Source organism: Dipodomys merriami, unplaced genomic scaffold, assembly GCF_024711535.1.
Source record: "Dipodomys merriami isolate MVZ:Mamm:240054 unplaced genomic scaffold, mDipMer1.0.p SCAF_5, whole genome shotgun sequence".
Classification (NCBI taxonomy): domain Eukaryota; kingdom Metazoa; phylum Chordata; class Mammalia; order Rodentia; family Heteromyidae; genus Dipodomys; species Dipodomys merriami.
The window spans coordinates 14,914,803-15,058,981 of record NW_027206068.1 but is presented as its reverse complement, the minus strand read 5'-3'; the positions used below and the strand labels follow the sequence as shown (position 1 = coordinate 15,058,981).

The 144,179-nt window shown below is 40.7% G+C and overlaps 2 protein-coding genes across 7 annotated transcripts; one reads left to right on the top strand and one right to left on the bottom strand.

Moving 5' to 3' along the window:
* Positions 1-34,730: 34,730 nt before the first annotated feature.
* Positions 34,731-114,324, top strand: Abcb5 (ATP binding cassette subfamily B member 5). Of its 6 annotated transcripts, XM_069996117.1 has the most exons (28): positions 34,731-34,931; positions 36,205-36,279; positions 38,840-38,897; positions 40,856-41,006; positions 42,486-42,540; positions 44,808-44,999; positions 45,092-45,263; positions 47,524-47,648; positions 47,737-47,914; positions 50,054-50,167; positions 50,440-50,550; positions 53,046-53,171; positions 55,946-56,149; positions 58,465-58,635; positions 64,842-65,003; positions 68,315-68,455; positions 74,461-74,604; positions 76,029-76,133; positions 76,602-76,679; positions 82,697-82,780; positions 95,367-95,570; positions 98,178-98,278; positions 99,696-99,836; positions 102,004-102,160; positions 105,053-105,250; positions 107,214-107,420; positions 111,518-111,664; positions 113,304-114,324. In XM_069996117.1, the coding sequence occupies exons 2-28, from the start codon at positions 36,227-36,229 to the stop codon at positions 113,499-113,501; spliced, it is 3,777 nt and encodes a 1,258-aa protein (XP_069852218.1). In that variant the 5' UTR covers positions 34,731-34,931; positions 36,205-36,226; the 3' UTR covers positions 113,502-114,324. The 6 variants fall into 6 exon arrangements, with proteins under 6 accessions (XP_069852218.1, XP_069852220.1, XP_069852219.1 ...); XM_069996119.1 differs by lacking the exon at positions 58,465-58,635; XM_069996118.1 differs by lacking the exon at positions 64,842-65,003.
* Positions 114,325-136,602: 22,278 nt separating this feature from the next.
* On the bottom strand, positions 136,603-139,296 carry Sp8 (Sp8 transcription factor). Its single transcript, XM_069997239.1, has 2 exons — positions 139,220-139,296; positions 136,603-138,119 (listed from the first exon to the last, which is right to left on the bottom strand). The coding sequence occupies exons 1-2, from the start codon at positions 139,238-139,240 to the stop codon at positions 136,620-136,622; spliced, it is 1,521 nt and encodes a 506-aa protein (XP_069853340.1). The 5' UTR covers positions 139,241-139,296; the 3' UTR covers positions 136,603-136,619.
* Between the last annotated feature and the right edge of the window lie 4,883 nt (positions 139,297-144,179).

The window sequence follows — 144,179 nt, the reverse complement described above, 5'->3', positions numbered from 1 at the left end:
TTCATAGTATTGTGAGATAATGATACTTATTTAAAGTCACAGACACATTCTAAGCTTCATGAGGCAAATTGTCATTACTGTGGTCTGTAAAGTTGTCAATTCTATGAGCTTTGACAATACAACGATTTCTTCCAAATTGGGTGATATGTACATTTCTTTCCTTTTGCTTAGTGTCAGCTGTTCCCTATATCCCTCTCATTCTCTCCCTCCCATCACTGCCCTTAAGTTGCTCAGTTCATTTTCATCAATGTCCAGTACAGCTGATGGGTCCCATTGTTATATGCTTTCCCCTGTTTACCTCTGTTTCTGTGTCCTCCTCCTAGTTTCCCTCAGATGTACACATATATACCATATATGTGGTCAGCAGCATTGTATCATTTAGTAATGATATAACAAGATGAGTGGTGGTCCTTTGTTTCTCGAGTCCTGTTTACTTTGTCATATCTCCTTGCATTTTGGCTTTAGCATCTACATATCAATGAGACCATGTGCCATTTGTCTCGTTGCTCTTGGCTTACCTCACTCAAAATGATTTTTTCTAGTTCCATCCATTTCCTTACGAATGCCATTGTTTCATCCTTTCTAATGGCTGCTTAATATTCCATTGTATATAAGTACCATAATTTTTGGATCCATTCATCTGTAGTGGAGCATCTGGGTTGTTTCCGTATCTTGGCTATTGTGAACAGTGCTGCAATGAACATGGAGGTACATTTGTCCTTGTATCCTGGTTCCTGTTGCTCAGGATAGATTAGGCAGAAATTTTTAAGTTCACTTACTTGAACAAAATCAATGTCTCATTCCCAACAAAAATGCACTGGATTTTCCTGGACTTTCCTACTTTTGAAGTACTTTATCAAACTTAAATTTTTATTTCCTCTTCAATTACTAAAAAAACAAAATGACTATGCTTCTAGACTTTGTACCTGCCTTTTATTCTACGTGCTTTGCTCATTTCTCCAAAGTTGAATGGGCTCCATTACCATTACATAATCAATCTATAAAATGTGCATTTACTGATAAGGCAAAATATGGTTTCGTCTTGCCTTTGTCTTATAAAGTCTGATAAAGGTTATCATTCCAAATATCATCAGCGTAAACAAATAAAAAGACCTTGCAGGGCAGGGCAGTTGGTTTCTTATTCAAAAAAAAAAAGCAGATTGACTCATAACCGTAGGGTAGAAGCACTTCAAGTCTTCCATCTGCTGGAGTAATGCCACTGTGGGTTACAAAGAAATCAATATCTCCACCTAGTTGGAAATGGTTAATTCATTTCATCACTTTCATGTTAAAACTATACTTAAGAATAGCATAGCTAGTGGGCTGGGAAGGTGGTTCAGTGGTAGAGCGCTTGCCTTGCATGCCTGAGGCCCTGGGTTCAATTCCTCAGCACCACATAAGCAAAAAGAAAAAAACCGGCAGTGGCACTGTGGCTCAAGTGGTAGAGCGCTAGCCTTGAGCTGAAGAGCTGAGGGACAGCTCCCAGGCCCAGAGTTCAGGCCCCATAACCGGACCCAAAAAAAAAAAGAATAGGATAGCTAGCAAGATAAATAGAAAGCCCACAGATTGGTAGATCTTCACTAGCTATACAACAGACAAGGGCTCATATCAAAAATATAGTAGAGCTCAAAAAATTAAATCCTTCCACAACAAATCCCCAAAGAAACAATCACCCCATTAATAAGCGGGCTAAAAAATTAAAAAGAGACTTCTCTGGAGAGGAAATAAGAATAGCCAATCAACACATGAAGAAATGTTCAACATCACTGGCCATAAAAGAAATGCAAATCAGAACCACTGTGAGATTCCATTTCACCCGGTTAGAATGGCCATTATCAAGAAAACAAATAATAACAGATGCTGGCAGGGATGTGGTCAGAAGGGAATGCTACTATTTTGTTAGAAGGAATGTAAGCTGGTTCAACCACTCTGAAAAGCAGTATGGAGGTTCCTCAAAAAACTAAACATAGAACTCCCCTATGATCCAGAAATAAATGTGGGCATTTCTCCAAATGATCACAAGTAAGGCCACACTAAAGCTACCATCACAACCATGTTCATTGCAGTATTATTTATGATAACTAAGATATGGAACCAACCCAGATGCCCCTCATAGATGAACGGTTCAAGAAACTGTGGGATATATACACAATGGAATTCTGTGCTTCTATTAGAAAGAATGGCATCGCCCCTTTTGTAAGGAAATGGAAAGACTTGGAAAAGTCCTAAGTGAAGCAAGCCAGACCCAAGGAAACATAGGCTCCATGGTTTCCCTCATTTGTAATAATTAGTATATGTCTAGGATAGTCCTAGCAGAGAATCATATTCGCTCAATAGCTACATATGACCACATAAAATGATGCTAATTGAAATGAACTCCAAGACATGGAAACAACAGGTCTTCTTTTGATTTTTGACTTTGTTGTCTTCAATTTACTATATCTTGTTCTTTTTTTTAATTTCATTTTTCTTTTCCCACTGGTTTATCCCTAGCAATCACTCTCTGATTCTGGTACCCTGAGTCGTGTATATACATTTATCTGATTTGGGGATGAGAAAGGGAATAACAAAATGCTGACACAAGGACAAAGGATGACCCAATGTAACAATGATACTCACAAGACAATGTGTTGGAAATGAACTTTACAATTTCAAAGGGGAGGAAGAGAAGTGAGGGAGGGAAGGAATAGTGGGAGAAAAACAAAGGAGTGAATAACAATGTTTGACAAGAAATGTAGTCATTACCTTACTAAGGTAACAGTAACCCCTCTGTTCAGCATCTTTACAATAAATCAAAGGTTTTTTTAAAGAATGGGCTCCTGGATACTTGGAGGAACCCTGTTCAAGGACAGTCAGGTAAAAAGTTAGTGAGATCCTTAGCTCAACAACAACAAAAAAATCCCATTTACACAAGAAGCCATAAGTAGAATGATGGACATCCTAGACCCAGCCAGGGCCATGAACTTTCTAATTTTTTTGAGAAATGCTATCAGCTCTTGAGCTACCTAGCCTGGAGCCTGCAATTTCCCTCTAAAACTCTTGGCTTTGCCACTTTACTTTTACATATGTGTCTTCATTGTGTTCTTTGTTGGAGATACCAAGTCTCTGCAACCTTCATCTCAACCACCTACCAGTAACATACTTAGTGAACTACCAGCCAAGAATCATATTACAGCCACCTTGGGCTCCAGGAAGAAAGATCAGTCACCAAAAAAACATATCTTTTATAAAAGACAAACTACCCCTCAAACCCAAAATGTCATTTTCTTATCATCTTAAAGGAAATAGCCAAAAGATCATCAACCAGGCAACTTATTCCTGCTCTGTCCCAATGACAACTTCTCCAGAGACAAAGACTGGGCCAATAGCCGACCAGGACACATGGTGACTTGGGAACTATTTTAACCATGTATAATTTTTTCACCCCTTGCCTTTAATTTACTCTACTTAACCCAAAGACAATGTCTGAACCGCTGAAGATGGCCAAAATATATTGAAGTGCTGTCTTCTTATAGCTGCCATAAAATGAATCTTCATGAGGGAGAAGGAGAAAAAGAAGAAGGTAAAGGAGGAGGAAGAGGAGGAGAAGGAAGAGAAGACACTTTTCTTAGGAAGACATCAGAGCAGATCTCATTTATGGGAAGAGGATGGCAATGAAACAGATTCTTAACAGGAAATCGTATTGTCTACTTTCAATAAATGCTCCTCCTCAGAAAAACGTGAACCAGCTATGGTTTAGTACAACTCCAAGTACAATTTTATTCATAACTCCATGCCAAGAACATACTTATACATAATGAAATATTTCATACATTCTGCTTGCTATTTGAGTAGTGGAGGTTTACTTTCAGTAAATGATTTCCTAATAGCATAAAAAGATACCAAATGCCTTCAAGATTGAGAGACAAATCTCACCTTCAATCATTTCTAAATGCTTTCTCATTTTTCTGTTTCCTTTAGTACAACTTCACAATGAATTATACAACAAACCTGAAAGGCCCTTCTTCATACTCAAATAGATCTTTCAACCAAAGTCAACAAAAGACAACATGCATATTTCATGTATTCTCCAAACAGGAAATGACTGAAATTCTTGTTGAAGTTAGACTGTTTTCCATGTAGAAGTTGTCTGTGTTACACGAGTTCACTCTTCGAGTACAAACTTAGAGCAATATGTGCAAATTGATTTTGCTCACTTCTGTGATTAAATTTTTTGAGAAACATTTTCTATTGTCTTGTTTTCTATTTTAAGAAGATGTGGCAAATTTCAGATAAGGCACATTATAAAACATTAGGAGGTAATAAAACCAAGAAAAAAATACAGTGACTCAAAGCTCTGTGTCACTTACTAAGCTGGACAGTCATATAGGTGGTTTGAGCCACTCACAATAGAGAGCATTCTGTCAATCAAGAAAAATAAGAGGTTGGCCAAATCTAAGACAACAGTAAAGTCCATTCATTCTTTTCACAAATGCCCAACAGTCTCTCTCTTTTTATCTTTTTCTTTTTGTTAGTTCTAGGGCTTGAACTGGGCACTGTCCCTGAGCTTTTGTGCTCAAGGCTAGCGCTCTACCACTTGAGCCACAGTTTCACTTCCAGCTTTTCTTTTTCTTTTTCTTTTGTATTATAGTGGAGATAAGAGTCTCATGGACACTCCTGCTTGGGATGGTTTCGAACCCCAATCCTCAGAGCTCAGCCTCCTGAGTAGCTACAATTACAGACAGGAGCCATCAGGTCCCAGCTCCACCTCTACCATGTATGAAACAATGAGTTGTCACACTCAAGAGACCAGCCAGAAGGGTATGTTTACATGTTCACATGTTGCAATTTCAATGACACCAGTGGTTAACAGTCAGGATCACACAGGTAGCCTGGGAAGTTCCTGTGACTGCGGTTTTTGGAAGGATCTATATTCCGTGGCATCAATGATAAGGCACCTAACATTTATTGCTCTCACATCCCCAAGGGAGGATGTCAGTGGTGATACCATCAAAAGCTGACACGCAGGTTTCAATTTACCCAAGACCCAAGCACACCAGGGGTCCTTTCCCAGCAGCTCCTTCTCCCAGTTTTCAATGGCTCCTGAGTATCAGCCCGTACTGGCAAGCTTGCCCAAATCTGCAAGTTCAATGATGAGAGTATTGATGTGAGCCTTTTCCTGTGTCTTCTTTTTAAGGAAGCTGCCATTAGCTGTCTTCTTTTTGTGTGGGTTTGTGCCAGTCCTGTGGCTTAAACTCAAGGCCTAAGCTTTGTCCCTTAGCTTTGGTGCTCAAGGATAGCACTCTGAGACTTGAGCCACAACCCCACTTTTGACTTTTTTGGTAGTTAATTGAAGATAAGATTCTCATGGACTTTCCTGCCTGGGCTGGCGTCAAATCAAGATCCTCAAATGTCAGCCTCCACAGGAGCTGGGATTATAGCAGTTGGTTCTGAGCCACCAGGAACTGGTTTTGCATATGTCATAAGATTAAAGCTTGTTGGAAATCTTCATATTCTTTAACTTTGTAATGTAATTTGTATAAATTTAAACAAATGATTAATATACGTTTACTACTTTTCTTTGAAATTGGTGATCATAAACCTCCCCTCCAATGACGAAGTTGCACAAAAGAGATCTCTTTAGTATCTTTGATTTATCTTTTTCATCTATAATTTTGAATAATCATGTTTCTCCTTGTTTCTCTGGTCCATGGAGCTCTCATGACAGTATGTGCTGGTATTCCTAGCCACAGGATGCCAGTGGATAGAGCCTTGCACTCTTTGTCCTAACCCCAGGTTTGGACTAGCTCATCTCCCTTCTTAGCATCACTGCATCACCATGTCCAACCACAACCAGACACACACACACACACACACACACACACACACACACACACCTTCCCAGCCCAGTTAGCCATCTTGATCTAAGTCCAGTTGATTGGAATTAAAGATAAGAGGCATAGGCTGGGAAGTTGGCTCAGTGGTAGAGCGCTTGTCTTGCATGCCTGAGGCCCTGGGTTCGATTCCTCAGCACCACATAAGCAAAATGAAAAAAGCCGGAAGTGGCTCTGTGGCTCAAGTGGTAGAGCGTTAGCCTTGAGCTGAAGAGCTGAGGGACAGAGCTCAGGCCCAGAGTTCAGGCCCCACGACCGGACCCAAAAAAAAAAAAAAGATAGGAGGCAGGTAGGTGTACTAGCAATGGGAAGCAGCGGGAGGGACCTGCACTGTAGCTCAGGGTGAAGAGCTAGACTACCAGGGGGCAGGCCCTAGGTTCCATCCCAGACTGCAGGAGAAGAAATAAAATGATGATTCCAAGCAAAGATAATGATGACAAGAAGTTTGTTGTATTTGTGTTCAAACAGAGAACAAGTCAATTTAAGTACTAAATATGACAAATCACAATGGTTTCTTTACACTTTAAATTTTCTTCTGTAGCTACAAATGTAAATTGCTGAATTCATTTTCACGTAAAAAAAGGTGGGATCTATCTGTCTATATTAACTGCTTTCGGATAACTGTGCAAATAACCTTAGATAACTCCAAGAAATTTAACTTTTATTGTAATCTAGCTATGTGTTTTCTCTGAAAAAAAAAAAGATTGATCTCACAGTATGAGTGAACAAATAAAGGCCTCAGAACTAAACAAATTTAGCAGTACCTGAAATTTTATTCATCATCAATATTAAGTATAAACTATGTACCAGAAAAGAGCAGTGCAACTTCTGCTTCATCTGCAGAATGATGCATTTCCACTAAGTTTAGCACTCAGAGGAAAAGAGTGCCCCTCCCCTCTGGCTGATGTTCACTGGTGGTTTTTTAACCTATATTTTATTTGGCCATATCCACAAATCAGTAGTTTGCCAATTTTTTTCATTTCTAAGGAGTTTCACTTTCCAAAGCCCTTCTGAAATATTACCAAGATACACTCAAGAATCCACTGGCTCAGCATCCCACAGTTTCTTAAAGCTATCGTAGAGTACTTTAAGGTTATCATCAAATTTTTTAAGGTCCTTGTATCTTTGATTCCCTGGAATTTTCCCCACCCAAGCAATGTCCATAACAATAAGTCAACTTATACTATGATTGTCTTAAAAACATTAACAGGGGTTCTATCCTTTTAAATCCATTAAACACTGAAATGAGCCTGTGCTCAATCTGTACAATATTTTCCTCTTTTTTATTTTAAAGCACTGAAATTTGAACTCAAAGTCTTGTACTTTCTAGGCAGGCACTCTACCATTTTTTTTAAATTTCATTTTATTTTATTTGAGAACATACTGTACAGAGGGGCTACAATTACATGGGCAGGATAATGCATACATTTCTTACCAAGCATTGCAGCCTCCTCCTTTGTTTACCCTTCACCTCCCTTCCCAGCCTCACCCCTCCCTCCCACCCAATCATACCCCTCTCCCCACCCCACACCGACATTGTAAAGCTGGTTTTGACATGACATTTTGTACTTCTCATTGTTGCAACAGGTCCACCTGAATCCTTAAACGACTTGTTTGTCCCCATCTCCTCCACATGTTATACTGACATCAAATATAGTGAAAGCGGGGGTTACACTGTGGGGGAGGGACATACAAAGCAACAAAGAAATAATCTTATAAATGCGTTAGAAACACATGCATGAAAGAAACGAAAACATTAAAATACATATTTAAGGGTTCATTTTCCTAACATCACATTATCTGACCTTTTCCGCTTGACTCATACCTATACTAGATATTGCAAATAAGGGAAACCATGGGACCTATGTTTCTTTGGGCCTGGCTTACTTCACTTAATATAATTTTTTCCAAGCCTTTCCATTTCCTAACAAATGGCGAAATGTCATTCTTTCTGATGGAGGCATAGAATTCCATTGTGTATATATACCACATTTTCTTGATCCATTCATCTACTGAGGGGCATCTGGGTTGGTTCCATATCTTAGCTATGGTAAATAATGCTGCAATAAACATAGTTGTGCTGGTAGCTTTAGTGTGGTCTTGTTTGTAAACATTTGGGTAAATGCCCAAAAGTGGGATTGCTGGATCATAGGGGAGATCTATGTGAAGTCTTTTGAGGAACCTCCATACTGCTTTCCAAAGTGGTTGAACAAGTTTACATTCCCACCAACAATGAAGTAAGGTTCCTTTCTGTCCACATCCCCTCCAGCATCTGTTGTTGTTAGAGTTCTTGATTTTTGCTGTTCTAACTGGGGTGAGGTGATATCTCAATGTTGTTTTGATTTGCATTTCTTTTATGGCTAGGGATGTTGAACATTTCTTCATGTGTCTATTGGCCATCCTTCTTTCTTCTTCAGAGAAGCTTCTCTTTAAGTCTTTCGCCCACTTATTTATTGGGCAGTTGTTTCTTTGAGGATTTGTTGTTGGGTGGTTTAATTTTTTGAGTTCCAAGTATATTTTAGATATGAGACCCTTGTCTGTTGTATGGCTAGTAAAGATCTTCTCCCAATCGGTGGGCTTTCTATTGATCTTGCTAGCTATGTCATTTGCCATGCAGAAGCTCTGCAACCTTATGCAATCCCATTTGTCCAACCTTTCTTTGATTTGTTGTGTTTCTGGGTCTCTATTCAGAAAATTTCAACCTGAGCCAAGGAGACCTAGGGTTTCTCCTATTCCATCCTGTAATGTTTTCAGAGTGTCTGCTTTGAGTTCAAGGTCTTTGATCCATTTGGAGTTGATTCTGGTGCAGGGTGATATATAAGGATCTAGCTTTAGTTTTCTACATGTAGTTAACCAATTTTGCCAGCACCATTTACTGAAGAGGCTGTCTTTCTTCCATTCTATTGTTTTAGCTTCCTTATTGAAGATTAGATGGCTATAGGTCTGTAGGTTCATTTCTGGGTTTTCAATTCTATTCCATTGGTCCTGAGGTCTGTTCTTATGCCAATACCAAGCTGTTTTGATTACTATGGCTTTATAGTAGAGTTTGAAATTTGGTATTGATAGTCCTCCAGGAGTGTTCTTTCCGTTGAGGAGCGTTTTTGCTATTCGGGGTCTTTTATTGTTCCATATGAATTTTTGGATTGCCTCTTCTATTTCCTTAAAGAATGAGGGTGGAATTTAGATAGGTATCGCATTGAATTTGTAGATAGCCTTGGGAAGTATTGCCATTTTCACGATGTTAATCTTGCCAATCCAGGAGCATGGGAGGTTTTGCCATTTTTTAAGTTCTGTGTTGATTTCCTTTTTCAAGATTTTATAGTTTTCATCGTAGAGGTCCTTCACTTCTTTAGTTAAGTTAATTCCTAGGTATTTTTTTTTTGTGGGGCTATTACAAATGGAGTTGCTTTCCTAATTTCAGCCACACTTTTCTCATTGTTGGCATACAGAAAAGCCATTGATTTTGGGGGGTTAATTTTATAACCTGTTACTTTGCCAAAGTTTTGAATCAGCTTGAGTAATTTGGGAGTGGAGTCTATGGGATTCTTTAAATACAAGATCATGTCATCTGCAAAGAGGGAGAGTTTTATTTCTTCTTTCCCTATTTTGATCCCCTTTATGTCTGCATCTTGTCTTATTGCTGTAGCTAGGCATTCTAATACTAGATTGAAGAGAAGTGGAGAGAGTGGGCATTTAAATCACACCGTTAGGCTTGGATTTTTGCTGGTTAATGGGAGATGGAGACTAGCCAGCCCCTCCCCCCACCCTTTTTTTTTTGGTCAGTTGTTGGAACTTGAACTCAAGGCCTGGATGCTGTCCCTGAGCTCTTTCACTTAAGGCTAGTGCTCTACCATTTTGAGCCAAAGCTCCACTTCCGATCTTCTGGTGGTTCATTGGAGAAAAGAGTTTCAGGGACTTTCCTGCCCAGGGTGGCTTTGAACTGTGATCCTCAGATCTCAGCCTCCTTAGTAGCTGGGATTATAGATATAAACCACCAGCACACACATTCTAGCCAGCTTTTCTGCTCATGGTGGACCTCAATTCTTCATATCTCAGATTCCTGTGTAGCTAGGATTATCAGTGTGAGCACACCCTTTTCTGATCTCTGCTTAGAGGATGGGATTTTTTTTTCCTCTGGGCCTGAAACTATCAACTGCTCTCTATCCCTGTACTCTTCTGTCCCTGGAGAGTAGCAGGAAGGGCATTTAAGATAGAAGGAAGAGCTCTGTTAGCAAATGAATCTAATGTGGCAACTCAACTGACTTAGGCCCAGCTGAGAATAGCAATTTCACAGTGACCAGATTTGGTTTGTGTTTCAAAGTGAAATGTATGGCTACAGATGAGGTGTGAGAAGAGTTAAAAACTGTCTCCAATGTTTTTATCATGACCCATTGGAAGACTAAAATACCATTTTCCAATCTCCCATTTCAGGGTGTGAACAGAGCTCATCTTCCAAAGACACACCTGCTTGCCTTGCTTGCCTGTATCTCCTGAAGGCATGATCAAACTTCTCCACCCTCTTTTACATTCCTACAAAGCACTTAGGCCAACTAAATACAACATGTGCTTAATTAGTTGCTTTTCTCCAACTCCTACCATTTAAAATTCAAGTTCCATGAGATTCTGGCTCTGTCCTTTCTGCCTGCTGAGTCTCCAAGGGCCTGGAAGAAGACAGGCAGTCATTTCCATCTGTGAGTTGAATGGAGGTCCATCACTGGGGAGAAGAAGAATGTGGAAGAGGAAGTAGGAGGTTTGACTTGGCTCTTTCTGCCCTATGTTTTTGACCCCACTGCTATTCAACCTGACATTATAACCCCACTTCTTGCTTTTTGCTTCAGCAAGACTCATCATATAAAGTGATTCAAAGTGCATAGAAAATTCCAGTTGTATTGACACCAACCAATCTTAGATCTAGAATAACAAAAGTATTTCTGAGGAAGTATTCACTAATTTCTTTGTGGTTTCACATTTCCAATATAATACTTTAAATGACTTTTAGCACAACTAGTAGAAATAAATATTCTATTTAGAATAAAAACTAAAGCCTACTTTTCATTAATATAAGTGATAGTCATAAGATCAGTGATGTAAAAACTGTACATTAAATGAACAGTAAAAAATAAAATTGACAATAATTAAACCTGTACAGTTATTTAAACTACTTGATATATAAGTGCTTTGCATATAAATATTTCATATAACAATACTGAAGGAGGATCCCACACATCCATCCCAGGGGACTACACAGAGGCAGCTAGAGGAGAAAGATTATAAGGTTTATTAGAGGAGCCATATTTCCCCCAAGACAGAGCAAATGGCCTCCATCCCCATCCAGGTAGCAGGAGGGTCTGGGGGTAGGAAGTGAGGTAGATGGGAGTTCAGGTGGGTCTGGATGGAGAGAGGGAGGGGCCAGCTGTATGGAGGGAACTCCAGGAATGGGAGGGGCCCAGGTGTGGGTGGAGCTGAGGACCAAAGGTGGGCATAATACTAACACATACAATGTAATTTCTTAAGTTCCAGGTAATTTTCTAAGAAGTCTCTATAAGAGTAACTCATTGTTCAGGCCCCACGACCGGACCCAAAAAAAAAAAAGAGTAACTCATTATGTCTCACCTACCACCTATGTGTTAGATGATAATATTATCTTTTTTAATAGACGAAAGCAGAGAAGCACAGGGCAGTCAAGTAACTTGTTCTAAGTAGCACAGTAGCCAGTGATGGAATATGGATTGGAATATGTCCATCTGGTAAGAAATCTGTTCAGTTCGCTGTCTTCTTTCTAATGAACTTTCATTTTTGGCTAGAAAGTTGAGGGTATACATCTTTTTATCAGAATTTATAGTGGCAACATTTGGTACAGATAAATTGAGCTTAGAAATAGTGGCCACAAAAGCAATCTCCCAATAACCTAAAATCAACACAACCTAATATGAACTATGACTTCTTCTGAAGGCTGGGAGTATAGCTCAGTGATGCATAGGTGCTTAGCATGCATAAGGTCTTGGATTCAATCCCCATCACCAAATAGTAGTAATAGTTGTAGTCATAGTAATAGTAGTAACAAAAACAATCATAATCTTCAGGAATTTGCACTCAGAAATCTGGATGATTTTGGTGGAAACAATATCTGGAAAGCAATCATTTTGTTTTATTTTCATTAAATGCTAAGCTGCCATACAGAGTAGTTACTGAGAAATGCAATACATTTCATAAAAGTTGCAATTCAGAGACGCCAGGCTCATCATCCGCTCCCAGGCCCATCAGCAGCTGGTGTGTCATGATTTGCCTTGACAGGCATCATCTCATATCTCATAGCCACAAGCAGGTCCCCTGGCCATGCTGATCTTCAGGCTTTTTGGGAATTGCCAGTCTTCTGTCTGTTCAGACACAGAAGGGAACCACTTACAAATAAACAGTTAATTGGATGGAAATTTATCAGCCTGCGGTTCCCAGACAAGTATTCAAAAATCAGTGCTCTGATACAAGGAAGATGAGCAGCAGGCCATGTCTGTGGATGGCCAACACAGATGCTCTGCCACCATGAAAGGTGGCACCATAATAAACATGACAATGAGACCAGCATTGGTGACCCACACACATACATCCACACAAAATGCCAGGCACTGTACATTGGATGCATTTCCTCATTTACTCTCCTGTTCTTACAAGCTCAGCACTTTATAGCTGATTTTAGGTAGCTAAATAGCTGGGAAGGAAGGAGGGAAGGAAGGAGGGAAGGTAGGAAGGAAGAAAGGAAGGAAGGAAGGAAGGGAGGGAAGGAGGGAAGGAAGGAGGGAGGGAGCGAGGGAGGGAAAGAAAGAGAAAGAAAAGAAAAGAAAAAGAGAAAGAATGAAAGAAAGAGAGGGAAAGAAAAAGAAAGAAAGAAAAGAAAAAGAAAGAATGAAAGAAGAGAAAGAGAGGGCTGGGAAGGTGGCTCAGTGGTAGAGCGCTTGCCTTGCATGCATGAGGCCCTGGGTTCGATTCCTCAGCACCACATAAGCAAAAAGAAAAAAGCCAGAAGTGGCGCTGTGGCTCAAGTGGTAGAACGCTAGCCTTGAGCTGAAGAGCTGAGGGACAGCGCCCAGGCCCAGAGTTCAGGCCCCATGACTGGACCCCCCCCAAAAAAAAAGAAGAGAAAGAGAGGGAAAGAAAAAGAAAGGAAGAAAAAGAGAAAGAAAGAAAGAAAGAAAGAAAGAAAGAAAGAAAGAAAGAAAGAAAGAAAGAAAGAAAGAAAGAAAGAAAAAGAAAGAAAGAAAGGAAGGAAGAAAGGAAGGAAAGAAGGAAGAAAGAAAGAAAAGGAAAGAAGGAAGGAAGAAAGAAAGAAAGAAAGAAAGAAAGAAAGAAAGGAAGGAAGGAAGGAAGGAAGAAAGAAAGAAAGAAAGAAAAAAAGAAAAGAAAAGAAGGAAGAAAGAAAAAGAAAGAAGGAAAGAAAGAGAGAAAGAAAGAAAAGGAAGGAAGGAAGGAAGGAAGGAAGGAAGGAAGGAAGGAAGGAAGGAAGAGAAAGGAAGCAAGCAAGCAAGCAAGCTGGAGAACGCAGACAAAATACTTCGAGTAGTTTTAGATCGGGAACATGGTGAGGCTGGGGTCCGAACCTTAGCCGCTTGCTCAACAACACCTCTTAGAACCATCTCCCTATGTGCTGCCTCCTGCATGGCACCAGATTCAAAGTCCTGAGCACTTGGTGTCTGGGTATCACAGCCACTGCAGCAGTATTCATCAATGGAGCTGGAGTGCTGAGTAGAATTTCACCCTGGTGGCTGAGTTATAACTGGAAAAAACAACTTGAGTAAAGTTTTCTCATGAAGGCTGTTGCCAAGATCCTGGAGAACACCCTGTGCTCTTCCAGATTCCAGTGATAAGGACGATTCTGCTGAGAGCTGTGAGTCTCGACAGGGCCGCACATCTGCAGGCGAGGGACACTTCCTCCGGCCTCCACCAAAGCCTGTTCTTCGGCTTCTGGGGTGGGGGTCGGGGGAGGATCTGGCTTAGACTACTGGGAAACCACATCCAAGGGATTTATGCTGATGGAAGGCAGTCAACAGGAAATGGCCAATAGATCACCCGAAACCCACTGAGCTCGCGGAGGGGTCCCGCTGCCACTCTGTCTGCGTGGAGCCTTGCTGACGTTCATATGAAGTCTGATCCTTCCCACTGGAAGGCAGGAGTTACTGAAAGGAGCAGAACTATCTTATCTAAATAAGTTCTACTGAAATGATGCATGCACCCATACCCAGAAATTTCCAATAAAGGTATCCAAAGGGAAGGTGACTACTGCAGTAGCTGCTGAATACTGAGCTCTGAATCTCTTCAAAGGGTGATTATTGTAGCTGCTGAATACTGAGCTCTGAATCTCTTCAAAGGGTGCTTATTGTCATGGTAGGCAGATATTGATGATGCTGGCCTCTAGTCCCTGTGTGTGTTCACAGACACACACACACACTTGCACACACACACACATACACACACACACACACATCCTCCTTATCTTCCCCCTCAGCATCCTTGAAGTCCTCTGGTCCCCCACCCCTCCACTCCATCCCTCCTCAGATTTTTTCCTTCACCACTGGGGTACACTGGGGTACTCTTTGTTTAAAGGTCCCCCAGAATCTTAGTTCTGCTTCTGTCACACCACAGCAGGTATTCCTGCTCCATAGCCAAGGGTTGTCAAGCAGACTTCTAGTCTCCTCTTGCTATGCTGACAAAACAAAACAAGGCTTTCCTGGGTGGGAGTGGGGTGGGAAAGGCACCCAGGCAATAACTCTTAGATTGCTGTACATTGTAGACATTTTGACAAAATCCCCATACCTCACTAACTTTCAAGACTTTGTGTTCTGAGACCAAAGACAACCTTGTAAAATACATCACCTGCCTACTTGGGTAGCAAAGATCAGGAGATTGTGGCCCAAGGTCATCCAGAAAAAAAGAAGAAGAAGAAAACAGTTCTTGAGATTCTCAATAGATGGATTTAGTGGTACTCATCTGCCACCCCAAGTTATGGGAGAAGCACAGTGGCTGGGTCCAGATGCACACATCTGTCATTCCAGTGAGGGAGGAAGCACGTACAGGATGATCGCAGTCCAGGCCAGCCAAGCATAAAGCAAGACACTATCTCAAAATCCAACAGCACAAAAAGAAGTTGAGAGCATGACTTGGTAGTAGAGCACCTACCTGCCAAGCACAAATGCCAGTAACACTAAATAGATGATAGATAGATAGATAGATAGATAGATAGATAGATAGATAGATAGATAGATAGATAGATAGATAGATAGATAGATAGATAGATAGATAGATAGATAGATAGATTATATAGATACAACTTGGCTTTCAAAAATTTGCTTTAGCCTTGAATTTAAATCTTTAATCACCAGTTCCTCGGACCTCCTATTTGTAAGCTAAACTCCCTTTCTGGGAGAAACGTATAAAGAAAAATGCATGATGTAGAAAAACTAATGAGCAGGGCTGGGAAGATAGCTCAGTGGTAGAGCGCTTGCCTTGTATGCATGAGGCCCTGGGTTTGATTCCTCAGCACCACATAAGCAAAAAGAAAAAAGCCGGAAGTGGCGCTATGGCTCAAGTGGTAGAGCGCCAGCCTTGAGCTGAAGAGCTGAGGGACAGCGCCCAGACCCAGAGTTCAGGCCCCACGACCGGACACCCCTCCCCCACCAAAAAAAAGAAAAAAGAAAAACTAATGAGTTCAAAACTGCCCGATAGAGGAATATGAAAGTAATGTCAAGAACACTAATGGATCTCAACCAAATACTTGTTAGATCTGCTTTGTGCAATGTGGAATGTTTTCTCCTGTTGTATAGTTACTCTAATAACCATCAGAGCAAATTTATGTAGCATTTGCTACATGCCAGCCTCCTGATTTCTCTTTCAGTCCTCACAGCACAGTGAGCTATCCCTCTTATCTCCTTCTACAGATAAGGAAAGGGAGGCTTGGAGATATTCCTGAACTTCAGGATGTTCACAAAGTTAGTAGGTTGGTAGAACCAGGCACTGTTAGGCTGTGGATGTACCAAGATGGATGAACCAAAGATGAACCCTGCCTCAGCTACCGCAGATGGACAGCATATCAGCAGATCCAGGTGATCCATTTGACCGAGGCTGTAATTGAGGTTCATGCAGGAAGAAAGGGCTTGAGATCCACACCTTGGTAGATGCATGAAGGGTCAGCCTGAAGATTAGACAAAAGAATGGGGAGAACATTTCTTTTTGTTTGTTTATTTGTTTGTGGGGGCTGAACTCTGGTCCTGAGCGCTGTCTCCCAGCTCTTCAGTTCAAGGCTAGCACTCTACCACTTGAGCCACAGCACCACTTCCGGTTTTTTCTGCTTATGTAGTGCTGAGGAATTGAACCCAGGGCCTCATGCATGTAAGGCAAGCACTCTACCACTGAGAGGACTTATAAAAGAAAAAAAAAATGGGGAGAAAAGTAAAGAGGTAGAAAGGGTTTTTCAGGCCTATGAAAAGCATCAACAAGATTAGTACAAGAGCAACGGAAATAGAAAGGTTTTCTCTGGTTTGGACTGTGCCTTGAATTGTCTAAACGGTGGGCAATCTGGTGTCATTTCACAGCAGTTCCCTTGCTCATGAACTTACAATTTCGACAGGACTTGGAGGAATTAGCTCATCTTTACGCTGCTGGCATCCTCTGGAACAGGTTGAAGGCTGGGAGCAAGAATCAACTGAAAGTTTGGTTAAAAGTGAGCTGCTATTGCCAGTAGGGTGAGGTCTTAGCTGGACTGTGAGCTGATAAGCCATTCCAGGTAGCTTGGGCTTCCTTACGCAGGGTGGCTAGGTTCTGGTATAAACCAAATAGAAGCCATAGTAACAGTTTAGAACTTGATCAACGTTGTGTAACAACACTTCCACAACACTCATTTTGTTGAGGCAACTTCAGAATTCCCCCTTATTTCAAGGAAAGGAGGAAAGACTTCAATCCTTGAGGGGATTGTAGCAATGTAGCAATGTTTTGGAAGAGTTTGTGGGAGAGCAGGTAAAACTGGAAACACAGCTTCAATCATTTTTTTTAAAAATATGCAACATAACATAGTTACAGAGATTAAAAAAATAACAATATAAAATGTATATAGACACCAGGAGATGGAGGTTCATACCTGCAAACCTTGCTACTCAGGAGGCTGAGACCTGAGGGTCACGATGAAGGCAACAGAGGCAGGAAAGTCCAGGAGACTCTTATCTCCAATTAACCACCAAAAACAACAGAAGTGGAGCTGTGGCTTAAGTGGTAGAGCACTAGGCTTGAGCAAAAAAGCTCAGGAACAGCACCCAGGCCCTGAGTTCAAGCCCCAGGACCAATAAATAAATCAATCACATATAGGCATAGAGAATCATTTCCCATAATGTGAGTCCTGAGCTATTCACGCTAATCCCTCTGTGAGATCACTGATGGACTCATTGCTTACTGGAATAGGGATTACCAGCATAAAGCCAAGAAAAAAATTGTGTCATTCATTCCAGAGCCATCCAATGGGTTACCCACACAATAGGGTGACATGGGAAAATTCTATTGCCACTTCTTAAAATGCTTGTTGCATTAACCACACATTTCATGAACTGTCTACAATAAAGACCTCTTTACAAATTTTGTCCAAAGGCATGAATATGATTATTGTGATCAAAAGAATATCGCAAGCTCTTTGTCCCAGACTGCCTCTTCTTCAAAATGCAGTGTGGATGAGTCTTGACCAAGAATCCCTAATGATTTTCAGAGTCATTTTTAGGAAAGGTCCCCATCATTTGTGTAATGTTCTCAGCCTGGCTGAAATCACTTTTAGTTTCAGCTCTTTGGGTGCAACAATTAGAGCTCCGTGACATTGAAATATAAAAGATGATACAAAAGTAATGCTTCTGTATCATACACGGACCATAATATGAGTGGTTCAGGCTTGGCACACCATGCTAGTAAAACACACAAATGCTTCTTGTAGGCAACCCAGAGTAACATGAAAATAACTACAACCCTCTAGGCTGGAGATTAACTTCGGGTTTTTAGTTTCTTAAATCTCTCCTTTGAATCTTCCCACCCCGCGGGATCATCAGAGACACAGAGTAGAGAAGCAGTGGTTCCTTCCTGTCATCCATGGTGATACGCACAGAAATAATGATGATCGAATGCAAATTTGATGCTGGTTTTTTGTTGTTGTTGTTTTTGTTGGTCGTGAGGCCTGAACTCTGGGCCTGGGCGCTGTCCCTCAGCTCTTCAGCTCAAGGCTAGCACTCTACCACTTGAGCCACAGCGCCACTTCCGGTTTTCTAGAGGTTTATTGGACATAAGAGTCTCACAGAGTTTCCTGCCCGGGCTGACTTTGAACCTTGATCCTCAGATCTCAGCTTTCTGAGTAGCTAGGATTACAGGCGTGAGCCACAGGCGCCCGGCTAGATGCTGTTATTAAGGGAAAAAAGAGAGAGAGAGAAGTCACATAGGCCCTGTGTCCTGAGACTAGGCAGTTGTATTTCATAAGCAACAGCGCCATCTAGGGGTTCGCACGTGGCATGGCTCCACCTAATAGTTTGGATGAGGATGAAAGCATTTATAAAGAGATTGCCCCAGATTGTTTCATGAATCCCAATTGTTTCCATCGACGACGCTTGCTTATAAAGGAATTTCAGACGTGCTGTGGTCCAGCACCCACAAATTACCCATCAGGGGTCCCTCTGAGCGCTACTTGCAAACCACAACTTCCCTTTCCCGTAGGAACATCTCCAGAAGTTTTTATGGCGACTATGCGACTTTTAAATTTTCTGTTTCCTGTGCAGATAGGGGTTTGTGTGCATCAATATTTATTTTGGAAGCAAAATATGTCATTGAGGAAGAAACTCGAGAGGCTAAACATGAAAGGCAGAGAAGACACAAGTGTGAGAAATCTGGGCAGGGGTGCGATGCCAAGCCTCTTCCCCCCTTCCCCCCATGTCACATCTCCTAGTGGTGATGACAGGTTGGCATGGCTCAATTTCCTCATCCCAAAATAGAAGAGTACACACTTCCCAGCCTGCTTGGGGCAGGAATAAATCCAGTCCCGGACAGTACAAACCTGGCCTGGAGTAAGGAATCGTAAGTGGCAGATAGTTACTATCACTGTTTTACATTCTATAAGGAATAATTACCCTTAGCTTGCCAATCTATTTTTAAAAGGCATATTCTTGGTTTCTATACCTGGAATTGTCACTAAGTAACTCTGGCCCTAATTAAAACTACCTCATTTGTCCTGGTTTCAGATGCTTGCACTGCAAAATACTAAGTTAGGGAAAACTACCTGAAAATGAAGTAGGAATTCTAATCTCTAAATCTCCAAATATGAATAAGAGGGAAGAGTTTAAAAGGACTATAACACTGCCATTATATTTTTTTTGGGGGGGGGTCAAGTCGTGGGGCCTGAACTCTGGGCCTGGGCGCTGTCCCTCAGCTCTTCAGCTCAAGGCTAGCACTCTACCACTTGAGCCACAGCGCCACTTCCGGCTTTTTTTTTCTGCTTATGTGGTGCTGAGGAATCGAACCCAGGGCCTCATGCATGCAAGGCAAGCGCTCAACCACTGAGCCACCTTCCCAGCCCCCTACCATTATATTTATAGACAGCAATTTAAAAAAAAAAACAGCCCTCTTTTACTCAAGAGACCTGGATTTGAAGGAGGAAAAGACAAGGGTAGGAAGAAACAAATTCACCCTAAGAAGATCCACAGTATGGTAGTGATTTGGGTTGCCTCTCTGTGGATAGAATGGGAATCACAAACACTCCTTTAAATGTACACATTTTATTATAAAATATTCTCAATGAGAGAAGACAAGCTCAGAATGGCAGATATTACATGTTCTCATCCATTTGTGGAATCTAGACCTAAAATGATGATGATGGCTATAATAGTAATAGTAATAATAGTAATAATGAAACATGAGAGGAAAAGGGCGCTACAGAAGGAAGATCAGCAGGAGCAAGGGGGGAAAGAAAACCATGCAAGGGGTGAACACGATCAAAGTCCACTTTGTGCATGTAATGCAGACCACGTATCACACATACATAGACCATAATATATCATAATATATACAATATATCATACACATATACACACAAGTATACATATACACACAGCCCAATGAAAACCTCTAGTGTTTGAAAAGCAGGAAGGGATGGAGAGACATAGGAACAATAGAATGAAGAGGTGAACTTGTTAAATGGCAAGTCCTCTGTACAACTCCTTAAAGGTAATTGGGTTTTTATTTTTTATTTTTATTTTATTGTCAAGGTGATGTACAGAGGGGTTACAATTACATAAGGAAGGTAGTGAGTACATTTCTTGTCTAACTTGTTACCTGCTCCATTCATTTTTCTCCCTCTTTTCTTCTTCCCCAAAATTGTACAGATCATTTCCAACATAATGTCTTATGAGTCTCGCTGTTGGATAGATTCCCCCTTTTTCCTTTGTCTCACCATTTTGTTGTTCCCTTTCCTTTCCCTAATTCACATAAACGTATAGTTTTTAAAATAACAAAACTATACTTTCTGCATATGTGAATTTATCCCAATGGTATCCCTTATTTATGTACCATAATTTTTTAATGTAAAAACAACATCTTTGTACTGTTACTGGGGCTTGAACTCAGGACCTGGTTTTCATTGGCTTACTGGCTCACAGCTGACGCTCTACCACTTGAGCTATACCTCCATCCCACAAGTGAAATCTCACAAACTTTTCTGCCGTAGCTGGCTTTGAACCTCTGATCTCAGCCTCTGGAGTAACTAAGATCGCAGATGTGAGTCACCAGCACCTAAGCTTACTTTTAAAAAAATACTTTAAAAAAACAAAAGTGCAATGAAGTTTCACAAGCAATTCTTTGCGTGCCAATTTCTTCATCTTGCACAAGCAAGGGTGGAGTGTGTGCCTTGGGTGGCAAGTGCACTCTCTGGAGACGCTACAAAGCGTTCAGCAAAGCACCTGCATTGCAATCCGCAGCGGAGCAGAGCACCAGGTGTACCACATCCTCGCCAGCTGGGTACAATCAAGAGACTCTTAGACCTTCAAATCCATGTGAGGTGTGATCCTAGAGAACTTGGGGCCACATTTCCCTAGTGACGAATGGTGCTGGCCACCTTTCTCATGCATCTTTGGTAAAACGGCTGTTTAAATCCTCTGATGATAATTTTAAAGAGTCCAATAGTAGTTATGCAAAAGGTTACCCTCTAGATATCTGCTGTACAATACTGTGTCTATGGTCAGTAGTGCTGTATTGTAAACTTGAGAAATTGGTTAAGGGGATAGGTCTCACATTTCATTCCTTCCATAATGAAAATAAGTTACTGATAAAGAAAGAAAAAGAAGAAGAAAGAGGAGGGGGAGGGATGAGGAGAGGAGGGGAGCGGAGAGGCTCTACCTCTTACCTGAACTCCAAGCAAGAGCTTGTTTCAGAAGCTTATTCGTGTGTGTGTGTGTGTGTGTGTGTGTGTGTGTGTGTGTGTGTGTAAGCATGTGCACACGTGCGTGTGCATACCAGTCCTGAGCTTGAACTCAGGGCACTGTTCTTAAGCTTTTTTGCTCATGGCAATAGCTCTCCCACTTGAGCTACAACTGCACTTCTGCCTCTTTTTCCCTTTTTGGTGGTTAATTAGATCTGAGTCTCATATGGACTTGCCTGCCCAGGCTGGCTTTGAACCATGATCCTCAGATCTCAGCCTCCTGAGCAGCTAGACTTATAAGTGTGAGCCACAAGCTCCCAGCTAGAAGTTTATTGTTTATTTTCTACATAAACAATTTTCCTGTATGGAATACCATATGTGCTAGAGGGTTAGCCCCAGGCTATTCCCCTGCTTAACACCATAGAAAGACCTCAATTATATCATTCCACAAATAGTACTAAGGTAGAATTTAGAAGAGGGACCCTAAATTTCCGCAGCCTGGACCTTCTATTATTCTTCCACATTCCTAAAGAAATTGTCTATTAGCCAACGAAAAGCTAGAAGTGGAGCTACGATTCAAGTTGTAGAGAGCTAGTCCAGAGTAAAAAAATGTTAGTCAGGCCCAGGGCCTGAGTTCAAGCCCCAGGACAGGTACACACACACACACACACACACACACACACACACACACACACACACACACACACACACACACACACACACACACACACACTAAAAGTCTCCAGATGTCATCAGATGTCCTCAGAGCACACAGTAACTTCTGGTTGAAACTACTCACCTGAAGTGCTTCAAGTAATGAGTAGAAGCTACAGCTGACCCCAGTCTAGCTGCTTCCTAGCACATGCTAAGGACTGGGGGCATGGTTCAAATAGAAGAGTATTTACTTAGTGAGTATGAGGCCCAGATTCCAAACTCCAGTTTACACACACACACACACATACACTTGGAATGTGGCTTAGTGGTTGAGTGCTTGCCTAGCATGCATGAAGCCCTGGGTTCGATCCCTTAGTAGTAGAATGCTTGCCTTGAGGACAGAGAGGCTCAAGGTCATTGCCCAGGTCCTTAGTTCAAGCCCTAGGACCAACAAAAAATAAGAAGGAAAGAAGGAAGGAAGGAAGGAAGAAGGGAAAGAAGGAAGAAGGGAAGAAGGAAGGAAGGAACTTTGTGGTTCAGATTCATATATATGAATGAGCTTTGTCAAACTAAATTTCTTTAACATCAAGCTTGATAATTTTATAGCAATTAAAATAAATAATGGGTTCAATTTTTTTTTTGGGGGGGGGGTCCGGTCGTGGGGCCTGAACTCTGGGCCTGGGCGCTGTCCCTCAGCTCTTCAGCTCAAGGCTAGCACTCTACCACTTGAGCCACAGCACCACTTCTGGCTTTTTTCTTTTTGCTTATGTGGTGCTGAGGAATGGAATCCAGGGCCTCAAGCATGCAAGGCAAGCACTCTACCACTGAGCCACCTTCCCAGCCCTGGGTTCATTTTTAAATACTCATAATCCTATTAACTATAGCTAAAAGTTAGTTATTAATAAATATACTATTAATCTAGATTTTTACAATATTCAAATGTATCAAGATGAACATTTTTCTTTACATAGGACTTTAGAAGGAAAACAGGGCTATCTGGAGGCTAAGAGTACTGTTATATTCTATACAAAATATACTTAGCAATAACCAAAGTCCATTAAGTTTGATTTCTGGTGTAAACATAATCTCTATAATCTATATGTCACATAAATAAAATACTGTAAGTCATCTGAGGAGAAGTAATTTTCCCTTTTATAAACTAGAAATAATTTTAGAAACTTTTATAAACCTCAAATGTGAAGAGGATTTCCCCATTGCCTCTCACAACTTAATTGTACAAGACAGAGTGACTTGCTCAATTCACTTATAGGAGACACACAAAATAGGAAAGCAAGCAAACACTTGCTGGTGTTTTCTTGCGTCTAGGCTATCAATTTTGTGATTGGTTCACCTTTTCTTTTTGTTGTGGTGTTGCTGGAGTTGTTGGGACAGTAGTGGGGCTTGAAATCATGCTGGCTAGGAGATTTTACATACCACACAGATACATTAAAATTTAATTCTAAATAATTGATCTTACAAATTAATCTTTAAGTGGAGGATGGCTCATGACTGTAATCCTAGCTAGTCAGGAGGCTGAGATTTCAGGATCACAGTTCAAAGTCAACCCAGCCAGCAAAGTGCATGAGACTCTTACCTCCCATTAAGAACCAGAAAACCCAAAAGTGGAACTGTAGCTCAAGTGGTAGAATACCAGACTTGCAATGTACTCATTACCTTGCTCATGTAACTGTAACACCTCTGTACAGTATTTTTATAATAAAAAAAACTTATTAAAAGAATTAAACTATAAAAAAGAATGCTAGACTTGCACACAAATGCTCAGTAATAGAACCTAGGCCTTGAGTTCAAGGCCCTAAAAATAGAGACATAGGGGCTGGGAAGGTGTCTCAGTGGTAGAGCGCTTGCCTTACATGTATGAGGCCCTGGGTTTGATTCCTCAACACCACATAAGCAGAAAAAGCCAGAAGTGGCGCTGTGGCTCAAGTGGTAGAGTGCTAGCCTTGAGCTGAAGAATTGAGGGACAGCGCCCAGGCCCAGAGTTCAGGTCCCATGGCCGACAAATAATACACAGGGGGGGGGGGGAGAGAGGGAGAGAGAAAGAGAGAAGTAAATAATTTATTTTATAAAATAAAAAGTCTGAAAAGACTTTTCTACAAATCCAGGTAGAAAAGGAAATTGAATGACAACAGAAAAAACCCATCTACAGATGGGCGCCAGGGTGTAATGGGTCTCAAATTCTAATAACATCACTTGCTCTTTACCCATGTAATTGTAACCCCGCTGTACAGTGTGTTCACAAAAAATAAAAATAAATTTAAAAAATCACTTGCTCTTGGTGTTTGTTTGTTTGTTTGTGGACATTTGTGGACATACTCTGCAGAGGTTTTGATTCAGTAACCTGACAAAGACTTTAGAACTTGAGTTGTTGTCATGCATAGTGATGATGGTACACAATGTAATAAGCACAGAGAAGCAGCTGTGTCTGCAGCTTCCAAAGGCTCACTGGTGGGGGATGCTCTCAGCTATCAGTATTCTGGCCTTAAAGCATCCCTCAGTAGCTACTTTTTCCTAAACCTGAGGCTGATAAAATTAATTTCAAATGTATGTGTGTACATATACATTGACACATTTACATATGGAAACATTCACATGTGGAAACATTCATACATCAGACATAATAAATCAAAACTCCAGCCACATATCAGCTATGTATGCTAAGATAACTTACATATTCAAACTTTGTTTCCTCATCTTTAAGTTGGGCCTACAATGTCATTCCACGAGATTGTAGAGAAAATTGAAGGCACTACTGTATATGATGTACTCAACCTTGTACTTTGCAAATAGAAAAGAATTTGTGAATCGTATTATTATTTAAACACTGAAGCCCAATGCTGGTAGCTATTCAGGAGGCTGAGATCTCAGGATCACAGTTCAAAGCCAGCCTGGGCAAAAAAACACCATGAGACTCTTATCTTCAGTTAATCACCAAAATGCCAGAAGTGGAGGTGTGGCTCAAGTGGTAGAGCATCAGCCTAGAGCAAAAAAATAGTTAAGGGATAGGGTCCAGGCCTTGAGTTCAAGCCCCAGTTCCTGCACAAACAAATAGATGAACCCAAGTCAGGAAAACTCATTGATTTGATTCAAGAACATTTTATTTCTGAAACACACACACACACACACACACACCATTTCATTGTACTTGAAATTAATGATATAGGATAGTATCATAGTTTACATGAGTTAAGACTCAATGTCCCATGAAAAGAATTTTCTCACAGGCTCAACAGAGTAAAGCCAGGAGTCCAAGAGGCTAAGAGCTGAGTGTTTCTTCTAATTCTGAAGTCATACTTCAAAGTCCCTGGAACACCCCACTCAATTTTGGTGTTCAAAATGCAATATCATATAAGCAATATCATCTAGATCTTTCTAAACTTCAACTGCTTCTTATTAAAGTGGGCCTAATAAATCAGTGATCAATGATATCATTTGCATACTGAGAAAAATAACCAACGTTTCTTGAAAATTCCACAAAGTTTTTCTCACAGTGCACATATCAACTGCTCACCATGGAAGCTATTATTACTATTTCTAATTTAGAGGCTATAGAAAGGAAAATTTTCCAAATATAAACACAGAACTAATGGATAAAAGATTAGTCACCATTCTAGGCACTTGTTTAGGAAACAGAGAAAACATGAACATACTATGTAGCTGGGCCCAGATCACAGAAAGAATCCCTGACAAAACTTGAATTTCCTGTCCAAGATCCTTCTCTAGAGATCACTGATTTCACTTGTAAATTTAAAATTTTTAAAAATCATGGGGGAATTCCCTTGTAGAGTTTCATGGTTTTGTCCCAAATTCTCCTGGGTCTTGCAAATTACATTGTGTTCTTATATTTGATAATCACTATTTTGTTGAAGATGGACTTTGCTGAGTTAAAGGCCCACACAGTTTCCAATTTATAATCAACACTAAATCTTTTGTGGCTTTGAGTTAGTCTTGGCAGAACACTTCCAGGGTAGGAGGATTTTTAATGGGTTTCTTTAAAGAGATTCCTCAAAGAGTTCATTTAGGCTCAAACCAAAGTAAACTAACTGCTCTATTCCCATGGATTTTAGGGTTAGAATTCAGAGGAAATGTGATGAGCAATGCCTGCTGGAAATTTGTTTGAATACCATGGACCATGTTACCAAAAGAAACTTTCTCACAAAGATTTTTAAGCACCTGTATCCTCCCATTGTTTTAGAGGAGTTAGAACACACACGTGTACTTACATGCATAGACACCAATATCAGAAGTTAGTGTGATAAAATTGATATTGTATTGAATATCACACCATAAAACGACCTTCCAATGCAAAAGAGTGACATTATTTTATGGAATTTGCAGTGAAATATTAAAAGTAAAAAAAGCCATGGTTACTAATAGCTCTTAGCTATTCATAGAATATCTGTAGATGTTTATCCAAGAAAAGTGGAAGACAAGATACTTTTCTCTCCTCTTACAGTTCCTATACTCTTTATTATGTCTTAAAATGTATCTGAGTTGTGAAATGTTTGATCCTCTAAAATATTTGAAATAGCAAACCCTTATTCTGCTCTTCTCTATCATTCTCTATCATAAATTGTAAAAAAAAAAAAAAAAAAAAAAAAGCAAGACAAAACTTCTACATGGGAGAAGGTGGCTCAGTGGTAGAGTGCTTGTCTTGTATGCGTGAGGCCCTGGGTTCAATTCCTCAGCACCACATAAACAGAAAAGGCTGGGAGTGGTGCTGTGGCTCAAGTGGTCAAGCACTAGCCATGAGCTGAAGAGCTGAGGGACAGCAACCAGGCCCAGAGTTTAGGCCCCAAGACTGACAAAAAGAAAAAAGAAAAGGAAAGGAAAGAAAAAAACCTTCAACATGGGCTATTTTCTTGAATGAACCCATGGCTCACATATAGTTTAAAAGTTAGAGATAAAATATGTTTTATGATAGCAAGATTGTTCCATATTAAGGACAGTAGTGATAAATAAGTCTACATGAATTTTAAGTATTATATATTATTTACTTTATTAGAAATAATTGTTAAATGACTGGAAAGATAATGACTTCCTTTTTATTAATACATAAACAAATTTATTTCTACTGTTTTAAATGTTGCATGATGGCTTTGTATTGACAATTATTGACTCTTGTAATATATTATTTCTTTGTGTGTGTTCCAGTACTGGGCCTTAAAACCAGGGTCTCTTGCACTCACTTGGCTTTTTCACAAAAAGACAGAGCTTGACCACTTAAGCCACTCCTCTACTTCCAGGTTTGTATACGAGTGTGTGTGTGTGTGTGTGTGTGTGTGTGTGTGTCTGTGTGTCTGTGTGTGTGTCTGTGTGTGTGTGTGTCTGTGTGTCTGTGTGTGTGTGTGTGTGTGTGTGTGTGTGTGTGTGTGTGTGTGTAAGTGTGACGGTCCTGGAGCTTGCTTTCAGGGCTTGGGTTCTGTTCCTGATTTTCTTTTGCTCTGCCATTTATCCCAGCTTTTGTGATGGTTAATTGAATAGCAGAGTCTAACAGATTTGTCTGCATAGGCTGGCTTCAAACCTCAATCCTCAGCCTCCTGAGTAGCTAGGCTTCTAGATATGAGCCACTAATGCCCAAGTAGTAATTGCACTATTTCCGTTTTGACTATTACATTAACATATATGAGCTTAGACTTTAGCTGACATTAAAATGAAAACTTTAGGAAACCATTTGGCAGTTTCTTGTAGTTATTTATCCAGGAGAAATGAAAGCATACAGATCCAAAATGTACTCTCCTGTTTACTGCAGTACTCATCACAATAGGCAAGATGTAGAAGCAAACTCATGACCAATGGACAATGAAAATGTGGAGCCATGAACAGACGTAATAACCTTTTGGGCACACCTTCATGGATAAACCTGAAGAATGCTATGCAAGAGAAGTAAAGTAGACCTGGAAAAGTACACCACAGGATCCCCTCTCATTTGTGGAATTTAAAATATTTATCTCATTAAAGCTGAAAGTAGAACAGTAGGTAAGAGGAAGGTAAGAAATTAGCCACTGGACTCTAGTGTTACTGGGTAGGGAGTAAGACCTGGCAACTATGGCATGGCTCACTCACATCCTTAATCCCAGCTAGCAATTGGCTGAGATCTTAGGATTGCAGTGCAAATCCAGCCTGGGCAGGAAAGTGCATGAGATTCTCATCTTCAATACCAGAAAACCGGAAGTGGCTCTGTGACTCAAGTGGTAGAGCGCTAGCCTTGAGCTGAAGAGCTGAGGGACAGCGCCCAGCCCAGAGTTCAGGCCCCACAACTGACCAAAAAAACAAAAAAAAAACAAAAAACAATAGAGACTAATTTAGTATATCAAGAGAGGAGATCAAATATACCTACCATAAAGAAATGGTAAAAGTTTAAGGTGTTGAATATACTAAAGACACTGAGTTGATTATTACCCAGTATATACACAGACAGAAACATTTTGTTGTACCTCACAGATATCTACAAGTATGTATCAATATAAAGAAAGCAAAAGAGGGGGAGGAGAAAAGGGAAGGAGAAGGAAAGGGAAAGGGAAAGGAAGGGGAAGAAAAGGAAATATAATGGGCCCACAAACATATATAAAAACATTCAGATCAGCTTTATCTATAATAGAGAAAGGCAAACATTCAACAATAAGTTACTGATTAAACAAATTTCAGTAGTACATTCATACTGTAGCATATTGTTCAATGTTGGAAAGGACTGAACTGCTGATACGTGAATCCACATGGATGATTTTCAAAACAACAGAAGTAAATATAAAGGAATCCATACTGTATTCCATTCACATGAAATTCTTGAACTACAAACTTAATGTATGATTACAGAAAGGAGATCAATGCTTGCCTGGAGCTGATCAATAGAGGGACTTACTACAAAGGGACAAAAGAAGATTTCTAATGTTAATGAAAATGTTCTATTTCTTAATTGTAACACTGATGGTGAAGATATGTGCACTGGCCAAAACTCAGAAATTGATACAATTAAAACTGGTATATCCTTTAGTGATGTGTCCATATTTACTATAAATTAGGGGTGGTAATCTCTAAAAATAAGGAAACAGGATGTTTTGTATAAAAAATACTTTTACCTCAATTTCATCCACGTTAAACACTAATCAATTACAATTACTAATAAAAACAATTATCATCAAATAAATAAAACTGACGTATTTTGTAGACTATAAAATATATTATATCTTGACTGATTTCCCTGTTAATAATTAGATAAAAAATGATCTAATGAAAGAAGGACAAAGAGAGGGAGGTAGAGAGACAAAGACAGACAGAGAGAGAGAGAGAAAGAGAGAGAGAGAGAGAGAAAGAAAGAAAGAAAGAAAGAAAGAAAGAAAGAAAGAAAGAAAGAAAGAAAGAAAGAAAAAGAAAGTCTACGTGGTGTGTGTATACATATCACAGTTTCTTTTTCCATTTATTCTTGTTGGGCAGCTATACTAATTCTCTACAGGTTTGATATTGTGAATAGTTTAGCAATAAACATGACTATGCAGATGTATCTCTCATATTTTAAATTATACTTCATAGTAAATACCCAGGAAGAGTATAGAAGAGTCCTCCTGTAGATCCATTTTTTGATTTGTGATGAATCTCTATACTGATTTCCACAGTGGTGTCACTAGTTTGCATTCTCTGCCAACAATATATGAAGTCCCTTTTCCCTGCATTCTCCACAGTGTGTGCTGGTGGTTTTCTTCATGATAGCCATTCTATATGGGATCAGATGGGCTATCAATGTAGTAGTGATTTGCATTTTCTTTATGACTAAGGATTGTGTTCATTAGCTGTTTGCTCTTCTTCTGAGAACTGTCTAATTCATTTGTCCACTTATTATATTATTTGTTTCTTTAACATCAAACTTAAATCACACATAAAAGGGGTAAACACCTTGACTGAGAATGGCTTATTCCAGTAATATAGTATCAAGTGGACACTCAAGTAAACACTGCATTATTCTGGCACTGTTGATACCAGTGTAAGTTAGTACAGTTGTTATGGAAATAGTACTTTTCTTCTTCAAAGTACTAAAAATAGATTGCGCTATGACCCAGCCACCTCACTACAGGGTATATATCCAAAAGACTTAAAAGTCAGTATGTCAAAAAGATATCTGTACTCCTGTGTCCAAATCAACCTGTCTGCCAACAGATAAAGAAGACAGATAGAACTATGAAACATGATTATCATTTACAAAGAAAGAAATTCTTTTTGCAGTCATATGAGTTAAACTGGAGAGCATTCTGCAAAGTAAAATAATCCAGGCATAGAGAAATGAAAACCTTGTGTTCTCACCTGAGTAATGGGAAATGATCAGACCCACAGAAGCAGAGAGAACAGCAGCTACCAGAGTCTGGGACAAGAAGAGAAGAGAAGGGGGGCAATGGCCAGTGAGTGCGACATTACAGTTAAACAGAAGCAAGAAAATCTGATATTATGTTTGTTACACAGTGGGGTTACTCTAGATGATGATGATGATGTGCTGCACATATTTAGAGGATTAGGAATATTTTCATCATGAAGAAATCATAAATGTTTGAGGAGACAGACATGGTTACTTGACTTCAAAATTACAGCATGTATACATGTATCATAGGATGCACTCCGAATATGTGCAACTTCTAAGAATCAGTTAAAATTTTTAAATTTAAAAAGCAGTCATATGATCCACAAACCCCACTTCTGTATACAGATACAAATGAATAAAAATCCCCATTTCAAGAAGTAGACACACCATCATGCCTACTTCAGCAGCATTCACAATAGCCAAGTCAGGGGCCACCCTGTCTTAATACCTGTTAAAGATGAGTGGGCGTAAAGACATGGAAAGGCCTAGAAAAAAGTATATTAAGTGAAGCAAGCCAGACCAAAAGAAACACAGACGGTACAGTTTCCCTCATTTGTTATCACTAGAATGTACCTATATATCCCCAAGCAAACACAATGGGTGATAGAAAATTTAAAAAAAAAAAATAACACTTGGACGTGATAAATTATACAGCACTCCAGATATTCACAGTGAGACCAAAGGAGGACATTCTTAGGAGAGGATCACAAAGGCTATATGCATATGATCATATAAAATGATGGAAACAAGAGGCTTTTGTTATTTTCTTTTTGTTTTTTTTTGTTTGTTTTCCCTTTGTCACTTTTTTTGTTTTCTGTACTTTTGGTAGTCTATGTAAGTTTATCTGTTTTGAGGGAAGGCAAAGAGGGACACAGAAATGGTGGGACAAAGGGTGAACAAATGCAGCAGTGATACTCACTAAACACTATTTTGAAAAGGAACTACACAAATTGTAGGGGAGGGGAGTCAGGTGGGAAAAACTGGGGGAAAACAAGGGAAGCGGTGAGACTATTCAGGAAGAAATGTACTCATTACCTGACTTATGCAACTGTAACCCTTCTGTACATCACCTCTACAATAATTTTTTTTAATTTTAAAAGATGAGTGGAAAAAGGAATTGTTCATGAAATCCTGCTGAGACAGGAGGATCACAAGTGGATCTAGCCCAGACTATGCATTGAGGTCCTCTTGAGAAGGCTAGACAGAGATAGAGACAGAGACAGAGAGACAAAGAGAAAGACAGACATGAATATAGACCTAGAGACAGACAGAGATAGACAGGGAGATAGAGACAGAGTCAGGCAGAGACAGAAGAAAGCGGAGGGGGAGGAAAACCAGGAGAAGGAGAAGGAATAGGGAAAGGAAGGAGGGAGGGAGGAAGGGAGGGAAGAAAGAAAATACACATGATATTACAAGAGTGCCTGTAAGCTGGTAATTTTCCTTGTTAGTCAGTGCAACCCAGTCTAATTTTAAGACTATTATCAACCCATATATATGATATATAATATAAATATATATAATATATAATATAAATATAATATATATATATAATGGGGGGGTCCAGTTGTGGGCCTGAACTCTGGGCCTGGGTGCTGTCCCTCAGCTCTTCAGCTCAAGGCTAGCACTCTACCACTTGAGCCACAGTGCCACTTCCGGCTTTTTTCTTTTTGCTTATGTGGTGCTGAGGAATCGAACCCAGGGCCTCATGCATGCAAGGCAAGCACTCTACCACTGAGCCACCTTCCCAGCTCCATACATCCCAAATTTTAACCTTTGCTCTTAAAACTGATTCCCACTAACTCCTCATTTCCATGTTAGCTGCTCTTTTGAACCTAGTTTCCAAAGCCTAATCATTGGGCTCTGACTTTTTATTCCTTCTTCCTTGTCCTCTGAATCTACAGCCTGGCAATCCTCTCTTAAGAGTATTTATATTATCTGTAAAACTAGACCAAAGTAGTCTTTCCAGTCTACCTATGGCATCAAGTTAATTCTATCACATTTTATTAATGGCTTTTTCCCTCTTGTTCCCACAGCTATAATATAGTTGCCCTTAGAAGAAAAGGTTCTTTGGTGTCTGCGGTCGGATCTACGTTATCTATTTCTACGTGAACTGCTCATTCTACACAGATGGAGCCTCGTCCTCTGCTGTGAGATAACCCCTTGTGTTCCTGAAACTCAGCCCTTGCTCCTCCTCCATGCTCTGCCACTTATTAAAAATCCTAAGAACCCTGAAGCAATTCACCAGGAGTGAGCAGTGAAATCATCTCGGGTCATAATGTTCTTGTTCAATATTCTCATATGCTCCATTAGCCACTGGTCACTCTTTGTACTAGGCATTGCATGACTTCTTTCTAGCCAGGCATGTTAGGCAGGTTTTAGAGAAACGGCCCCAAAACGAAGGAGAGTAGAAGGAGAGAGGGTATATTTTTAATGAAAATACATAACTGTAGCATCTCGCAAGTCCAAAATCCACAAGGCAGAATAAAAGAAAGTTATATTTGAACAAGAAGGTAACCCGGAGATAAAAATCTCATGACACAAACCTAAGGTTATCAGGACAGTTTGATACTGGCATAAAGGCGCACATATACAATGGATTAGAGACCCTAGAAATAAATTTTCTCGTATTTGGCAAGATGATATTTAAAACCAAGCATCAGTACCTCATGCCTATAATCCTAGCTACTCAGGGAGGCTGAGATCTGAGGACCATGGTTTAAAGCCCTTGGGAAGACAAACGTTTAAGACTCTTATATCCAACTAAACATCAAAAAAGCTGGAATGGAGGTGTGGCTCAAGTGGTAGAGTGCTATTCTTGAGCCAAAAAAGATAAAGGACAGCTAAAGGTACTGTCTTTGGCCTTCTATGGCCAAGACCACAGAATGGAGAAAAGATGTATTATTCGTCAAGCAGTGCTGGTAAACTTAGATCCACATGTAACAGTTACAGGCATGAAACCAAACTGGATCAAACACTTAATCCTCAATGAGAAACTATCAAACACTTACAAGAACACATAGAAGCAAAACTTCATAATATCAGATATGGCAAGTACTTGTTAGGCAGGACTCCAAAAATTTAGACAACAAAAAAAGACACGTTTTCCCTCAAGATTAAAACATTTGTGCATCAAAATACACTATCTAAAGAATGAAAAGGCATACTGTTATGTGGGAAAAGCATTTGCCAATCATTTACATAGTAAGATATTTATAGCCAGAATATGTAAAGAGTTGACAGATGGAGAAAAGGGACCCTATCAAGACATATTGTACTCATAAAACTGACATGTTGAATTGAAAGCCATTTGTACAACTACTAGAAGATAATTATTAAAATGTAAAAGAAAAAGGACTACATTCTGAAATAGGAAGGAAGGAAGGAGGGAGGGAAGGAGGGCAGGAGGGAGAGAGGGAGGGAGGGAAGGAAGGAAGGAAGGAAGGAAGGAAGGAAGGAAGGAAGGAAGGAAGGAAGGAAGGAAGGAAGGAAGGAAGGAAAGGAGGGAGGGAGGGAGGGACGGAGGGAAGGAGGGAAGGAGGGAAGGAGGGAAGGAGGGAAGGAGGGACAGAGGGTGGAAGGGAGGGAGGGAGGGAGGGGAAGGAAAACCTAATTTAAAATCATTACTCAGAGCTGGGCCCCAGTGGCTCACCCCTTGATCTGAGGATCAAGATTCAAAGCCAACCCCGGGCAGGAAAGTCCATGAGACTCTTATTTCCAATAAAGCACTAGAAAATTGGAAGTGGCGCTGTGGCTCAAGCGGTAGAGCACTTGCCTTGTGCTGAAGAGCGCAGAGACAGCGCCCAAGCCCAGTAGTTCAAGCCCCGCGTGAGCGACAGACCAAAAAAAAAACCTTACTCAATGGTTCTGACTAATCATCTCTGCAAAGAAGACATACAATTGGCCAACTCATGAAAAATCCTCAACCACATTAATTGTTAGGGAAATAGAATGAATTTGCAATCACTTCACACCTACTAGGACCACTATTACCATCTAAACAGGAAACATCGGGTGCTGCCTTCTGCAGATTTGGAAAAACAAACCTTTGCATGAGGTATTGACACTCAATCAACACTCACTTGTGCTAAAGACATTTACTTTACCGATAGTAGTAACTGATTCAGTTAACTAGCTAAAAGACATTATGGGACACAAAGTAGAAAATTAGGTATATAGGCACTTTAGGGAAAGAAAGAAAAGAAAGAGAGAAAGAGAGAAAGAGAAAGGAAGGAAGGAAGGAAGGAAGGAATAAAGAAGGAAGGAAAGAAAGAAAGAAAGAAAGAAAGAAAGAAAGAAAGAAAGAAAGAAAGAAAGAAAGAAAGAAAGAAAGAAAGAAAAGAAAGAAAGAAAGAAAAGAAAAGAAGAGAAAGGGGAGGTGTTCACTTGGCTACACGAACTTCCTGTGCTCTTGTTGTTTCCTAAGTGCAACAGGACAGGAAGTACTTGGTGTGCCTTTGCTGGCAGTTCGTCGCCCAGTTATGATCAGATATTAGGCTGTGTGACCAGAAACGACGAAAGGTAATGCACAATTCAGAAGCTCAGATATTTATGCAGCTGCTCGTTGAGGAGAAAAAACACTCAGGATTTTTGATGTAACTGGGCAACAGGTCCTGTACATATCAAGGTATGTCCTAATTGTTTAGCTTTCTTCTGATGAATGTGGGAGCTATATTCTGTAATTGCTAATTTCTCTAAGATGCAAATGATTGATATTGACTAGTCATGTTAGGACTTTTCTTGTTTATCACTTTTCTTATATATGTGTCAAATTACTGGAGATAATACAACGTCATAATAATATCTCCCATGCATAGCCATGGCTGCTGACTTCTACAAAAGGGGAATAAGATAGTGTAATAGCTACCTTCTTTCTTGGTGCTACAAGTATGTTAACACATTGGGACACTCTCTTTCATTAAGAAGCTTCCTACTTGGAAGTTTATTAGTTTTTTCATATACTTAGGATTATTGAATTAATTAGAAATCCCATTCCCATATATTTATAATAATCTCAGTATAAATCAATGTGTGGCCTAATATGTGAAACTGAATCACAATATATTGTTATATATCAGTAATAAAATAATAATCTATAATCTGGTGATGATCTTAAGATGAACTGAGATCCTAAAGTATCATCCAAAGGAAAAGAATGTATTATATTTAATAGAGTGTTAACTATGGATGAGTTTTCAAAAAGTTCTTTCAGTAATTTAATCCAGGTGTGATAGAAGCTCTATATGTTTCATATTTGATTAAATTAAAAATGATGCTCCTTCAAATGGCTAGATAACAAAAGTTATTTCAATTTTTAGTGGAGAAACTAAGCAGGAGGTAACTTCATGGTTTTCATCATTACAATTCAGTCTGTGGTAGGATAAAAATAAAATCCAATTCCTGGCAAATCAATGCATTTTCCACTTTGATTTTCCTTATTGTATTCTACTTTTAACTTTTCCATTAAGCTCAATCTAAGCTCAGAGTGGAGTGAAGAAGTTGTAAATTCAATGACAAAAGCTGAACAGATGAACCAGAAACCAGGGCAGTAGAAGGGTCAGTGGATGAAGTGCTGAGCAGCTTGCTCTCTCACAAGCCCTTAGGATGTAAAGAATACTGTGTAGCTGGACGCCAGTAGTCCCACTTGTAATCCTAGCTACTCAGGTGACTGATATCTGAGAAGCACAGTTTGAAGCCATCATAGGGAGAAAAGTCCATGAGCCTCTTATCTCCAACTAACCAGCAAAGAGTTGGAAGTGGAGGTGTGGCTCAAGTGGTAGAGCTCTAGCCTTGAGTGAAAACACTAAGAGATAGCACCTGGACCCTGAATTCAAGAATGCTATGTATTCATCAGGTGAAATATTCACCATTGTGCTGCATTTGTTAATATGTTTTTTCAGAACAAATCAAACATCAAATAAGATGGAAAATTGTGAAAGGTCTGAAGAGATGCAAGATAATTATCAGAGAAATGGGTAAGTAGTCCCTAAATTCTTTGAAAGGTATTCTTCTGCAACTTCAGACATAACCCTATCCTTTCCACAGCTATAGCAAAAAAATCCAAAAATATTTTTCACCAAATACCTGATTGTGGGTGTATGTTTATTATTCAGATATATAAAATGAACATATTTTAAGATTGATTTTATTTTCAGTTTTACCAGAACAATAGCATCTCATTTGCCATACAATCTATAAGCCTGCAGAGAATCCTTCAGGTCACATGACTCATCAGTGCTGGGAAAGGCTTCTACAGCATGTGGTGTCTTTCTGAATCCAACCATCTGTATCAAAAAAAAACACCTTAAGACTGAAGCAAATTGCCCTGGGGGACTTTTCCTTCAGTTTCAAATGGAATTTAATTTCAATTATTCATTATCTTCTTTTAAATTGGAAAATAATGATTGCATGTATTTCCAGGATTTTATGGGATGCTTTGATTCATGTGGATGCTTTGATACATTGTGGACCAATTCGAGCTCATGAACACATCCACCGCCTCATATACTTATTTCTGTGATGAGAACATCAAATCTGCTCCTTTAACTGTGTGTGTGTGTGTGTGTGTGTGTGTGTGTGTGTGTGTGTGTGTGTGTGTGTGCGCACGCGCGCGCACCATTACTGGGGCTTGAATTCAGGGCGTGGGCACTGTCCCTTAGCTTTTTCCCTTATAGTTAGCATTCTACCATTTTAGCCACAGCTCCCCTTCTGGCTTTTTGCTGGTTAATTGGAGATAAAAACTCTCAGGAGCATTCTTGCCCAGGCTGGCTTCAAATCACAATCGTTAGATCTCAGCCTCCTGAGTAGCTAGGATGACAAGTGTGAGCCACTAATGCCCAGCTCCTTTAGCAATTTTTAAGAACATAATACGATTAGTAATTATAACCATTGTGTTGTGCAAAAGATCCTTAGAACTTATTCTTCCTACTTCACTGAAACTTTGCCTCCCATCCAATATTTCCTTTCTCCATTCAGTACTCATCCCTCAGCCTCTGGCAGCCACCATCCTCCTCTCTATTTCTGCAAGTTTATTTCTATGGATTGGACTTTTTAGATTCCACATAAAAGTGAGAACAAACAATATTTTTCATTCTGTATATGACTTTTTCACTTAGTTTCACTTAGTGGCCTCTAGATTTATCCATGCCTTTGTGAATGACAGAATTTCCTTTTTTCTAAAGACTGAATAGTATTGCATTCTGTATCCATATGGCATTTTTTAACCATTCATTGATGTTTGGATAAAAGTTGTTTTCAAATCTTGGCTACAATAAATGGTGCTGAACAAAATGGGAATATGAACAACTTTTTAGTCTATTGACTTCAACCTTTGTGGTTGGACCTAGAAATGGGATTGTTGAATCACATGCTAATTCTGTTTTTTGTCTTTCAAGATACCTCTATTCTGTTGTACAAAATGGTTGTCATCATAGCAGCGCAGAAAAGTCTATGAGACCCTTATCTCTAATAAACTACTCCCCCAAAAAAGTGACAAGTGGAGCTTTGGCTCAAGTGGTAAAATACTAGCATTGAGCAAAAGGATGCTCAGGGAAAGCACCCAGGCCCTAAGTTCAAGCATCAGGACTGGCACAATCAATCAATCATTAATTAATTAATTAATTAATTAATTTAAAAAATGATGGGGACATGTTGAAAATCAAAAGATCTACACTCTGTACTTCATTAATTCTTCAGTCTTGTTTTTCACTTTTGTCTTTCTAAGCCCCACAAAATGAGATTCCTTTTGTCTCCATCTCTGTAGTTCTGGGATTACAGGCACAGCCTCTAAACCAGCTATTTCTTTAATCATTTTTGTTATTTTATGAAGTCCATTTTTCCCACTCTTTTGCCACACTAAATACCTTTTCCTAATAAATTCAAAGCTGATTGTCTAATTTGTATGCCATAGGATAATTGCACACAGGAGTAATGAAGAGATATATTTGCTACAGGCACTTCTGCATTATCTGTGAACCAAATAAATCCTATCTCTTACATGTATTACTCAAGCCATATTATAACTTCATAGTTAAAAGTTAAAGTTCTGGATTCAGAAACACGTGTAATCACTAGCTTGGTAAACTTGAGCTGTTTACACCATGCCTCTGTTATCTCTACAAACAGTACCAGTGACAACTTATTTTCCTAGTAACTTTTTTACATCATATTTTTATTATCTGTAAGTAGTTTACAAAGGAGTTATCATTCAACAAATCAGTTTATGAATATAGTATGTCTTGATTGATGACACCCTGTTCATCATCCTCCCCTATCCCCTTCCAACCCAACCCCTACTCTTAATTTTCTTAATTTTGTAGAATATGTATTGAATATTATGACTGTATTCTCCACCCTTCCTCTCCTCATTCTTAAAAAATCTATGTATAGTCTATCATTAAATTTGTGTCTGAAATTTCAGTTTATATAAACTTGCTACCAAGGGTCATATTTGACACTTCAGCAAGATGTTAGCTGGAGAATTTTGTGAATTTTGCTTCCATTGTAACCTTCCCATTTTAAACATTTATTTTCCAGAGCTTTTCAAGAACAACCTCCTAAATCAAGGAAGCAAGCTGTTGGTGCTATTGAGATAGTAAGTGAAATTGAGTACACAGTATGCTCTATAACATTTAAGGAATTGTTGGCAGTGCATCAAAAGGTTATGGTTTTGGCTGCATGAATCTATTATTTCTGATAAGGGGCAAGAAAAAAGGAATTTATCAAAGGAAAGTTTCCATCAAGACAAATATAAACAATCTGAAAGTTCCACAAAAAGAGATTTTAAAAAAATAACACAATATCCACACAATGATCTCAAGCCTTCAACAACAATATGTGTGTGTGTGTGAGTGGGTGTGTATGAGTGTGTGCATATGCATATGTGTGTGATGCATAAATATTCCCAAGGATTATTGTTGATTGATGGTGAATTATGAACTAAATTTATATTTCAATATTTCCAATAATTATTCATTGATGTGTGTTACTGTTATCTTAAAGTATGAGCAAATTATTTGAAAATAGAAACTAATTATCCAATTATCGAAGTATTTTTATAGTCTGCATACTAGAAAACTTTTTTACACATATCTTCAGAATGTTCCAGGCACGATCTCATGAACATGTCCTCTACCCTCTCCTCCACCAAATCTAATATCTTGACCTCCCTGTCAATATTCCAATAAATAGAAATTAAATAACACCTATTGTTTTCAAAAGTGAAAAGCAAACTACCTGGGAAGTAGCAGAATATGTAAACTTTATCAAGGAGAAAATAGCCTATTCTGGGGTAAGGCAGGAGACCTGATACACTCTTATCATCTGCCGTATTGAAAAATGCAATGGAAATTGCTCCTTAAATATTGATTCATTATTACACGAATAAATAGAAAAACATAGGATTTTTTTCAGTCTCTACATATGAGGTATGTCCTAAGTAAGTTTCACTTGCTGTCAATGGAAATCTAATGACACTTTGGTGCCATTTTGCTTTTTGTCTTGATCTCTCTCTGTAAGGTAAGTAATGATTCCATGTTTCAATCATACTTTGGATTTGGAATGGTGTTGTGAGGACCTGATACAGAAAAAAAAGTAGAGTATTTAGTATTTGGATCTGAGGAATTTCTTTTTTATTATAAACAGCCATTTACTCTATTTACTGGATTAAAAATGCCCTATATACAATGAATCCAAGGAGCTTAAAATAAATTTTTTTTAAAATGTCATTCTCCACATGTTTACTAGTTGGTTAGTGTTTAGCAAACTTAGTGATGCTGAGCCTGGGAACTGAAATTTTGCCAATCAAATTTGCACAAAGTGGGATATTGTTGATGCTTTCTTTGAAATACCTTTGTGTCTGTATGTGCTGGTACTGGGGCTCGAACTCAGTGCCTGGGCACTGTCCCTCAGATTTTTTGCTCAAGGCTAGTGCTCTACCACTTGAGACACATCTCCACTTCCAGTTTTGTGGGAGCTTTTTCGGGGAGGGAGGGTATTGCGCTCCTGGGGCTTAAACTCAAGGCCTGGGCATTGTCCCTGAGCGTTTTTGCTCAAGTCTAGCACTCCACCACAGCTCTACTTCTGGTTTTTTGGTGGTTAACTGGAGAAAAGAGTCTCATGGACTTTCCTGATCAGGCTGTCCTTGAACTGCAATTCCCAAATCTCAGTCTCCTTAATAGAGAGGATGACAGGCATGATTGATGAGCTAGGATTACAGGCATGTGCCACCAGCAGCCTGGTCTACTTGTATGTGTAGAAAGAAGCTTTGGATTTGTGCTTGTGTGTGACCTGACCTATGATATCATTTGACCTTTGATATCAATTGCATTGAGAAAGCGTCTTAATTTTTCAATGTCCTCTTCAAAAGTGACTGTAAATTCTTAACATTGAGTGTTTGGATTTTTTTTTACTTTATATATAAATGCATATCCATGGCGTAATTTACTCAGTCTCTTAACCAACTGGCAAAGTAGCATCTTCTTGGAGGTGAAAGCTGCAGGCTGGTGTCTGTCCATTCACTGTCGTAACCCTACTGAGCTTTGCTTCCCTCAGTTCCGCTTTGCTGATGGCGTGGATATCACCCTCATGGCCCTGGGAATCCTGGCATCTTTGCTGAACGGAGCCTGTCTCCCATTACTGTCACTGATTTTAGGTGAAATGAGTGACTACCTTATTAGTGGATGTCTAGTCCAAACCAACACAAGTGAGTAGACAATTTATTGTTCTGTATTACTGGGTACTCAGAAGCACAAACAAAACAGACACTGATGTCACAGTGAAAGATTCTTGTTGGGTAAAACAATGTCCATGTTACAGGCAGTGATGCTGCTATTATTCTGCATTGCTAGATACTAGAGAGCAAAAGTCTGTATTCTTCAGCATTCTCTAGAGAAACCATTAATGCATATATCCAATAGCTTGCATAAAGAAATAACCAGTATGTCTGCATAGATGTATCTATCTGTTCCTGTGTGAGAAAGAGAGAAAAACAGACATAGATAGATGCACATTATTCTTTAGAAGATAAATTCCAGTGACCTTCCTATGTACAGAGACAGCATCCAGTCTTTTTATATAGTGGGTATTATGTATGTACGTATGTATGTACGTACGAATGTATGTATGTATGTATGTATGTATGTATGTATGTATGTATGTATGTATGTATGTACGTATATGTAATATGTATGTACGTATATGTAATGCCCTCAATTTTAAAGATACTTTTCTAAATTCCACACTGAGAAGCTGTTAAGATTGGGACTAATAACTGTCTTTTACATAGTAGTCTTGGTGTATCTAAAGACAGTATCTTCCCTCTGTAACCGACTCAGTTTTTTTTCTTTTCTTTTTTTTTTTTTTTTCAGTTGTAGGGCTTGGACTTAGGACCTGGGCACTGTCCCTGAGCTCTTTTGGCTCAAGTCTAGTGCTCTAACAGTTCAAGCCACAGTTCCAGGCAGGGTTTTCTGGTGGTTAATTTGAGATAAGAGCCTCATGCATTTTCCTGGCAGGGCTGGCTTTGAACCACAATCTTCAGATCTCAGCCTCCTGAGTAGCTAGAATTATAGGCAGGAGCCACTAGTGGGCCTGCCTACTTGGCTTTAACTAGAATTTACAGTATCTTCTTTTCCACCCAAAGTCTAGTCTTCAAAGTGTTTCAACCTTGTTTGAATGGACCAAAACTATTGTTTTCCCTCTGTGTCCTTCCATACAATGATTTCTTCTAAAGAGTTAGGAGTGGGGGAGGTGAAGTTTTATGATACAAGCAGAATTAAATACATATATGAATTTTAGAGCTCATCCTTTAATTATATACACTAAACAAAAGCAAAATTACTTGTCATTATTTACACGGATCTACCAGTTCATTGAGTTATTTTTTATTCAGTACAACTATGTCTCTATGAATGACAAACCCAGCCACCTAAGACAACTTTCTTAGGGGAAGCCTGTAATTGATTCTGTTACCTACATTAGAAAGGAGGAGACAGTACATATCTAACTGATAATGCCGTGGTATATTTTGTCAATATGGTGATAGACAGTTTTTGGAACTATAGCACAACTCCTGACATAACAAATGGAAAGCACTAGATTTTGTTTGAGGTCTATTTATGAAATAGTATGGTTTAACTTATAAATTCATATCCCTTACAACTTAAAAGGCAACTATGTTTTGCAGCAAATTATCGGAACTGTACTAAAACTCAAGAGAAGCTGAATGAAGATATGCTCATGTAAGTCCAAATGATGCACTAATTTCATGCTCATTGAATGCTGCTTTATTTACTACTTGTAGAGAAAAGCAACTGTTATGTGTGTCTAAAGACCAACTTCATACATAAATGATTAAAACAAAATGTGCTCTTCTTTTGTTTTATATGAGTATGTTTTTTTCAGTTTAAATGGAATAAAGGTCATATGTTTCGAGTTGTATTTAACCAAGTTGTCTTCAGCAGAAAAGTTGTAGGGATTTTCATTGTGTGCCAATGATATCCCAGAGGAAGGACTTGATGGTCTTCCTTTTTAAAAAAAATCATTTTCTTCCTTGGTGCCATTGATTGATGCCTGTAATCCTAGCAACTTAAGAGGTTGGGACCCAATGGATCACAGTTCAAAGCCATCAGGGTAGAAAAGTCCACTGCAATTTCATCTCCAAAATAGCCAGCAAAATTTGGGCTGGAAGGAAGGCTCAAGTGGTAGAGCACCCTTCCCAGACAAGCAATCAAGTAAACAGAGTAACAACAAATATATTTTTCTTCTTTTTAATTATAATAGAAAATATCATTTCTATGAAAGTCAAACGTCAAACATTGAAGAGTTGAAGATGTAGCTCAGTGGTAGAACACTGACCTGACATAACAACACTCTGGGTTTTAGCATCAGTACATCCTCTCTCTCTCTCTCTCTCTCTCTCTCTCTCTCTCTCTCTCTCTCTCTCTCTCTCTCTCTCTCTCTCTCTCTCTCTCTCTCTCTCTTTCTCTCTCTCTATCTCTGTGTCTCACAAACACACACACACACATACACCACAAAATCTTGAAAAGATGGATGCAACAAACATTGTAAAAATAATAGTTTTTTTCAAATGAAGGTTTTATTTTAACTAATATTTAAGACAATTTATTCAGACTATTAATGAGTAGCCAGACAAAATATTATAAAGTGTGAAATTTTAACAATTCATAAGAACACTCTGGTTTCATAAGCATGTATCACGTAGCAGTTGCTACTTCATCTGCTACACTGCAGATGCACACTGGATTTCCCCAGTGTTCCCTCTGGATCTAGTGGACCCTATCATCTCCTCTAAAGCAAAATCATCATCCTGCCTAACCCCAGGGACACCATAGCCTGCAATAGTGTCTAAACACCTTAATTCTTAGCCTCCATTGCCCAATATATCAGCCATAGCACATATGGCTATATGAATATAAACTACTTAAACTAAGTAAAACTGCTCAAATTAAGTAAAAAGAATTCAGTTACTCGCCTTAGTCACTTACCAAGTGCTTTGGTAGCCACACCTGGCCAGATACACTGACTTAAAAAAAAGTTGTCTTATACTTGACTTATCAGAGCTCTTTGCAAATAAATTCTGGACACACGTTCTTTCTCCTCAAATAACAAGCATTGATCTTATTAACATCCTTCACATGTCACTCTGAATTGCTCTGTCTTGGGTATTGTCATTGCCCTCCAAACAAAATGCTAAGACTTGTTCTTGTATGTGGTTGTGCTTCTACAGCCTCATTCAGGAGCACCCAGTATATGTTATTAAATGACCACATTTCTTATCTAGTCTCCTAGTAGGGCATTTATACTAGGTTCCATTTCTCTGTGGTTGTTATGAATGCCACGTGTCCATCCAAATAGACAAATCTTCATATCTGAAATCTTTTCATCAGAGGCTGTAAGCACAAATGTTTCTTTTTTTCTCTTTTTTTTCTCTTTTTTTCTTTTGCCAGTCCTAAGGCTTGAACTCATGCCCTGGGCACTGATCCTGAGCTTGTATACTCCAGGCTACCATTCTACCACTTGAGCCACAGCTCTACTTCTAGTTTTTTGGTGGTTAATTAGAAAAAAAAGAGTCTCATGGACTTTCCCGGCAAGGCTAACTTTAAAACCATGACCCTAAGATCTCAGCCTCCTGAGCAGCTAGGATTACAGGCATGAGCCACTGGGACCTGTCTATAAACATTTCTTAACTCTGTTTCTCCCACAACTATCTTAGTTGACGTCATGTATCTTTCCCATATGAGAGTATTAAACATACTGAATGAGGGTATACATGACAGATATGTTTTTAATACTAATTGCTATGAATAATATGAGAAAGACAAACTTGAGGTTATTCTATTAGATGTATATATGCATATTGTTATTTTTAGCTATTTTTAGGTTCTACCATCAATTTTATCCAATATAATGATCTGATAAATTTCGTTCCTTCATCTGATGGAGATGATTTGTGCGTCCATCTAACATTCCAATGCTCTTTCTTCAGGCTGACTCTGTATTATGTATGCATAGGAGTGACGGCCCTGGTATTTGGCTATCTACAGATTTCCTTTTGGGTTACAACTGCAGCACGCCAGACCAAGAGAATTCGAGAACAGTTTTTCCACTCCATTTTGGCTCAGGACATCAGCTGGTTCGACGGCTGTGACATCGGCGAACTGAACACGCGCATGACCGAGTAAGTAGATGAACAGGTAGCAAGCAACCTGTCAGCTTTGTTCTCTTACCCAGCATGCCTCTGACTCGGTCCCTTTCATTGACTTGTTACAGGGACATCAACAAAATCAGCGATGGTATTGGAGACAAGATTGCTCTGTTGTTTCAAAACATGTCGACCTTTACTATTGGCCTGGCGGTTGGCTTGATGAAGGGCTGGAAACTCACCTTGGTGACTCTGTCCACATCGCCTCTTATAATGGCTTCAGTGGCAGTGTGTTCTAGAGTAAGGACACAGGGGGCAGTGGCCACATGCACACGTGTGGGCTTCGGGCCTGACTGGGTGTGTCAAAACCACATGGATAAGCAGGAATGGAAAGGAATAAAACTCGTCTTGCATGTCCCAGAATACAAAGGGATACTCTCAACCATAAATACTCCTGATCTTGCTAATCATTAAGTACCTTCCAGTCCTCAAATCGTGACTACAATGAGGCTTATTTTTAAATATCCTCCTAAGAATAAAGAGTAAATAAATGTCCCTCTCCATTTAGCAGCTGATTCGGCTTCACCTGATAGTGTGAATAAAGTATGAAATACATCAGATGTTTAGTCACAGCTGCTGCAAGAGACTTCTGTGCTCTCAATTCCCAGCAAATGGGTTCTAATTCATTCTCCTGTGTAAAACTAAAGGAGAAAAAATATCTTACAATAATACACACTTAAATTGCTTATATGTCAGGCTCTTCAAGTTTGCATTTTATAAGGCTTTAGCTAATATTTAAAATGTATTGTGTCTATTTTATATATTACGTAAGAATACTTCATTTTTTAAAACAAGTTGCATATTTGCATCCTTAATTACATTTTTTAGTCATGTTGAATTGGTACTAATCTTGTGTGTGGCCTGGTTTTGAAATTACTGTTCTTTGTAAAAATCCAAGGCCAGAAATACATCCATACTAGTCCTCTCTATGTCTAGTCTTGGAACACTCTATTGTTGTGTATTTACTAACCCCTTATATTGGAGATACAATGGTTTTCATTTTGCAATAATGATTGCCCTTTGGGGAAATCAAATCATAGCATTTTCTGGTTTACCCACATGTAAGATCACTCACATGTAATATACTACTAAGATGCATTATTATATTAAATAAAGAAGTGAGGATCAAAATGTCCCTAAATTACTACAAAATCTATAGTTTCTAGCATCTTCCAATTCAAGTTAAATTGTCTGGCACTTATTAAATATTCACAATATTCAAGGCTTTGCCCAATATGATATTTCTCCTCCAGTGATAAGTTCTCAGAATAATCATATTCATTAAGTGAACTCGGAAAATAGTGTGTGTTTCTGAGCTCATGTTACTGCTGAACTTTTAGAGGGGTGTGTGTGTGTGTGTGTGTGCATGTGTGCTGAACTCAGGACCTGGACACTGTCCCTGAGCTTCTTTTTCTCCTGACCAGCACATTACCCCTTGAGACATAGCTCTACTTCTGGCTTTTCTGGTGATTAATTGTAGATGAGTCTCATGGCCTTTCCTTCCCCAGCCTGGCTTCAAACCTTGATACGCAGATCTCAGCCTCCTGAGTAAGTAGGAATACAGAGATGAGCCACCAGTCCCCAGCTTGTTAACTCTCAACTTCAACAGCCATCCAAACCTGTAATTCACAATATCAACTTAAAATGATATGCTGTGTGCATGGCTGTGTTATAATCTCCCAGACCTGAAAGCGACCACATTGCTTTTCTCTTCACCAAACTGTTATGATAATCACTAACCTATAAAGAGTTAGTAAGAGGGACAGATAACAGAGGAAAGGGTGCATCTGACTTCAAACCTTGAAAAATCAAATACTTGCATCAACAACAACATCCTCCTAGTGTTGGAGATAAAGCACTTATTCAACAGGTGAATTATGCACACCTGTGCTGCTTCTTTCATTTCCCTCTTCCCACAATGCCACAATGCCCCCAAAAGAACAATATCTCTCAAGTCTTTCCCAATTGTCCAGTGAAGCTAACCACCTCTAAAATAGTTTTCAAAGGTAAAGGGAGAGCTGGGCACCACGTGGCTCAAGCCTGTAATCCTAGCTACTCAAGAAGCTGAGATTTGAGGATTGCGGTTCAAAGACAGCCTGGGCAATAAAGTCCTGTGAGACTCTTATCTCCAACTAGCCACCAAAAAGTCAGAAGTGGAGGTGTGGCTCAAGTGGTAGTGTACCAGCCTTGAGGGAAAAAAAAAAGCTCAGGAACAGCATCCAGGCTCTGAATGTAAGCCCAGGATTCACACACACACACACACACACACACACACACACACACACACACACACACACACACACACACACACACACACACACACACACACACACACACACACAGTACAAGGACAGAAAATAATGATGTTCCACCAAGTAGAAGAAAATGTAGGGGTGGTGAGGCTACCTTGAATTCTGACTGCATCTGAACTCAATGCGTGGTGTCCTGCTCACGTCCTGGCTTGAGCCTTCCAGCCCCCTGTGCATGGGATCTCTTGCAGATGGTCATCTCACTGACCAGCGAGGAGCTGAGTGCCTATGCCAAAGCCGGGGCCGTCGCAGAGGAAGTCCTGTCATCTATCCAAACAGTCATAGCCTTTGGAGGCCAGGAGAAGGAAATCCACAGGTGGGTCTCTTTGATTAAGACAAAACATGCTCGTGTTCAGTTCATTCCCCCCCCCAAAGGCTATTCCATGGTATTTTGTCTTTGCTAGGTATACACAGAATCTTCAAGATGCAAAGGATGTTGGTATAAAAAAGGCTATCGCTTCCAAACTGTCCCTGGGGGCTGTGTATTTTTTTATGAATGGAACCTACGGGCTGGCTTTTTGGTATGGAACCTCCTTGATTCTTAGTGGAGAGCCTGGCTACACCATCGGGACGGTGCTTGCTGTAAGTCTTGCTTGAGAACAAAGGGAATTGATCTAGATGATGTCTTCTTTCCTAGAGCTTAGTCACAATTGTTTTTACACACAAATAGTTACTTCCTTCCAAGGAATGATAGACAATTTTATATGATCCTTCAGCTTGAGGGAATTTATTTCTCCAATGTATTTTATTGTCCCCATTGTGTTTTTAGAAGGGTCATAATGAAATCATCACTTGCAGGCACATAGTTTTCTTATTTCAGCAGTCAAAACAACCAGTCTCTAGTAGGACATTTCCTTTCATGCTTACCAAGATACAATGGCACTCAAGAATCACCTCTGAAGTGTAATATTCTGTGGACGGCATGCACTTCCTCTGTCCATTTAGCATACAATAATGTTAAAAAAAAATAAATTACTGGAACCAGATACCAGCGGCTTATGCTTATAATCCTAGCTACTGGAGAGGCTGAGATCTGAGGATTGTGGTTCAAAACCAGCCCAAGACAGAGAAGTCTGTCAGACTCTTATCTCTAGTTAACCAGAAAGCAGGCCAAAAGTGGAGCTGTGGCTCAAGTGGTAGAGCACCAACTTTGATCAAAAACCTCTACAGGACAGGGCTCAGTCCCTGAGTTCAAGTCCCAGTACCACCCAGAACATAAAAATTAGAGAAAAAAATTACATACAGCTCTGTCCAACATTACAATTTGGTGTCATTGAAGTGCTTAGGGGTTATATATTTAAATTTTAGTTTATTCGATGATCCTCTCAAATTTCATCAGTCAACAACTGGTCAGCTCAGGATTAGGGGGCGTTTGCCACAGTGAAGTGATCTGTTCCGTACACTACAGCTCTTGTTTGGTCTTCCCATTCCAGGTAGACTTCTCCTTTCAACTCAATTCATCTTTTGGTTTCAGGCATCCCTTCGAGAGCACCCACACTATGTTAGAGCTCTTTCTGCAAGTCAAATGTGAGCATGAAGATTTTTGGCTAACCCTTGCTCCTCTACCCACCCACCCCCCAACTGTGTGTTAGGAGAAACTGCACTGAGCTCACAGAGTTCTTTCCGGGGAAGGGCTAACAGGCGCCAAAGCTCATCCCCTTACCCATAGCTCCATGCTCAGGTCATCATGTCTCAGTCAGCTCATTTTCCTACTTGGATGGCCCAGCAGGTGGTAACCACAAAACCACAGGAAAATTCAAAGTTGTTCCTGCTGGGTACCCATGCCTCACACCTGTAAATTCTACCAACTCAGGAAGCTGAGATATTTTCAAAGCCTGGGCTTTGAAAATCCAAAATATTGAGCTGGGAATGTGGCTTAATGGTAGAGTGCTTGCCTCGCACGCATGAGGCCCTGGGTTCGATTTCTCAGCACCACATAACCAGAAAAAGCCAGAAATGCCACTGTAGCTCAAGTGATAGAGTGCTAGCCTTGAGGAAAAGAAGCTCAAGGACAGTGCCCAGGCCCTGAGTTCAAGCCCTAGGACTGGCAAAAGAAAAGAAAAGAAAATCCAAAGTATTCTTATCTCCAATGAACCAGCAAAAAAAAAGGAGTGGAAGTGTGGCTCACATAATAAAGCCTTGAGTAGAAAAGGCCAAACTATGAAACTGGGAAGGTGGCTCAGTGGTAGAATGCTTGCTTTGCATGCATGATGCCCTGGGTTCAATTCCTCAGCATCACATAAGCAGAAAAGCTGGAAGTGGTGCTGTGGCTCAAGTGGTAGAGCATTAGCCTTGAGCTGAAGAGCTAAGGGACAACGCCCAGGCCCAGAGTTCAGGCCTCACAACTGACCAAAAAAAAGCAGAAGAAAAAGAAAAAAAAAAAGAGAAAAGGCTAAACTGGAGCATGAGATCCTGAGTTCAAGTCCTAGTACCAGAAACAAACAACAACAACAACACACACACACACACACACACACACACACACACACACACACACACACACACACACACACAAAGTTTTTCTATATTAGAAAATAAAGTCATTGGGTTTATTTGCATTTGGAGTCCTTGGGTTTGTTTGCATTGCTTTGTATTTAATCACAGTTTCCATTCTCTCTAACCCAATTTCTCTAATATGTCTGGGAGCCTAAGTATGTAGTTCACCTGGTGGTTCTGCTTATTCAGGTGCAGAAGGCTAAAGATCATTTCTTGTTTCCGCAGGTTTTCTTCAGTGTAGTTCACAGTAGTTACTGCGTTGGAGCCGCTGCCCCACACTTTGAAAACTTTATAGCTGCCCGGGGAGCTGCCTTTAATATTTTCCAGGTTATTGACAAAGTAAGACCCCATTGCCCTGAGAGCTAACAACTTTTACTGCAAAGAGGGACACCATACACAAGGTACTATCAGGTTTGTTACAATGGGTATTACCCATGCTGGCCAGTTGCCAATGGAAAGAAAGGTGGCTTTTAAGTTGCTTTTCAGAGGGGACTATGTTTTATGCAAATCTTATGTCTATCTTAATGTCCTTCTAAAACAGAAAGGGAAAACATTGTACAAAAGAAAACCATCTTTAAGCTATTTTATAACATCCTCTTTATTTCTCCAAGATACCCAGTATAGATAACTTTTCAACAACTGGATACAAACCTGAATGCATAGAAGGAACTGTAGAATTCAAAGATGTCTCTTTTAGTTATCCATCAAGACCATCCATCAAGGTAGGTCAAATTCAACAGTATTGTGCAGCTTTCTGATCTGCCACTGGCTGAGATCTTCTCTTATGAGATTATCTAGGATCGTTTTGAACAAGGTTTTGGCTCCTGAGCTTTACAGACCTGAGTACAGCAGACAGACAGACAGACAGACAGACAGATACCCAGGGGACAAATTACTCTGCAACAGCTATTTATAGTTTCCAGTATTTTTTTTTTCTACTACAGTTGCCTAACACGCATTTTTTAGCTTTATGGGAACTCCACGCTGGATTTCAGAGCGCACCAAATGCCTTGGGTTGTTGGCGCCACCTACTGGTCGTGCCTGGATATTACCTCACTTCTCAAGGATAACTCAATGTGATCACAAGATTTTCTGATGGAAGGCAGGTGTTGAGCCTTTTCCCTGCCCCTGCCCCAGACTTTCAGCATCTGCAATCATCCCTTGCACTCTACACACACACTTGCTTACACATTCACACACTCACCCAGTGCGTTCTCCATCATTCACTTCGTTTTGGGCGAGTTCTTGGGAAGATGTAGCTGTCTCTCATTACCTTCCATTTTACATTTGCTTAATGTATTTAGCCATATTGTTAAAATTCAAAATAAGCAGCTACTAGCAGATCATGTTTTGTCGGAGGAAAGAAGAGTACCAGATTTTAAGTGAAATATACAAAATGAGTAATGACATCAACTTCTACTGTAACAAGGGATTTTCATGATAGTTGATCTTTATTCTTCATTTTTCCTTGCTAAGTCGTTTATTGAAATTCTCTCTTCAAAGCCATTTATTTTCCAAACATTTTTGTTGCCTTATTATCTTCACTGGACTAGTGATGTCTTCTCTGCTTTTTGCTTAAGATTATCTTTCAGATAACATCACCTTTTTCTTTTTTTCTTTTTCTCTCTTTTTGTTTTCTTCCCCTCCCCCCCCCATCCCCACTGGGGTAAGTAAGCCTCAGATTGTGATGTTTCTACCTGATTTTCCTTTGTAGCTATGATTATAGAAATGAACCATCCCTCCCAACTTATTTGGCCATACATGATCTCACTATCTTTTTGTCTGAGTTGGCATCAAACCATGGTCTTCTCAATCTCTACTTCCTGAGCCGCTGGGATTATAGGCTTGAGTCATCATGCCTGACTTAGATCTGTCTATTTTTAGTAGTAGTGTTAGTATTATCATTATTATCTTTAGTAGTGTACAAATGGGTTTCAATTCAACAAGTCAAACTATGAATACAATGCATCGTGATCAATGACACCTCCTCCCATCAGTATTTCTTAATCTCACCCACACCCTCAAGTTAGGTGGCTCCTTTTTTGTATATACACATTGAATGACATGACTATTTTCCCACCATTCCTCTCTCCAGTCATCTGTCCCTCCTTCCCTTCAATCCTCCCTCTCCCCAACAAAACATGTTTCAGCGTCCTCTTATTCTGTCTTTAACAGTTCACTAATTATTCAGAGAAGTTACAACTTTGGAATCCTCTTCTCAGTAATTTACTCTCCTTTAGTCAATTTCTTTTTTGTATATATACCTCTGTATGTTTTCATTTACTTTTATAGTTTAGATCTAAGTTCTACATATGAGAGAAAACATTATACCCTTTGGTAGCACAAGTTATTTCACTTAACATTTTTTTCTAAGTTCATCCATTTCCCTGCAAATGGTGTACTAGTATTCTTCCTGATTAATTTGCAAAATTTAAAGAAATATATATCATGTATTTTCTTGATCCATTTATTCATGGAGGTCATTTGGGCTCTTTCCATAACTTAGCTATGGGGAATAGTTCAGCAGCGAACATCAATGTGCAAGTGTCTTTACCATATCCTGACTTGTAAGACTGGATAGATCCCTAGGAATAGTATTGCTGGATCATAAGGTAGTTCAATGTTTAGCTATGGAAAAATCTCTAAACTGCCTTCCAAAGAGTTTGCATTATTTACATTCCCACCAATAGTGTAATAGGGCTGCTTTTTCACCCATATTTCAGCCAGCATTTGTTTGAATTTTCAGATGCTGACTCATCTTACTGGAGTGAGATGGAATCTGGGTTATTTTGAGTTGCATTTCTTTTATGGCCAGAGGTGTTGAGCATTTCTTCATATGCTTATTGGCCATTCTTACTTGTTCTTTAGAAGAAGAACAGTCTATGTTTAGCTCCTTTGCTCATTTATTAATTGGGTTATTGATTCTCTAGAGTTTTCCTTTCTTGAGCTTTTTTTATATTCTGGATATTAGGCCCTGGTCAGATGTATAGCTAGCTGGCAACTAGATCTATTTATAGAGAGAAGTGATGGAAAATTCTTTCTGGCTTATTTTCCAAAGTTATAGGCCATCAGACATGCAACATGAAAGAAAATTTCTTCTTGAGTGTCACGGAAGAATTGTGTTTTTGTGTGTATAATTGTATAGTGAATTCACGAAAATACATACAACTATTACAGCTATTCCTAACTGTTGGTTTACACCCGTGTATTCTGAAAGGTTCTGAAAGGTCTGAATCTCAAGGTCAAGTCTGGAGAGACAGTTGCCTTGGTGGGCCCCAGTGGCAGCGGGAAGAGCACCGTGGCCCAGCTTCTGCAGAGGCTCTATGATCCTGATGACGGTTTTGTAAGTGCGGGTCCCGATGGTATGGCTTGCATATATCACCTATCCCAGTGTGCTGGGGCTCAGTCTTCTCATTTTTATTAGTGAAGCTGAGAGAGACTATATTGGGTTTTTTTCCTATGAATTTGTTCATTCAACAAATGCATTAGAACCTTGGCATCCACAGGTAGGTGGCCCCAAGGATGCCACCATTGATGATGAATGGTGGAATGTCCAGAATACACAGAGTTCAATGCTTTGAAATGACTCAAATTCATCTATACCATATATCCAGTAGTAGATCAGCATGTCCATAACTTGAGTAGTACTCTACATGGTGTAGACTACAGTACTACCAGTTTCCACATTTGTTCTACCCCCTAAACCCAGTGACTCACACACATGCAGGACAATGCTTTACTAGTACAAAGATTCTAACATCACACCTGCACAACGTGAGAAAATTTTCCTCAAAATATTTTAATTCACCTTATATGTGTTATATACTGCCATCTAGTGGTGCTCTTGAAAACTACATTTAAATTTCTCACCTAATTTGGTGTTTGGGAGAATTACTGTAATTTTAACCTTTTTGATATAGCAAGGGCAAGTTTTTTTGTTTTTTTACCATTTGAAGAGGATATTTTCACAAAATTAAGAACATAGAAGCACTCACACTAGCACTCAGTGATCTCCTCTGCATCAACTGAGCTATGTGATGTATACATGAAGAATTGGGGGAATTTATTTTTCTTGTTTTGATCTCATTTGAAATGTCTTTTGACTTTATTTATTTAATTAGTTATTTATTTACCATGCTTAATCATAGCCACGTGTAAAAATATGAGGCACTATGTTATAACTACAAGGTGTTTTGCTACTTCTTTAATAGGCTGTAGGAATCTCTAGAGTCTAGGAATTCCTAGGTTCTAGGAATTCCTAGGTTCTTCAGTAAATAAAAACCACTGTTTTCATCAGATTTGCATTCTAATAAGCAGAGATAGCTAAACAACATACAGAACAAGTATTAATGTGATACAATAAAAACAAATTCATATATTAAACAAAACTATGACAACATTTTATAGTGTCCAGAACTTAACAAAGATTTTCAAAATTTGATCTAGGCATGGTGGTGCATGCCTGTAATCTAAGCAGTCAGGTAGCTGAGGTAGGATCACAAGTTCAAGGCCAGCATGGGCTATCCAGTAAGACTATCAAAAAAAGAAACAATAAACAATGACAGCAACAAAAATTAATGTCAGGATGTGTCGGATCATTTTAGAAGAATGATATCTATAGAAAATATCTCTCTTCTTTAATCTCTGATATTGCACTTAACTTTCTCACCCTTGTTAATAGTATGGAAAACAAGACAGAGTTATTACATGGACAATGCAATATTTCCACATAAATAATTCTTACTGCTTCGTTCAAAGTTTCACCTACTTCCCCCCCCCCAAAAAAAATCTACTCCCTAAGGCCTGATTTCCTTTACATTTCACTTTTTAACTACCTTAGATTCAGAGTCTATTGTTACATTCTTAAATTTCTGGAAGACCATTCTATGTATAAAGCAGTTATTTAGAATACTCACCTGTTCCCAGGCAAATGCCAGGGTTGGCAAGCAATAGCCAGCCTGTAATCACCATGCTTGGGCTTCTGTCATTAGAATATGTATCGGCATTGCAAAGGGAAGACAGGGTCACTGCAGATCACTGGTATCCATGAACAGAACACACTTCAGCTTTTTGTGGGTTAGTGAGGCATTGAAGGTTAAAAAAGAAGGCAGAAAGAAAGATAGAAAGAGGAGAAAGAAAGAAAGAGGAGAAAGAAAGAAGGAAGGAAAGAAAGAAAGGAAGGAAGGAAAGAAAGAGAGAGGGGGAGGGAAGGAAGGAAGAGAAGAAAGTGAAAAAAGAAAGAAAGGAGGGAGGGAGGGAGAAAGAAAGAAAGAAAAAGAAAGAAGGAAGGAAGGAAAGAAAAGAAAAGAAAAGAAAAGCAAGCCACCTAAGGCCTGGAACTTACACCCCATTCAGTCTTAAAACAAAACTGAAGAAGGGCTGGGACGTAGCTCAAAGTGCTTGCCTAGCAAGTGCAGTGTCCTGGGTTTGATCCCCAGTACCAAAAAAAGAAAAGACAAAAACAAACAAACAAAACCCCTCAAGTTCATGTAATAACATTTGTGGCACCTAGAGTATTATATCTGTGTAAGTTATAGTATATGTAACTAGCACCTGATATATGATTAATATCAAGCATATGTAATTAATACCTGGTATAGATAATTAATACCTAATTTGTGGGTCTTAAGACAAAGGTGCTCTAATAAGATTTTAAGACAGTCTTTTTATAAATTTGTTTCATTCCATCTACCAGAAGAAATCTACTGACTTCACAACTAGTATGTGCAGCACAGCTCATCTTTTGTTTTATTTTGTTTTTTTTGCTTTTAGCTCCAGGAAGGGGCTTGAACTCAGGGCTCCATGATCTTGCTCAGCTTCTTCCAAAGATCGTGGCTGGTGCGCTACAGTTTGAGCGCAGCTCCACTTCCAGGATTTTGCTGGTCAATTGGAGTTGAGAGTTTTGCATACTTTTCTGCCTAGAATGGCATCAACCTCAATGGTCGGGTCTCAGTCTCCTGAGCATCTAGGATTGATGACCGCCAGGCGCGGGGCCCTGGCTCCCAGCAGCCTGTTTCTGATGGCTTCTCAGCTGCTATTTGAGCCGAGGAGGGGAACCCCTCGAGCCAGGGCGTTCAGTGAAAGTCAACCCCCTCCATTCTTCCTCTGTCTTGGCAGATAACCGTGGATCAGAATGACATCAGAGCCCTAAACGTGCGGCACTACCGGGAGCAGATTGGAGTGGTGAGCCAGGAGCCCGTGCTGTTCGGGACGACCATCAGGAACAATATTAGCTTTGGACGAGACGGAGTGACTGACGAGGAGATCGAGAGAGCAGCCAAGGAGGCCAACGCGTACGACTTCATCATGGAGTTCCCGCAGGTGAGCCCACCGAGGTAGGACGGGGGGTGGGGGGCGGGGGGAGGGCTGGTTCGGGGGTTGCCCCAGAGCGGACAGGCATCGTCCACCTGGGACTGGCTTGAGAGAGCTGTTCAAGAATGCAAAGCAGTAGGAGGTAAAACGCATCAGACCAAGCTGAAAACTGGCACAGCTGCGCGCGCACACACACACACACACACACACACACACACACACACACACACACACATTGTTAATTGTGAGGCCATCTTGTGGCCAAAATGAGAATGTCACACACACACACACACACACACACACACACACACACACACACGATGTTAATTGTGAGGCCATCTTGTGGCCAAAATGAGCTGAAAACTGGCACAGCTACACACACACACACACACACACACACACACACAAAATGTTAATTGTGAGGCCATCTTGTGGCCTAAATGAGAATGTAACACACACACACACACACACACACACACACACACACACGGCAAACAGAGAGCAAGAGACTGTTTGCATACGGATGAGGTTAATGTCAGATAAGAAATGTGGAATCGTATTTGTGAAGAGAGGTAATACAAAGCTGAGCGCTACTGGTTCCTGCCTGTAATCTTAGCTACTCAAGAAGCTGATATCTGTGGATCCTGGTTTGAAGGCAGCCTGGTCAGGAAAGTCTATGAAACTCTTCTCTACAATTAAGCACCAAAAAGCCCGAAGTGGAGCTGCAGCTCAAGGAGTAGAGAGCTAGCCTTGAATGGAAACAATTAAGGAACAATACTTAGGCCCTGGGCTTATGCTGCAGGACTAGCACAGGTGTGGAGAGAGAGAGGAAGAAAGGGAGGGGGAGAAAGGGTAAGAAAGAGAAAGAGAAAGGGAGAGGAGGAAAGGGAACAAGGAAGAGAGGGGAATTGGGGAGAGAGAGAATAGAACTTGAAACTCTAGGCAAATAGGAGATATCAGACCTTAATGAGTATTGATACAAAGTTACATTTTCAAAAGACAGATGATTCACATTATAATCCTAGCTACTCGGGAGGCTGAGATCTGGAAGTGGGAGGCTGAGATCTGGAAGTTGGTGGTTCAAAACCAGATCTCGTAGAAAAAGTTTACGAGACTCTCATCTCCAATTAGCCAAATAAAAATATCAAAACTGGGGGTCTGGATCAAGGGATAGAGCATCAGCCATGAGTGAGTGAGAGAAGAAGGAACTGAGTTCAAGACCCAGTATCCATACAAAAATAAACAAGCAAAAAATAAACTGAGGCAGGCTGGATAGGGACTGAACAAGGCAAAAGGCAGCTAGCTCTTCATGTGAGTGCTTCTAACGTGGATGAACTCATTTGTCACAACTCGCAGAGCTGGATCTGAATTATTCTACAATGAGATGTGTGTGTGTGTGTGTGTGTGTGTGTGTGTGTGTGTGTGTGTGTGTGTGTGTGTGTGTGTGTATCTGTCTGTCTGTCTGTCTGTCTTTCTATACTGGGGTTTGAAGTCAAGGCCTTGTGCTCCTTCTTGGATTTTTTTCCCCTCTAAACTCAGGCTCTAGCACTGGAGCCACAGCTTCACTGCTGAATTTTTTGCCTGTTCATTGAGGAAAAGAGGCTGTTAGATTTGTGTGTATGAGCTGATTTTAAATCTTGATCCTCAGATTACAGTATGTGCAGGCATGAGCCACCACCACCCAAGGAGACTGATACATTTTTGGGTGCGCCAGCTGCTCCTGGGGCTTGAACTCAGAGCGTAGGCATTGACTCTAGGCTAGCACTTTACCACTTGAGGCACAACTCCACTTGCAGCTTTTAGTCGTTAATTGGAGGTTAAGAGTCTCACAGAGTTTCCTGCTTGGGCTGGCTTTGAACTGCAATCCTCAGCCCTCAGCCTCCTGAGTAGCTAGGATTCCAGGTATGAGCCATTGGGTCTGGGCTGAGATTGATATTTTTAAAAATAGGAAAATTGGTCTCTAGAAGTTAAAGATCTGTGGGCTAGACATGTGGCTCAAGGCCAGCCCAGGCAGAAAAGTCTATTTCAATGGAAAGAAATTTGATGTAATGGCATACACTTGTCATCTGAGCTATAATGGGAAACTTAAAATAGGTAGATGACCATCCAGGCACACACCTGGGCAGAAAATGAGGCTCAAAAAAATGTAAAAGAGTTCTGGAGGTGTGTCTCAGTGAGACAGTTCCTGCTTGGCAAGCTGAGGTCCCCAAAGCAAATCCCAGTACCCCCCCTCCCCTCCCCACACACACACCACTATATTTATCATTTCCTGTTCTAATCATCCTGTCTTCTATTTCTGTGTTTCTCTCCCACTATTGAATTAGAAATTTAACACGTTGGTAGGGGAAAAAGGAGCTCAAATGAGTGGAGGGCAGAAACAGAGGATTGCAATTGCGCGAGCTTTAGTTCGAAACCCCAAAATCTTGATCTTAGATGAGGCTACCTCCTCGCTCGATACCGAGAGTGAATCAGTTGTTCAAGCTGCGCTGGAGAAGGTAAGTGAACAGAAGCATTTCTTCTTCCCATATTCTTGGTTCACTGTTATTTGAAATGCAAGAGCGCATAGATCTGCCACATGGTACTAAGTGCTAGATACTCCTACGGTGAGGAAGCAGTAAGTGCTTGAATTGGGGCAATGTATGATGCATATGCATGCATGAAGACCCCTTGCGTCTATCTACTCCAACAGATGTGGACCTCCAACCTCCCCCCACTAACCACTGGGAACCCACAACTATGGCCATGAGTATTCATTTTTCTCCCTTACACACCAGGGTGTGTAACTATAATCACACTGGTGTACCAGAATATTTGCTAGCTGGGTGCCAGTGGCTCACACCTGTAATCCTAGCTACTCAGGAGGCTGAGATCTGAGGAACAAGGTTCAAAGCCAGACCAGGCAAGAAAGTCTATGAGACTCTTCTCTCTAATAAACCACCAGAAAACCAGAAATGGTGCTGTGGCTCAAGTGGTAGAGTGCTAGCCTTAAGCTGAAGAGCTGAGGAATAACGCCCAGGCCCAGAATTCAAGCCCTACAACTATTTGCTGTATTAATTTTATTTTTATCATGGGTCAGTGTGGAAGGAGAGGTGCAAATCTGCTTCAGGTGAGGATTTCTGGTCTCTTGTGGGGTGAGGGTAACCGATGAAATTCTAGCTTGGTGAGTTAGATGCTCCTTGGGCTTCTTAGGAAATGGCTCATGGCAAAGGGGAGAAGCCAGACCTAGACACAGTGAGGAAACAAGAATCCACCTCAGTGCCCAACAGAGCTTGTAAATTCAGGTCTGTGAAGAGGTCTCTGACTCAGTGTGTCTCCTTGATGCCAGTCTATCTGAGAGCCCTGGGTAGCCCTGCTACATGATACATGATACAGCCTAACTCCATGAAAGCAGACTTTTTTTCTGGTTTGTGTCGTAGTACTGGGTTTGAACTCAAGTCTTCACGCTTGCTTAGCTGGCACACCCCCAGCTCTTTTATCACTGCTTTTTTCTTTGTTTTTATTAGACATGGGGCTTGAACTCTGGGCATGGGTAGTGTCCCTGAGCTCTTCAGCTCAAGGCAAGCGCTCTATCACTTGAGCCACAGCACCACTTCCAGTTTTCTAGTGGTTAATGGGAGATAAGAGTCTCACAAACTTTCCTGCCAGCTCTGGCTTTGACCCTCGATCCTCAGATCTCAGCCTCCTGAGTAGATAGGATTACAGGTATGAACCACCAGTACCTGGCCATTACTGCTTCTTTTTGATACAGGGTATTTATTACTTTTTACCTGGGCCAGATGAGACCTTAACTCCTACTTCCTAGGATAACCGAAATGACAGTTGCACACCACCTGCTCACCTATTGAGACAGAGGTTAGGGATTTCATGTCTGGCTGGGCTCAGACCTTGATCTTGCTGAACCAGGCTTCCTGCATAGAGATAGGATTGAACAGGCAGGAGCTATCAGCAGAGAGCCAGTAAAGAACTTGTTTTCTTTTTTCTTTTTCTTTTTCATGTTGATGTTGCTGGTGGTGGTCATGGGCTTTAACTCACAGCCTGGCAGCTGTCCTGATTGTTTTGTTTAAGGCTAGTGCTCTACCACCTTGAACCACAGCGCCACTTCGGGTTTTCTGGTGGTTAATTGCAGATAAGAGTCTCACAGACTTGCAATCCTCAGATCTCAGCCTCTCGAGTAGCTAAGATTACATACATGAGCCACCAGCAACCAGCAAATAAGCATATTTTTGCAGCTTCAAACACATGCAAGTTGCTAACTAACAAAATAGGGCACAATGCAATGTATTCCCTGTTCCTAGGAATCCTGCCTCCCCTCCTATATTGTTTTATTAACACCTCTTTTTTTTAATCTCATTATCTTCCACTTACAGGAAGTAGTAGAATCAGTGAAACTAACCAATAGTCATTAAAAAAAACCCATAAGCCAAATGTTTTCTAAAGCAAAGGTAGGTTTTAACTGAAAAACAGCAATGAAAGAAAAAAAAATCAGTTCTGTCCTCACTAGCACTATTGCAACAGCTCACTCCTAGTTACACCACACCCTCCTCAGTCTCCACCGCCTTGCTTTGCTATTAAGTTTAAAGTCCAATGACATCATGCTTCTGTGAGAATCCTCCAATCACTCCCCATTTCACCTTAAAGGAAAGCCAACCTCCTCGCAGTGAACTCTATGCTGCTGGGTTCCATGCTTCTTGTGGGATATCATTCCTTTCCTCCCCCTCCCCCTGCCCTTTTCCTTCAGATTGGCCTTAAATAGGACACAGCGCTTCCCAAGGGCATGTAGGTTCTCCTAGCAGAATGTGGACTCTGGGGGAAAGGCATTGATTGGTCACTCTGGTCCTCTCTGAAACAACCCATGACCCTTAACAGGCAGCAAAGAAACATGGTTTGAAAAGACTTTGGGGGAGGGGCAGGTGACTCAGTGGTAGCATGCTTGCCTTGCATGCATGAGACCCTGGGTTCAATTCCTCAGCACCACATAAGCAGAAAAAGCCGGAAGTGGCACTGTGGCTCAAGTAGTAGAGTGCTAGCCTTGAGCTGAATAGTTGAGGGACAGTACCCAGGCCCAGAGTTCAGGCCCCACGACCAATTAAAAAAAAAAAAAAGCTAGGCATTGGTGGCTGACACCTGTAATCTCTGAGTTCAAGTCCCAATACTGGCACAAAAAAATAAATAAATAAATAAATAAATAAATAAATAAATAAATAAATAAATAAATAAATAGAAAAGACTTTGTATCAGTGTGATTCAGGATAGTACTAAAAGTGAAGTGCTTCTCTCCCTCTCTCTCTCTCCCTCTCCCTCTCTCTCTCTTCTTCCTTCCATCCTCCCTCTCCCCTTCTTTCTCTCTCTCTCTCTCTCTCTCTCTCTCTCTCTCTCTCTTCTCTCTCTCTCTCTGCCCTCCCCCCTCCCCAACCCTGATTCTTCAATTCAAGGCTTGAGTGGTGCTCTTTAGCTTCTCCACTTAAGAATTTGCACTCTAGCACTTGAAACCAGCTCCACAGCCAGCCTTTCTGGGTGCTAATTGGAGATAAGAGTCTCATGTACTTTCTTGCCTGGGATGATTTCAAACCATGATCTTTAGTTTTAGCTTCCTGAGTACCTATGACTACAGACATGAGCCACCTGTGCCAGCTTTGTACTTAAAATTACTATAAACTAGTTGTGCATCACCAATCTTTTTCCCCCTCACTGGTCCTGTAAAAATACAACCAATCACCAATCTTGTTCAAGAGAAAAATCTAGGCTTGTGCCAGGCACCAGTGGCTCACATCTATAATCCTAGCTAATCAGGAAGCTAAGATCTGAAGATCAAGTTCAAAGCCAGTCCAGGCAGGAAAGTCCGTGAGACTCTTATCTCCAATAAATTACTCAGAAAAAGCTGGAAGTGGTGCTGTGGCTCAAGTGGTAGAGGCTCAGGGACAGCTGCCAGGCCCAGAGTTCAAGCCCCAGGACTACCAAAACAAAACAAAAGCATCTAAGGTTGGTGGATAAAGGTTTATGTCTAAGGCTCAAGCTTCTACTTTGCTGCTGGTTCGGATCCAGTATGTTGTGGGTCTTCTGAGATCCCTTACATTATACAACTTAGAGCATTAATCAATAAGAAAACTCCATTGTGTAGACTATTTTTCCTCATTAAGCTCTAATAAATAGTCACTCAAGGTCAGAGCAATTTTTACACACACACACACACACACACACACACACATTCTGGTGTGTATGTTCTGTAACCATTACATGTCTTTCTCTATGCTTATATGTGGATTTAGAGAATTTATGATTTATTTTTAACTATTTGTAGCAACACGATGGGTAATTAGGAACAGAAAGGGAATTTCTACAAGGGGATTTCCTTGGCTGGATTGAAGCCAGAAAAACAAAGACAAAACAATCTGCCTCTTGCTGATGTCATTGGCCATCTGGTAAGCCTCCTTCAGCAAGCTCATCTTTGTAAGGCTTACCTTTAAATGGTAAGCTAACATCTTTTAGAGAAGTGAATTTGATCAATCGAGGTACCCTTGGGAATCTGGCTTAAGAAAGGGAAAATAATTATATTTCATCAGCAAAAAAAAAGAATATACCAATATCCTTATACAAAGTGATTTCCATGTAATATGTAAGAGACTCCTAGATACCCCAAGACTCTTGGTAGGCTATTGTTTGAGAGGTAACACGCATTGATAACAGTTCTCACATGAGCTACGTATGCCATTTACTCTCCCATCTTCCCATTGGGGTTCACAAAGAGGTTACCTAACACCTGAGCCATAGTGAAGCCAGCACTGGGGCCTAGATCGTGACCACTCACATAAGCATGGTACTCAACTACCTCAAGAATCTACCTCTGACTGGGGCCAGTGGCTCATGCCTATAATCCTAGCTACTCAGGAGTATGGGATCTGAGGATTGTGGTTCAAATCCACCTGAGTAGACAAATCTGTTGAGCCCTTATCTCCAGTTAACCAGCAAAAAAGCCAGAAGTGGAGCTGTGGCTCAAGAGGTGCACCAGCCTTGCAGAGCACCAGCCTTGAGCAAAAAAGCCAAATGAGAGCACAAAGCCCTACATTTAAGCCCCAGTACTAGCAAAGAAAGAAAGCAAGCAGTTGTTCATGTGCATTCATAGGAACAAACGCCTACTAAAAACAGAACATGTTTGTACATTATGTTAGCTTTTTTTCCTCTTAACAAGCCAACCATGGGTGGGAAGGTAGTGAGACTCCCACACTGCTGGGGCTTTGAAGGTGGAGCAACCACTTTGTAAAGCTGGCAAGGTCCGCACAACAGATCAGCACAGCAGACCACAGGCCCTGTGACCCATCAAGTCCTTTCCCACAGTAGAGTACACCTTGTAGAATTACATACTCACATGAAGCATATATAAGAATCTATACATAACTTTAAGCAATGGAAAACTCAAATCCAAATCAAAGGTAGGTTGGATAAGGCCAGGTGTATCATGCAGTGGAACTTTACCCAGTAATAAAAATGAATTATCTGGAGAGGGAAGGGATGGTAGGGAAAAAAACAAAGGAGGGGTAACAATGCTTGATAGGAAATGGACTCATTACCTTGCTCATGTAACTGTAACCCCTCTGTACAGTACCTTTACAACAAAATATATATAATAAAAAAGAAAAAAAGGATGAATTATCTACAACCCTAGGCCACCAAATGGAGGAAAAATATAATACTGAAAAACAACAAAAAGACCCAGATACAGAAAACTATATACTACATGACTCCATTAGTGTAAAATATAAAATGTCAGCCAGTCACTCACATCTATAATCTTAGCTCCTCAACAGGCTGAGATTCAGAGGATGGTGATTTATGATAGCCCAGGCAGAAAAGTCTGTGAGACTCCATGTCCAAGTAATGAGCAAAAGGCCAGGCTGAAGGCATAGCTTACACAGGAAAACATCAACTGAACAAGCAAACGGAGCAATTGCAATACCTTGAGTTGAAGCCCTGGTACTGAAAGGAGGAGGAAGGGAAAGAGAGAAGGAGGAGGAAGAAAGGAGGAAGGCAAAAGTCATCTCTGCTGCTAGAAATGAGATAGTGGCTCCCCTGGGTGGGTAAGGTATATTATTGGACAGGTCATGGGCTGGCATCTGGGTGCTGGTAATGTTCCACTTCCTAATTTTGCCTCCTGTGTGTGTGTGTGTGTGTGTGTGTGTGTGTGTGTGTGTGTGTGTGTGTGTGTGTGTGTGTGTGTGTGTGTGTGTGGTTTGGAAATCCACAATGTCAACCCCTATAATGTGTACATTTTTCCTTGTTTACGCTATAAATGGGATCTAACCATTGAAATACAATTACAAATACAAATGAGTTGAATTACAGATACAGTTGAGACTGTACTCAACTATATGTGGAATAGCCCTATTTTAAAGGTAGCAAATAATGAATTTAAGCTAGTTCCTTTTGGTTTCTCCTATTAGATAGCTCTGAAATGATCATTTGGGTCCTTTCTAGTTCTAAAGTAGCATGGTTATCAAAAACCACTAATGGGAAATCAAGTTCACTTTCTGACTTCCTTTTTTTCTAATTGCTAATAGTTTCCCTAATCTACTAAGATTTCCAGATGTCTATATCCAAAGATAAGATTCTTACATATTGAAAATAATACTAGGAAAGGACTTTCTTGACTACTGAACAGGTTATTTGTACTAATTAATGTTTCTTTTTCATACATCCTGTGCCATAGGCAAGCAAAGGCCGGACAACAATTGTAGTAGCTCACCGACTTTCTACTATTCGAGGGGCAGATCTGATTGTCACAATAAAGGATGGGATGGTGGTGGAGAAAGGAACACATGCTGAACTAATAGCAAAGCAAGGCCTGTACTATTCTCTTGCAATGTCCCAGGTAATAACCTTACAGTGACACATTTTCTTTTTTCTGGGCCCCAGAATTTGAATTTAGGGCTTCATACTTGCTTTCTTGGTGCTCTAGCAACTGAGCCAAACCTAGAGGCTGGCTTTTTGTGAGCTATTCTAAAGATGGAGTCTTATGGACTTCTCTGCCCAGCCTGGCTTTGAGCCTCCATCATCTAGATCTCAGCTTTCACAGCTGCTTGAATTATAGTCATGAGATACTGGTCCCTGGTTTTAACTTTTCGGAGGTAACAAATACTTTACTAAAAATTAGAGATCTTGGCTTTCACCAAGCAACCAAGGTTGTTTCACGGTTCCTATGAAGAAGTTGAGCATGTTTCATTGCCTCGGCATTATGAGAAGTATGACAGAAGTTAGATTAATGGCTCTAAAAAGGGTCAAGGATATAGCTCAGGGCATTTGCCTAGCATGCACAAGGCCCTGAGTTCAATCACTAGCACCAAAATGAAATTAATAAAATAAAATGCTATGTAATGGCTAATATAGGCCAGGCACACTACAAATAAGGCTTCTGATTTCATGCTGCAATTTGTTATATGTTAGAACACAAAGAGCTATACACATAATAAACACTCAGCTATCAAGGCAAAATGCAAAATTATGAAATCAGATGGTCCAAGGAGAAATAAAAATTAATATTGATAAGGACCCAGAGAGCTGTATGGCCCCATAGAAGACCTCGAGGAAGAGTCTTTTAAGGTTTACAAAGTCGGAAGAGAAGGGAGAGATGAAGCTGCAAGGAACTAAAAGGGTACTTGATATAAAACTGAGGCAGAAAGGCAGTCAGTCATCCATGTGCCAAGGTGAGTGTTGGGGAAAGAGTGAGGAAAAGTGAGGTAACAAGGGTAGACTGAGGTTGGAAACGTGCAGGAAGCATTTAATCCTACTTACTGGCATTCAATAAATATCCGCTTGGTGAAGAGATACACAGACAGATCCAGGCTGTGTACCAAACACAGACCCTCAAGGAAAGGTAAAACGCACATCGGACAATCCAAAGGGGCATGATAATTCTGGACGCACGTGGCAAATAGACATTCCTCACGGCCATGTGTCAGCGAGTCATGAGACACCCTGTGGATCTGACGTGATTTCTTGCTTGGGGCCCATGAGCAGCCCAGATGGAATCGGCCTTGCTGTCTCACAGCTGCACTCCAGTTTTTTCCTTGTAACCTGGAAGGCAGTTTTTCCATGAAGAAGTCATCTCAACCTTCTTGGTTGGGCCATTCTACTTTAGCTGGCTGCTCCTACCTTTTTGCCAATTGGAACATTTAAAAAGTTATGAGCCTCTGTTGCTTCACAAAATTTATAACTTCAGACGTTAAGCCATGATGCTAAAATGAACTACTTCTGAACATATCCTATGAAGTAATGAGAGGAAGACAAAAGTTGAAAAGGTTCTGGTGGCTCATATCTATAATCCTAGCTAGTGAGGAGACTGAGATATGAGAATCTTAGTTTGAAACCAGTCTTGAGTGACAACGCTAATGGACAGCCCCCAGAACCTGAGATCAAGCTGTAGTACCAGCGTGCACATGTGTGCAAACACACACACTAAGTAAACAAACAAACCCTGCCGGGCACCAGTGGCTCATGCCTATAACCCTAATGCTTCAGGAAGCTGACATCTAAAGATGTCAGTTCGAAACCAGTCTAGGCAGGAATGTCCATGAGACTCTTATCCAACTAACCACCAAAAAGCCAGAAGTGAAGCTCTGGCTCCAGTGGTAGAGTGCTAGTCTTGAGCAAAAAAAAGCTCAAGGACAGCAGCCAAGCCCTGAGTTTTATCCCCAGCACTGGTGCCAAAAGCAAACACACAAAACAAAGCAAAACCTAATTCTAGGTTTATTGTACATTAGTCCAAATTTCATGTTTCATTTAAAAATATTAGTTAAGCGGCGATTTGACTATTGAATTTGCATGATTTTTATTCTATGAAAGAATTATGAAGTAATTAATTTTAATGTTTTAAAACCAAAATAACTAACAGTAAAAGAAAACAGGAAAGCCAACTGAAAGCTTTTGATATTTTTAACAACTAGTATAGTTATTTCTGGGCTGAGAATGTGGTTTAGTGGTAGAGTGCTTGCCTAGCATGCATGAAGTCCTGGGTTCAAGTCCTCAGTATCATGTAAATAGAAAAAGCTGGAAGTGGCGCTGTGGCTCAAGTAGTAGAGTGCTAGCCTTGAGCAAAAGAAGCTCAGGGACCATGCCCAGGCCCAGAGTTCAAGCCCCAGGACTAGAAAAAAAACTCACAATTATTTCTTTCTTGGGAATAACATTATGTTTTTTGTTTATTTGTTTATTTTTGGTCAGTCATGAGGCCTGAACTCTGAACCTGGGCACTGTCCTCAGCTCTTCAAGGCTAGCAATCTACCACTAGAGCCACAGCACCACTTCCAGCTTTTTCTGCTTATGTGGTGTTGAGGAATCAAACCCAGGGCATCAGGCATACAAGGCAAGACTGTACCACTAAGCCACTTTCCCAGTCCCAACATTGTTTGTTTTTAAAATTCTTTTTTTTTATTAGATCATGAATATGTGTTTTTCACAATTTAGGAAAAACAAAAATGTTGGTTCTAATAAATACATAAAAATATCAAACACCCTATTTAGTAGTCTCCAGTTACCTAAAATTATGTCTAGTCCGAAATAACAAGATCACTTTAAATCTTAATATACTATGAATAAGTGTAAATAATATCTCCTGTGTGTGTGTGTGTGTGTGTGTGTGTGTGTGTGTGTGTGTCTGTGAGAGAGGAGAGAGAGAGAGAGAGAGAGTACTGGGGCTTAAACTCAGGACTTCGTCACTGTCCCTCAGCTTTTTCACTCAAGGTTAGCATTTAAGCCACCTTCCATGTCCAGCTTTTTTGCTGCTTTACTGGAGATAAGGGAGATACGGGTCTCACGGTCTTTCCTGCTCAAGACTAGTAACTCATTTTTTAAAACATTGACTATACAACTTGCCTCAAACTTGGCTCAATTGTGAGAATTCACTACAACCACAGAAACCATGGTGTTCAAGCTATTGAGAGGACTCCAAACCACAGCAGGGCAAAGTCAGGAAGGCTGTGAGCTCCAGGCTTTGTTGCAAGCTAGCTGCCACTTACCAGCTTTGGGATGGGCCAAGACAGGTGCATTCTTGGCTCTCCCTAGTTCTAATCTCTATCATGAGGAATACTAGAGTAGCAAAAGCAATGGCAGTTGTCAAAGGACCCTTAATACAGTTCCTCGGAATATTTTAGACAGTACTCTAATGAAACCTGCCCTTCTCTACTCAAGGATATTCAAAAAGCTGATGAAAACACGGAGTCCACCACGTGTTCCACTGAAAGAGACACCAGCACTTTGTCTCTGGGTGCTGCAAACAGCGTCCAGCCCGACTGCTCAGGCAAGGCTGAAGAACCCACCTGCAACAAACAGGTAACTCTTCACCTGCCAGCATGTTTGTCCCACATGCTCTCCAGTTTTGATTTCAGTCGTACAAAATTGATCGTTAATACCAACGACACATTAACATCACAAGACAAAATCTTTCCCACACTTCCCCAGGCATCTCCTAAGACTACATTTATGTCTATGTTGGGGGCAAAAAAACATCACATGAGAATCTTATTCTATCCATGAGCAAGCAAGCCATGAGTGAACACAGTACCTTGAAGTGAGGTGTGAATATCGCCTGTGATGCTCAAGGTTGAGGTAACTCATGCAAGGATATAATGCACCCCACTCAGGATACAGGTCAGCTCTAGCACATACAGCCCAGCCCTCCATTCCTAGGCAGAGCCTGAGAAGCCCTGCTCACTGGAGCAGAGAGACACAGTCCACAGTTCTCCTCCTCACCTCACTGAGCCCCATATTGCAGCAGGTGCACCCCAGGACTGCTCTTCAGTCTCCACCTAACTGCAGGCCCCATTTCTCTATCTCCATTCTGCCTCTTTCCTCTGAACCTTCCCAACCCCCACCATAGGCCTCAAAGCCCCACTCTGGATGTTCTTTCTCCTCAGCACTCCGCCATAAAAAGCATTTTATTATCACCCCACCTCAATCCACACTTTTCCCAGCCTCCATTCTCTGAGGCCTGGCCCTGCCCCTACCTACTGGATACTGCTTTTTCAGTTGTTACCACACAGACTGGCATGCCTTGAAAGCTTGTACCCTGACCCCAGTGTGTGGGGGTCAATCAACAGCTTGTTGGAGGAGACGGGGTGTCATATCTCCAGTTCAGGACCACGGCTGCCTCCCAAACTGGAATTCCGTGCTTTTCTTGGGTCTGACAGATACTGAACTGCCCTTCCTCTTCCCACGGTCTTCTATCCACTCTTCTCCATCGCATGTGTCAACAACCACCTCAATTCCCTGGATTACTCGCCTTAAAGCCCTCCCTCTGCCCTTGGCATTGCCAACCTGTTCGTTGGTTTATGAGTATAAAGCTGATATACAAAGGGGTTACAGTTACATAAGTCAGGTAAAGAGTACATTTCTTTTTGGACCATGTCACTCTTTCCCTCTCTCTGAGTTTTTCCCTTCTGTCCTTCCCATAAATTGTACCACTCGCTTTCAACATCATGTCCAGTGAGTACTGCTTTTATCTTAGATCTAATTCATTCCATTGTAGTAGTTAGTCTTTGGGGTTTTCATAATTACACTCTTCCCTCTTGCCACTAGCTTTGATTTTTTTAACTTTATTTAAATAAACAAAGAAAAATATGTTTCAACTTTGAGCTCTGTTCTAAGCTCTTAGTGGCTTTTAAAGCTGTGGTCCATGACCTTCAAAGGACCTCTGACATAATTCTCTGATAGAATTCACAGGACATTAATCTGAATGGGTAAAAACATACTAACCCTTGATAAAGGTATAATATCTATTCCAATTATGAATATAGGCAAAAAGCTACATGTTTTTTCTGTAATGTCACCAATGAACATCACAGAAATATTCATATGTCCCTAATACTCAACACAGTAAAACTTACTTCAAGAATCCAATAAAAAGCCACTATTCAGGGACTGAGAATATGGCTTAGTGGTAGACTGCTTGCCTAGCTTGCCTGAGGCCCTGGGTTTGATTCCTTGGTACATAAACAAAAAATTAATAAAATTAATTTAAAAAATTTTAAAGCATGGGGGGGTGGGGGGAGGCTGGGAAGGGATGTGAAGGGTAAACAAAGGAGGAGGCTGCAATGCTTGGTAAGAAATGTATGCATTATTCTGCCCGTGTAATTGAAACTCCTCTGTACAGTATGTTCACAAATAAAATTAAATTAAATTTTAAAAAAATTTTAAAGCCACTAGTCAACCAAAAAGGAAAATGTATTCAAAATGAAAGAGAAAAAAAAAACATCAATAGAAGTAAACTCAGAAATCACACTTTGTAGAATAACAGAAACACTAAACAATCATTTTCATTAGATTTTACACATTGAGATGTTAGAAAGGGAGGGAGAGAAGATATGGAAATCATTTGAAGGAGTAATGATTTTTAAAAATTTAAAAATATTTGATGAAAACTTTTGGACTGAATAAGCAAGTAAAAATAGAAAACACACAAATAATATTAGAGATAAAATGAAGTCATTATTGATTTTACATATATTAAAAGAATAATAATCGTATAAAAGCATTTATCCTAACAAACTCTGCAGCTTAGATGAACTGGACAAATTTCTTTTTTTTTTGGGTCCAGTCGTGGGGCCTGAACTCTGAGCCTGGGCGCTGTCCCTCAGCTCTTCAGCTCAAGGCTAGCACTCTACCACTTGAGCCACAGCGCCACTTCTGGCTTTTTTCTTATGTGGTGCTGAGGAATCGAACCCAGGGCCTTGAGCATGCAAGGCAAGTGCTCTACCACTGAGCCACCTTCCCAGCCCTGGACAAATTTCTTGAAGGACATAAATTACCAAAACTCACTCAAGAATAAATCTATAGCTTGAATAATGTCAAATCTTTTAAAATCTCAAATTAATTTTAATAAATTTTAATCAATTCAGTTTATTTGTGGTTAGAACCATTCCCATGAAGAAAGTTTTAGCCCAGTGATTTTGCCAGGGAATTCTATAAAATAGAAAGTTGGTCTCCTGAGACCAAGTTTATTATTTGTATGTTATTGAAATTAGACAACAGCTTACAAGAAAATTACACATACATTACTGCATATATGGAGACACTCATAATAAAACTTAACAAGTCTAATCCAACAATCTATAAAAGGAAAAGTAAATCACTATCAAGTAGGAATTTTATAAGTGGCAGCAGGTTGATTTAACGTTCAGAAAATCATATTATTTTCCTAATTAAAAAAGTAAAAGGGGAAAATCTTATTTTAACTAATGCAAAAAGAGTCCACAAGCTGGTGTAAGTATAAAATTTCAAAAGCACACATTCTTACTATATGAAATGAATTGTTCCATTTTAGAAGATTTCCTAACAGAAATCAAAGTCAATGTAGATGAATGCTCAAGACAGCTTCATTTTTAATTATGCAAAACTGGAATCCAAGCAAACTTACATTAACAAGTGAATGAAAAAATAAATGGTGGTACATTCATATAATGGAATAATCCTCAGCATTTGAAAGGACTGAAATACTAATTCATGGAACAATGGGGATAAAACTCAAAATAATTATGTTGGGCAAAATAAATTAGATGAAAGATGAGAGCCAGTTGCTTGCAACTGTAATCCTAGCTACAGACTGAGAGCTAGAAGCTTAAGTCTCAGGATGAGCTCTGGCAGAAAAGTATGTGAATAACTAGCAAAAAGTCAGGCTGGAGACATGGCCCAAGTAGTAGAACACCAGTCAAGCAAGTGCAAGACCTGAGTTCAAAACCTAGTACTGACAAAAAATAAAAATCCATAACATATGAATGCATTTACATAAAATTCAAAAAAGAACAAAGTAAGCAATCTAGCAGAAAGCATATCAGTAATTTCAGGAGGGGAGAAGGGAAGAATTAACAATGAGAGAGGCTGGAGAAAAGCAAGATAAAACTGATGGAGCTAATGGCTGTGTATATTTCCATGAGTATGTAGGTCTGGCTAAACTTACCGCTGAGACATTTTATGTATGTAAAAGTTATTGTTAGGAATAATGGCTCAATAAAGCTCTAAAACACAGCAGATGAAATTTTTCATTGTGTAGGAACAGTTTTTCTTTATAAAATTCTTTCCTCTGTCTTTAAACTATATCTATTTCTTATATCACATTTAAGACTATATATATAATATATTTAGGTAGCACCATATCTTCCACAGCTTTACAGAAGGTATTCAAGTGTTTTTTTCTTGTTTAACCTTTTTTTTCTTCCTATCTGTTGACACAAATTAAATGATATCCATTTTAACCTATTATTATCCCAGAGGCAAAAGGACATCTTCCATAAATTATCTGTGTAATATAGACTATCCAGTAGGGACAAGCTGTCCCCTCTTCGCTTCCTGGCTCTGTAATTTACTGCTATTATACCCTGGGACATGCTAACCTTAGTTTCACCTCAAAATAAGGTAATTTTGTTAAATATTATGTTTAGCACTCTAAAAAACGCAATGCACAACTTTCCTAATTTCCATGCATTCTTGTGGACAGTTAAGTAACTAGGTAAAAAAAAAAAAAAAAAAAAAGAGGCCTCTTCTGATGATTGCTTCAGAAATTTTCAGGAAGAAAGACAACTGTCAGATGTTGAAACCAACTCAGATTAGGCTCAGGATTCTGAAAACAGATTTCAAAGCTGGTAGAATTATCAAAGTCCCATTGTCCAAATGAGAATTTGCCAGTCTAAATTAAAGCCAGAGTCAGAATTAGAAAACTTATTTAATAGTCTTTCCTGAGGAATTCTCTGATTGTGAGTTAATAAATACCAAGATTATGAGTTAATACCACAAAAAAATTTATCTTGTGAATAACTAAGTCTTTTTTTGTCTGGTTTCCTACTCAAAATAGTGACTTTGCCAGATGCCCAGTGGCTCAAACCTGTAATCCTAACTACTCAGGTGGCTGAGAAATGAGGATCAAGGTTTGAAGCCAGTCCAAGCAAGAAAGTTCATTAGACACTTATCTCCAATTAAGAAGTAAAAAGCCAGAAATGAAGCTATGGCTCAAGTGGTAGCATGCCAGTCTGAGCAAAAGAAATCTAAAGGACAGTTTCCAGGCCCTGAGGTCAAGCCCCAAGGCCAACACAAATAACAATAGTAATAAGAATAACAATAACAATAATGATTTACCAAAACCTTAGACCACATAAAGGAGACATTCATCATGCTTTGATCTATCCTTTGGGAACTGTGGCCACTGTCCTCTCTCCCTGCACATATCCAGGAAGGGCTGGCAGGTACCACCCTGCTTATTAGCACTGAGCTGCTTTCTCTATGGAAAACCCAGGCTTTTGTATAACACAAGCCTCTGTCTTTAATAATATCAGCAACAGTCATGTCTGCTAACATTTATTGGATGTTTGTTGTTTACAAAGTCCAAGTTAACTTACATTCTAAAAATAATCCTACTGGATGCTAGTGACTCATACCTGTAATCCTAGCTACTAAAGAGCCGGAAATCTGGGGATCTGGGTATGAAACCAGCCCTTGCAGACAAATCCGATAGACTTTTACCTTTTACTGAAACAGAACAAAAAGCCAGAAGTAGAGGTGTAGGTCAAGTGATAGAGCCCAGTCATGAACAAAAAAGCTAAAGGAGAAACCTAGGCCCTGAGTTCAAGCCCCAGTAGGGGCACAAAAGATAGATAGATAGATAGATAGATAGATAGATAGACAGATAGATAGATAGATAGATAGATAGATAGATAGATAGATAGATAGATAGATAGATAGATAGATAACCCTGTAAGATGAGAACTGATGTGTCCTTATTTGGAAAGATGAGGAAAGTGAAATTCAGTGAGATAAAATAACATGCTCAGACAAACTAGCATTTCACTTGTAAATAGGAAGCCCAAAACAAGTTTGTAGCAAAGTATTAGAAAAGAAATATTTGGTAAATAAATGATGAACCTAAAGCACTTTGAAGCATCAAATCCTAGTAACACTTTTACCTTCTACATTTTCTTTGCTTAGTTTCTACCAAGATTTTGCCCTAGGCTACGCTGTGAGACTGAACTGTTAAATAAGAATGATGAAAAGTAGACCTATTATTTTTTTCTGTGATTCATGGCTATCAGAACATGTACACTAATTTTCAGCTTTTGAAGGAGAGCCACTGAGTGAAATGCAATGCTGAGATTGTGCAAATAGTCCCCTTAGAGAATAACTCCTTTATGTTTCATAACACAGGCAATGAACATTTTCTAAGGAAAATGTTTTACCTTGCTGCTGATTGTGTGTCCTATGTTACATTACAGTTCTGTTTGGGACCATTCAGCTGTTCTGACTTGCACTGTGCTCTCAAAGTAGGGGTGTTCACCAAGTTATTTCATTTATAGAGACGTCTTCCTGAAGTTCCTCTATTGAAAATTTTTAAACTAAACAAGTCTGAATGGCCCTTTGTGGTCCTGGGGACCTTAGCTTCTGTGCTAAACGGATCTGTTCATCCTGTCTTTTCGATCGTCTTTGCCAAAATGGTAACGGTAAGTACAATTCATTTGTGGATGTGTTTACAGTCATAATAAAGTCTGTCAGAGAGAAAACAGATTTGCTATACACTTACCAAAATGGGGGGAGGGGACTTTCAGCAGCTAGACTAGGGCCATAATGGGAAGGTTATCTCTTTTCTTGGGAGATAAACCGCATCTATTGTACCATGTTTGGCTGTTAACTGAGTGATAAGTAAAGAACTTGCTCTGTTTTCTAATTTTGGATTCAGCATTGTATCAGCAATGTTACTTAAGCACTAAAGCAATAAAACAGGCAAATACTACTACCCTCCTTTCAACTAGCTGAAACAATGACAGTGTTTTATTACCAGCCAGCTCAGGGAGAGGAAAGAAGAGACTGGGATTGTGCCAAAACAAAAAACAAAAAAAACAAGAGCTGGCTGGTTCCTGGCTTAAAGATCTTACTAGATCCGTGCATAAATACCAATATAATGACGAACTTTATCCATTTCTGGGGTGTCTTTCAACAGGCCCTGTATCACAGAAACCACTCTCAAGAGAGGGATGTTAAGAAACATAAGTTATTAAGAGTTTTTAGAAATAATAATTTGAACACACTTGTTATCCTAGCTACTCAGGAGGCTGAGATCTGAGGATCACAGTTCAAAACCAGCCCAGGCAGGAAAGCCAATGAGACTCTTATTTCCAATAAACTACAAAAAAAAAAAAAAAAGGCCAAAAGTGGAGCTGTGGCTAAAGTGATAGAGTACTAGCCTTGAACAAGTAAAGCTCAGGGGCAGTACCCAGGCCCCTGGTTCAAAACCCAAGACACAGAGAGAGAGAGAGAGAGAGAGAGAGAGAGAGAGAGAGAGAGAGAGAGAGAGAGAGAGAGAGAGAGAATTCCAACATCCTGATGATGGGGCCGGGGGTTGGGGGGAGGTTGCCAGGACTGAAGCTTGAACACAGAGCCTAGGTGCTGTCCCTTAGCATTTTTTATTTTTGCTCAAAGCTGCCACTCTGCCACTGGCACATTGTAGCTTTTCACTAGTTACTTGAAGAGAAGAGTCTCACAGACTTTCCTGCCTGGGCTGGCTTTGAACCATGCTCCTCATATCTCAATGTCCTGAGTAGCTAGGATTAAAGGAGTGAGCCACTCGTACTCAGCTCAAACTGATGCTTTAATGGAAAGTATGCTATGGTATTAAATGGCAGAGACAAGACTCATGTGTCTGATACTGTATTTGCATAGCAAATATCAGAAATTCAAAAGTAAATTAAGTTTATTACTAGTAGACAATAGAATAACACTATGCTTTATCCCTCAGAAACACATAATCTTTTATTATATTGCAATTCATTTAGAAAATCTGATGTATCTACACATATTAGGGGTTTTGGGGGGGGGGTCTGTATATTTTTCCTTTAAACTCCTGATGGAAAAATCTGTTCCTTTTCAGATGTTTGAACATGATAACAAAACCACATTAAAGCATGATGCCGAACTTTATGCTATGATTTTCGTCATTTTGGGCATTATTTGCTTTGTCAGTTATTTCATGCAGGTAAACTTTTGGGTAGGGGTTGTGTGGGGTTTAAACGCAGGCTCTTGCACTTGCTTGGCAGATACTAGACTGCTGAGCCACACCAGCAGCCCATGTTCACACTGGTTATTTTGTGATTGAGTCTCACTACCTGTCCAGGCTAGACTGTGATTGGCCAATTTTAGACTTCCATCCTAGCTAAACTGAAAGACATATGCCATTGCACCCAGCTATTGGTTGAATAAATGCCAAGGCTGGCCTCCAGCCATGATCCTATTCATTTCAGCTTCCCAAGTAACAAGGATTACAGGCATGAGCCGCCACCAACAGCCAACACTTGGCTTCATACAGGTAAATTTTTCGTAAATTACACATCACTAAGCAGGATTACTTCTTGATATTGTCATCTCAGAGTTAAAAGTATAATTAAATGTCACAAAGAAATAGAAAAGTGCTTGGAATAAATGTAGATTTTTCTTTGTTTCCTAGGGTTTGTTTTATGGCAGAGCGGGGGAAATTTTGACCATGAGATTAAGACAATTGGCATTCAAAGCCATGTTATATCAGGTCAGTGTTTTCAGCTGTAATTTTCTTAACTTATTTGAAATGCATTATAAATTATTCCAGTTCTTAATTCTTTCTCTAGCATTTTCTTGGCCTCATCTTTTCCTTAAATCACTGAAAAGCATGCTTTTTTGTTTTGAGCAACAAAAATCTGATCTCAGCATCCTTGTTGTGCATCTTTCTAGCCAGGCACTGGTAGCTCATGCCTGTAATCCTATCTACTTAGGTGATTGAGATATAAGGATCATGGTTTGAAGCCAATTTGGGCAAGAAAGTCTGTGCAACTTTCATCTCCAGTTAACCACCAAAAAGCCAGACATAGAATTGTAGCTCAAGTGGTTGAATGCTAGCCTTGAGCACTAAAGCTCAGGGAGAGCATCCCAGCCCTGAGTTCAAGCCCCAGTATTAGCACACACAAAAAAAGTGTATCCTTCTAATAAAAGCAGGACTAAAATCATGATGTTGGAATGGAAAACAGGGTTAATGGTCCATGTCTGTTCCTTGCATTTAGTTTAACAATATTTTGTTTTATTTTCTGGTGCTGATACTGGGACTTGAACTCAGGGGCCTGGATACTGCCCCATAGCTTGTGTGCTCAAGGCGGGTACTCTGCTACTTGAGCCACAGCTACACTTCTGGTTATGGGGTGAGAAGAGTCTGATAGGCTATCCAGCCCCAGCTGATTTTGAACCATGATCCTCAGATCTCAGCATCCTGAATAGCTAGGATTATAGGCATGAGTCCCAGGCACCCAGCAACAAATCTGTCATCTAAAACATAATGTAGTATTGTTTGATCATAGGGATGAAAGATAAATTAGAACTCAAAACGAGAACATTCCTGAGGGTGAGGAACTGAACATTCCTCTAGTTCTCTTCTAAAGGTCAGTTGACGTTCTTTCCCTCCACTCTTGAAGCAGTTCTCAAGTCTGAACCCAGGTAACATTGGCCCAGCTGGCAGGTCTACCAGCTGTGAAATAATTACCACAAGGTGGATCAAGTAGCAGCAACCTCCACATTGAGTCTTGGGGGAAAACATTTCAGTTGGCACCTCTAAAATTCCTTCATGACGCTAAGATAGATTGGGTTACCCTGAAATCCAGTAATCACTGCAGCCCTTTGCCTTACTTTTGGTCTGACAAATTCACACAGCAGGAGCAAATAGATTCCTGCCAGGGTAATTTCTTTGCAGAAATAGATTTACGGTCATTCTGGATGATTCCATCAAAAACCAGTTTTTTCTATCACATGACTTTGAGGCTGCCTTGAACCAAAAGGCCACAAAAGATGCAGAGATCAAAGTTGGGGGGTTCACTTGACAACCTGAGTCTCTGAAGCACCACCAAAAAAGGTACTCATCTGGTACTTAATGTACATTATATATATATATATAGAGAGAGAGAGAGAGAGAGAGAGAGAGAGAATGAGAGAGAGAGAGAGAGAGAGAGAGAGAGAGAGAAACTTGATGTGATTGGTGGAGGAAATAGGTGGGAGGGAAAAAGAGAATGATGGAAGGATGACTCTGATCAAGATGCACTATATACATGAATGGACATGTTAGGTTGTAAATTGGAGTCCCTGAAAAACCATTTGTAGATTTAAAATAAATTTTAAAATCAAAATTAAAAGAAAAAAATAAAATTAAAAGGTCCCATCTCACATTCTTCCTTTATATTTGAGGCATCCCTTACTTGAGAAAAATAAAATAGGAGCTGGGAAGGTAGCTCAGTGGTGGAGCGCTTGCCTTGCATGCATGAGGCCCTGGGTTCGATTCCTCAGCACCACATAAGCAAAAAGAAAAAAAGCCAGAAGTGGCGCTGTGGCTCAAGTGGTAGAGCGCTAGCCTTGAGCTGAAGAGCTGAGGGACAGCGCCCAGGCCCAGAGTTCAGGCCCCACAACCGGACCCGAAAAAAAAAGAAATAAAAGAAATAAATAAAATAAAATTCTACTTGAAAGATCATAAATTGATTTAACCACTGAACATCTCTCTCCTGTTACATCTGGACTTTGTACCATGTATGAACACCTTTTGTCTTTACTTCAAGTCTTTCATCAAGGTGAGACTATATTTAACTAACACTTGTTGACAATTTCTGCTTGTTTTGGTCTTCATGAATTCATGTTTTTTTCTCCTGTCCAAGAATATTACATCTTTCTAGAACATTCTGTAAATGTTTCCTGAAGACTATAAATTGTAATGTTTTCTAAGCATAACTTTGAACTTCCTATCTATCCACAGAATGCTTATAAGAATAGAATCTCCTGATCATAAGACAGGCTAACCAGTAGTTGTTCATCTAAGTTTCATAATTAATACTGGGTATTAATCCTTTTCCTAAAATTAGTCATGTGAACACTGACAGTAAATTCTTGGATAAAATAAACATGTGCAAACCTATAAGCCATAAACTCTGCCCTTTAAAAAAATCCTGCAAACGCACCCAGAAAACCCATGCTACTTCTCTGATGTTATTAAATTTCCCACAAAAATCAGTACAGTCCCTTTTAGTATATTACTTCTTTTCCATTGTCACCCCTCAACATTCTCTTATATTTGCTTCTTAAAATTGGAGGGAGATCGTAGTTTATTTAGTGTTTCCTCTGTGGCCTTACAATTTTTGCTTTGTCTATAGTATTGAAAGCTCTAAAATTTTACTTAACTTTTATTGCTTGGTTTTTGTCATAAGATAAAACTTTAAAGACCTAGAAAGCATGCTGGGGCTTGCAGGGTTTTTATAACTATTTTGAACTCTCATTTTAGGCATAGGTATTTCTAAAAATCAGACATAGTCTTTTTGTAGCTAGAAAATCTTTATTTTATGTGATTACTTAAGTTCCTTTCAGTGAAAAAGAAATATTCTAAGTGTTGCTGACTTCCTTGATTGTAAATAATTTATTGCTTCTTGGGTTTTAAAACTAAGCTTATATTTTTAGTGTTAAATATTGATCTTTGGAGCAGGGGTAGAGGTGGGTGGTTAACAGATATGAAGTTGATTTTTGCCCAGATCCCTTAAATTGGATTAGCTATGGCTTCTGGGAGGAAGGGATTGTTTTATCCTAAATTCATTGTATTGGCTGTGACCTTGCAGGAATTTCAAGAAGGACTTAAGTAATCTCCAAAAGGACATGAAGGATCAAGTCATAAAGCAGGAGAAATGGGGGAAATGGATGATGAAACTCAGCTGTAGGAAGTGGAGCTGTGGCTCAAGCAGTAGAGCACTAGTGATTGAAAAAAAAACAACAACCCTCAGCTGAGGAGTTTGAGCTGTTAAACAGGATAATCAAGACAATGGACTCTGCACCCTGGTTGTGGAAGTTCAAACCCTGACAGCAGCTTTTGCCAACTGTGATCTTAGGCAACTCACTTCATGTCTTAGGCCCTGGGTTTCTCATTTTTTGGGGGGTCCAGTCGTGGGGCCTGAACTCTGGGCCTGGGCACTGTCCCTCAGCTCTTCAGCTCAAGGCTAGCGCTCTGCCACTTGAGCCACAGTGCCACTTCCGGCTTTTTTCTTTTTGCTTATGTGGTGCTGAGGAATTGAACCCAGGGCCTCATGCATGCAAGGCAAGTGCTCTACCACTGAGCCACCTTCCCAGCCCCCTTGGGTTTCTCATTTATAAAATGAGGAATCATAGGTTCTCCTCACAGAGTGGTTGGCTGTGAGGACTAAGTAGGAAAATACATGCCAAGCAGTTATTTATAGTGTGAATATTTTTGTTTGTTTCTAGCAGAGGCAAGATGTAAGAAAAAGGTCTTACAAATAATTATTTTACCATCAGGAAGAAGAAAAGCAAATTCATTCTCACTGGACACTAGCTAAGATTCAAAAACAATCTGATAAATGCTTTGACAAATCTTGCCTATGTAGGAAAGCAATCTTGTCTATGAATAAGCATGCACAATTCAATTGCTGACATGTGGAAAAGCAATTTGAAACATCTTACTGATTGAACATAGCATCATGTTTTGTTTTGTGTATCAATACCATGGCTTGAACTCAGAGCCTTGTACTCTCACTCAGCTTTTTGTTCATTGTTTGCACTCTACCACTTAAGCCAACTCCCTAGTTTGACATTTTGCTGGTAAATTAAATATGAGGTGCAGAAGATTTGTCTGCCCAGGTTGGCTTTGAACTATGATCTTCTGATTTCAGCCTTCTGAGTGGTTAGAATTACAAGTGTGAGCCACCAGTGCCCAATTAAGTCTCCTCACTTTTTTTTTTATACTGGCCCTGGGCTTGAACTCAGGACCTAAGAGCTGTCCCTGAGCTTTTTGTTCAAGGCTAGTGCTCTACACTTGAGGCACAGCTGAACTTCCAGCTTTTTTTTTTTTTTTTTTTTTTTGCTGGTTAATTAGAAATAAGCATTTCAAAGACTCTCCTGCCTGGGCTAACTTTGAACCACAACCTCAAATTTCAGACTCCTGAATAGCAAGGATAACAGGCATGAGCCACTGGCACCTGATTCACAACTCCCATTTTACCCTAAGAATGATATGTCATAGTAAGTTACTATAGAAATCGAGAATGTTAATATGTAATGTTAAATTCTTTTCTCTATATTATTTACTCAGAATTCTATCTGAAAACCCTTTGTATGTTCCATGCCATGTTGAAATCAAGAAACAATTAGAAAATATATGGTTTGTGCTAATCTGGGAGAAAAGTCTATACAATAACATGCCAGTAATGATTTCTGGTTCAGCTGTTCACACTTCCTGAAGCTGTGCCTTTGAAATGGCTACTGTACCACCACGAGCATCTTGGGGTGGCTTTGGGACAACTAGACCCCTAAGCTCATTGGGACGCCCTCCCAAAGCTAGGCTCACAATCGCTGCTACTGTACCAGAGTTGCACCTACCACAGTTCCTACCATATTCCTCTAATTCCTCTCCTTCTAATTCTTCTAATACTTCTACACAATTAATACATAGCCCTCAATCTGTTTTGGTTTTCCTCTTCTTAACTAATACTCATGTTTAAGAAACCTGAGCCTCCGGGCCTAGGTCAACAGCTTTTTATGTTCTTTACTCACTATAAAGAGCCAGTCTCCACATGATTTTTTTTTTAATCCACAAGAGATACAAGTAGTGGGAGGCAGGGGGAGGAACCCTTCACCAGCCTATAAAAGAAAACCAAAATTCCTCAGGCTGAGAAGTGCTGAGAAGTGCTGTCTCTATTAGCTGTTGAAAATGAAATTGCTTCTTCCATTGTGCTTTTATTGCTCATATTTCTGACCTGCCTTCTTCAGATTGCATGTCTCCTGGCTGTATTTGTCTTGTGTTTCCTCAGCATCACACAATGCCTGGTGCACCTAAAATTGGGGGATGATGTGAAGAAGGGCCAGGTGAAAATGTGCCTATGTGGATCCTAAAGAGAGAGAGAACAGACTTTGTCATTGTTAGTCTGTTGAGGCAAAAATACTTGAAAACATTTCTAAATTGTGTTGGGCATCACTTTCCTATTTAAATAGAATCTTCTCTCTGCAAAGGACTTGGGAGAGTCAATCTTCAAATTACTTTGATGGGGGTCTAATAACTATTTTTGAACATAGATTATTCCACAATATGGAAACATGGTAATGAGTGCAAATGGCTGGGCTTCCATTGTTCAGTTTACTACACCTACAGATAGATCTTTGTGAATAAGAATCAGAAGTGAGTGTTCCCAAGAATTAGGGCCTGGTGAGTGAGAAAGCAGAGAAATTGACCTTCTAACTCACTACAGCAAAATTATCTTATTGTATGTATGTGTGCTAGTACTGGGACTTGAACTTAGGGACTTACGCTCTAGCTTGACTTTTTCCTTCAAGAGTGTCATTCTACCACTTGAGCCACAGCCTTACTTCTTGCTTTGTGGGTAATTTAGAGATAAGACTCTCTTGATTTGTCTGCTCAGGCTTTCTTCAAACTGCAGTCTTCAGATTTCACCCTCTGAGTAGCTAGAATCAGGCATGAGCCACCCGCTTTTTGGCCAGAGAAAACTATTTTTGATAACCATATGTTACTTCTCTTTTTTCCCACAGGATATTGCCTGGTTTGATGATAAAGAAAACAATACAGGAGCCTTGACCACAACATTGGCCATAGATATAGCCCAAATTCAAGGGGTATGTACACTACGTTGATTTTACAGTAATGTGTATATGTGGTGTACATGTGTTTACTTGCACAGTTCATCTCTGCCTGGTTGTGGGCTAGGCTGGAGAAACCCTCGCCATTAAGATAATCAGGTAAGCCTTTGAGATCTGGTTCTTTTAAGCAAAATTAAAGAAGCTTTAGTATATCTAATAGGATAACTAAACCACTGAGGAAGATATGAAGAATGAGAGAAAAGAGCTCATAATAGAATTGTAAAAAAAAAATTAATGTCACAAATGAAAGAAAACATAGCTACCTCTGATTTTTTTCCCACTGATGTAGCCCAAGCTGGTCTGAAACTCCCACTCTTCCTACCAGGCCACCCAAATGCCTGGATTACTGATATGCACCAAGCTCTGCTCCAGAAAATTTCTTTAAAAAAAAAAAAATACTTAATTTTGCCGGGTGCCGGTGGCTCACACTTGTAATCCTAGCTACTCAGGAGGCTGAGATCTGAGGATCATGGTTCAAAGCCAGCCCAGGCAGGAGAGACCGTGAGACTCTTATCTCCAACAAAAAACACTAGAAAATCAGAAGTGGCGCTGTGACTCAAGCAGTAGAGCACTTGCCTTGAGCTGAAGAGCTGGGGGACAGCACCCAGACTCAGAGATCAAGCCCCATGACCGACAAAAAAAAAAAAAACAATTTTGCCGTAATCCTAGCTACTCAAGAGGCTGAGATCTGAGGATCATGGTTAAAAGCCAACCCAGGCAGGAAAGTCTGTGAGACTCTTATCTCCAATAAACCACTAGAAAACTGGAAGTGATGCTGTGGCTCAAGTGGTAGAGCTTGAGCTGTAGAGCACAGGGAAAGTGCCCAGGCCCAGAGTTCAAGCCCCATGATCCACAAAAAATAAATATATATATATATGTATATATACATATATAATTAAATATACATAATTTTATTGTTATTATTAAGGTGTTGTACAGAGGGTTACCATTTCATAAGTCAGATCATGAGTACATTTCTCTTTTTTTAGACAATGTCACACTTTCTTCACTTTCCCCCAGTTTCCCCTCCCCTTATCCTTGCCCACAAGTTACATAGGTCATCTTTCATATCAGAAAATTTCCTTTCTCTGTGCTGGTACTGGGACTTGAACTGGGCACTCTCCCTTAGTTTTTTAGTTCAAGGATGGGGATGAGTTAAAGCTCCACCCAGTTTTTGTTGTTGTTGTTGTTGTGAGTTGTGTGTGTGTGTACCAGTCCTAGGCCTTGAACTTACAAGTCACAGTTCCACTTTTGGTTTTTAGTGGTTCAAGATAAGAGTCTCATAGATTTCCCTGCCTGGACTGGCTTCAAAATACGATCCTAGATCTCAGCCTCTTGAGTAGCTCAGGTTACAGCGTTACAGATATGGTTCCCAGAATTTTTTTTTAATTTAACCTTGGAAACTAACATCTTAATTTATACCAACTTCAATGCCTGCTTGCCTGTAGACATGATTCTGTGCTAGTTGTTACCCAGATGGAGTTGCACAATCATGATCTGTCACATAAACAAAATGTTTATGCAACATACTTGTTAATTAATGATGCCATCAGCAGCTTAATGAGTGTCAGTCATACTTAAGTGCAGGGTAGTGTACAAGAGATGTAGAATCATTTGTTACTTCCCTTCCAATTACTTTAATACAATCAGCCTTTCTAAAACAGTGAGATTTCAATTCTGATTGAACAAAAGAATGCAAAACAAGATCTCATTTTTACTTAAGAAGAGCAGCACAGTGTGTGTCAGGATACAACAGTGGCACCCCACTCATGTTTACTGAAACACTATTCACACTAGCCAAATTATGAAAACAGCCCAGAGTCCCTACAACTGATTAATAGATTTTCTTAAATGTGTTACATTTACCCAGTGGAGTATTATTCAGCCTTAAAGAAGAGTGAAATTGTGTTGCTTACAGGAAAATGGATAGATATAGATCCATCATATTAAGCAAAGAAAACCATCCTTCTACTTATGTGTTGTTCCTAATAAATAACATCTCCTATTGAGTGAATTTAATGAGACTATTGTTCAGCTTGATTCTTTACAAGCATCTGACTAATACCGTTTTATCACCTGCAACTTCCTTGTTGCAATTAGTAAATGCTTGTCTCACAACTTCTGGGCAAGTCAAACTGTTTTCACTGAAACAGAATAAATGGGTGGATCCTGAAGATTTTGAATTTACTGAATTTAAGAAATAAAATGACCACAGAAAGTGTCTACGTGCTGCTGGGCTCTGGTGGCTTACACTTGTAATCTAACCTACTTAGGAGGCTGAGATTTGAGGATCATGGTTCTGAGTCTGCCCAAGACAAGTTGGGAAGTAATTTGGAAGATCATATTGCTATCATGGACTTAACTAAATCATATCATGTGATAGTTTATTTATTACTTAACTTCAGTTACATCTCATTTTATCAAATATATTAAAGTGAATGTTCTTAAAATAATGTACCTTAGCTGGGCACTGGGAGATCACACCTGCAATCCTTCCTAATCAGGAGGCTAAGATCTGAGGATCAGTTTGAAACCAGTCCAGGCAAGAAAGTTGGTTAGACTCTTATCCAATTAACCAGCAAAAAGCTGGAAGGAGAGCTGTGGCTCAAGTAGTAGAGTGCCAGCTTTGAGTTATAAAAAAAGTCTATGGAAAGCACAAGATCCTAAGTTCAAGCATCAGTAGCAACACATGTTGATGATGATGATGATGATGATGATGATGATGATGATGATGATGATGATAATGATGATGGTGTGTGTTTGTTTGAAACCTTTAAGAACCATTTTTAGGAGCACTAATACTTTGAGAGTCATGACAAAAACATGTTGGGGAGATACAGTCATCAGAAAACATATCATAGAATAGTTGAATGAATGCAAGTCATTTCACTGGTATTATTTTAGCCCAAGGTAATGGCTGATGGCCAACCGGCTCATCTGTCAACAAGCTACTTTCTGTGCAATAGGTAGTTTTCATAAAGGTATAAAACCATTTGAGATTCCTTTGGAGACTAGATTCCACAAAATTACAAGGTATTATTATTCCTGTGTATTTTAGCAACCCTCTAGTCAACCAAAGGTCTTATTTCACTTTTGTCCACAAGAAGGGTGTGGCTAATACCACAATGCACACTTTATATGCCACAGACCAACCAGTGCCAGCACTAGACCTGTAATTACTACCCAGAGAAACCAGAAAGATTTATTTCCCTTATTAATTCTAAGAATCCAATGAGCGGGTTAGTTTGTCCCAGAATATTATTTTATTACCTGCACAATGTTGAGCTCATTTCTCTATTTAACCTTTTAACAAGAAAAATACATAAACAGCGTGACACAACTTCTGATTCCATCAGTTAGCAGCTATTAAAACATTGCCACAGTATTAAAGTTGGCAAATAGCCACTTGGTATTTTTTGTTGTTGTTTTGTTTTGTTTTCTCTGTAGTTTTAGGTTAATTAAGAAAAATTATCAAAGCTTAATATGTTGACATATGTTAGTGATACTGTAGAAAGTAATATCCAAAACATGATAAATTCATATGATAAATGCAAACTAAAATTGATTTATTTGCCACAAACATATGCTGGTGAATAATGACAGTAAATAAATATAAATCCTTGATATTTACATGGCCTTTTGCAAATTTGTCCATCTCATTGTTTTTCTGTTCACACCTATTTTCTTTTTTTTTTTGGGGGGGGGGTCCGGTCATGAGGCCTGAACTCTGGGCCTGGGCACTGTCCCTCAGCTCTTCAGCTCAAGGCTAGTGCTCTACCTCTTGAGCCACAGCGTCACTTCCGGCTTTTTTCTTTTTGCTTATGTGGTGCTGAGGAATTGAACCCAGGGCCTCAGGCATGCAAGGCAAGCGCTCTACCACTGAGCCACCTTCCCAGCCCCGTTCACACCTATTTTCACTACCATCATTTGGTAACACAATTGGGAAGATTCTGCCACAAGTTGTCCTTAGTCTTGTCTCAAGTACTTTGAAAATATTCTCATCTCCACTCATTCCACAGAGACTGTTCATAGAACCTATCTTTTCACTTCTAATTACTCAAAAACTAGCTCATAATGGTAGCAAACACCTATAATCCCAGCACTCAGGAAGCTAAGGCTAAGAATTGAAATCCAAGGATTGAAAGATTGAAGTCTATCTGAGCTATGTGGCAACCCCCCCATATATATATATATATATAAAATTTATAATATATAATGTATACATGCTATACATATAATATATAGTACATATAGTATATATAATTATATACTATATTTTATATGGTATATAACAATATATACTAAATATATAATTATATATTTATATAATGTGAATCCATTGTGAGCAATAAAGACTACTTAAAATAATTTTCTTCCCATGTCTCACTATATAGCCTAGGTTGGCCTGGAATTCAGGATTCTCTTTCTATACAACCCAAGTACTGGATAATAGGATTGACACCATTACTACTAGCTATCAAAATAATCCCTTCTTTGTATTGACTATTGATGTTGTTCCTAATATCTTAAATAACTCTAAGCAACTGTTCTCATTAAACGAGTAATTATCTTACATAAGATATGCAGTCTGAACACATTTCTTCTCATGCTGCCATTGAACATGAGTTAATTAACTAATTACCTTTAAATGATGTGCTTTGCTTGGCTGATAAATGAGCCACTTGATTTCAGCCTCACTTTCATTTTCATTTTCTGAAGGAGTTCTCCTATTTTCATCTGTTGGTATATTAATCGCATTTAGCAGGTTTTTTTAGAATGCTGTTTTCTGTGATTTTTCATCATGAAGTGTATACCTCTCATTTGGTTGTTTTCTATCTCATTTTATTTTTCATATAATTTTCTTATGTTCTTGCCTCCTTCCAGTTAAAATTCTTTATTATTCCCTTTTATCTCTCTCTTGAAGGAGGACATGGCGTTTCCAGCTGCATATAACTTGTAGCGTTTTATTGGTTACTTGAGTGTTTCTAGTACCCATCTTGTCACAGTCTACCATTAAGTGATACACTAGGTCAATATACATTGTGCAAAACTTACAAGAGCAATCTTTATTTGCTTCTCAGCTTTTTTTTTCCTTTTATGCACATAGTAAGGTCAACTATGTATTGTAATTGTTTGTATTTAACTGGTAAGTGTTTCATAAAAGAATTAATTAAATATAAAAGTTATAATATACATTTCTGGTCTCTCTTCATTCTGTGTTCTAGACACATCTTTCCCTCTAACTCCAAGTCTTCTTGAAAGAAGAGTCTTGACTGTAGGCCTGAAATTGACTATTTTATCTTTCGTATGCCTTGAAGTCTCTTTATTTTACTTCTACTTTTTAAGTTGCTTCCACTGGAGATAGAATTTGAGGTTGACAGATTTGGTTGCTGTTTTCAATTCTGTGGGCTTTTTTAAATTAGATATTTGTTGTTATCCATATTTATTTTCCTCTGTACATAATGTCCCTGTCTTGGCTGCTTTTATGATCATTTTTCTTTGTCACTAACTTTGAAATTGTGATGGGCTTTCATACTGTCTCTTACTTGTGATCTTGTGCTTGGAGTTTACTGATAATCTTAGATTTGTAAGCTTCTACTTTTCACTAAGTTGGGAAAATGTATTGGTCATTATTTATTCAAATACTTTTTCTGTTACCCTACCCTTTCTCCTGTTCTTCAGGGCTCCAATTACACATATATTAGTCTGCTTGAAGGTGAACCATAACTATTTGGAATAGTTTCTATCATTGTGTCTTGAAAAGCAATGATCTTTTCTCTTTCATTATCTAATCTATTATTTATCCTATCCCTTGTTTTTCATTTCACGCACTGCTTCTAGACTTTTGTCATTGCTTTGTTTTTGTTTTCTGAGACAGGATTTTATTATGTAACCCTAGCTGACCTCGAATTCACCATCTTCCTCGCTCTCCTTCTCAAGTACTCAGATTATAACCCCACTTATATCTAGACTTTTGATTTGGAAACTTTTTATATCTTTATTATTTCTTGACTTTGGGGGGTTGTTTATGTAGGTACTAGGGTTTGAACTAGGATGTTCTGAAAATGGAATCTCCCAAACTTTTCTGTTCAGGCTGGCTTTCAACCCAATCCTTGGAGTCTCAGACTCCTGAATACCTAGGATAACAACCATGAATCACCGGTACCTGGCTGTCATCCAGCTTTTTTTTGCTCCAGTTATTTTTAGCTTTGTACTAGGGTCTCTCTTGTTGCCCAAGCCACTCTGGCCCTTGATCTTCCTATTTACACTTTCTACTATTGCTGTGATATGCCAGCCTTGCTTTTAGATAAGGCCTCATAAACTTCTTCCACCTGGGCTGACTTGGAGCCTGAGTTCTCCAGATCTCACATCCTCCTGTGTATCCGGGATAACAGATACATGTCACCATATCTGATTATTGGTTGAATAACCAATCTTCTCCATCTAAATAGGATAACAGGTATGAACCACTGGCCCAGCTTAACTTGTTGACTATGTTATACATTGATAACCTTTCATTAACAAGTAAAACATTGTAGAATTTATTCTATCCCACATTGTGCAATAGATAAATTAGGTATTGAACATGTGTGTTTTATGCTTAGGTTTTTTTGTTTGTTTGTTTTGGGATTTTTTTTGCCAGTCCTAGGGTTTGAACTCTGGGCCTGGGCACTGTCCCTAAGCTCCATTTGCTCAAGGCTAGCACTCTACCACTTAATCCACAGTGCCACTTTCAGCTTTTTCTGTGATTAATTGGAGGTCTAATGGCCTTTCTTAGCCCAGCTGGCTTCCAACCATGATCTTAGATCTCAGTTTCCTGAGTAGCTCGGATTACAGGTGTGAGTCACCCATACCCAATTTACCATATAGAATTTTGTTTGGATAGCTGGGTACTGCGTCTTCTTCCAATTTCTTTTATTTTATATTTTATTATTTTTATTGTGAAAATACTGTACAGAGGGGTTACAATTACATGGGCAAGATAATGAGTACACTTATCAAGCATTGTAGCCTCCTCCTTTATTTCCCCTTCCCCTCCACAAATTATACCAACATCAAATACAGTGAAAGCAAGGGTTATACTGTGGGGGAGGGACATACAAAGCAACTAAGAAATAATCTTATAAATGTGTTAGAAGCAATCACATGAAAGAAAAAAAACATTTGAATACATATCTTAGGGTTCATTTCCCTAACATCACCCTATCTGACCTTTTCTGCTTGACTCAGACATATACTAGATATTATTTACTATAGCTAAGATATAGAACCAACCCAGATGCCCCTCAGTAGATGAATAGATCAAGAAAATGTGGTATATATACCCAATGGAATTCTATGCCTCCATCAGAAAGAATGACATTGCCACATTTGTTAGGAAATAGAAAGGCTTGGAAAAAATTATATTAAGTGAAGTAAGCCAGGTTCTTCCAATTTCTTATGCGAGTCATTTCCCTAGAGTCTATACATATAGTAATTTTCATATCTGTTGCATTCCCAGCTAAATTTTGATAGTGAAAACTGTTAAAGAAAAAATTTGAAAATACTTATCAGGAATGAAAACCTATGTATCTTTTACCCTAAATTCCTCTTAGGAATTTAATCTTCAGAAATGAAGGGAAAGCACAAAGATTTTGTCCAAAGATATGTGTTGTAACTTTGCTGGTTGTTGTTGTTGAGTACTTGGGTTTCCCAAGCAGGACTCTATCATTTGATGCTTACCTCTAGCCCTTTTTTGCTTCACTTTTCTTCTGTTCATGCCTGGGCAGGTCTGGAACATAATCCTCCTATTTATACTCCCTGTAGCTAGGATGACAGATGCATGACCCAGCTTTTGTTGGTTGTTGTTTTTTTGTTGGTTGGTGGTGGTGGTGGTGATAGTGGTGATGGTGGTGGTGGTGGTGGTGGTGGTGGTGGTGGTGGTGGTGGTGGTGGTGTGTGTGTGTGTGTAGTTGAAATAGGATCTCGCTAACTTTTTAGTCAGGCTAACTTTGGCCTTAGTCTCCCCAGTCTCCATCTCCTGAGTAGCTAGAATCTCAGATATGAGCCAGCATACTTTCATTTTTTTGTAGTGATATAATGGGAGTAGCTGAGTATGGTAGTTCATGCTTATAATCCCAGCATTGAAGTAGGAGGACCACAAATTTAAAGCCAGCCTACACTACACTACACAGCCCCATGACCGGATCCAAAAAAAAAAAGGGGGGAAGCAAATTTGGGGGGGGGTTGGCTGTGGGGCCAGAACTCTAGGCCTGGGCACTGTCCCTCAGCTCTTCAGCTCAAGGCTAGGGCTCTACCACTTGAGCCACAGCACCACTTCTGGCTTTTTCCACTTATGTGGTACTGAGGAATTGAACCCAGGGCCTCATGCATACAAGGCAAGCACTCTACGGCTGAGCCACCTTCCCAGCCCCAAAGTGAAGCAATTTTAACATATTAAAAATGTTAAAGATGTTTAAATGTTAAAGAATATTTAATAATCTAAGAAAAAGCTTGCAGTATAATACAAACAGATAAAAGCAAAATACAAAACTGCATGCATACAATAATATTAATCTGACATATCCAGAAGGATATAAACTTTAACATTATCTTACCATTTTTCCAGTGGGCCATATTTTCATGGTCACAGCAAAACAGATATTTTTAAATGTAATTTATTACAATTCTACTTTTAGGTATAAATATGGTTCATCTTTTTTTTCAGTTCTAGGACTAAAGAAACATAACATTTTAGTTTATTGCCTAAATACCATATGTCCTCCTGAAAACCCATAAAACACAAACCTCCTTGAAAATAATTAGTTATTTTTGAAAATAAGTTATTTTTCAGTATTTTTTTCTCATACTACAATGTTTCACCTCCTTTTCCATTTTGTAAATGCCAGCTAGGATGCAGTGGCTCCAGATGCTCAGACCCCATCCATGGTGGGGAGTAGGGAAGGGCTGGATCTCAGGGGTGATCAGCTCCTGAGGTAGAGTAGAGGCAGAGCCAGGTGCGGACAGAGCTCAAGCAGAGGATGACAGCAGACTGGGTGTACAGAGGGTTTAATCACACAATCCAATCTGTTAGGGAACATTAGAGCCAAGTTTCTCACTTGTGAAGGAGGGGATAATGAAAGTAGAAAGGATGGAACCTGGAAATAACCATGTGAACTTGGACTAGAATTGAAGGTACTAACCTGACAGGACTCACGGATGTTAAGAAATATACAAAGATAGAGACAAGCCAGGGGCCTGTAATCCTAGCTACTCAGGAGGCTGAGATCTGAGGATTTCGGTTCAAAGCCCGACCGGGCAGGAAAGTCTGTGAGACTCTTATCTCCAATAAACCACTAGAAAACCGGAAGTTGGTGCTTTGACTCAAGCGATAGAGCACTTGCCTTGAGCTGAAGAGCACAGGGACAGTACCCAAGCCCAGAGTTCAAGCCCCACGACCGACCAAAAAAGGAAAGATAGAGACATAAATGGAAGTGGAAATAAGTGCATGCATCTGCACACACACACACACACACACACACACACACACACACACACACACACACACACACACACCACATTACCCAGCACTCTTTACCAACACTGTAATAATAATGAGCCCAACTGCCATAATGACATTCTCCACTAAAAGAAACCAAAGATCTTTGGGAAATGACTGATTTCAAGATTATGGAAGTGTAAGTTGAGTCTGGAAAACCTTTGACATCATTAAATATGTGCCTATTCAAGGGACATATCAGAGGACAGCAAATTCCAATTCAAAGAGCTTCCACTAACTGCATCTGAGACAACTGGAGTGCCAAATAATTATACTAGTTATAAACCACCTGAAGAAAACACAAAAAACTATAGACTACTACTAAATAAACTGAAATTCTGTTAAGTAATTGGCTATTAACCTACCTCCAATATACCTCATCTCAAAACATTTACCAACAAAGAGAAAAAGGATAAGTTCATAATGGAGAAGCTTCATTATAAAAGTGAACATGAAGCCTTTCCTCCTAACTACTTACATGTCTGAGATCCAGAGGATTGTAGTTTCAGGCCAGCTGGACAGAAGTGTCCCCAAGAGATTCTGTTTCTAAAATAACCAACAAAAACCTGGGTTGGACTCAATTGTAGAGCTCCAGCCAAGTAAGCAAAATGTGAGGTCTTGAATTCATGCCCAGGTACTGGCCAAAACAAAAAAGGAAGGAAGGAAGGAAAGAAGGAAGGAAGGAAGGAAGGAAGGAAGGAAGGAAGGAAGGAAGGAAGGAAGGAAGGAAGGAAGGAAGAGAGGGAAGGAGAGAAGGAGAGAGGGAGGGAGGGAAGGAGAAGAGAGAGAGAGAGAAACAGGACTATAATGGGATTGACAAGACAGAGAGAGGAACAGAGAATTGCCTGTGTGGTATACAGGTGAAATACTATCATAATCTGAACTCTCTCATGAGAAAATATTGAGTGAGCTAGAAGTGAAATATTCTACCACATAGATTTTTTTCAGAAAAAATTCAGTCATTAGTATCAAGGTCTTCTGAAGAACAGCCCCAAACTGAAGGCAACTAAAAACATAATGAAATGGAGTGTCCTTTTCCTGAATAGGATATCCTACATGATCAGACAACTGACAAAACTTGAATGGCAGGCATGTGTCAAACTCCCAATCCCCCTGCTTCCTTTTCACAGATTCTGAGATTACAGAATGTACCACCCACTCCTGGATTAATTTTCTCACTTTGATTATAAGAATGTTTTTGTTTATAAGAAATGATCTCTATGCAGGGGTGCATAGAGTATCAAGGGAACAGAGTTCTTTATCCCCTAATGACAAAGTGAATGAGTCCAGGCAAATTAGCTCTACCTCTGCATCCTCATTTGTATTACAGGATCTATCACTCACTATTGTTTTGAGATAATCATGAAAATTAAGTGCTCCTTCAGTGCTTTGTAAATATTGGCTGTTCTTTGCATGCTTTTAGATAGTAGCCACAACTATAGTATGAAAATTTGGTTGCCTATGTTTAATCTTTCTCATATTTATTCAACCTTCCCTTGAGTCCTCGTCTTTCCTCTCCATATTGGTCTTTCTTTTTCTTTTTATTGTCACAGTGATGTACAGAGGTGTTACAGTTACATAAGTAAGATAATAAGTACATTTCTTGTAGAACTTGTTACCCCCTCCCTCATTTTTATCCTGTCTCCCCTACACAAGTTGTACAGATCATTTCCAAGATAGTGTCTTGTGAGAATCACTGTTGCACTGATCCCCCCCTTTTCCTTTGTCTCATCATTCTGTTGTTCCCCTTCCCTTCCCTAATTCAGATAAATGTATATACAATACCAGGGTACCAAAAACAGATACAGTGACAGCAGGGGATATACAATAGGGGGAAGAACATAGAAAATAAATAAGAAATTACATACTACATTAAAACAACAAAAAAGAAAAACCTCTTGTGTCCATGTCTTGGAGTTCATTTCTCTTAGCATCATCTTCTATGGTCATATGTACATAGTTAATAAACTACTCTGCCCATCTGCCAAGATTATCCTGGATGTATACTAATTATTGCAAATAAGAGAAACCATGGGACCTACTGGCTCACTTCGCTTAATATGATTTTTTTAGTACCAACTCATGCCTCTCCATCACAAAGCCTTGTATTCAGATGACTTACCATATAGTCCTAATACATAAAATCGTCACCTGTAGAATATGTATGAAAGTAGGTATGTAACAAAGTATACAAAAATCGTATTTCAACAGATTCTATAAGGTAATGTTTTAATTAAAATAGAAACAGTCAGGCACTGGTGGCTCATGCTTATAATCTCTAGCTACTCAGGACGCTGAGATCTGAGTAATGCAATTCAAAGTCATCCTGGACAGGCAAGTCCATGGACTAACCATCTAAAAAACAGAAGTGAGCCAGGCGCTGGTAGCTCATGCCTGTAATTCTAGCTACTCAGGAGGCTGAGATCTGAGGATCATGGTTCAAAGCCAGCCTAGGCAGGAAAGTCCGAGAGACCCTTATCTCTAATAAACCACTAGAAAACCAGAAGTGACGCAGTGGCTCAAGTGGTAGAGCACTTGCCTTGAGCTGAAGAGCGCAGGGACAGTGCCCAGGCCCAGAGTTCAAGCCCCACAACTGACAACAACAACAAAAAAAAAAAAAACAGAAGTGAAGCTGTGGTTCAAAGTGGTAGGCAGAGCTTGGGCTCTGTCCCTTAGCTTTTCCTGCTCAAGGCTAGCACTCTACCATGTGCACTACAGCTCCACTTCAGGCATTTTGATGGTTAATTAGAGATAAGAGTCTCAGACTATCCAGGCTGGCTTCAAATTACAATCCTCAGGCCTCAGCATCCTGTGCTGCTAGGATTATCGGAGTGAGCTACCAGCATTCAGTGGTTTAGGACATTTTAAAAATATGTGTCTTATTTAATCTTTAAAGATAAATTCAAAGGATACATACTTAAAAACCAAAAGCCTAACTTAATGTTTCTACACAGGATACCAAAAAGAGGAATTCTTATAAATGTAAAGTTAACCTACTTTTTCCCCAAATATGTCTGATTATAGGCAATAAATACAAGAATTGGTGTCCTAACACAAAATGCAACAAATATGGGGCTGTCCGTGATCATCTCCTTTATATACGGGTGGGAGATGACTCTCTTGATTCTGAGTATTGCACCAGCACTCACTTTAACGGGAATGATTGAAACTACAGCGGTGACTGGTTTTGCCAACAAGGATAAGCAAGAACTGAAGCGTGCTGGAAAGGTAAAATGACATCCTTGAACCGTCGTCACATTGTAAGAGAAAATAATCAGAGGGCCTATACTAAGGATTATTCATTTCCTGTCTTAGGAACCTGTAGAGTGTTCCTTTAGGTTTTCACTCAAAGCTGGTGTTCTACCACTGAGTCGTGACTCTACTTCTGGCTTTTTGACAATTAATTGGAGATAAGAGTGTCATGGACTTTGCTGCCCAGGCTGGCTTTGAAGTGATCCTCAGATTCAGCCTCCTATGTAACTACAATCACAGGCGTGAGCCACTGTCACCTGGCTAACCAGGTCCTTTAATGATACAGTTTCAAAACCCTTTATCACATTGTTGAACAGTTTTTGAATATACAAATGATTCTAATATCATTTAAGCTCTGTATCATAGTGACTTGATCACACTCCAATAAATATGTATATTCATAAGTAGGCAGGCCAAGTACCAGAATCAATATAATCTGGCCTGGCTGACCCTTGACCAATCTTGCACTAGGGAAGGATCTTAGGAATGTTTCGTTGAGCTCTGTAGATGGATCTGCTTAGCAAATATTTGCCTTAGAGTTAGAGAATGCAGCCTATATGATTTTTAAATTATGATAATTTATAAAACAGTATATTAGTAATGTTATTTAGAATTGCCCATCATATTGTACCATGACATTTAGTTATATATGCATGTGTGTATATATGTACATATATACATACATGTGCATATATGTACATACAAACTTTTCCTTTTTCTCTCTTCTGTGTGTGTGTGTGTGTGTGTGTGTGTGTGTGTGTGTGTGTGTGTGTGTGTGGTGTGTGTATTGGGGCTTGAGGTCAGGGTTTCAATGTCTTGCTTGGCTTTTTAGGTCATGGTTGATGCTCTACTACTTGAACCAGGCCTCCAATCCAGCTTTTTACTGGTTCCTTGGAAATGAAATCCCTCAGACTTTTCTTACAAGCTAGCTTCAAACTATGATCTTCTAAATCTCAGCCTCCTGAGTCCCTAAAATTACAGGCAGGAGTTACTGGTGCCTAACTTGACTTTTCCATTTTAAGTCATTAATCTCAGACTCTCCAATCAGTAATTTCCATCAAACAGGCTTAGTTTACCAAAAATTAACTTAGAATATAAGTCAATAAAATATATTGGTTTCTCTTTTCGTTGCATATATCGATTTAGATAAATTTCCAAAATGGCTTTCTTTGATTTTCTTAAAGGTGAATATATTTCATTTCTATAATGACTTTTTCTCTGCATTGTTAAAATATAATCATAAAGATATTTTGTTGATTGCTTCCTTTTTTTTTTTTTTTTTTGGTGCTAGACTTGAGGCTTGAACATAGGGCCTGGGTGCTGTCCCTGAGTTTTCCCCCTACTCAAGAATAGTACTTTACTTCTTGAGCTGCAGCTCCACTTCAGGCCCTTTTTTTCCTGGTTAAATGGATATAAACATCTCACAAACTTTCCTACCCTGGCTGGCTTCAAACCATGATCCTCAGAGCTCAGCCTCCTAGGTAGCTAGGATTATAGATATGAGTCACCTATGATTAGCTTGGCTTCAACATTCTTAACCATTTTTCTTACACACTACCTCATATGTCATTCTCTGAGTTCATTTTCGAATTAATGAGGATTTGAAACAATTTAATATCAAAAATTGAGAACGAAGTCCAGGTATCCTAACCACAATCCCAAAATTATATTTCTCTCCTACAACCCAAAGCGCCCTTCAATTAATACTGGGTACCCATCTGTTTCTTTTGTTCCATAATCTCAAGCAAAATGAACAACAGAAAGCCTCTTTTTTCAAAACAGCCTATAGGACAGGCATGGTGGTGCACTCTTGCAATCCCAGAACTCAGGAGGCCAGCATGAGTTACACAGAAAGACCTTGCTTTCAGTAGGGAAATTTTATATATATATATATATATTCAAAACAACCTGTGTGTTCATGTCCACAAAAGGTATTCTAAATCAAAACCTCCTCCATTTTGAATTAATGAATTAATGTTATTATATTTCTTAAATTATATAAATATGGAAAGCATTAATCATATTTGAGGTAGATACAGTTGAAAGTTCATAGACATCAAAATGGCAAATGGCTTTATCTTATGAAAAATTTTATCACCACATTGCATAATCCCTTATTGTAATGTTCCTGAGTCCTTTTTAGCTGCTGTTTCCATTTGGACGTTGGAATAAAAGGATTATTTATTTGCTTCTCCCTGCTATCTTTTCTGTTATTGTTGTTGAATGGTTTCATAATTTATGGGAATCTCCTTTGCATGTGAACATAGACCTCACCAATATTTGAGTTCCCTATCTATGGAACCAATGCCAATTGAAATTCAATTAAAAAAACAAAAACTTGAATGGAAAGATGAAAATGCAACACTAAATTCCCCTTAAGTTTATAATCCTCAACTGTAATTTGCATATCTTAAGATGGGGTGGGGAGGCGTTGCCTTAAGAGGAAGGAAAGAGCAAGCTTTTCAGGAAAATGTTTGCCTTGATGTACTTCCTGTGTGGTCAGTGCGTGTCTGACATTCACTGCTGGGGAAAGTTTCAACAGGACTAATTTTCTTCTCTATGTTTTTCATTCTCCTTTACAAGATAGCGACTGAAGCCGTGGAGCACATTCGGACTATTGTGTCGCTAACAAGGGAAAAGGCCTTTGAGCAGGTGTATGAAGAGACACTTCAAACCCAACACAGGTAAGGACAGATTCAAGCTGACTCTAAGGCTCCATTTTGTTCTGAAAGGCCATGCTCCAGTGGCTTAATTGGCAATCGCTATCCTCTGAAATGTTCCTGATAATGGCAGATCATAACTTCTTAAGAGACTTTACCAAGGAGAGACAAAGAACTAAGGACAGATCGGACTGGAACACACATCCTAGGCCTCCCATGTTATCATGTCTTTCACTATGTATACACAAAACGGTCTTATTTCCCTGAAAGACTGAAAAACTAGCATAGTCAAGAAAGGAAGTATGATTTCTCATCCCTTTATATGAAACCTGTACAACAATTTACATTTCAAAATAAGTACCTACACAATAAATGAGCTCATTTAGCTGGCACTTTTTATCATACTGATTCAGAGATTTTTTGCATTTCTGTATCAGAGACAGAGAGAGAGAGATGGCCTTGTGGTCTTTTGCTCTCCAGGTTATTCTGCTAATATAAAATTATGATAGAAAAGTAGACAATACAATATTGAATCGAAACTCCTTTTTTCTTTTTTTCTTTTTTTTTTGCCAGTCCTGGGGCTTGAACTCAGGGCCTGGTCACAGTCCCTGCGCTTCTTTTTTTTGCTCAAGGCTAGCTAGCACTATACCACTTGAGCCACAGTGCTATCTCTGATTTTTCTGTTTATGTGATTCAGAGGAATTGACCCCAGGGCTTCATTCATGCTAGGCAAGGACTCTACCACTAAGCCTCATTCCCAGCCCTTGAAACTTCTTTGTACAACTACATAAAGATAATTTTTTAAGTAATGAAGAAAATAAAATTATAGTCATGGTGGCTCATGACTATAATTTTAACTATTCCAAAGTCTAAGGTCAAGGTCTGAGGATTGAGATTCAAAGTCAGCTCAGGCAGCCCAAGAGACTCTTATTTCCAAATAACCAGCAGTGGACCAAGGTGGAGGTCTGGCTCAAGTGGTAGAGTTACAGAGCAAAGAAACTAAGAGATAGTACACAGACCAAGTTCAAGCCCTAGTACTCACACAAACACATACATATACACACACATACATATACACATATACTCACACTCACACTAGAGACAGACAAGGAAAAAAATTAAAGAAAATTAGAATATTTCTAAATACCTCTAAACCAAATCACTCTTACAGTAACTAGTCGTTTACAACCTTGCCCATTTATTTAACACTACAAGCAACTTAGTTACACTAAGCAATAGAAAACAATGTCACCATAACATCCATCTTCTCTGGAACAATTCTCAATCTTTTTTTTTTTTTAAAATCACTCTCTTTAATCCTTAGGAAAATATATATTCTCTAAATTATAATGTTTCAGATCTTCTACCTTCATTCCTCGAAGTTGATTAAGTTGACCTGACCTAACTCATGAGTCATCATTTGGTAAATTGTGCATTTCAGAAATAGCCTGAAGAAAGCCCAGATCATTGGAAGCTGCTATGCCTTCAGCCATGCCTTTGTGTATTTTGCCTATGCAGCTGGGTTTCGATTTGGAGTTTACTTAGTTCAAGCTGGGCGCATGACACCAGAGGGAATGTTCATGTAAGTTGTACAAATCAGAAATAATACCAGTGGGACCTGTGGGTGTTAGTCAGCAAGATGTCTACTTAACTCACGATTAGCATTTTTATCATGTACATAGGAAAGACATGCTGGAAACATTTGTCTATATCTGTACGTACATTTTGTTTCATTCTTAATTGACAACTGATTGTTGTGTATATTATAGGCTTGTAGATTACAATGAACTATGTTGATGTACAGAAAGTAATACAAAAAAGCCAAGCTAATTTTTTGTTATTACTTAGTGGTTATAATCCAGCCTTCACTACTCAGGAGGCTGAGATCTGAGGACTGTGGTTTGAAGCCAGACTAGGCAGGAAAGTCTGTAAGACTCTTTTTTTCTTTTAATTATAAAAATACTGTACAGAGGGGTTACAGTTACATAATGAATATATTTCCTATCAAGTGTTGTTACCTCCTCCTTTATTTTTTCCCTACCATCCCTTTCATTCCTACCTCCCCAACTCCTCCCCACCCCACCCCAACCCCCAAAGTTGTAAAGTTTGTTTTCAACATAGTGTCTTGTACATCTCATTGTTACAATGGATCAACCTATATCCTTATTTCAGTATTTTGTTATTTCCCTTCCCCTCCCAAATTAGAAAAATGTGTATACAAGATTCAGGACATCAGAATCAAATACAGTGAAAACAGGGGTCATTAATCTCTAATAAACTACTCAGAAAAAGCCAGAAGTGGCGCTGTGGCTCAAGTGGTATAGCACTACTCTTGAAGCACAAAGAGGCTCAGGGACAGTACCTAAGCCCTGAGTTCAAGCCCTAGGAAGAGGAAGCAGAAGCAGAAGAAGAGGAAGAGGAAAAGGAAAAGGAAGAAGAGGAGGAGGTGGTGGTGGTAAGGACCTAAACAAGGTACTGGTGGCTCATGCCTATAATCCTAGCTATTTAAGCTGAGATCTGAGGAGCGCCTTTGGAAGCCACTGTGGGCAGGAAAGACCATAAGACTACCAGCTGCAGCTCAAGTGGTAGGGTGCTTGTATTGAGAAAAAAGAAGAAGAAAGAAAAAAAAAAAAAAAGCAAGAGCATGAGGCCCTGAGTTCAAACACTAGTACTCACATATACCCACATTCATAGATACACACACAGGCACATGCACACATACCAAGAATCACCAGTTCACCAACCCAGTATTTCTGAATCTGACCTTATCTGAGATAAAAATTCAGCAGGTTGTCAGGAAACAGCATCAGCAGTTGTCTCCAGACATATTTTTTTGTAAAATGGAATCCTGTACTGACCATTTCAATAGCAGAATATATGGTTCTTGTTTTCCTTTTTTCTAGCCTCTAAAATAATGCAGTGTTGCCTGTGTGAACCTATAAAACATACCTATGGCATACAGCCTTGGGCTTCATGTAGACTAATTAGTCAGACTAATAAGAGGCAAATCTGGAATCCCAGATTCCCCTTAAATGAGCCACTTTTCCTTTGATTCTAATGTAATACAGGTAGATGCTCCCAATTTGAAATACCTTGAATTCCAAAAGTTGATTGCAGAACAATTACTCTTGGCTGAGCCTAGGCTGTTATTTTCATAATTAAACAGTCCAGTCATTTCCAGAAATGTGCCTCCAGTTTGGAGAATGAAAATTCCGGTTTTCAGGTATTTTTTTCTTCCTTTCTTTTCTTTTTCTCTTTCTTTCTTTTTCTCTTTCTTTCTTTCTTTCTTTCCTTCTTTCCTTCTTTCTTTCTTTCTTTCTTTCCTTCTTTCTTTCTTTCTTTCTTTCTCTCTTTGTTGTTGGTGGTGGTGGTAGTGGTGGTGGTCATGGGGCTAGAACTCTGGGCCTGGGTGCTCTTCAGCTCAAGGCTAGCACTCTACCACCTGAGCCACAATACCACTTCTGGCTTTCTGGTGGTTAATTGGAGATAAGAGGCTCACGTGCTTTCCTGCCCCAGCTGGTTTTGAACCCCAATCCTCAGATCTCAGCCTCTTGAGTAGTAGGATTACAGGTGTGAGCCACCAATGCCCAGCTTTTTTCTTCCTTTCTACATCCAGATATCCAATACCAGGCCCTTCAACATCACTGGCACTATGTCAGCCAAAAGTATACACTTGGGATCACTTTCTCCTTCACTTCAGAGCTGTACTGTTTTTAAATGCGCCTAAGATCCAAACTTTCTCTTAATAGAGTTTTCACTGCAATTGCCTATGGAGCCATGGCCATGGGAGAAACACTTGTTCTGGCTCCTGAGTATTCCAAAGCTAAATCCGGAGCTGCTCATCTATTTGCTTTGTTGGAAAAGAAACCAACGATAGACAGCTACAGTCAAAAAGGGAAAAAAACAGTAAGCAAAAATTTACTTTAAGTGTCCACTTACTAAAGGAAAATATTATTTGTTAGCCTTGCAAAAGAAAGCTCTCAATAATATAAGGAGCTGAAAGTTTGTAGGAAAGACTTTCATATTGCTAAGACATTTCACATTAAAACACATGCTTTGCTGAGTACACATGGCTCACAGCTATATTCCTAGCTACTCAGGAAGCTGAGAAGGAAACATCGCAGTTTGAAGTCTACCCAGACAGGAAAGTCTATGAAACTCTTATCTCCAATTAACCACCTAAAACTGAAAGTGAAGCTATGGTTCAAAATGGTAGAATGCTAGGCTTGAGCAAAAAAAAAAAAAACCCTCCGGGACAGTGCCCAGGCCCTGAGCTCAAGCCCCATGACCAAAAGAAAAAAAATTAGCATACTGAAATACATTTAGATAGCAGCAGTTTTAAGTTTTATTCTTAGATAATATTTTCATATGATACAAAGAAATAATGTGACTTCAAACTTTTTTGTGGACAATATATTTTCAGACAAAGAAAAAAAAGGAATGATATTTATTAAATTGACGCACAAATTTGTCACAAATTCTTAAAAAATACGAACATTTGGAAGTGGCGCTGTAGCTCAAGTGGTAGAGAGCTCGCCTTGAGCTGAAGAGCTGAGGGACAGCGCCCAGGCCCAGAGTTCAAGCCCCATGACCGACAACAACAACAACAACAAAAATACGAACATTTAATGAGAAAGAATGAAGAATTAAATAATGACAAAACGAGCCTCTAAACAATAGCCCATACATTAAGCATATATTTAATTTTTTAAACTTTCTTTTTTTCTTTTTCTTTTTGTCAGTCATGGGGCTTGAACTCTGGGCCTGGGCACTGTCCCTGAGCTCTTCAGTTCAAGACGAGCACTCTACCACTTGAGCCACAGCACCACTTTCAGTTTTCTGGTGGTTAATTGGAGGTAAGAGTCTCACAGACTTTCTTGCCGGGCTGGCTTTGAACTGTGATCCTCAGTTCTGCCTCCTGAGTAGCTAGAATTACAGGCATGAGCCACCTGCACCCTGCTTAATTTTTAAAACTTTCTAAGCCAGGCTCCAGTATCTCATGCCTGTAATCCTAGCTACTCAGGAGGCAGAACTGAGGATCACGGTTCAAAGTCAGTGTGGACAGATAAGTCCATGCAACTCTTATCTCCAATTAACCATGCAAAAAAAGAGAACTGGAACTGTGTCTCAAAGTGGTAGAGCACCAGCCTTGAGCAAAACAGCTCAGGCACAGCATCCAAGCCCTGAGTTCAAGCCCACACCCAGCAACAACAACACCACCAAAACCCTCTCTAGACATTTAAAATGTTAAAGTAGAAATCATCATTAAGTATATATTTAAAGTTTACCTTTAAACTATGCTATTTCTAGAATTTTGATAATAGGTTCATATGTATGTATAACAGTTTAAAATAATACATAATATAGCAGAGCTGTGTAACTATTGAAAGGAATGTCCATTGTTAAAAGCAAATGAAAATATCATAAAATTACCAAAGACACATCACTGTCAAAATAAGATTTCATATTTGTCTGTGGGAGAGTAAAGGATGCAGTATGGTTCTTTTGTTTTTGGAGTGTGTGGGGGTGGGGTGCCAGTTCTGGAGCTTGAACTCAGGACTTGGGCATTGTTCGTGAGCTTTTGTGCTCCAAGTTAGCACTGAGCTACAGCTCAGTGTTTCTGACTTTTGGTGGTTAATTTCCTGCCTGGGCTGGCTTTGAACCTCCGTCCTCAGATCTTAATCTCCTGAGTAGGTAGTATTATAGGCCTGAGCCTCCAGTGCCTAGCTTGCTACTGTTATTTCTTTCAAAAATTATGAGATGAATTTAGTATCTTAAAGATATGGCTTTTGGAAGTATATGATCATATGGTTCAGTGGTACAGCACTTGCCCACCACCTTAAAGCCCTAGGTTTGATCCTCAGCCACATACACACACACACACACACACGCAATTGGGGGCAAACAATAATTTTAAAAGTATCCCCCTAAAAAAATCTTATGAACCAAAAATATAAAGGGAAAGTTCATTTTCATGTAGTAGCAGTTCTGGAAAGGTGTTTTGTTTTGCTTTTTCTCTAATGTCCTTGGTTTTGATAGGAATCATCAATCACAAAGAAAATTAAGACACAGACAAAACACTAAGCTTTTTTTTTGGGGGGGGGGGTCCGGTCGTGGGGCCTGAACTCTGGGCCTGGGGCTGTCCCTCAGCTCCTCAGCTCAAGGCTAGCGCTCTACCACTTGAGCCACAGTGCCACTTCCGGCTTTTTTCTTTTTGTTTATGTGGTGCTGAGGAATCAAACCCAGGGCCTCATGCATGCAAGGCAAGCACTCTACCACTGAGCCACCTTCCCAGCCCCAACACTAAGCTTTTATGTAAGTCACTGCACAATAATCATCAGTGAAAAATAAAGATAAATCATAATTCAGGCCACAGTGTACATTAACTATAAAATAACATGTATGCATATAGTTTTATGGGGACCCAGGTGCTTCTGGATGAAGCATAAAGATCTGTAAAATGCAAACCAATTTAAAAAAGAAACAAACAAACAAAGATATACTCATTCGGAGCAGCTAGTCAAACATCCAATCTGCAGATGGGCAGAATAGGTCCAATCTGCATGGGCAAATGGGAGAGAATATTGCCTTCTGGGAGGCATAGTAAAGCCCAGTGAAGATGACAAGAAATATGACTATAAAACACTAACAAAAATTATGAAAATGCACACTGAATAGACAGCTCTACAGAGATGAATGTGGCAGTTAAGAGTAAAATGGGAATTTTTAGAAAATACTTATTATGAGTTACAAACTTCCTAAGTCACCCTGCTAAACACAATCACCTTCCTTTCATAGCACACCTGCGAAGGGAACTTAGAGTTCCGAGAAGTCTCTTTCTTCTACCCGTGTCGCCCAGATGTCCTCATCCTGCGTGGCTTGTCCCTCTGCATTGAGAAAGGGAAGACAGTAGCATTTGTTGGGAGCAGCGGCTGTGGGAAAAGCACCTCAGTGCAGCTTCTGCAGAGATTTTATGACCCCGTGAGAGGAATTGTGGTGAGATGGTATTTGATGTGCCCAGTCTCTGGTTAATGGTATCATTCTGAAACATTTGCTAGGACTTCAACATCCTTGGTGGTTTCAGAAGAGCAAATAATGCACAAATAAAAAAAGCAAAAACAAAATTCACCAGGCACTGGTGGCTCACGCCTATAATCCTAGCTACTCAGGTGGCTGAGATCAAAGGATATCAGTTCAAAGCCAGCCTGGGCAGAAAAGTCCTTGAGACTCTTATCTCCAATTACCCACAAAAAGCCAGATGTGGAGCTGTGGCTTACGCGATAGAGAGATAGCCTTGAGCACAAAAGCTCAGGGACTTTACCCAGGATCAGACAGAGTTCAAGCCCCAAGACCAGCAAAAAAATTTTTAAACTATAAAATAAATTTTAAAAACCCTCTATCCAAACTCTTAACCAGAAACACAAGTAGACCAATACAAAAATAATGAGCAGGATTTTGAAGCATAAGACCCTAAAAGCCACTGAATTATTGAGAATATGGCTGTAGGGAAGGTCCTCTCTACCCTTATCAGGGCTCTTTATTCTGTTCTGTTTTAAGACAGAGGAAAGATTTCCTCCTTTGCCTCAGTTCTGGCCTCAGCTGTAGTTGATGGCCAGCTGAGATCTGAGGATCTCCATTCAAAACCAGCTTGGATAAACAACTCCTGAAGATGAGAGTGTAAGGCCTTGAGTGGCCAAGGGGGGTAGGGAGTGACACTTTACACATGATTAAGAGTTTTTGTAATCAGTTGTATTAAATTGCACAACTTGATGTTCAAAACATGTAACCTGGGGCTGGGAAGGTGGCTCAGTGGTAGAGTGCTTGCCTTGCATGCATGAGGCCCTGGGTTCGATTCCTCAGCACCACATAAGCAAAAAGAAAAAAGCCGGAAGTGGCGCTGTGGCTCAAGTGGTAGAGCGCTAGCCTTGAGCTGAAGAGCTGAGGGACAGCGCCCAGGCCCAGAGTACAGGCTTCACAACCGGACCCAAAAAAAAAAACCAAATAATATTTCTCATCCTGCTTCCTTCCTATTGAAAAACAACCTGTAAGTCCCCCCAAAATAACAGATTATCACACTCATCCCCATTCTCCTATAAATTATTATTTGCAAGTCAGAATCATCCAATCATCCTGTGATCTAGGCAACATTCATCTATTTGCCTGGAGGTTAGCACATTCCCTCCTTGAAGTCCTCCAATAGCTAACAGAACCTGAACACATGCCCTCCACCCACATGAGACAGTCATGGCCTCAATTACTCTCTGACTGCTTTGTCTTCAAGGGACTTTATTTTTCTGAGCTTGTTTTTGAGTGCCTTTACTGCCTCCCTCTATCTGCTAGAATAGAAACTACAGAAATAGTGTCTTACCCTGTTCCATTGGTACCTATAGAATCCCCAATCCAACCAGCATGTTCAGCAAATAAAAGATGGACATTTTCATATGCCCATGTAGGGCTGGGAGTGTAACTCAGGGTAGAGTCCTCACGTAGCATGTACAAGACCCTGGGTTCTATCCTCAGTACCATAAAAAAATTTTTTTTGAGAAAAAAATTAAGTGAATCCCTACAACTCTGACACATTAGTATTTCCATATCAGTTTTCATCTAGTCTCCCACAGGCTTTAAAAAGGGTCTTGTTACACTTCTAGGACAGACTGATCTTTTCTATGTAGATTCAGGACAGAGCTCCAGAGTTTATTCCAGACTCTGGCAGCTCTCTGGAATATATTGCCATTTCTAGAAATGCCAGGCAAGTTCGGAGTCGGCATTTCAAATGAATTATGTGCTGTTTGCTCCTACACAGCGTGATTGATGAGCCTTTCTTGAGTAACACTTGCAATTTGAAATAGCTTGAATTCCTAACCTTCTTCTTATGATTTGTGTATGTTTGAAGGCAGTGAACAGTAACATGATACCATTGTCAGATCTTAACATACCATTCTCATCCTGCTCCTGGCAGCTATTTGACGGCGTAGATGTAAGAGAATTGAATGTTCAATGGCTCCGTTCCCAAATAGCCACGGTTTCTCAGGAACCCGTGCTCTTCAACTGCAGCATCGCCGAAAACATTGCCTACGGTGACAACAGCCGAGCTGTGCCTTTAGATGACATAAAAGAAGCTGCCAGTGCAGCAAATATTCACTCTTTCATTGAAGGTCTCCCTGAGGTAAGAAGACAGCTGGAATTTTGGAATTGTGACTCTGCCAAGTAAGCCTAAATGCTTACTTAGCCTATGAGGTTGTTTTGTGTATTTCTTGGAAAAAAATGATGATGATGATGATGATGATGATGATGATGTGGAGTGTGTGTGTGTGTGTGTGTGTGTGTGTGTGTGTGTGTGTGTGTGTGTGTGTGTGTGTGTGTACTGGTACACTGGTACCAGAGCTTGAACTCAGGGCCTGTGTGCCATCCCTTAGCTTTTTTTTTTGCTCAAGACTGGCACTCTATCACTTGAGCCACAACTCTACTTCTGGCTTTTTTGCCAGAAGAGATAAGATTCTCATGGAATTTCCTGCCTGGAATGGCTTGGAACTGTGATCCTCAGATCTTAGCCTCCTGAGCAGCTAGCATTACAAGTGTGAGCCACTGGCACCCAGTGGATACAATCTATTTATAGCCAGCATTTCACATAAACTTAATTGCAAAAAAATGAAATCTCCATTTGACTATCTTTTCCAATAAGGTGCATTGTTCGTTAGTTTGTGCCAGTACTGGGGCTTCAACTCAGGGCCTCACACTCTTTCTTGGCTTTTTTTTGTTTTTGTCCATTGTGGGGCCTGAACTCTGGGCCTGGACAGCATTCCAGCTCAAAACTAGCACCCTACCACTTGAGCCACAGCGCCACTTCCAGCTTTTTCTGCTTATGTGGTACTAAATAATCTAACCCAGGGCCTCATGCATGTAAGGCAAGCGCTCTACCACTGAGTCACCTTCCCAGTCCTTCTGCTTGCTCAAGGCTGGTACCCTACCACTTATGGCTTTTTGTTGGAGAATTAGAGATTAGAGTCAGATTTGTCTGCCTGGGTTGGCATCTAATCACAATCCTCAGATCTCAGCCTCCTCAGTAGCAGCTAGGATTACAGGCATGAGCCACTTGTGCCTGGCTTGCATTTGTATTTAGTACACTTGATTAACTTTCATGTCGAGACTCAGCTTCTCCCCATCGGCCCTCTGCCTGGTGCACACACCACCCTGAGCCTATTCTTGTCCACATCTACTGTACACAGTTGCCTTCCCGATCTTCCCCCTTATAACTCTTCTACCTCTAACAAGATCATTAAAAATGTAAAAGACGTTTAAAACTTATGCTGCTTCCAGGATATTTTTCTGCACTTAGAATAGCGAGAAGACTCCTTCACGGCTGTCGAGGCCTGTGCTCTAGCCCGCTGCCTCTCCAGCTCCGGCTTCCCCTGCACTACCTGCAGCAGCATGCTAATCTCTTTCTGCCTCTTGAACATGCCAACTAGTTCTCAACCTCAGCACATTTGCCTTGGCTGCTCTGCCTTGCCTCCTTTTCTCTGGATTTTTGCACAGCCAGATCCTTATCTTTCAAGCCTTTTTAAAGGGCACCTGTGCTGAGGTCTAACCTGGACACCCACCTTATCCCACACATCTTCCCCTATCCCCTGTCATGTTGTCCTGAGGATATGGTTACAGTCTGAAATTTTCCTGAGCGTTTATCTCCTTGTTTATTGTCTCCTCTCTCCACTAATGTGTAAGTTCCTAAATTTCTATGATGTGGCTGTTACAGGGATACAAAAATCTCAGAAGTTTATATATATATATATATATATATATATATATATATATGTGTGTGTGTGTGTATATATACGTGTGTGTGAACTGTACACCAGCCTTTAGCATAGCAATGCACAGATCGGAGTAATTATAACTTTAAGTGTTTATAACATCTGACATTTTTTGTTGTTGTTGGTTGTGGCACCTGAACTCTGGGCCTGGGCGCTGTCCCTCAGCTCTTCAGCTCAAAGCTAGCACTCTAGTGCTTGAGCCACATTGCCACTTCCGGCTTTTTCTACTTATGTGGTGCCTCGGAACTGAACCCAGGGGCTTGTGCATGTGAGGCAAGCGCTCTACCACTGAGCCACCTTCCCAGCCCCACACTGACTTTTTATAGCTACATACACAAACATGTAAAATAAAAATAAAAATACCTGCTCTAGAAATGAATGTTTATTTTGTGATTTTTTTTTGGTAATAATTTTCTAACACTTTTTAAAAGGAAATACAAATTGTGCACTGTTGGCCCATGCTTGTAATCTTAGCTATTTGGGAGGCTAAAATGAGAATTGTGTTTTGAAGCAGATTGGGAAGAAAAATCTGAGATATCTTATCTCCAATCTTATCTCCAACCAAAGCCAGACTGCAGATATAGCTCAGGTGGCAGAATGCCAGCAAGTTTGAAACCTCAAATTCGAATCCTGATACAGAAAGAAAGAAAAAGGAGGAAGGAAGGAAGGAAGGAAGGAGGGAGGGAGGGAGGGAGGGAGAGAGGGAGAGAGGGAGGGTGAGAGAGAGAGAGAGAGAGGAAAGGAGAGAGAGAGGAAGGAGGGAAGGAAGGAAGGAAGGAAGGAAGGAAGGAAGGAAGGAAGGAAGGAAGGAAGGAAGGAAGGAAGGGAGAGAAAGAGAGAAAGGGAGGAGAGAAGGAGGAAAGAAGGGAGGGAGGGAGGGAGGGAGGAAGGGAGGGAGGGAGGGAAGGAAAGAGTGAACAATCAATGTAATTAATCCAAGCCCTTTTCTTTGGGAGAGGCTACCATACTGACTTAACATTTACATCACTCCTCACCATGTCCTCAATGGTGACACATAGAAACAGGCTTTGAACCCAATTTGCCTCACTCTAGTAAGATCCTGTGGTACAAACACTACTCGACTGATACTGTATTTCTTATAAATACTGTGACCTTGTAATTGTCTTTCAATGGCAAGTTCTCTTTTAACCAAGCTATTCACTGTGTTGGTGATTTGTCAGATTGCTATCAGCACGATCCTTATAGTTTATTTTAGTTTAAGGATGGTAAAATGCTAACCATTTTATTTTTGTACTGCTTGACTTGTATTCTTAAATTTCTTCCCTTTCCTTCTTTTCACTGCACCTTTTCTCTAGTTTATGCAAAACTATACATTCCAAAGATTTATTGTGCTTTTCACAATAGACCTTGAGAACTAAAATGTTACTTCCTTAGAAATTAAAAACCATCAAGCAAAACCCAGTTCCTTAGTGTTTTTTATTTTAACTTTAATTTATCTTCAGATTATTGTTTCCAAAAAACCTGTAAGAAAATCCTGTGCCAAAATTAAAATTCATTTCTAAAGTAAAACAAAACCAAACCAGATGTCAGGGCTCACACCTGTAATCCTAACTATTCAGGAAGCTGAGAGTTTAGGTGTGAGCATTGTGGCACAGTCCAGTAATCACAGCTACTTACTCAGTAGATAGAGATCCAGAACACCTTAGGGGCAGAAAGTTAGCAAGACTTCATTTCAGTTAAAAGCCAGGCATGGTAATGTAAACCTAAGATCCCAGCTACATATGGTGCTGTAACTGTGCTCTGAGACCAGCACTGGACAAAAAAGCAGTCAATATATATGAAGCACAAACTCCATGTCAGTATTACATTTACTTTTTTTTTTTGTCAACCATGGGTCTTGAACTCTGGGCCTGGGCACTGTGTCCCTCAGCTCTTCAGCTCAAGGCAATTGCTTTACCACTTGAGCCACAGTGTTACTTCTGGTTTTCCAGTGTTTATATATGAGTCTCACCAACTTTCCTGCCCAGGCTGGCTTCAACCACGATCCTCAGATCTCAGCCTCCTGAGTAGCTAGGATTACAGGTGTGAGCCACTGGCACCTGGCTTTGAAAATACTTTGAATTATCTTAACCTGAACAAAGATGGTAAGATCACTTAATGGAAAAGGATGTGTGTTTACTGGAAACTTTTTCTTGCCTGTTATTTGTTTTTTCCTTGGGCTTATTTCATTTGAAAATAAAAAGTCCCTTATGGAAGGAAGCATAATGCAAAGACCTTTAGTGTGGGATCAGACTCAACATGCAAATGAAATGGAAATGTTTACTGCTCATTGCCATTTATTTGTAGCAAAGGCCAAGAATAGATTGCAGCCCTTGTTGGGACACAAATTTTTAAGAGTAGCAAAATCTGAAATATTTAAGTGGTTCTTATCTACAATTACCATGCTAATTTAAATAACCAGGCCTCGCTTTCTTAATTGCATGTTCCATAATAGAAATACAACACCCAAGTTGGACTGAAAGGAGCACAGCTTTCTGGCGGCCAGAAACAAAGACTGGCTATTGCAAGGGCTCTTCTCCGAAAGCCAAAAATTTTACTCTTGGATGAGGCCACTTCCGCCCTTGATAATGAGAATGAAAAGGTAACACCTCCTTCTTTCCTCTCCAGTGCAAAACCAAATAGCAGCAGGTGGATCATGGAAGACCAAGGTCAGTGTTGGGGTGTGGGGGAAGTCTGGGAAGAATTGTGGTTATAGGGTCACCAATGCCAATGAAAGCTTTGTGCTAAATGCCCATGGGTATAATCCCAGCTACTTTGGACGCTGAGATCTGAGGATGACAATTAGAAATCAGCCCAGGAAGGAAAATCCATGAGACTACGATCTCCAATTAACCAAAAAAGCCAGAAAGAGAGCTGTGGCTCAAGTAGCAGAGTGTTAAACTTGAGCAAAAAGCTTAGAGACAGGAACCAGGCCCTAAGTTTAAAACCCAGTTTAGGCACAAGAAAAGGAAAAGAAGGAAGGAAGGAAGGAAGGAATGCTTTGTCTTTCAGAACAGGTCATTTGGTGGCAAGAAGGGGAACAAGTTGGGCATCAAATTTTCTAGAAAGACTTTCTCACTTGTGTTTGTCTCATTATCAAAATAGGCTCAATTCTAGAAATGTTTCTCTAGTCAAGGAAAAAGTCTAAAATTTTTTCTCTATTTTATTATTATTTCAGTGATGCCAAACAAATTAATAAAGCAATTCTACACATACAGAGCCTAATCGGTACTGCAATATTCTCCCTTCTCAAGATTTAGTGTGCTTGGTGCAGGAATCAAGAAAGCCAAGGAATATATGACAATGTTCCTTCCAAGGACCCTTGGTTTTGTTGTTGTTGTTGTTATTGTTGTTGGGGGGGGGGGTCACAGGGCTTGAACACAAGACCTTGGCGCTGTCCCTGAGCTCTTTTTGCTCCATCACATTGAGCTATAGCTTCATGCCCAGTTTTGAGTTGGTTAAGTAGATATGAGAGTCTCACAGACTTTCTGCCCCAGCTGGCTTTGAATCAATCCTCAAATCTTAGCCTCCTGAGTACCTAGGATTACAGGCATGAGTCACCAACACCCAACTCCAAGGACTCTTTTTGATGACTTCTTTTGCTATGTCCTTCTCTAGTAGTCTCTTTGCTATAAGAGACACTCTTCAGTAAATGAACATTGGTTAAATAAATGATCATCATTAACAATTATCAAAGTCGTTATATGATCTTATCTCATTTCTCACACCAACTCTTTTTGATAGAATGTCCATTGTGTAGATCAGCACGTTAAGGTGTACAAAGACAATATTGTAACTGAGGGTGTCTGACATAAAAGCCACATTCATTGCTATTTGTGGGGTTTGAACTCAGGGCCTCAAACTCTTGCTGGTATTTTTGCTCAAGGCTGGCACTTTACCACTTGAGCCATACCCCACTTCTGGTTTTTGCTCATTAATTGGAGATAAGAATCTCAGATTTTTCTGCCCAGGCTGTTTTAGAACCACAATCTTCATCTGTCAGTTACGTACTTTTCATGTTTATTCATTGTCACAAGTGCTTCTCTAACTGAATGTCTTACCATATCTAGAATGACTTTTCTAGGTTTCTGTTGAGTAGAGTGAACATTTTTTTAGAGAGTAAGACAATTTCTCTGTGAATAAGCTGAGAATGTTATTAGATTACCCGAACTGACTTGATTTAGTCAGGCCTCTTCACATCTAACCCAGCCTGGACATCATGGGCTCCTTTTCTCTTCCAGGTGGTTCAGCAGGCTCTTGATAAAGCCAGGAAAGGGAGGACGTGCCTAGTGGTGGCTCACAGACTCTCTACCATACAGAATGCCGATCTCATCGTGGTTATGCACAATGGAAAGATAAAAGAACAGGGAACTCACCAGGAGCTACTAAGAAATCGTGATATGTATTTCAAATTAGTAAATGCACAGTCAGTGCGCTGACACTCTGAGTTCACACGGCTTTCGTGCAAAGACAGAGCACTTAGTAATTCTTTGGCCACTTTGATCTATTTTACTACACGTATCTATACTTAGAATCATGCTGCTCAAGGGCAGACATGTTCTGTCCACACAGATTCTTAAAAGGAAACAAAAACTTTGCTAGATTCACACAAGCGAGATAATGCCTGTATCCTTCATTTTATGTGTCCTAACGTATTTGGCTTGTAAATCAGTTTGATGCACAGCAAATGTGTTTCCCCATCAACTTCTGCTATAAAATTAGAAATATGTGCTCAGGGGGGTACATTACGCAGTGAAGTGAGCTGAAATGCTTTAGCAGAAAGCAAGATGTAGCTGGGCCTGTGGCATGGCAGAGAGGAGGGCTGGAATGTTCAATGTAGTACTCTGGAGCCGGTCAGCACACTGTGTGCTCACTCCACTCTAGATCCCAGACTGTGCACACAGTCTCTCGCTTCACATTTCTCAACAAATATCTGCATTTCCCAAAATTCCATTGTATACTTTCATGGGGGTGGGGGGCGGTGAGTATTACTATATACAATTTCTAGTAGAGTTAGGTAACTACATCCTTTTTCGCCACCAAGTGAAAATATCTCACGTGGTCGATCCTGAGGGCTCCATTACTCCAAGTTTGGGGGCCAGCAGAATAAAGCACAGGCCTCTCTGTATATGGACATGTATCACATTTACTTAAATAAGTTGTTCGTGGAAATGTATTGTTGGTGGAAATTATAAATGTCTTCCTTGTTTATTAATCAAATAAACTTGTGTAAACTTTTAGGCACTTTATTTTATGTACTAATATATGACTTAAGTTTTTATTTTCTTTCCTTCCTTCCTTCCTTCCTTCCATTTTTTCTTTCTTTCTTTTTTCATTCTTTCTTTCATTCTTTCGTTCTTTCTTTCTTTCTTCCTTTCTTCCTTTCTTTCTTTCTTTTTTGTGCCAGTAATGGGGCATAAACTCGGGGCCTGGTACTCTTGCTCAGCTCTGTAATGGCAGATATTAATATTGCTTTTCTTTAAAGAAGTGGCCTAGGGACTGGGAAGGTGGCTCAGTGGTAGAGCACTTGCCTTGCATGCCTGAGGCCCTGGGTTTGATTCCTCAGCACCACATAAGCAAAAAGAAAAAAGCCGGAAGTGGCACTGTGGCTCAAGTGGTAGAGCGCTAGCCTTGAGCTGAAGAGCTGAGGGACAGCGCCCAGGCCCAGAGTTCAGGCCACACAACTGGACCCAAAAAAAAAAAAAAAGTGGCACTATATGCTTCTTATAAGCTACTCAGGAGGTTGAAGTAGAAGGATCAAGAGTTTAAGAGTTCAAGTTCAGGCTGCTACATAGTGGGTTCAACATTAGCTGAGGCAACTTGACATGTTCCAAAAATATTCTTTTGAAAAGGCCGTGGAGCCAGGTGCTGGTGGCTCACACCTGTAATCCTAGCTACTCAGAAGGCTGAAATCTGAGGTTCAGAGTTAAAAGCCTGCCCAGGCAGGAAAGTACATGAGACTCTTACCTCCAACTAACCACCAGAAAACTGGAAGTTGAGCTGTGGCTTAAAGTGGTAGAGCATTAGCCTTCAGCAGAAAGAACTCAGGGACACTGCCCAGACCCTGAGTTCAAGCCCCACAACCAACCAACATACATACATGCATGCATGCATACATACATACATACATGCACACATACATACATACATACATGCATGCATGTATGCATACATACATACATATATAAAATGAAAAAGAAAAGAAAAGGGATGTGGATGTAACTGTGATTGAGCTTGCTGGGTTCAATCTCCAGTATCTCCAAAATAATAACACTGAAGGGCGGGGGGAGGATGGGAAGGGGAAACAAAGGAGGAGGCTACAATGCTTGATAAGAAATGTACTCATTATCTTGCCCATGTAATTGTAACCCCTCTGTACAGTATTTTCACAATAAAAAAATAAATAAAAATTTAAAAAAAAGAATAACACTGAAGCTTGAGGAAATTAAGCAACCTGTTAAACTTGAACTGAGATGCAATCCTTTGTCTTTGTAATTCTAAAGCCTAGAGCCTTGATAGAAGCACCAAAGACTTTATCCACAATGTATTGAGGCAAGATGGTTGGTGTCATTATGGATGACCCTGTCATCCATAGCTGAAGTCCATAGCTGAAGTAAATCAAACTTTTGCCATCCTTACATAGTGCAATGAAGTGAACTGGCCATGCTCTAAAATATTCATTATGTCCACATCCTTGGATCAAGGTTGAATTCAGATGAAGGGATAAAATCTATATGAGATGTGTTTTTTTTTAGTATTACATGTAGTAGTGATGTAGATTCAGACACATGCGTGAACAAAATTATGGAATTCTAGAAAAGAAAAATGCAGAGCAAGCAAGGTGCACTTCTTAAGTGAAAGCAAAATACTTATGTTTTATGTAATGTCTGGGAAAATACTTTGAAAAGCATCAGAAGTGCACTTTAATTCATTGAGCATGATTTCCTAATTTTCAAGATTTGGTTTAATCCTACTAAAATGTTTTCTTTTAAAATGGCATGAAGATCCATTCAAAGAATTTTTTTAGTTACTGGATTTTTTTTTTAGCTTCAGAAAAGCTGAAAACAGATGATTGAGCATTTAAAACTATAAATGAGTGAGTTATTCAACTGATGGAAAGAATGGTCTAGTAACCAGATCCATGTTTCCATAAATGTAAATGCTGGAATGCTATTATTTATAAGCCAAGTGAAATTGCTATTGAATGGAAGTATTCTATTGAATCCTCAATGTCACTCTATTGCAGTAATATAATATATGGCTAGAGTAGTTCCTGCCCAGTGTTGAAAGTCAGAAGAGATCGTTGTTGAAGTTAAATTACCAGAGCACTGAAGAAAATAGTGAAGCAACAAGACAGAAAGATAAAAGGGGAAAAGGAAGGAAAAAAGATGGAGGGAACCTAAATCATTCATATAATAAGGAAAGTAATAAATACTTTTAACAGTCAATTTTGAGCTGAAAGGAAAATATATTCCATCATTAAATTCTCAGAATATCTGAAAAAGTGATTAGTTTTTTAAATGTCCCAGTTTAGACAGAATTACACCTTAACTACACTAAGTTCACAAATTCATTAAATCTTCAATCTCCCAGAGAGTTAAGTCCCCTGAGAAGAGAGGACTTAATGAATGACAAATTATCCAAAACAAGAGATGCTTGACTCTCACAAGATAGTACATCTAAGAGGTCAAAGGAAACAGGACGGTAGGAAGGCAGCAGTCCTCAGAATGAGAAAGGATAAAGCCTCTAAAGGCAACCTGCTGATTGATAACCTGGGAAATCCATGGATATACTGAAATGTGCCAGAAGAATTATAAAATGGAATGTCTGGAGCACTGTGTAGTAACAATCAAGTCAATATTACAAACTAAGCTAGAATGATTACAATGAGTTTGCATGCATTAAGCATGCTATCTTTCAGCTTCAACAAGTGATCAGGCCTTACAAGCATTAGCTTACCATTCATGTCTTACCAAACTGGAATAGTGAGGCCCAGAATAACTAAGGAGGCAAGCAGGGCATGGGCAGCTCACACCTGTGATCCCAGCTTCTCAGGAGGCTGAGGCTTGAGGATCTATGTTCAAAGCCAGCCCAGGTAGGAAAGTCTGTGAAACTCTTATCTCCAATTAAACACCAAAAAAAAAGCCTGAAGTGGCGCTATGGTTCAAGTGTAGAGCACTAGCCTTGAACACAAAAGCTCAGGACAATGTCTAGGGCTTAATTTCAAGCCCCAAGACCAGCACCAAAAAATAATAATTAGTAATACTAATAATAATTATAACTTAAGGAGGATTCCCCAGGTCGAACACCAAGACAGTGACAGAAGAGAATTCCATCCAGAAATCTCACCGAAATCCACTCACCTGACCATTAGCATTAGGTTGAAAAAAATACAAAGCTAATTAGATAACATTTTTTTTTTTTTTTGGTCCAGTCGTGGGGCCTGAACTCTGGGCCTGGGCGCTGTCCCTCAGCTCTTCAGCTCAAGGCTAGCGCTCTACCACTTGAGCCACAGCGCCACTTCTGGCTTTTTTCTTATGTGGTGCTGAGGAATCGAACCCAGGGCCTCAGGCATGCAAGGCAAGCGCTCTACCACTGAGCCACCTTCCCAGCCCCTAATTAGATAACATTTTGACATGAGATTGCATGATTTTTTTCTTCACATTCACTCTCTGAAAAGATCCTCCTACATACCCCAGATGTAAATTGGTAGAGCTGGAAATAGAGCAGCTCAACAATACTACATTGATTACAAATTTCCAGTCTTCTCTACCTTGGGGGAGATGATACCCCTCATAGATGAACATAGATTATCAGGGTTTTTATCATAACTATTTGTTTTTTCATTTTCTTTGTGGTGGTCCTGGAGTTTGAATTCAGGACCTGGGCACTGTCCCTGAGGGTTTTTTTGCTGAGGGTTAACACTTGAGCCATACCTCCACTTCTGGCTTTTTTTGGTGCTTTTTTATTTAGAGAGACAAGATTCTCATAGACTTCCCTGCCCAAACTGGCTTTGAACCTGGATCCTCAGATCTCAGCCTCCTTAGCAGCTAGGATTACAAGCATAAGCCACCAGCTCCTAGGTATCATGGCTCTTTTGTTCCTTCTCTAACCCTTTGCATCATTCCTCTTTGCTTTAAGATAACTGTATCATTTACAATGTTATAACAGAATACAAAGAAAATAGTAGCCATACCTGCATTGGCTGAAGCATCCACTAAGGAAGAGTTACCCAACATGATTTAGGAATGCTTGAGTCTACTAAGGCTCATGTTTTTTGTCAATGACTTTCCAAATATTCTCAAATAAATCATGTCTCAAAGTTTGGAGCAGAGGCAGTGGCAGAGCATTTCTTTACCATGCACTAGTCCCTGGACTCAGTCCTCAGCATTGCAATCAATCAATCAGGATAAATTTTAAAAATTACTGCCTCAATTTTTTGTTTTTTTGTCAGTGGTGAGGCTTGAACTCTGGGCCTGAGCGCTGTCCCTGAGCTCTTCAGCTCAAGGCAAGCACTCTACCACTTGAGTCACAGCACCACTTCCAGTTTTCTGGTGGTTAATTGGAGATAAAAGTCTCACGGACTTTCCTGACCAGGCTGGCTTTGAACCATGATCCTCAGATCTCAGCCTCCTAAGTAGCTAGGATTATAGGCATGAGCCATTGGTACCTGGCTGACTCAAATACTTTTAAATAGCTTTAAGTTCTCAATGGCTTTAAAATTGGAGTGTTCAGTGATGAACTATACAATTTTCTTCATCTCCAGATAGTAGGAAAAGTCCTAATGGCATTAACCTGGACACCATCTAATCACTGGTAAATTATATCATAAATAGAGCATAGCCAGAGAAATCACAATATTTTGGTTACACACTTTTGCAATCAATGGGAGTGACACTACCACATCCCATACCCCTTAGCTTTTCTCTAATAGTATCTGCCAGTACTAGGATTCAAACTCAAGGCCTGTCATATAAAGGTAAATCAAGAAAGACTTGTCACTTTTCTAAGTCTACTTAGTACTGTTAATTGAGATTTTTTTGTTTGTTATTCACCCTGTGGTACTCTACAAATGGAACCATGATTCCAATCTGACTTTTTGCTGGTTAATTGGAGATGGAGTCTAATAGACTTTTTCTACCTGAGCTGGCTTTGAACCTCAATCCTCCAGCTCTTAGCCTCCTGATTACAAGTGTCAGATACCAGCAACCAGCTATAGCAGAACATTTAAATTTACCTAATAATCAAGTGACTTTAATAAGCACAAATTAAACTAATCTTTTTATATAGCCTTTGTAGTTTTTGTTCTTATTTTCGGTGTTGTTACTGGGGCTTGAATTCAACATGTGCACTGTCAGTTTTTTGGCTCAAAGTTCACACTCCACTACTTGAGCCAGTTGGAAATGAGTCTCACAGACTTTTTTGCTCAGGCTGGTTGAACTCAGATCTCAGCTTCCTCAGTAGTTTCCTGAGTAGCTAAAATTGTAGACATAAGCCACCAGGGCCTGACCTAATAGTTTTAAATTAAAATAGATGGCATTTAATTCTGGGTAACTGCATTTATACTCAGCAACTAGTTTAAGTTATTTTGACAATTTTAAAAATTGTAAAACCTATAGCCTCTACATATTGCTAAAATGCTTTACAGTTGGGGTGATTTTTTTTCTTCAACTGATGACTTTTTTTTAAAGAAGACTAGAAATGTTTTTCTGTTTAACCATTATAAATAACTTCTCAGATTATGATTGTGAGACATCATCATGCTCTAGGCTTATTTTTAACAAGCCAACTAAATCTTAACCCAAATAAACACTCAATATTTGTTGATTTGATTTTCTCTTCTGAATAAAAATGATTAGATCATTTCAAACATCACTATAGGATACTTGTCTCTGCTACATTAGAAGTTGTATTGATATCCAATTCATGTACCTTCAACATTCATTTTTCCTTTCCCCTTCCCAGCAACAAATGGTAAATGGCTCTGTTTAAGTGTGTGTGTGTATGTGTGTGTGTGTATGCCATTACTAGGGCTTGAACTCAGGGCCTGGTTACTATCCCTTAGCTTTTTACTCAAGGCCAGCACTCTCTACCACTTGAGCCACAGCTCCACTTTGGTGATTTATAGATAATCATCTTGCTGTTTGCTGCTTGCTGCTTGCTCCTTGCCCTTGCTGGCTTTAATCAATGATTCTCAGACCTCAGCCTCCTAAGTAGCTCAGGTTTCAGGTGACAGCCACAGACACCAGGAAATGTTTAAGTATTTCTATCAACTGTTACCTTGATGCTAAAGAACTTCATACTTGCTAAAGAGTATGGAGTTACATAAGAAACCTGAAAGACTTTTCATTAATTAAGTAGGCCTGAGTTTAATCTCAAGACACCATTTTTCCAGCAACACTAAAATATTATGGTTATAAAATAGATGTTTTTGTCAAGCTATAACAGTGACTCAGACGAGAGTCCTTTTCTGTGTGGCCATGAATGAGTAAGTTGGGGGTTTGAACATAAGTGCTAAGGTTTGAACAGCGCTTGGAGCTTGCTCAGCTTGTTTGCCAAGGATGGCTGTCTGCTGCTTGAGCCGTATCTCCAGCCCTGCTCTTTGCTGGTTATTTCAGAGATGGAATTTCTTGAACTCTTCTACCCAGGATGACTTCAAACTTGGCTGAGAGGCTCTCATCTTGACCCTTTATAGCTAGGATTTCAGGTCTAAGCCCCTAGGGAACTGGTTAATGAGTTCTCTTTAATGGTTGATTTGGTAATGTTCCTATAGCCAGAAACCAAAGTCTGCCTAAGTCACTTAAAAAAATAAAGCATAAAAATCTTAATTCATTTTGCTTAGTGCTATAACCTCATAGATTTTATTTTTACTTTTCAACTATTCCCATAGAGACTGCTGTGGAGACATTTAGTAGATTTAAAACTCTGATATATTGAGTTAAATTCATATATTTATATTTTAGTACCAGGTGACAATACAAAACTGTAAAGCCCACTCCTGAAAGGCGGGGAGAATCCTCCCTCCTCTGGCCCAAGTCTCAGCCCAGTACCTGCGTTACCTAGGCAACTGGCACACCTGGAGGTGGTCACATCCGCCTGACTGAGGTTACATCCGGATCCGACGTGGCTATACCCTTCTCCCACCTGGTCACACTTCCCCTTACCTGGTACCACCCCCCTTTACCTGGCCACACCTTCTCCCCTCCCCCACCCTCGATAAGGCATGGCTTGGGACCAGATTTCCCTTTTCCAGCCTCAGGTAATGCCAACTTGGCCTGGTGCCAGCCGTCCTGTGAATAAACCCATTCCTTTCCTGAATACCGCATGCGTGGTGGCCTCCTTACTCGGCGACCTCTTTAATTACCTAACAAAAACTATGGTCACTCTTCATTGGAAAGCATAACTGGATAGTTTCCCCAAATGTATACATGAAATAATAACATAAATAAGATTGTCTTCCGAGAAGGGAAGGGAATCAAAACAAAAGCTGAAGGTGCGGCTCAAATGGCAGAGTGCCAGCTCAGCAAGCCAAAGCTAAAGAAGTTTGAGCCCTGAATTCAAACCCTGGTATCAGGGGAGAAAGAAAACAAAAGAGGAAAACAAAAAAGAAGAAATCAAAGCAATAGCAAAAGTTATGTATAAGGATATTTAGTACCACACTGTATCTAATACTAGTCATTTGGAAACAAACTATATGTCTAATGTTTGAGGAGTAGGTAAAATTATGATATATTTATTTTTACCATATTTTTGGCCATTTAATAATGTTAGCAGATAGTTGGGGGGGGGGAGTATAATACTGAGACTTGAACCCAGAGCCTCAAGCTCAGTTGGCTTTTTTTATTCATAGATGATATCCTACCCCTTGAACAACATCATCAGTCCAGGGTTTTGGCTGGTCAACTGAAGATAGTGTCTCATGCACTTTTCCGCCAAGGCTGGCTTCAAACCTGGATCTTCCAGTCTCAGCCTCCTAAGTAGCTAAGATGATTGGCATAAATTGCCAATGCCTGGCTCAATCTTACTTTTGTTGGACACTTTAGAGGTGGAATCTCATAAACCTTTCTGCCCAGGATGGCTTTGATTTTTGATCCCCCAGATCACAGCCTCCTATGATTGCAAGTGTGAGCAACCAGAGAGACTAGCAGAATTTTTTTTTAACACAAGTGAAACTCATTGCAATACTAATAGGAAAAAGCAGATCATAATTTTATACATATATGTAGGAAAAAACACTAAGGGAAAAAAATACACAGAATTGTTGTGTTTGAGAAGTGAAATCAATCCTGATTGTTTTCCCTATTTCTTCAGATTTTCTTGTGGTTTTTAGTAACCATCTGAATATTTCCAAAAATAAAATTTGAATTTTTATTGGGGCTATTCTATTGAGTTCCAGGAGGTTCTGTGTTTGACCCCCGACACTGGAAGTTAAGCAAATAAATGAATGCAACTAGGATGGAGGCATTACTATGATTGGAGAAATCTATACTTGTATTATGAATGCTTCTCTTAGAATTCACAAAAATAACTAAAAATACTCATCTAACTGCATCACTAATTGATTTTACAGAAACAAAGTAAAAATTGGGGAGAGTAAGACAACTTGTGGAGCCTATATACAATTTTATTTCCCATGGTTTGCTATCACCAAGTCAGTCTCATAAATAAGATTTCCAAAATTTCCCACCTTCCAGTTTTTTTTCTAAACTCTGTCTCCTAGATAAAGCAGCTTCTAAAGGATAGCTTTATTTGAAGCCCAGGATCTGGATAAATCCCAAGTTTATGGGTAATTAGTTGCTTCCATTTTTCTTTATGATGGATCTAGTTGAGATATATTGTCTGCTAATGTTGTTTTTTGGGTTTTTTTTTGCTGGTACTGAGGTTAGAATTCAGGGTTCACATTGCTGGGTGCTGGTGGCTGATGACTATAATTCTAGCTACTCAGGAAACTGAGATCTTGGGATCCTGGTTCTAAGTCAGCCTGGGTAAGAAAGTCTGTGATATTCTTACGTCCAATTAACCACCAGGAAAACAGAAGTGGAGCTGTGGCTCAAAGTGGTAGAACACTAGCCTTGAGTAAAAATGCTCAGGGACAGTGCCCAGGCCCTGAGTTCAAGGTCCAGGATAACAGAGGAGGAGAAAGAAGAGGAGGAGGTGGAGGTAGAGGAGGAGGAGAGAGAGAGGGAGGAGGTCCGGGGTAGGAGAAGGAGGGGGAAGGGGTCCAGGAAGAAGGAGAAGGAGAAGGGGAAAAAAGGAGGAGGAGAAGGAGGAGGAATTATTATTCAGGACTTATACTTACTTATGACTCTTACTCTCATCATTAACCATGTCTCTGGCTCAGCAACTTGCTGGCTAATTGGAAAAGGAACCTTTTCAACTTTTCAGCTCTACTGCTCTTTCTGGATCACAGCCTCCTGAATATCTAGAATTATTGGTGTGAGCCATCAGCACCCAACTGGTTTTCAAATATTGTTTTTACTTACTCAGCATAAGCTATGTGAAGGCAAGATAGATAAACTGTAGATTCTAGGGTCTTTATCCTTCTCCCTTACTAGCCTATAACTGTGAACAGCTCTATAGAATATTACTGATTACCAGAGATAATCATAAATATAATTATCAAAAGATACGAAACTTAGAAAAATTAGTACACAAATCAACCAAGAGAAAGCAAACACTTACATAAACATAATTATTATTTTCTGAGAAAATGGTATTGCCACTATTTCTTAGAGCAAATAAACCCTCCTGGCACAGTGTACTTTAACTTCTTATAATTTCAACTCATGTTGCAAATGAGTACTGAGTACATAGTACTCCTGCCCTAGAAATATTGGGATTCACATTTGTATAGTTACAGTGAAAAGGATTCAACGGGAAGGTAAGTCTAAATCCCAGGGGAACAGAAAGTACAAGAAGAAAACTTTAGTGCAGAGTCACAACTGCAAGGATCTACTGAATAGAAATTATAGATTGATTAGATATCTCCTCACGTAAAGCATTAATATTGAGAAGGAAATGGTAACCAGCAATTGGCAGCAGATAATTTTCCTGGAAGCTAAGTAAATGTTCTTTCTGAATAAAGTAAGGCAATACTAACAATCTAAATGATTAAGAATATTAATGGTGAATAAACTGAAAAAACAAAAGCAAAAAAACAAAAAACCTACAAAGGAAAAATAAGAAAGATCTATGTTAGATGCTCACACTCCAGGAACTAAGTAAATGCTAACTTCTTGCTGTATTGCATTTCTGTCTGTGTGTGTGTGTGTGCGCGTGCGCGCGTGCACACGCGCGCGCGCGCACACACACACATATAAGCCTGCCAGTCCTGGAACTTGAACTTAGGGCTTGGGTGCTGTCCCTGAGCTTTTGTGCTCAAGGCTAGCACTCTACCACTTGAGCCACAGCTTCCCTTCTGGCTTTTATTTTGGTGGTTACTTGGAGAAAAGTCTCACAAACTTTCCTGCCCAAGCTAGCTTTGCACCATGATCCTCAGGTCTCAACCTCCTGATCAGCTAGGATTATTAATAGGTGTGAGCCATCAGCACTCAGCAACATTCCCCTTTTAAAATAGCACAAAATACTATCTTAGCATTTTTTTGGGGGGGTTCAGTCGTGGGGCCTGAACTCTGGGCCTGGGTGCTGTCCCTCAGCTCTTCAGCTCAAGGCTAGCGCTCTACCACTTGAGCCATAGTGCCACTTCCGGCTTTTTTCTTTTTGCTTATGTGGTGCTGAGGAATCAAACCCAGGGCCTCAGGCATGCAAGGCAAGCACTCTCCCACTGAGCCAACTTCCCAGCCCTATCTTAGCATTTTCATGAATGAGTGCCACCTTGGTTTTACAAATACTTTTTTAAAAGTTTGTCTTCCTAGATATATACATTTATTTTTAAGTAACAATATAACAATGAATAAAACAGGACATTCATTTATATTTAGATTTCAAACAATTCATCTTCAGAACAAATACAGCTCAAATATTGCATGAGTAAGCTCACATTAAAAAAAATGTGTTATAGTTTATCTAAAATTGTCTTTTTGCTAAAGTCCATCATAATCTTCACCAAACAAGACAAAAACACACATAAATGAATCTCCCCCATGGTACTATAAAAATAAATTAATAATAAACAGATAAGATCTCAACTATAAAGTTTAAAAGCTTACTCTAATGAATAGTTTCCTACCAAAACTACCTTAAAATTTTTAAGTTAAAAAATAAGAGGAAATAAATGAAATTATAATTTATATTTTTATAGTTACTACATTAAGAAAAAGGAGTAAGATAGTCATTTAAATTGTAGAACTAAAAATATAGGCTACAAATACAAAAACTGTTAAAATACATTTTTGGTTATTTGAACTGAAAATATTAATATTCAAATTTTAATCTGATGTTTGTATACATAAAATCAAAAGGACTGAACTGGGTAAGTCTTGAAATTTGAGAATGGTAACAAGGGTGGGGGGGGGCACAGAAACTCTACTTTTACAACCTAAAATTTCAAAGTAAAAAGTCTACCTAAAAGTTAAGCTGATTTGGGGGAACTTTCTAAAGAATTATCATATTTGAGCTCTCCATAGAGTTTTTTATGCTTGTTAATTAATTTGTAACCACTTGCATACCACCCAGTGTGCTTACTTTCAGATTTATAGGCATGTTCTATCTACCACAAATGGGGGAAAACATGCAGTCTTTGTTCTTCTGGGTCCAGCTTATTTCAATTAATATTTTTTTCCCCAAAAAAGCACCAGGAAAGGGAAAAATGCAATAGGAGGACAAGGGGAAGGGGGAGAGAGAGCCAAGAATTAACCAGCAAAAAGCCAGAAGTGAAACAGTGGCTCAAGTGATAGAGTACCAGCCTTGAACAAAAAAACTAAAGGACAGTACCTAGGCCCTGAGTTCAAACCCTAGTACTGGGGGAGCAGGAGGACTGAGAAAGTCATGCACTGTTTTGGCCACCTAAGAAAAGTAGTTCCAAGGTATTTCACAAACATACCAACCATTTCTCATGTATCAAGGTCCTATTTCATCCTGAAGGCAGGATCTGAAGAATCTTATAAAACATACATATTAAAAGACACAAGGCAAGATGTCACTTAGCTATGCATTTCAATCAATAATTATATATGGAATAAATTATACCACATGCTTTCTACAAAGTTTGTAGCAGAATACACAACGATCTATTGCCATAATGTTTGCCAGATTGTTTCACTGCTGTCTTCTTTCCTGTTAACATTTAATTGTGATAGTCACTATAAGAAGCATATACCTTACCCAAATTTACCCACCTCAGCTCTAAGTCAATAGTTATTCACGGAGAAAAACAGTAAAAACTTGCCTCAAGGCTGGTCCCTGGTGGCCCACACCTGTAATCCTAGCTACTCAGGAGGCTGAAATCTGAGGACCACAGTTCAAGGCCAGCCCTGACAGAAGAGTCTGTGAGACTCTTATCTCCAATTAACCATCAGAAAACTGGAAGTAGAGCCTTGAGCAAAGAGCTCAGGTATAACACCCAGGCCCCAAGTTCAAGCCCCACAACCAACAAAAAAATAAAAAGTAAATTAAAAAAAAAAAACTTGCCTCAAAGTACAAATTACTAAATTGTTGCTTTGTATTATTTTTTTAAAAAACTTTATTTCCAAGTACTGGTGGCTCACATCTGTAATCCTAGCTACTCCAGAGGCTGAGATCTAAGGATCATTGTTCAAAGCCATCTGGGCAGAAAAGTCCATGAACTCTGATCTCCTGTTAGCTATGGAAAAGCTAGAAGTGGAGCTGTGGCTCAACTAGTGGAACACTAGTCTTTAAAAAAAAAAAAAAGCTAAAGGGGGCTGGGAAGGTGGCTCAGTAGTAGAGTGCTTGCCTTGCATACATGAGACCCTGAGTTTGATTCCTCAGTACCACATAAGCAGAAAAAGCTGGAAGTGGTAGAGCTCTAGCCTTGAGCTGAAGAGCTGAGGGACAGTGACCAGACCCAGACTTCAGGCCCCACAACCGACAAAAAAAAAAAAAAAAAAAAAAAGCTCAGGGACAGTGCCCAGGCATGTGCAACACACACACACACACACACACACACACACACACACACACACATACACACACACACACACACACGCACGCAAGAGAGAGAGGGGGGAGGGGGAGAGGAAGAATAAGAGGGAGAGGGAGAAGAAAACTTTATTTTTTTGTTTAGAAGAACTATAATTTCATGTTGTAACAAAGATCATTTCCCCTAAATGAAGATGTATTATATCTGTCCAGCTTCTATTAAAGAATATACAGATACAGATATATATCTCAATAATATTTTTAAGCATTACTAAATCAATGTGAATATCTTTTAAAAACATTTCCACCTGCCACTAGGTTCCCTTCCCTTACAAAGGCCATTGTTTGTTGAATTGAAAAGGGAAGGAACTTGCTTTGGAGAAAAGAAGAGGAAAAAGAAAGCCAAAATAGGAGATAGGTATTAAAAGAAATGAAGCATTGATCAGCACACAAGAAGGAGCCTAAAACTTCCTGAAATGATGGAAAGCTGATGATAGGGTGCCCGCATAATTAGGGGCATTAAATTGGGTGCAAAATTGGGCAGTGCAAGTCCTTTATTTTCAGCTGAACTAGACAATCACTGAATCTCTGGGGGGGGGGGGGATAAAAACATCTACTTTCTTTCTTCTATTTCAGTACTTGAAATGGAGTGGCCAAGAAACTTAAAAGCTAGAGGATTGATTCCTCTGTAGATGTAAAGATAACCCAAGGTGGATTCTGGGAGGGTTTTTTTTGTTTTGTTTTGTTTCAACATTTGCACAGAGAGCTGGGTGAAATAAGCATAATGTAAATCAATTCATTGTTTGGGCCCTTTCAAATTAGTTGCCAAGAGAAGAGTGAAAACTTGATAAGCAGGCTCCAGTTTCTATGTGTTTGATTTAGAAATCTTGAAGCTTGTGGGAGCTTAATTCATTTAAGGGAAGAAATGTAAAGGAAAGAAAAGTAAACAAGGAAAACACAATGAACGAAGCACTGGTGTGAATGGAGAGTTTCCTTTAAAAAAAAAAAAGCAAGACAATAAAGGGGTTCCATTGTGTGTTGAAATTACAAATTTAGAGTTCTTTGATTCAGATTAAGAGTCGGATTTCCCTTTCAGTATCAAAATGCTGTGACAGCCATCCACATTGTTGGTGCATTTCAGACCTAACTTGAGAGAAAACTAACTGTAAATGAATCTCTCAGAGAATTAAGTCCTCATTTACTAATGGGCTATTTTGTATGAAGTAGCAAAGGCATTATTTCGGCTTATCCATCCCTGATGGGAATCCACTGGTGAACAGGTGGGTTCAAACAGGTGGGTTCAAACAGGAACGCTAAGTTCTCAAGACGACCACAGCTCCAAATCCAGATGCTTTTTGCTTAGGAATCAAGCAGAGGGGAAAAAAATCAAACATCAAACTACTAAAAGAAGTCAAGTTGGGTGGCAAACCTAAGCGCTAGACGGATGTTGAGACAGATCTCGGGTAGTGTGTGTGTAACCCTTTTCTAGGAAAATGGGGCTCCAGCTTTTATCCATTTGGCTTGCTTTAGTCATCAAAGCAAAGCATTTTTTTTTTCCTTCAAAGCTAAAATCTTTCAGGACTGATCTTAAATATATCTTCAAACCAGTCATAAAACTTCGACGCTGCTTGGCTGGAACAGGAAAGGCGAAAGTGAGGGGTCGGCCTGGATTTCAATCTGCATGGAGGTTTGAAGACACTTGTGGCTCCTTTGGGGAAGCTTCACGGAACGTGGAGCCTACGAGGGAAATTCAGTTCCCGGTGACAGCGCAGTGGGAATTGCCACTCCAACAACCCATGAAATGTTACTGCATAATGATTCACCTTCTGAGGCCCATTAGAACTTATCAGCAGAGAAAGAAATTTAATTTAAACTCACCCTTCTGTGCTAAAGAATGACTGGGCCATGAGATCAAAGCGTGAAGCTCTGTCCCTCCAGTGGTTTGCAACACCTAGGCACAATAGGGTGAGAGAAACTCGGCATTCCAGAGCTTCCCGGCTTTCCGGACCCCCGAGCGAGGGGGTGGGGTGGGGGCTCCGCTCGCTTCACAGCTGGGAGGAGGGGGACGAGGGAGGAGGGTGGCGGACGTGTCAATTATACCCGCGGAGCCGCAGGCGGCCAGCCGGCCTCTCTACTCGAGGGCCTTGCGTACAGACGCAGATACTGGGGTCCGTGGAGCCCGAGATTTAGCCAAGAGGAAGGACGTGGCTGGAGCCCTGCCATGCACAGATAGACGGGCATCCTGACAACAACACCCTGGAGGTAACGCTTACAGAGAGTCAGGCTTGTAGCTTCGCACAGGCTGTCTTAAACAAAAAGAGACTGTCCATGATCGCCAAGTTTAATGGATACAAATACGCAAATACTCAAGGCCCAAGGTGCCAAAGCGAAGAACCCAGGGCAGGAGACGTCTTCCCATGGCTCTCCTTTCGGCAGACGGCCAAGGGAGCGGCACATATATTCCTGAATGGTGTTGGGGGGGGGGGGGGCTGGGGGAAAGAGTGCGATCTAGCTTCATCTTTTCAGATGTCACTAAATATGGCCCGATAAATACTGCTAGCACACCCGAAATATCCCTTTGCCACACGGATCGGGAAAGGAAGAACAAAGAGGAATAAAACCCACCAAAGGTAGTGGGGTGTTAGAGTTTGTTTGTTTGTTTTTGAAGGCCCCCAACGAACAATTTACCTTTGTTCAACAGGTACAGAGATTCCTATCAGATCCGCCTCCCCCACCCGCCTCGCAGCCGCCCGCGTCGGGAGAGAGCGGCTGAATGAATTCTTTCTTTGGGTGGTTACAATGTACAAAGCCAAAAGGTGTCGCCGCCCGTCTGATGGGGTTTTTTGTTTGTTTGTTTGTTTTTGCTCCTTTTCCCGTAACTGAGTGAGAAGAAAAAAAAAAAGATGCGCAAGTTTCTCCAGTTGAATCCGACAAAGCCATAGTAAAGTGACAAGAATAAAACCTCTCTTTGGAGAAAGCTGCTACACTTGGTAAAAGACCCATGGGGGTGTAAAAGACCCATGGGGGTGTAGGGGGAGCGAGTGGCTACTAAGCAGAATGGCCGGTGGCAGGGGAAGGGGGGACGCAGAGGGGTGAAGGAGAACCCGCAAAGGAAGGAAAAGCCGAAGAGAAATCTGAACTGGTTCGGGAAGGATGGCGACCCGGCACGATGGCTCTGGCGGCCCGGGCAGGACCCGGGGCGGGACGGCCACCTCGGGCTAGGGTGGGACCCCAGAACTCTCAGAGTGGGGAGGGCAGTGGGCAGGTGTGGAGGATTCGGAGAGTTTGGGCAGGGAAGGAAAGGGGAAGGGGTCCCTCACCCGGCCAAGCCCAGCGTCCAGGGAGAACGATCAGCCTCCCCCTCCCGGGGGCGTCCATCCCGGGTTGGCCCAAGGTCAGGCCGGGGAGTGGCCGGCGGGGTCGGCCGGGGTCGGCCGCGCGCGCGGCGGCGCTGCAGAGCGCACGCGGGGCACAGGGTGGCGCTCGCCGTCCGCGCAGCGAGCGCAGGCGGCCGCGGTGCCTTTGTGTGCGCTGGGCAGCGCGCGGGGCGGCGGGGGCTGCCAGTGGCGCAGGCGGAGGCTGGCAGCGAGGGTTGGTGGTGGGGTAGCGGATTAGACCTGGGTACGAGGTCCCAAGAAGACCCCAGAATGCAGATCCCCTCACCCAAAAGAACTGTAACCGGTCTGTTGAGAATGTCTCTGGTGTGGAGTTTTTGTTGGGAAGGGTCTTTCGAAGAGCCCCCTCCCTGCACGTCGAGGCCAACCTTCCCCCACTTGTCCCCCACTTCAGAGAGAAAGGGAGAGAGCGAGGGAGACCGGGCCCGCCGGACCCAGTTGAGAACTCCGCTGAGAACTCCACTCAGAGCAAAGGGGGCTCCAGCGTTCGCTGCCGTGGGCCAGAAGTCACTGCTGGAAACGCTAAGTTGGGGAGTGGGCTCACAGACGAACTTGGAAGAATGGTTTTGAAGAAACAAGGAGCTGCTTGTAGAGGGCACTTTGTCGCTGGTTCTAGATCACTGTAAACCCTCCTCGTGATCCCTAAAACTCTTGGAACCAAAGCAAATGTAGAAGGCTGCTTCCCTCCGCCTAGAGACTCCACAGAAAATTAAATTAAATTAAACACGCGCCCAGGGACTAAGGAAAATAGATTCTCTCCTCCCTCCCTCCCTCCCCCGCTGTAGCAAATCAACGCGAGCTCATAGGAGTGCAGCGAATCTAAAGAGATGGCCACCGACGCGCGTCCCCTAGAACCACATCTGCTGGAGGTCAGGACAGCAAGGAATTACCGGCTTTCCTTTCATCCGGAAGCAGGAAATTAGCGCTTGAGCAAATCCTGTACTTTCTTTGTTTGTTTTAAATAATAACAAGTTATATATTGAGCACACTCTTCAAAAGAAGCCACCCCGAACGAGAACACTAGCTTAAAACGATTCCTTATATAACATCCTTTTCTTGAAATACACAGGAAGGAAGGAAGGAAGGAAGGAAGGAAGGAAGGAAGGAAGGAAGGAAGGAAGGAAGGAAGGAAGGAAGGAAGGAAGGAAGGATTGTAGAAACAACAAACAAGAGAGAAAGAGAGGCATTAGTAATACTTGGACTTATTTTAGCAATGAAGACAGAAAAATAATGCCCATCTGGATAGAAGCAACAAAAAAATCAGGAGATATATACATATGTGTGTGCATACACACACACACACACACACACACACACACATACACACACAGTTTATTTAAACTACTTAGATCACATCAATACCTCTTTAAGGTTATTTATATATGGTGGAGGATGGGAGTAAAATCTATATCTACTATCTTAGACAACCAGAAAACAAATGTAACCTACACATTTTTTTTCCCAGCAGGTTTCTGCCTTAATTTACCAGCCCAAAAGGCCATCTTGACCTTTGACCTACCCCTTGAAAATAAGTGAACTATTTATTTTAAATAAATTCTCCTAAACTCCAGTAACATTCCATTCAATGCTTGCAACAAAACATCTACAGAGGAGCTAAAAATACTGTTAGCAAATTTGTCAATCTGCCTACTCAGGAGTCCAGCAGATCACCTACTTGTCAAAGTTTTTATTTTAACATTCTTAGCCAAAGGAAGTGCAGTTCAGAAGTTAGACAAGAAGAAAGTGGTAAAAAGACAAACCCACCAGAAACTTTTTCCATATAAGGACAAAGGATAGAAACTCATCATTGTCTAAATTTAGTATACAGCATAAAATTATTTTTCTATGGTCCAACCTCTCCAACTCTGTCTTACACATCAGTGAATCTGATCATCCAAAAGATATGTGAGGAAGAAGAAGGAAGGAAGGAAGGAAGGAAGGAAGGAAGGAAGGAAGGAAGGAAGGAAGGAAGGAAGGAAGGAAGGAAGGAAGGAAAGAAGGGAGGGAGGGAGGGAGGGAGGGAGGGAGGGAGGGAGGGAGGGAGGGAGGGAGGGAGGGGGAGAAAGAAAGAAAGAAAGAGAAAGGAAGAAAGGAAGGAAGGAAGGAAAAAGAAAAGAGAAAGAAATGAAGGGAGAGCAAAAGAGGGAAGGAGAAAGAGAAAAGAGAATTAGGAAGGAAAGCAGAATAGGGAAGAATAAAGGAAGAAAGAAAAAAGTGACTCATTTTTAGTCTCTTGATCTTGGGTTAATATATGCTGGTCTGACCTCTGAGTCAACTAACTTGATGCTACCTTGATCTGCCAGACTAGAAACTTGTCCTTTAGTTCAAAGACCCAAACTCTGGCCTCAGCTGAGTGAACCTCCCCAGCCATTTGTAGAAAGTGCTTTCTCACAGACAAAGCAGGGAGGGGAAAAAAGTATCAGTTTTGTACTTTATCTGACATTCTCCCCAAAGAGGATGTTCCTTCCTATGAAGTGGACTCTGTCCACCCTGAAGAAAATGAATCCAGAAACACTGCTCAGTAACATTCAAAAGAAAGTTAAGCCAACCTAGAAGCGTGAGGAGGAACAGATAGAAGAAAGTGAAAGTTTGCAAGGCTAGACAACAGAAATAATCAATTCCCCTTCTACCATCCCAAAGAAACCTGCCAGACAATAGCTCTCCTAGTCATAACCCACCTCTTAAATCAAATGTTGATCTTGTATGTAATGCTACAGACATTACAAATGTACCGTGTAGCTTTCCTCTTACCTTCCACTACATTTAATTCCTTCAGAACGATTCTGTCCGAATTCCCCAGCACTGCAACTTTCAAGAAAAAAAGAAACAACACTTAAACAGTGTTCTGCATGTTACTCCTAGGAAGAAAGTGACAGAGACTGTTTTATTTATTAATAATGGTTATTTAGAGCTACAGTATACCAAACATCAGAGCTGTGTGTCTAAAACTAGAGATCTGCATAGACAGTAAGTTTAAGGTTGCCTGGTACTTGGACATCATCTGAATTATTTTAAACACATTTACCTAAGAGTTCCTCATTCCTGCCCCCTCCAGCCCCCAAGAATCGAGTACTTTACATTTACATTTATCTCTGTACCATAATGACATTTCATAAATCTCAATGGAAAATTTTCAGTTTGACAGACATGAATACCAAGGACTGAAACTAAGTTCCGGAGAATGTAAAAGAAAGAAGCTTAACTTATTGGAATCTGAACACACTAACTTTTTATTTAATTTGATTCAAAATAATATCTAAAAGTGAAATAGTTTGATATAACATCAATCAACAATTTTTAAGTATTTTGTTTCAAAGTATGGCTCAAGAAACACTGCTTAAATGCACTTAGACATAACAAGACAATATTTTTATTGGCATCATTGACACCTTGGAACAATAGCCTCATAGATAGATTAAGGTTTAACCTTCCTTTTCTTTGGTGTCTGTTTAGAGACTTTAAAAGAACAGATAACTGATTTCAACAGGAATCTACTATTGATATTTACTTCTACATAATCTTTAGCTAAGACATGGAATGCCCCAAACAAGCTTTTGTTACTTTGACCTCCTCCACCTCCTAACAACAAAAGTTACCCCTCAATCCCACTTTTAAAAAAAAATTTTAGATGTACTGATATTCCAATGTAAGGTTTGGCCTTTTAAACACTAACTACAATCAAAGGCCAACAACTTAACTCCCTCAGGAGACCAAGAAAAAAGCAGAACAGGAAAATTTCTTTGAATTGTCTTGCGATTTAGTGCAAATTTTCAGAGGTCAATAAATTCTGATGCTATGATCTAAATCTACTGGTAAATAATTCATTACATTTCTTAGACACTATAATTTTTATCTTGGTAAACAGAGAAAACAGAATTTTGCCAGATAAATTTTTCCATCTAAGGAATATTTTAAAGGGAATTATTTAAATATTACCACAAAACAGGGTCATAGTTTGTTTAAATTAGACATTTAAACTAAAGATAAAATGCAAATATCCATAGTTTAAAAAGGAAAAAAAGAATACAAATTAACTGGCCTAGTCTTTTATCTGAGTTTATTAATACCATTTAAAATATTACAAATAAATCAATTACATTTCATGCATTTAAAATGCAAGTCTTAAATGTTCCAGAGAAAGGCTTTTCATTTCAATGTGAAATATCCAAATTATTTCAACATTACAATGATCAATTAGTTTGCAGAATCTGCAAACATTTAAGTGTAGTGACAGGAGTATTTATTAACAATTAACAATATTACCTTCAGGAAATACACAAAGGCCAAAGTTAGTTGAGTTTCACTTGGACAATTTATTTAATACATGGGTTTTGGTGACCCAGTTATTACGAAATATAGAATTCTCACTTTAACTATGCCTGAACTGCCAGCAAATGCAAATAAGTACATGCTCCATTAAATTAAATGTCATCCAACATTTATCAAATATTGTCTTAGTTACAGTTGATACCTATCTAAATTCATATTCGAGCAAAACTAGGCCCCGAAAGTGCGTTTGTGGCTCTGCACCTCCAGAAATGAGTTAAAAAAAAAAAAAAAGACCTGCAGCTCATCAGAACCACAACAATAATTCTTAAAATTTTCTTGTGACAAAAAAAAATCAAGTTTACTTCAATATATTTTCAAATATTTACTGGAAGTAATGTACAAGAAAAATACTATACAAAATCGTCTCCTGGACAACTGTACCTCACACCTTCACACTGGTGGAGTTAATTGTGTAACTAATCTAGAACGATTCTCCAGTTGTACAAACCATTAGGTTCAGATACTTTGTACAAAGGTGTTTCTTTCTCTCTCTCTCTCTCTCTCTCTCTCTCTCTCTCTCTCTCTCTCTCTCTCTCTCTCTCTCTCTCTCTCTCTCTCTCTCTCTCTCTCTCCCTCAATTTCTCTCTTTTGGCATTTAAACTACAGCCTCTGAAATAAATGATAGGTTTCTTCACTTGTTTAGAAGTTTAAAACACACACAAAGTTAAACCCTAAAAATTTTCAAAGAGTTGCAAAACTTTACAGAAATGAGTACTATACAAATTGACTGCTAGAATTTAAAAAAAGAAATGAGACTATACTGAGGAATGGTGGGAAACGAGGTAGAAAAGGACAAACGCAAAGATAGTAATCTGATCTCACCGGAAAGAGTATTTTTGCATAAGAAAAAGACACCTACCTCCTCCTTACCCCCCACCTCCACCCCAGAAGTTAACTTAATGTGATCAAAATAACTTTGGGATCAATATTAGCCGTTTTGAAAGATGTATACACTACTAGGGGAAAGACTATCCAGAAACTAAGTGAAAGGTTGAAATTGTTTCCCCCTTAGATCTTTCCGTTTGAGAAAAAAAAAACATTATTATAAAAATGAAAGAAGATGGCTGTGATAGCGACTCTCTAAGACAACGTTTGCTAAAACTTGCATTGGTTTCCACCTCAGGGAACAAAGGAAAAGGGGCCAGAGCTGATGGGGGCGGGGCGGGGGGTCTCTAACCTCGGCAAACTCCCGGTCTAGGTGCTGCTAGACCAGCACCCCGCCGAGCTCCGCAGCGGCCCAGCAGGGCGCTTTTTAAGCCGAGGCGCCCGGGACTCCGGGTCGGAATCGAGGGGGTGGCCACGCCGAAGGGGAGTGGGGGGGGGTAATGCCGGGCCAGGCCCTCACCCTCCCCACGGCTGGGGCTCCAACTTGATCAGCCGAGTGGCTCCGGTCGGTGCGGAAGCCCAGGGCCTCCACAGCACCGAATCCATCCAGATGTAACTCCAGAGGCCGCTGCCCTCCAAAAAGTGAGGCCAACTGGGGCTGGAGTTGGAAGGCGAGGAGATTCGATTCTGGCTGCACCAGGATCGGGCAGTAACTAGGGGGTAGAGAAGGAAGGTCGGGGCCTGGGACACAGATGCGAGTTAGGTTCACGTCCCTTTGCAAAAGTCAGGAGGAAAGACTCTAGAGAGACAGAGGCAGAGACGTAGAGACACAGACCGAGAGAGCGAGCAGGGTGCAGTGGAGAGAGGCCGGAGTGGAAGCCAAGACAGACCTGCCCCCCCTCCCCTCCAGTGGACCCAGGTGCGGGGACAGGTGCGGGGACCCGGTACACCTCACTCTAGGCCGTTGCGGTGCCCGGGCTCCGGGGGCTGCAACAGCTCCGGGGAGTGGCAGGGCGGGCTGCCCGCCGCGCTGTGCTCGCTGTCGGTGTCGCTTCCCTTCTTGCCGCCGCTGCCCGAGCCCGCCGAGCCGGCCCCGCCGCCGCTGTGCGTCTTCACGTGCTTGCTCAGGTGGTCGCTGCGCATGAAGCGCTTGTTGCAGACCGGGCAGGCGAAGCGCTTCTCGCCGGTGTGGGTCCGCAGGTGCCGCTGCAGCTCGTCCGAGCGCGTGAAGCGCTTCCCGCAGAAGAGCCAGTTGCACACGAAGGGCCGTTCGCCCGTGTGCCAGCGCAGGTGCGCCTTCAGATGCGACGTCTTGCCGTACACCTTGCCGCAGCCCGGGATGTGGCAGCTGTGCAGACCCTTGCGCCGCAGGCTCGCCCCGGCGGGGCCCAGCCGCTCCGCCTCCTGGCAGTTGGGGCAATCGCAGGTGGCCCGGCCCGAGTAGCGGCGCGCGGAGGAGCGCGGGGAGCCGCCCAGAGGCGCCGACGGCCCGGCGCTCAGCATGGAGCTCCCCGCGCCGGCCAGCGGCGACGGGGCCGAGTCCGGGTACGAGCCCGGCAGCACCGGCTTGAAGCCGTCCATGAGATGCTGGCCCGCGGGGCTGAGCAGGTGCGAGGAGGCACCGCTGCTGAAGGCCGAGTGACTCAGGCCGGAGTAATCCGAGTTGTAGCCTCCGAGCGGGGAATGCAGCGAGGTCTGGAGCCCCCCGGCGGCCGGGTGCAGCGAGCCGGGCAGCGCCGCCGCACCGTTCGGGTTCTGCACGTCGATCCAGCCGGCGCCCACATCCCACCAGCTGGAGGCGCCGGCGGAGCCCACGTCGCCCGCAGCCCCCAGGCCCGGGTGTGAGGGCTTGAACCACGACTCGTAGGGGTGCGCCATGCCCACGCGCGGGTAGATGCCCTGCAGCCCGTCCACCGAGGTGTGCACCTTGGAGATGAAGACGGGCTGGTGCGAGCCGTCCTGCGTGTGCGCCGACGAGCCGCCGCCGCCGCCTCCCCCGCCGCCGCCGCTGCCCCCCGACACGCCGGGAGCCTGGAACACCGAGTAGTCGTTGGCGAAGGGCGAGCTGGAGGCGGCGGCCGCGGCGGCGGCGGCGGCGGCCGCGGCGCTGCTGGAAGTGAGCGAGAAGGCGCTGGAGCCCGGGGAGCCGCCGCAGCTGAACGAATCGGACACCAGGGCCGCGGCCGCCGCCGCCGCCGCCGCCGCCGCGGCAGCCGCCGAGGACGAGCCGCCGTTCCGGGAGGCGCCCGACACGCCGAAGCTGGAGAGGCTGGAGCCCACGACGTTGCAGCTGCCGGAGGACGAGGACGAGGAGCGTTTCCAAGGATGGAAACCTTTCCCGAAGGAAGAAGAGCTGTCCGAGAGGGAGGAGGGAGACGGGCTGGGGCTGCCGATCTTGTTACAGGTAGCCGCAAGCATGGCCAGAGGAGTGGATCCCAACCTCGGTTCTTCCTGCGACAAGGAGGAAGGGAGACGGGTGGGGGAGGGGAGGTGGGCAAAGGGCCGGTGGGGGAGGGAGGGAGGGAAGAAACGCGCGTTAGTCCTTCGATCGCCTCCCAGACGCCCCCACTGCACCCCGTCTCTCGTTGCGGCGCGCCCGCCACCAACTCACCTGACACCCCCAACAGCCCCGGCGCCCGGCTGCTTGCTACTCTACAGGAAGGGACAAGTTGGGCGGCCGGCGTCTGATTCGGGAGCCAAGCGCCACGCTAAGGAAGAGTTTGACAAGTAATCTCACCTAAAACAACACTCGTGCGCACACAAGGCCCCAGACACTTTGAAACAAACCAGCAAAAACTCCAGATCGGGAAGGAAGTTTCCTTGGCCGAGAAACCTGGGGAAACCATTGGATTGCTTTTAAGAAGGCTTCTCCGGTAATCCGGAGAGAGCTTTGAAAATCCTGCCCCGCTGCGCGCGCCCCCCTCCCCCGAAAAAGAAAAAAAAAAAAACAACATTCTGGGTTGTTTCTTCAAGGCCAAAAGGGGTCAAACTGCGAGGTTTCACTCGCCACTCCTTTCCTTGATATTTTATTTTCTGTCTGTTTTTTCTCTTTTTTTGGAAGTACATCTACAATAATAGAAACAAAACGAGTTCAACATACCTGCGACACAAGACGGACTGCGGGATTTGTTTTTTTGTTTTTTTTTTTTAAGGGGAAGGGAAGAATCTGCAGTTTGCCCAGGAAGAAAAACTTGCTCTCTTTACCACGGCCACCACCACCACCACCACCCACCACCACCCCCTCCCCAAATCGTCGCCTATATAATGGGCTGGGCTCAGGTCCCCAGGGCAGGGAGCCGCCAGGCGCTGCGAGGTGGCTGGTCTAAATGCCCTTCGAACCTTTCACAGTGCTGAAAAACGTGACTCGGCCCCCCTCTTCCCCTCTTTCTTTTCTCCAAACTCACTTGTATTTAAAAGAGGTGGGGGGGAGGAACGGACGCTCTCAATGGAGAGACTGATAGCCCGTGGCCTGGCCGGGGCGACTTTAACCCCCTCCGATCAGCAATAAAAGGAAACTAATTAAACCAGCAAGAGAAAATCCTGAGACTCACCCCTAGAAGTGAAGTTGCCATCACACAAAAGTGCCCTCCTCCTCTCAGAGGATCTTTTTTATATTGATAAATCAGAGGCTGTGTTTTTTTTAGAGGTGTGCAATACAATGATCAGTTCCGCCCATTCCACCACAATTGTAGCTCCCTCTCTGGCTTTGAAGTGCCGCGGAGGCGCGGCCAGCCAATCTGCGTCCTCGCCGGGCCGCGCCGCGCGCGCGCCGTGAGGTCATCGGCGCCGTCGCCGGCCGCTGGGGCCGCGGGGAGGGAGGAGAGGAGGGGAGGGGGCGGGGGTGACTGCGTGTGTTACCGAGTGTGTGTGCGTGTGTGCAACAGTGTAACTGTGCAAGTGTGACCAAACCTCAGAGATCACAGGCGGAAATGAGGAGGGGTGGGAAAGGGAGAGGTAGCGTCGAAAGCGGGAAGGTGTTGGTGTGACGGTGAAAATGCGTGTGCGACCAAACAGGGGACGAGGGAGCAGAGCAGTAAAAATGCAGCAGGAAGGGTGTGAGTGAACCAGGACGTAACTGAGTCGGGCACATCTCGGGAGGCAATAGGGAAACTGGGGAAAAGTGGGAATGAGGAGAGGTGGGGGGTATGTGCGGATGCCTCTGTGTAGTGTGTGTGCGTGCGCGCGCGTGTGTGTGTGTGTGCGCGCGCGCGTGTCTGTCCGGGTGTGCTCGCGCCTCCAGGCTGGGGGTGGGGAGTAGGAACGACACGGTGTACGTGCAAGAGACCGAGAGGCGACCTGAGTGAAACTGACTGCGAAGTTGAGAAAGGCTGAGTAATAAACATTCTCCTATGCCACTACTGTCACCAACTTGCCCCGGCTCCTCGTACCCAAAATCGGCAGATTTCCTTTTCCCCTAACTTCATGGACTCTGCCGCTACATTTTTGTTAAAGAAATCTTAACACCTACCTTTGCTTTCCTGTCTCTCCAATCAAATAAAAAGATCGCAAGTGTGAGGGGCATTTTTAGGGACGCAGTGTTTGTGTGCGCGCCTGTGCCCCCAGCGTTATTACTTTGATGTGGTAACCTTTTTACTTTTTTTTTTCTGAGATGGGATTCTGCTTCGGAAGTGTAGGGTCTCGCTCTGGGAGAGGAGGTGTGTTCGTCCCGTGGGGTTGAGCAAATTTCACTACAAAAGGATTAAGTTCGAAAAGGTTGGGTTCCCCTCCCCCCCTTTGGATGAGAAATTAAGGAGCGTTTTGTGTTGTTGTTGTTGTTGTTTTACACGTCAGAAGTTTTTACAAGCAACCACAGAGCCTCTTTCTGGGGCAGGGAGACGGGGTGGCGGGGGAGGGAGGGGGGTCAGATTTTGACGAAATCTGGGCGTTCTAGTCGTGGAATAATACAGATGAGCTTTTGACAAATCTTAGACTACATTTATAGAGGGTCCAGCAAAGATGTAAGTGTGGGTTTGTGCTAACGGCTACAGTGAGTTCCGACTTGGTGGATTTTAATCACTTGCCTAACATTTGTGTTGCTAGTTGCCTTGAGAAATACCATGACAAGTGCTCTGCCACCACTAGGGAACTTCTCCAACCACAAAACACACAACACCAGTGTGCGTGGGGGACGCAAGCCCTTAGAGCCCTATCCAATATATTTTAAAAATTCATATTTCTAAGTCCAATTTTAAGGTGCAATGATTAAAATGCAACTAGCTGTTTGTTTTGACCAGGGAGGCATTCTTATTTTATTATTATTGTCCTGGATGTGTCAAGACTCCTGCAGATGGGGGGGGGGGGGAGGAGAGTCCTTCCAGCTTTTACTGAATAAACTCCAAAGTCAGGTTTCATCGTGTGTGTAAATTTCACTTTGACTTTGATGTTTGTGGTGTGAGAGTTTCTATTTCTGACCCTTTTGAACATGTGGGGATATTGACTGTACATCATATCTATTGATTAAGGGGGTAAGGTACACTCTCATACTTTGAAGTAAGTGTGAAGTAAATTAATGAACTGCTTTCTTTCTCTGAAGGCTGACGCTTACCATAAATGTCGTGTTTCTCCCAGCAAGCTGCTCTGAATGACTTTAGCGTGTTGAGAAGGCGTGACAGGCCAGCCCAGAAGGAGGAAGGGGTGGGGGAAGGAGGGAACTACGTTTAACAAATAAAAGAGAATTAACTTCATTGCTTTGGTCTCCTTCTATAATGATATGCATTTTAAGGACCTAATATACAGTTGTTGAAATTTGGGGTTTAATTGTAATCAATACCATCACCCTCAAAGGTGGAGGGGGAAAAAGCTTTTGAAGGAAGACTCCTTTCTGTGAATGGTTTATCTTTTTATCCTACTATCTTCTGGAAGGAGAGGCAGCACTATTAAAAAGTTAAATGCGGATTCTGAGAGTAAACAGGGGTGTTAACCAGTGTTTCCACAAAAATGTCAGGAATTTTAAAAAAGCAACATCATGTGACTGCAATTTTGAGCTACCTAATTCTAAGATCCCCCCCCCCAATTTGGATCATCACTTCAGAATAATAAGTCATTCTTCTGATGACAATGAGTCACAATGTTGGTTTGTATTCTATGAAAATACTAGGGTTTTTTTCAATTTGCATAAGGTTGGCTTGCAGCATTTAGGGACTTTGAAGGGTTTATAAGTTCAACTCTCTTCATTAGTATCATTAATGTATTGTGTTTGTGTGTGTGTGTGTGTATGTGTGTGTACACACATTCTATTTACTCCCATTACAAAGTCAAGGTGTCTGTTTCATAGCAGTACTGGCCAAAAGATCTTTTCCCCCTGTATGATTCTGTCTGTGTGTCCACCCCCCCCACCAAGTAGTAAATGTTTTCATCATAGAGTCAAAAAGGAATCATATAATTAATCAAAGATGAAAACAGTCACAATCTTGCTTCTCTAGCGGGAAATGAACTGTCTTCATCCACTTTGGGGAAGTAACCCCATCTTGTAGGAGTCTTGTCCCTCGGGAGGGAACAACTGTAGCCCCTGGTAACTATGGCCAACAATTCAGGGTGGACTTCAGGTTACCTTTTATGATATTGATCATTGTTCTGTAGTAAAATATTGTGTTATATAGATGTTTGGAAAGGGAGGAAAAGAAAGATAGGAAGTGGGAAGTGCAGGCTGCCTAACATTAATTAAAAGTTTCCCCCACCCCATAGGAAGTTTACTGTGCCATCTGAAAGAGGGGTAGGTGTATATTCTGCTGTTTCTTGCAAACCTGTGTGATCCACTATCAATAAAGCTAAAAATCTATTAGCATTCTGTATGCATCGGCAGCATAAATTTCATTTGAATTTCAAATTTAATAAAGCAGGAGGTTTTTAATCATCCCTGGTTTTATTTGTTTGATATTAACATGCTTATTGACCGGGTCTGGTGACCAGTTTGATCATTACAGGACAGCAAAAAGTTAATTAAAACGACCACAGCCCCTTAATCATATCATCTGTCTCATCCATGTCGCTCTCTTTATTACCGGTGATGATGGATAGTCTCCCAGATTAATTTCTCTGTTTCTTCGATTTGGACAACAGCTTTTGGGACCTAATTTACATCCTGGGAACAACTTGCTCAAGTATTTCTAACACCTTGCAGCTACAATATACATCATCTCCTTAGGTGGGTCAGAGAAAGCGAGTCTTTTTGCAGGCGGGTTTGAAGACTAATCAATGTTCAGATCTGGAGCTCTTAGGCTTTCACAACCAAGCAAGCAAAGGGTTCTAAAAGCAAATTAGAGGCCACCGTCCCTGCTTTTCCTTTTAGGGGGAGGGTGGAGTGAAAAAACCCTCTGCTGTTTGGTTACTAGATTAAAATGTGTAGATACAGCGACAAGTAAATAATGACATTTGTAGCCATTAAATACAATTAGGAATTTATAGTCGAACACATCAAAGTTATCTAGGCTTTCAACTGTTCGGCAGTGCATCTACACCAAATACAGTTTTGAACGTTCAGTGTGGTCTGATGAATACACACAGTGCTAAAGAAACAGAAAAAAAAAAAAAAACAGAAGAAAAGCGGGTCCCGGGGTGCGGGGGGGGGGGGCGCAGGGGGCAATGTGGGGAAATGTACAGGAACTACAGTGCATCCCTCTTGCCGGGTAAGTAACGTCCAAGCCTGCTCTGAGCTTCTCGGTTTCCCGAGCGATGGCCGCGACTCTGCGAATTGATCAGCGGATGCTCGCGGCCCAACGAGGGCACTGGGGACGAGTTGTACGTCCCGAGCAGATGGACGTCTGTCCCCAGAGGGAAAGCTGGTCCCCAAGCCCTCGCCGCAGTGTGGGGACTTAGCGCGAGGACGCCCAAGCTAAGTAAATCAGGAAAAGCCACGGCTAGGGAGCCGAGCGCCGCCGGCGGCTGCCGAGAGGAGCGAGCTGAGCCAGATGCTGGGGGCTTTCCTGCTCTGGAGTAATCTGGTCAAAGTTTCTTTTCTGTTGAAAAGCAAACCTGGCCTGGCGTAGACCTGTAGATTGCTGAGGGGCGCCTCCTGAGCTGCGGCTCATCCTGGCTCTCAGGTGGCTTTGCTAAAGAAGTTGCCTAACATTTCCTGGGAAGGGAGGTAATAAAAGCCCCCTCGCTGGTGGCAGATTGTTGAGCCGTAGGTGGGAAGGGATCTGGCGGCTAGAGCTCAGAGAAGGTTGTATTTTCCTGATTGGAAAATGGGAACTTCCACGCTGAACAATAGCCCCTATTAGTGAGGTTATTCGGTTTCAAACTGTCCGGCCACATTTATAGCCGAGTCCATACTTTTTCCTGGTTCTGCTTAATTGGGTGCATTTGCTGACCACAGCGAAGCAGCTCTGACTGGATCTACTTGCCTAGTCGCTCCGTGGGGATGCCGAGCACTGTTTGGGTGACTCCTTTGGGGAATAAAAAAGAAAAAAAAAAAAAGGAGTGAGCAACAGAATATTTCTTTATAGATTTTTTTACTCTTTTTTCTTCCGTTTCTCCTTAATATTTACTTTTATTTCCTTCCCTGCCACTTCA

Excerpts from the sequence above, each read along its gene's own strand:
- Abcb5 (XM_069996117.1), top strand. The coding sequence starts at position 36,227 with ATGGAAAATTGTGAAAGGTCTGAAGAGATGCAAGATAATTATCAGAGA. Across the intron at positions 50,551-53,045 it reads CATCAAGACCATCCATCAAG|GTTCTGAAAGGTCTGAATCT; the intron begins GTAGGTCAAATT and ends GTATTCTGAAAG. Across the intron at positions 95,571-98,177 it reads AACTGAAGCGTGCTGGAAAG|ATAGCGACTGAAGCCGTGGA; the intron begins GTAAAATGACAT and ends CTCCTTTACAAG.
- Sp8 (XM_069997239.1), bottom strand. The coding sequence starts at position 139,240 with ATGGCAACTTCACTTCTAGGG. Across the intron at positions 138,120-139,219 it reads TGGCAACTTCACTTCTAGGG|GAAGAACCGAGGTTGGGATC; the intron begins GTGAGTCTCAGG and ends TCCTTGTCGCAG.